At 42.3% G+C, this 144179-nt stretch overlaps 7 protein-coding genes and 1 long non-coding RNA gene across 11 annotated transcripts; 2 read left to right on the forward strand and 6 right to left on the reverse strand.

Annotated features, from left to right (window-relative positions):
• Positions 1 to 20671: 20671 nt before the first annotated feature.
• On the forward strand, positions 20672 to 22290 carry LOC121546803. Its single transcript, XR_005996418.1, has 3 exons — positions 20672 to 20766; positions 21633 to 21852; positions 22173 to 22290. It is a non-coding gene; the product is annotated as an uncharacterized LOC121546803 (long non-coding RNA).
• Positions 22291 to 29627: 7337 nt separating this feature from the next.
• LOC121546110 (SRSF protein kinase 1) lies at positions 29628 to 47135 on the reverse strand. The gene is made up of 15 exons (XM_041857136.2): positions 47078 to 47135; positions 46323 to 46377; positions 38809 to 38945; positions 38384 to 38492; positions 38108 to 38195; positions 37776 to 37970; positions 37237 to 37402; positions 37067 to 37092; positions 36684 to 36924; positions 35923 to 36369; positions 35582 to 35682; positions 35222 to 35329; positions 34957 to 35026; positions 31197 to 31289; positions 29628 to 30876 (listed from the first exon to the last, which is right to left on the reverse strand). The coding sequence occupies exons 1-15, from the start codon at positions 47088 to 47090 to the stop codon at positions 30689 to 30691; spliced, it is 2037 nt and encodes a 678-aa protein (XP_041713070.2). The 5' UTR covers positions 47091 to 47135; the 3' UTR covers positions 29628 to 30688.
• A 5274-nt stretch (positions 47136 to 52409) lies between these two features.
• si:ch211-207e14.4 (interleukin-17 receptor D) lies at positions 52410 to 69766 on the reverse strand. The gene is made up of 12 exons (XM_041858043.1): positions 69506 to 69766; positions 66860 to 66944; positions 57606 to 57764; positions 57207 to 57325; positions 56802 to 56925; positions 56384 to 56422; positions 56132 to 56274; positions 55941 to 56015; positions 55772 to 55838; positions 53785 to 53925; positions 53482 to 53651; positions 52410 to 53053 (listed from the first exon to the last, which is right to left on the reverse strand). The coding sequence occupies exons 1-12, from the start codon at positions 69620 to 69622 to the stop codon at positions 52514 to 52516; spliced, it is 1779 nt and encodes a 592-aa protein (XP_041713977.1). The 5' UTR covers positions 69623 to 69766; the 3' UTR covers positions 52410 to 52513.
• Positions 69767 to 70037: 271 nt separating this feature from the next.
• LOC121546111 (protein FAM50A) lies at positions 70038 to 87311 on the reverse strand. Its single transcript, XM_041857137.2, has 13 exons — positions 87011 to 87311; positions 86796 to 86880; positions 86553 to 86652; positions 86010 to 86149; positions 85425 to 85501; positions 83554 to 83620; positions 78684 to 78745; positions 76873 to 76949; positions 72236 to 72290; positions 71301 to 71349; positions 71133 to 71203; positions 70889 to 70999; positions 70038 to 70348 (listed from the first exon to the last, which is right to left on the reverse strand). Exons 1-13 carry the CDS (start codon positions 87119 to 87121, stop codon positions 70340 to 70342), a joined length of 1014 nt encoding a protein of 337 aa, XP_041713071.1. The 5' UTR covers positions 87122 to 87311; the 3' UTR covers positions 70038 to 70339.
• Positions 87312 to 87719: 408 nt separating this feature from the next.
• tmed4 (transmembrane p24 trafficking protein 4) lies at positions 87720 to 89892 on the forward strand. The gene is made up of 5 exons (XM_041857138.1): positions 87720 to 87911; positions 88261 to 88361; positions 88658 to 88783; positions 89264 to 89410; positions 89716 to 89892. Exons 1-5 carry the CDS (start codon positions 87773 to 87775, stop codon positions 89863 to 89865), a joined length of 663 nt encoding a protein of 220 aa, XP_041713072.1. The 5' UTR covers positions 87720 to 87772; the 3' UTR covers positions 89866 to 89892.
• A 1312-nt stretch (positions 89893 to 91204) lies between these two features.
• On the reverse strand, positions 91205 to 104335 carry LOC121546113 (pyridoxal phosphate homeostasis protein-like). The gene is made up of 8 exons (XM_041857139.2): positions 104221 to 104335; positions 103197 to 103304; positions 102003 to 102038; positions 101830 to 101905; positions 101498 to 101638; positions 93063 to 93205; positions 92839 to 92937; positions 91205 to 92673 (listed from the first exon to the last, which is right to left on the reverse strand). Exons 1-8 carry the CDS (start codon positions 104308 to 104310, stop codon positions 92524 to 92526), a joined length of 843 nt encoding a protein of 280 aa, XP_041713073.1. The 5' UTR covers positions 104311 to 104335; the 3' UTR covers positions 91205 to 92523.
• A 1096-nt stretch (positions 104336 to 105431) lies between these two features.
• Positions 105432 to 114219, reverse strand: snrpg (small nuclear ribonucleoprotein polypeptide G). The gene is made up of 4 exons (XM_041857140.2): positions 114108 to 114219; positions 110216 to 110238; positions 105961 to 106085; positions 105432 to 105621 (listed from the first exon to the last, which is right to left on the reverse strand). Exons 1-4 carry the CDS (start codon positions 114137 to 114139, stop codon positions 105571 to 105573), a joined length of 231 nt encoding a protein of 76 aa, XP_041713074.1. The 5' UTR covers positions 114140 to 114219; the 3' UTR covers positions 105432 to 105570.
• Positions 114220 to 122423: 8204 nt separating this feature from the next.
• Positions 122424 to 134693, reverse strand: LOC121546115 (TBC1 domain family member 22B-like). 4 transcript variants are annotated; one of them, XM_041857142.1, is made up of 13 exons: positions 134392 to 134693; positions 132517 to 132573; positions 131807 to 132174; positions 131442 to 131621; positions 131262 to 131332; positions 130405 to 130533; positions 129933 to 129998; positions 129654 to 129768; positions 126523 to 126629; positions 126302 to 126377; positions 126001 to 126128; positions 125785 to 125880; positions 122424 to 125535 (listed from the first exon to the last, which is right to left on the reverse strand). In XM_041857142.1, the coding sequence occupies exons 1-13, from the start codon at positions 134445 to 134447 to the stop codon at positions 125407 to 125409; spliced, it is 1578 nt and encodes a 525-aa protein (XP_041713076.1). In that variant the 5' UTR covers positions 134448 to 134693; the 3' UTR covers positions 122424 to 125406. The 4 variants fall into 4 exon arrangements, with proteins under 4 accessions (XP_041713076.1, XP_041713079.1, XP_041713078.1 ...); XM_041857145.1 differs by lacking the exon at positions 132517 to 132573; XM_041857144.2 differs by lacking the exon at positions 134392 to 134693 and having other exon boundaries at positions 131442 to 131609; positions 132517 to 134383.
• Between the last annotated feature and the right edge of the window lie 9486 nt (positions 134694 to 144179).

A 144179-nucleotide genomic window follows, 5' to 3' on the forward strand; every position in this document is an offset into this window, starting at 1 on the left:
TTACTTAAGCTTTTATTTCTTTCATCACATTCCCAGTGGGTCGGAAGTTTACATACACTCAATTAGTATTTGGTAGCATTGACTTTAAATTGTTTAACTTGGGTCAAACGTTTCGGGTAGCCTTCCACAAGCTTCCCAGAATAAGTTGGATGAATTTTGGCCCATTCCTCCTGACAGAGCTGGTGTAACTGAGTCAGGTTTGTAGGCCTCCTTGCTCGCACACGCTTGTTTAGTTCTGCCCACAAATGTTCTATAGGATTGAGGTCAGGACTTTGTGATGGCCACTCCAATACCTTGACTTTGTTGTCCTTAAGTCATTTTGCCACAACTTTGGAAGTATGCTTGGGGTCATTGTCCATTTGGAAGACCCATTTGCGACCAAGCTTTAACTTCCTGACTGATGTCTTGAGATGTTGCTTCAATATATCCACATCATTTTCCTTCCTCATGATGCCATCTATTTTGTGAAGCGCACCAGTCCCTCCTGCAGCAAAGCACCCCCACAGCATGATGCTGCCACCCCCGTGCTTCACAGCTGGGATGGTGTTCTTCGGCTTGCAAGCGTCCCCCTTTTTCCTCCAAACATGACGATGGTCATTATGGCCAAACAGTTCTATTTTTGATTCATCAGACCAGAAGACATTTCTCAAACAAGTGTGATCTTTGTCCCCATTTGCAGTTGCAAACCGTGGTCTGGCTTTTTTATGGCGGTTTTGGAGCAGTGGCTTCTTCCTTGCTGAGCGGCCTTTCAGGTTATGTCGATATAGGACTCGTTTTACTGTGGATATAGATACTTTTGTACCTGTTTCCTCCAGCATCTTCAACAGGTCCTTTACTGTTGTTCTGGGATTGATTTGCAATTTTCGCACCAAAGTACGTTCATCTCTAGGAGACAGAACGCGTCTCCTCCCTGAGCGGTATGAAGGCTGCGTGGTCCCATGGTGTTTATGCGTGCGTACTATTGTTTGTACAGATGAACGTGGTACCTTCAGGCGTTTGGAAATTGCTCCAAAGGATGAACCAGACTTGTGGAGGTCTACAATTTCTTTTCTGAGGTCTTGGCTGATTTCTTTTGAGTTTCCCATTATGTCAAGCAAAGAGGCACTGAGTTTGAAGGTAGGCCTTGAAATATATCCACAGGTACACCTCCAATTGACTCAAATGATGTCAATTAGCCTATCAGAAGCTTCTAAAGCCATGACATCATTTTCTGGAATTTTCCAAGCTGCTTAAAGGCACAGTCAACTTAGTGTATGTAAACTTCTGACCCACTGGAATTGTGATACAGCGAATTATAAGTGAAATAATCTGTCTGCAAACAATTGTTGGACAAATTACTTGTGTCATGCACAAAGTAGATGTCCTAACCGAATTGCCAAAACTATAGTTTGTTAACAAGAAATTTGTGGAGTGGTTGAAAAATGAGTTTTAATGACTCCAGCCTAAGTGTATGTAAACCTCTGACTTCAACTGTATCTCTTAGTTGTCAATCAAATGTATTTGGCATCGATCAAATGGGCGGGTAGGCAGGCAAGTTCAGATTCAGTTAACAAAATAGGGATTGGGACAAGCATGCACTGGCAGGCAAGCTGCAGAAGGACGAGCAGGCTACTATTCCCCATCGTTTATTAGTGGAATTCTGACGGCCAACTACAAGCTGAAAAAGTTTGAGAGGGTTTATCTACTGTTGCCTTGTTAGATTTTTAGCTCATCTCACTCTGGCTAACATTTGTTGTTGATCTTGTTGTTGTTGATGTGCGTAGGCAACTGAGCGAGAGAGCCTAATTGTTCATGGTTGTTTGATCAATATGACTGTAAAGTTCCCAAATGTAAGAGGACCCCAGTTGTGTTTATGTATTTGCAAAAATCCATTCAGGTCTATTCTGTGGCTTCTGGCGAATGTGTTCTAATGATCTAAAGTCGCGCTGTTGCTACTGCTGCCTGTAAACACCCAGTCCAGTTCAAAGTGAATGATGGCAGGCCCTTCACGCAAAAATATTATTTGCATATACAGTAGGCCTACTGTAGCTCTGATTGGCTATGGCGCACCGGTCTGTGTAGTGACACATTTTTATTAGGTTTTATTTACTGCAGTGTCTATTAATTGTCCAAACGCAATTTCATGTTGCTAAAACGCTTTCAGTTCCTCTTTAAGATCAGTTCAATCTCATCAAAAATGTGTTTCAAACAGTATCTGAAAGACACCACATTTCTAAAAATTGGGAATTATTAATATGCTAGAAGTTGGCAGCCTCAGCTCCACAAATCCCCCTCTATCTGTTCTCTATCAGTTCTTTATCGGTTCTTTATCGGTTCACTTTCTGTTCTTTCCCTCTCCACAGTCACCGTTGTGCTCATCCTTCTAAGGTTACCTCAGCTCAGACAATCAGAAATAAATAAAGTCAGAGGACACAGTCACAGACAGGCCTCATCCTCAACCCTACAGAAAGGCCTCACCCTCAACCCTACAGACAGGCCTCATCCTCAACCCTACAGACAGGCCTCAACCTCAACTCTACAGACAGGCCTCAACCTCAACTCTACAGACAGGCCTCAACCTCAACTCTACAGACAGGCCTCATCCTCAACTCTACAGACAGGCCTCATCCTCTACTCTACAGACAGGCCTCAACCTCATTTCTACAGAAAGGCCTCATCCTCAAACCTACAGACAGGCCTCAACCTCAACTCTACAGACAGGCCTCATCCTCAACTCTACAGACAGGCCTCATCCTCAACTCTACAGACAGGCCTCATCCTCAACTCTACAGACAGGCCTCATCCTCAACCCTACAGACAGGCCTCAACCTCAACTCTACAGACAGGCCTCAACCTCAACCTTACAGACAGGCCTCAACCTCAACTCTACAGACAGGCCTCATCCTCAACTCTACAGAGAGGCCTCAACCTCAACTTTACAGACAGGCCTCATCCTCAACTCTACAGACAGGCCTCATCCTCAACTCTACAGACAGGCCTCATCCTCAACTCTACAGACAGGCCTCAGCCTCAACCTTACAGACAGGCCTCAACCTCAACTCTACAGACAGGCCTCATCCTCAAGCCTACAGACAGGCCTCATCCTCAACTCTACAGACAGGCCTCAACCTCAAACCTACAGACAGGCCTCAACCTCAACTCTACAGACAGGCCTCATCCTCAACTCTACAGACAGGCCTCATCCTCAACTCTACAGACAGGCCTCAACCTCAACTCTACAGACAGGCCTCAACCTCAACTCTACAGACAGGCCTCACCCTCAACCTTACAGACAGGCCTCAGTCACAACGCTAAAGACAGGCCTCAGCCTCAAACCTACAGACAGGCCTCAGTCTCAGTCTTACAGACAGGCCTCAGCCTCAACCCTACAGACAGGCCTCAGGCTCAACCCTACAGACAGGCCTCACCCTCAACCCTACAGAGAGGCCTCAGGCTCAAACCTACAGGTAGGCCTCAGCCTCAACCCTACAGACAGGCCTTAGCCTCAACTCTACAGACAGGCCTCAGCCTCAATCCTACTGAGAGGCCTCAGGCTCAACCCTACAAACAGGCCTCACCCTCAACCTTACAGACAGGCCTTAGCCTCAACTCTACAGTTAGGCCTCAGTCTCAACCCTACAGAGAGGCCTCAGGCTCTAAGCTCTGCAGGGTGCTGTCCGCTAAGCTCTGCAGGGTGCTGCCCATTAAGCTCTGCAGGGTGCTGTCCACTAAGCTCTGCAGGGTGCTGTCCACTAAGCTCTGCAGGGTGCTGTCCACTAAGCTCTGCAGGGTGCTGTCCGCTAAGCTCTGCAGGGTGCTGCCCATTAAGCTCTGCAGGGTGCTGTCCACTAAGCTCTGCAGGGTGCTGTCCACTAAGCTCTGCAGGATGCTGTCCACTAAGCTCTGCAGGATGCTGTCCACTAAGCTCTGCAGGGTGCTGTCCACTAAGCTCTGCAGGGTGCTGTCCACTAAGCTCTGCAGGGTGCTGTCCACTAAGCTTTGCAGGGTTCAACTGTAGATTTTCCACTATGTTCTTGGGTAGAATGTTTAACAACAGGCTTACCTTTCCACCAACCCGTGGGAGTATTGTGTGCTTGGTGAATTATTAACATGATCAAACATATCACCAGCTAATAGGAGTACACGCTGATCAGATCACTGTCTCTATAATGTCAACATTAGTTTCTGCAGGATCAGAGAGATGGTCCTCTGAATTCCAATAGAGGTCTTGCAGTTTACGTACGACGCCTCCTGGCGACCATGTTGGAAGACCACCGCATGAATTCTTCTGACAACAACAGCCGAATGGCTAACCCAAACCGCATGAAAACAGTGCCTAAAACTAGTTGATTCATAACCACAGTAATTTTCTGCACATTATTTGGCTGCTCTAACAAGGCAGGAAAGACAACAGGGAAAAATATGTTTACAGATTCCCCGCAGTCATGAAACACTATTGGTGACACCAAGATAAGACTCAAGAACTGTCAGAAAAGCAAAGAAACCTTTTTGCCCGTCAAGACCTGAACCCAGACAGCTGTCAGTACAGGGTCTGCTACGATCATTCCATCACTGGTAAATCAAGTCTGATCGATTTAGAGTATAGTTTAGCTGTTATGCTAGCCAGGTGTTAACAACAACACTAAGCTTTTCCAAAATTAGCTAGCTAGATAGCTTGTAGTCTAGCAGTTAGCATGTGTCGCGTGAGTTTAATGTTTTGGGGAAGCAATTTTTCACCATAGAAATTCACCTTTATAACAAAGGATTGCCTGCCTCTAACATCTCAGACTAATTTAAGCCTAGTATTCCTAATGTTATGAGTAGATTGGATAGTGATCATTTAGGCTATTAAGAAGCACGTAGTGGCATAGGTTTATAGGCTATAAAAATATGGCCTTTGATTAACATTTCATGCAATTCTACTACACTTAATAAGACTGGAGAAATTAGCAGAATTTTTTTAAAAATATGATGGTAGCCTAGACCTACTCTACTGACACTGACAGCAGTGTCACGACTTCCGCCGAGGATGCCTCCCCTCCTTGTTCGGGCAGGTTTTGGCGTTCGGCGTCACCGGCTTACTAGCTACTGCCGATCCATTTATCATCACTCCATTTGTCTTGTCTTCAATCACACACACACACCTGGTCCTTATTCCCTCATTAGTCATGGTATAAGTGTTCCCTCGTGAGGGTGTGTGTCTCCTGCTCGGTGTGCGCCCAGAGTAAGGCACCTCCCAGCTGGTAAGTTACAACCTTTACCAGTTCCACAACGACCATGGTCTCACCTAAGTGTTGATTTTCTAACTGATCTTCCCCTCTCCCATCCTGGTCGTTGTGGACCGCTTTTCTAAAGCCTGCCGCCTCCTTCCTCTGCCCGGTCTCCCCACGGTTCTGCAAACTGCGGAGGCACTGTTTACACACTTCTTCCAGCACTATGGGGTACCAGAGGATATAGTGTCTGACCGAGGTCCCCAGTTCACGTCCAAGGTCTGCGAGGCGTTCATGGAACGTCTGGGGGTCTCGGTCAGCCTGAACTCTGGGTTCCACCCCGAGAGTAATAGGCAGGTGGAACAGGTAAATCAGGACGTAGGTAGGTTCCTGTGGTCCTACTGCCAGGACTGGCCGGGGGAGTGGTCGGTGTTCTTGCCATGGGCAGAATATGCCCAGAACTCTCTCCGCCACTCCTCCACTAACCTAACGCCTTTCCAGTGTATTCTCGGTTACCAACCGGTTCTGGCACTGTGGCACCAGAGCCAGACAGAGGCTCCTGCGGTGGATGACTGGTACCGGGGGATCGGGTCTGGCTCTCGACCCGGAATCTGCCCCTCCGCCTGCCCTGCCGGAAGCTGAGCCCGCGGTTTGTGGGGCCGTTCAAACTGTCACGACTTCCGCCGAGGCTGCCTCACCTCCTTGTTCGGGCAGGTTTCGGCGTTCGGCGTCACCGGCTTACTAGCTACTGCCGATCCATTTATCATCACTCCATTTGTCTTGTCTTCAATCACACACACCTGGTCCTTATTCCCTCATTAGTCATGGTATAAGTGTTCCCTCTGCTTCCTTGTCTGTGTGGGTGATTGTTTATTGTGGAGGTTAGTGAAGCTCGGTGGAGCTCGTGTATTGTGTATCAACGGGAGATTTTCCCGTGTGCCTTGTATTTTCCAGTGCGCCTGTTTTGTGCCCTGGAGTGTGTTTGACGCATTTCTGCGTAAACCTATATTTTATTATGTGGATATATTGAAGCAACATCTCAAGAAATCAGTCAGGTAGTTAAAGCTTGGTCAAAAATGGGTCTTCCAAATGGACAATGACCCCAAGCATACTTCCAAAGTTGTGGCAAAATGGCTTAAGGACAACAAAGTCAAGGTATTGGAGTGGCCATCACAAATCCCTGACCTCAATCCTATAGAACATGTGTGGGCAGAACTGAAAAAGCGTGTGCGAGCAAGGAGGAGGAGCAAACCTGACTCAGTTACACCAGCTCTGTCAGGAGGAATGGGCCAAACTTCACCCAACTTATTGTGGGAAGCTTGTGGAAGGCTACCTGAAACGTTTGACCCAAGTTAAACAATTGAAAGGCAATGCTACCAAATACTAATTGAGTGTATGTAAACTTCTGACCCACTGGGAATGTGATGAAATAAATAAAAGCTGAAATAAATCATTCTCTCTATTACTATTCTGACATTTCACATTCTTAAAATAAAGTGGTGATCCTAACTGACCTAAGACAGTGCATTTTTACTAGGATTAAATGTCAGCAATTGTGAAAAACTGAGATTAAATATATTTGGCTAAGGTGTATGTAAACTTCCGACTTGCCATCATATTGTAGGCCAGTGGTTCCCAACTCCGGTCCTTGAGTATCCCCCAATAGTACAGTTTTATTGGAGCCCCGGACAAACACACCTTATTCAACTTGTCAACTAATCATCAGGCCCTCAATGAGTTGAATCAGGTATGTTTGTCAGGTGCTACAACAAAAGTGTGTGCTGTTGGGGGTACTGGAGGACTGGCGTTGGGAACCACTGCTGTAGGCCTATGGCTACACTGGCACTGCATGCCATGATCAGCTGCTAAATGGGTTCACTTGGCTGATATCCTGAAAAAATGGTGGCAAATCAAATAAAAATAATTGGAGAGCTGATTACTGAACAAACAGGTAATGTTAATTTGAGAATACAACACAGAAACACAGACAAATTAGAGACAGATTCCCTTCCCCTCTTTATTGCAGGATTGTGATCTGTGATTAATAAACATTGACGCTAGTTCATCTTGAATAATAGTTAAGTTAACAATGAAAACAAGTTTAAACATTTATCTTCAAAGAATCAACACTATTTCATATAATTTCAAAGTGTACAAGTAAGATAACTCATGTAAAGGTTAGACATTTTAGTAACAAGTAGGCAATTATTACTAAAACATTTCAGGTGAACAAAAAAAAAAAAAAAGTCAATACCAGAGGTGTCCAACCTCGCTCCACTGATCCCTGATCTACTGGGGGAGCAGACTTCTGTTCCAGCCCAGCAACAGACCACTTGATTATCAACTAATTAGGTATGATAAGTTGAATCAGTTGTGTTAGTGCACACCCACTGGCCTGCTCCTGTTGTAAGAGGTTTATACATTGTGTGACTTTTAAACTGTATTTTTGTTTACAACATTTGCTAACATAGGTACACATATAACCCATAGGATGTACTCGTATTCTCTTAGGACATTGATTGGGAGACAGGGTTCCTCTGCAGACAGGGTTTCACAGCTCTCTGTATCTGAGGCCAGAAAACATCACAAAGAAACAGGCTGCATTAAACTAAAATTAGACAGCCCTGAACATTATGTTGCTATCTCTCTCTGTCCTCAGTTTTTCTCGTTAGGGATTGGAACAGGATAATATTTTCATAATGTCCTCCCACAAAGGTACCTGCCCTTCCCAGAGTAGCCTGCTCTCCCTTCTCTGACAGCTGGAACTGCTAGCTAATCCTTTCACACTCATCCATGGCTGTTAGATAGCTACCTACCTAGCTACAAATGCATTTGGAGTCACAAAGATGAATACATCAAGATAGCTAACTAGCTAATATGAAGTTAACAAGCTATACAGTATGTAAAGTGAGCTACCTAGCGAACATTAAATTAGCAGCTCATTTGAGTTAGCCGGCACACTACGTTTCTGTAGCAAGCTAGCTAATAATACATCGTTTTGGATCACCTTCAACATGTATTTACTTACTTGAGCAGGTTGTCCCACTGCCTTCGTTTTCTGGGTCCTTAGAAAAATTAAATAATGGACAATCTTCCCAAAGTTGCCAGTGGTAGATTGGAGGACTTTCAACAGACTGATTTTGGTCTTCTAGCATGGCGCTTGGTGCGGTTGCTAGGTTATTTGTGACGCAACTGCAAGCCCTCTATAGGGCCCTTTATTCTTTACCTGTAGCGTATCCAATAGATTTACATATAGAATATATAGTGAATGAATATGGTCTCATAGCCCCTCTGGGCTTAAGAGGTTGGCTGTACAGGTTCTCTACACAGGGTCTCTGCTAGAAGGCCTGCGTCCCTAATGGCACCCTATTCCCTACATAGTGCACTACTTTTGACCAGGGCACTATGTAGGGAATAGGGTGCCATTTGGGATGCTCACTAAGAGGTTGATGATGCAGGTTCCCTCCCTAGGAAGTAATAGGCTGTGCCTAGATTGAATTGCTTTAGTTCTAGAACCCTGGGGGGTAGGTGTGGCTGCTGCACTCCAATTCCATGTGTTCCTATTCTCCTCATATACTGTTCTGTTCTCCTCATATACTGTTCTGTTCTCCTCATATACCGTTCTGTTCCCCTCATATACTGTTCTATTCTCCTCCTATACTGTTCTGTTCTCCTCATATACTGTTCTATTCTCCTCCTATACTGTTCTGTTCTCCTCATATACTGTTCTGTTCTCCTCCTATACTGTTCTATTCTCCTCCTATACTGTTCTATTCTCCTCATATACTGTTCTGTTCTCCTCATATACTGTTCTGTTCTCCTCATATACCGTTCTGTTCCCCTCATATACTGTTCTATTCTCCTCCTATACTGTTCTGTTCTCCTCATATACTGTTCTATTCTCCTCCTATACTGTTCTGTTCTCCTCATATACTGTTCTGTTCTCCTCATATACCGTTCTGTTCCCCTCATATACTGTTCTGTTCTCCTCATATACTGTTCTGTTCTCCTCATATACTGTTCTATTCTCCTCCTATACTGTTCTGTTCTCCTCATATACTGTTCTATTCTCCTCCTATACTGTTCTGTTCTCCTCATATACTGTTCTATTCTCCTCCTATACTGTTCTGTTCTCCTCATATACTGTTCTGTTCTCCTCATATACTGTTCTGTTCTCCTCATATACTGTTCTGTTCTCCTCATATACTGTTCTATTCTCCTCCTATACTGTTCTATTCTCCTCCTATACTGTTCTGTTCTCCTCATATACTGTTCTATTCTCCTCCTATACTGTTCTGTTCTCCTCATATACTGTTCTATTCTCCTCCTATGCTGTTCTGTTCCTGTTCTATTCCCCTCCTATACTGTTCTGTTCTCCTCATATACTGTTCTGTTTCTCCTCATATACTGTTCTGTTCTCCTCATATACTGTTCTGTTCTCCTCATATACTGTTCTATTCTCCTCCTATACTGTTCTATTCTCCTCCTATACTGTTCTGTTCTCCTCATATACTGTTCTATTCTCCTCCTATACTGTTCTGTTCTCCTCATATACTGTTCTGTTCTCCTCCTATACTGTTCTATTCTCCTCCTATACTGTTCTATTCTCCTCATATACTGTTCTGTTCTCCTCATATACTGTTCTGTTCTCCTCATATACCGTTCTGTTCCCCCTCATATACTGTTCTATTCTCCTCCTATACTGTTCTGTTCTCCTCATATACTGTTCTATTCTCCTCCTATACTGTTCTGTTCTCCTCATATACTGTTCTGTTCTCCTCATATACCGTTCTGTTCCCCCTCATATACTGTTCTGTTCTCCTCATATACTGTTCTGTTCTCCTCATATACTGTTCTATTCTCCTCCTATACTGTTCTGTTCTCCTCATATACTGTTCTATTCTCCTCCTATACTGTTCTGTTCTCCTCATATACTGTTCTATTCTCCTCCTATACTGTTCTGTTCTCCTCATATACTGTTCTGTTCTCCTCATATACTGTTCTGTTCTCCTCATATACTGTTCTGTTCTCCTCATATACTGTTCTATTCTCCTCCTATACTGTTCTATTCTCCTCCTATACTGTTCTGTTCTCCTCATATACTGTTCTATTCTCCTCCTATACTGTTCTGTTCTCCTCATATACTGTTCTATTCTCCTCATATGCTGTTCTGTTCCCCTCCTATACTGTTCTGTTCTCCTCATATACTGTTCTGTTCTCCTCATATACTGTTCTGTTCTCCTCATATACTGTTCTGTTCTCCTCATATACTGTTCTATTCTCCTCCTATACTGTTCTATTCTCCTCCTATACTGTTCTGTTCTCCTCATATACTGTTCTATTCTCCTCATATGCTGTTCTGTTCCCCTCCTATACTGTTCTATTCTCCTCCTATACTGTTCTGTTCTCCTCATATACTGTTCTGTTCTCCTCATATACTGTTCTGTTCTCCTCATATACTGTTCTGTTCTCCTCATATACCGTTCTGTTCCCCTCATATACTGTTCTATTCTCCTCCTATACTGTTCTATTCTCCTCCTATACTGTTCTGTTCTCCTCATATACTGTTCTATTCTCCTCATATGCTGTTCTGTTCTCCTCCTATACTGTTCTGTTCTCCTCATATACTGTTCTGTTCTCCTCATATACTGTTCCGTTCTTTAGTTTACTGCTATGGTGCAATGTTAAAAAACCTTAAATGGGATTGGGAAGACTGATGATGAGAAACAAGCGTGGGATTGTGTTTGGATGGGCAACTGTCACGGTGAGGAGATCAATGACTGAAATCCAAAGGTGACAACACAGCAACTGATGATGCTGCATTTGAAAAAATGTATCTATGAACTTCGCATTACAATCTCTCCGACTCCATCTCTCACCCATGGAGTCTTTAATCACACAGAGAAATAAGCATAGCTCTGCCTGAAGAAAGTTGGCCTGTAAATTTAATAAAGCTGCCATGGTTATTAGAACTGCCCTCCATTGGATTACCCAGGATGCATCCCAAATGGCACTGTATTCCCTTTATGGTGCATAACTTTTGACCAGGACCCATAGTAGTGTCCTATATAGGGAATAGGGTGACATTTGGGATGTCTGCTGGTGTAAAATATGATGTAGCAATGTATTTCCCAGTCAGGGAGCCTGTCCAGTTACAAGAAATCAATGCCAGAGAGACAGTTTAATGACATGATTTAGTCTGTTAATAAATGTTTGATCCTTAAACTTTTATTTGGTGTTATACATCTAGATCTAAAACATGTGCTGTGACAAGAAGCCTTGACAAAGCTATAAATGCATCACTTGTGCAGTGAAGGTGTATGAAATTGGCCTTTATTCACAGATTTCAATGATCATCTGATAGCTTATTAATGGCTAAAGATCTACTTCATTAGCAGCCTAATTAAAATTATTAAACCACTATAAAACAAAAGACCAAGGGGCTGCGTTTACACAGGCAGCCCAATTCTGATATTTTTCCAGTAATTGGTCTTTTGACGGTCAGAATTGTGCTACCTGTGTAACTGCAGCCAGGGTGAATCGGTTCTAATTGGTTGTCAAACTCAAAACAGATCTGGGATCAGATTAGAATCAAAAGAGCATCCTACCATCCAAAGAGACAGAGGCAATAATGAAGACTAATTCATAAAATTGCCTGAGGCACGTGTTCAGGGAGGAACACGTAAACAAATGTGTTCACAACATTTGAGAGAAATAAGCTTTTTGTGCGTACGGAACATTTCTGGGATCTTTTATTTCTGTTCATGAAACATGGGACCAACACTTTACATGTTGGGGGATGGGGGGGTGTATAGATACATCTCTTTCAAACCAACTGTTAAGAATAGCTTTGGCTTTCAATAAACTGTTTTCAAGATTTGATTTCACACTTGCATCTCTGTCCTTTGTGACAACAACTCCCAGTTATTAAATTGTACTTTCGAGGGATATTATGTAACATTATTAATGGATGGTCATGTATGGCCATAAGCTCACATTTACTCATATTTAGCCTCAAACGTGATGCATCTGAGAAGAGATTAACTAAATTGATAGCTAAGGGATCTGTTCTTTGTCCTTAAGAAAAGAGTGGTATATCCTCTTCCTTTAGAAAATCTAAAAATAAAATAAAACTATCATCCTCTATCATTTCACCATAGTCTATCAGGTCCAGGACTAATCGGATATTATTATGTATGGACCTATTTTACAAAAAGCCAGATTGAGTCTCTTGCCTTCTCTTAATCTGTTGGCAAACACACGTGAAACTAGTTAATAATCATTATTTAGTAAAGTTATAGGTTTAAGGTTATCAATATATCTACAGTATTTTCTAGGTTTGGGTAGTAATGTAATTATACCTTGTTTCAAAGTGGGCTTGAGAGTGTTATTCTCAATACATTCAATGAAGGTGTCAAAAAGTAGAACTGGGTCACAGCAGGGTGAGTTAGTGGTAGCAGGGTGAGTGAGTGAGTCGTATTAGGGTGAGTGAGTGGTAGCAGGGTGAGTGAGTGGTGAGTGAGTGGTAGCAGGGTGAGTGAGTGAGTCGTATTAGGGTGAGTGAGTGGTAGCAGGGTGAGTGAGTGAGTGTAATAGGGTGAGTGAGTGGTAGCAGGGTGAGTGAGTACGTAATAGGGTGAGTGGTGGTAGCAGGGTGAGTGAGTGAGTGTAATAGGGTGAGAGGGCAGGGTGAGTGAGTCGTATTAGGGTGAGTGAGTGGTAGCAGGGTGAGTGAGTGAGCGTAATAGGGTAAGTGAGTGAGCGTAATAGGGTGAGTGAGTGGTAGCAGGGTGAGTGAGTCGTATTAGGGTGAGTGAGTGGTAGCAGGGTGAGTGAGTGAGCGTAATAGGGTGAGTGAGTGAGTCGTATTAGGGTGAGTGAGTGGTAGCAGGGTGAGTGAGTCGTATTAGGGTGAGTGAGTGGTAGCAGGGTGAGTGAGTGAGCGTAATAGGGTGAGTGAGTGGTAGCAGGGTGAGTGAGTGAGCGTAATAGGGTGAGTGAGTGAGTCGTATTAGGGTGAGTGAGTGGTAGCAGGGTGAGTGAGTGAGCGTAATAGGGTGAGTGAGTGAGTCGTATTAGGGTGAGTGAGTGGGAGCAGGGTGAGTGAGTGAGCGTAATAGGGTGAGTGAGTGGTAGCAGGGTGAGTGAGTGAGCGTAGGGTGAGTGAGTGAGTCGTATTAGGGTGAGTGAGTGGTAGCAGGGTGAGTGAGTGAGCGTAATAGGGTGAGTGAGTGGTAGCAGGGTGAGTGAGTGAGCGTAATAGGGTGAGTGAGTGAGTCGTATTAGGGTGAGTGAGTGGTAGCAGGGTGAGTCGTATTAGGGTGAGTGAGTGGGAGCAGGGTGAGTCGTAGTAGGGTGAGTGGAGCAGGGTGAGTCGTATTAGGGTGAGTGAGTGGAGCAGGGTGAGTCGTAGTAGGGTGAGTGGAAGGTGGTGGGAGGGGTGAGTGGTGCGAGTCGTATTAGGGTGGTGAGTGGGGGCAGGGTGGTCGTAGTAGGGTGAGTGAGTGGTAGCAGGGTGAGTCGTATCAGGGTGAGGGAGTGGGAGCAGGGTGAGTCGTATTAGGGTGAGTGAGTGGGAGCAGGGTGAGTCGTATTAGGGTGAGTGGAGCAGGGTGAGTCGTAGTAGGGTGAGTGAGTGGGGGCAGGGTGAGTCGTATTAGGGTGAGTGAGTGGAGCAGGGTGAGTCGTATTAGGGTGAGTGAGTGGGGGCAGGGTGAGTCGTATTAGGGTGAGTGGGTGGTAGCAGCAGCTACTCTTCCTGGGGTCCAGCGAAATTAAGGCAGTTATACGTTTAAAACACTTTACAATACATTCATAACAGATTTCACAGCACACTAAGTATGTGCCCTCAGGCCCCTACTCCACTACCACATATCTACAACACAAAATCCATGTGTACGTGTGTGTATAGTGCGTATGTTATCATGTGTGTGTATGCATGTGTCTGTGCCTATGTTTGTGTTGCTTCACAGTCTCCGTTGTTCCATAAGGTGTATTTTTATCTGTTTTTTAAATCTGATTCTACTGCTTGCATCAGTTACCTGATGTGGAATAGAGTTCCATGTAGTCATGGCTCTATGTAGTACTGTGTGCCTCCCATAGTCTGTTCTGGACTTGGGGACTGTGAAGAGACCTCTGGTGGCATGTCTTGTGGGGTATGCATGGGTGTCTGAGCTGTGTGCCAGTAGTTCAAACAGACAGCTCGGTGCTTTCAACATGTCAACACCTCTCACAAACACAAGCAGTGATTAAGTCAATCTCTCCTCCACTTTGAGCCAGGAGAGATTGACATGCATATTATTAATGTTTGCTCTCTGTGTACATCCAAGGGCCAGCCGTGCTGCCTTGTTTTGAGCCAATTGCAATTTTCCTAAGTCCCTCTTTGTGGCACCTGACCACATGACTGAACAGTAGGCCAGGTGCGAAAACACTAGAGCCTGTAGGACCTGCCTTGTTGATAGTGCTGTTAAGAAGGTAGAGCAGCACTTTATTATGGACAGACTTCTCCCCATCTTAGCTACTGTTGTATCAATGTGTCCAGCAGCAGACTATGATCAATAATGTCAAAAGCCGCACTAAAATCTAACAAAACAGCCCCCACAATATTTTGTATCATCAATTTCTCTCAGCCAATCATCAGTCATTTGTGTAAGTGCTGTGCTTGATGAATGTCCTTCTCTATAAGCATGCTGAATGTTTGTTATCAATTTGTTTACTGTAAAATAGCATTGTATCTGGTCAAACACAATTTTTTCCAATAGTTTACTAAGGGTTGGTAATAGGCTAATTGGTTGGCTATTTGAGCCAGTAAAGGGTGAGTCGTAGCAGGGTGAGTGAATGACTCGTAGCAGGGTGATTGAGTGAGTCGTAGCAGGGAGAGTGAGTGAGTCATTATAGGGTGAGTGAGTTGTAGCAGGGTGAGTGAGTTGTAGCAGGGTGAGTGAGTCGCAGCAGGGTGAGTGAGTCGCAGCAGGGTGAATGAGTCGCAGCAGGGTGAGTGAGTCGCAGCAGGGTGAATGAGTCGCAGCAGGGTGAATGAGTCGCAGCAGGGTGAATGAGTCGCAGCAGGGTGAATGAGTCGCAGTAGGTTGAGTGAGTCGCAGCAGGGTGAGTGAGTCGCAGCAGGGTGAGTGAGTCGCAGCAGGGTGAGTGAGTCGCAGCAGGGTGAGTCAAGGCCTAACCGTCTTTACAGTGCCATCAAAGCAGCTGATTTGTTTGTGGTCTGAATACTGCAGGCGGATCTGGGTCACTTCCTTCCCACTTTTCTCTTGTGCAGCCACCTTTTAAAAAAAATATTTTGATACTTGTTATAGAACTTATTCCACCAGCCATCAGTGCTGTTCTCATGTCTCTGTTGTATTGCTATGGTGGCAAACCCAATCTCATCCGTTCATCCATCCATAAATTCATCCATCCATCCATCCATCCATCCATCCATCCATCCATCCATCCATCCATCCATCCATCCATCCATCCATCCATCCTCTCCCCCAGATGGACCCATGGTTTCTGTCTGTGCTGCACCCCTACAGCCCCAGAGACACTCTCCTCCACTGCCAGGCTACTTTGCGACAACTGCTGTTGTAGAAAGGGGATTTATAAATAAATGTTGTTGTATTCTGCAGGGAGCCACTAGGGGGAGCCCTGGGGCAGAAGTACAACGAGGCCTCCTTGCACACCCTGCTCTACTCCTGGCCCACTCCGTACCTCCAGGCCCTCAGGCCCCTCGCCCAGCACAGTGTCCCCAGGGTGAGGGCAGCTGCTGGGTACACGCTCTCCAGGCTACCGCTGCCTGGATCCTCCGCCCCTGGATCTCCTCGGAGGTGCCAGACCCTCCCCCTGTAGGCACCAGCGCTGGGTGTTACGCGTCTCCCCCGTCTCCCTCCGTAGGTTGTGGCCTGACTCCCCCGTCTGTGGTCACTGGTCACAGTCGGACGTGTGACTTCAGATAAAAAAATATGTTTTATTTAACCAGGAAGTCATCTTGATGCTGGTCTCAGTTGATGCTCGTCTCAGTTGGTGTTGGGCTTCTTGGCGTTGGGGTCTTCTCAGCTGGCAAAGTTGGAGTTGGTGATGGACCCCCCCGATGGACATGTCTCCCTTACACTTCAGACCACTTTCTCGCTTACATTGGTAGTAGGTGGCATATAGGCTTTGAAGAGAGAAGAGTGTTAAGGACAGAGTTAGATCAAAACACTATCTCAATTATCAGTGGAACTATTTTCACCAAGGACTATAAGCTTGGTCCCAGATCTGTTTGTGCTGTCTGGACAACTCCTATGGTTGCTGTCATTGCTATTCACCATAGGATTTGGCAAGACAAACCAAAAAGATCTGGGACCAAATGGCTAATAAACGTCTATGACACCCTATCATCACTATCAACATGGACATGGTCAGTTAGGATATCATTCGGAGCAGGTGCTAGAGAAGAGATCCAAATCCTTCCCTCTATGTCTATTTAGTAGTAGTCGTGCTACCACAACTGTCCACTGGAGGGGGCTGTTGTCCATGTCTTGTTCACATGGTCCTCTCATTCCAGTAGGCTACAGCAAAAAAAAAAACTATATTTTGTGTGTGTGTGTGTGTGTGTGTGTGTGTGTGTGTGTGTGTGTGTGTGTGTGTGTGTGTGTGTGTGTGTGTGTCCAACCATGCATGTAAACACTGTGTGCCAGTTTGGAGGCACTTCTGATTCTCGGCAGGTAGGGGGGGACACAGAGGGACAGACTGGTGCCTTTGGGTCAGTGGCTGCCAACTACTGATGGCACATATCTCCTCCCCGTTCTTCTGTAGAGGTGGGAAAATGAACATACAGTACAAGTACACATATTATATCAGATAGTGAAATATAATCACATCCTCAATATAAACACCCAGGGACATAAAGTGCAGTATAAAGCTACACGTGACTTTAGTCAGACCACTAGGTCTTTTTTAAACAGCTACAGCAACAACAACAAAATTATGGACATGATTCCACACACAAAACATTCTATCCATTACACAGATCCATTACATAGATCCATTTCACAGATCCATTACATAGATCCATTACACAGATCAGATTCGTTCATTACATCTTCAAGTGTGAGATTCCTGACTAGACTACAGTTATATCTGGTCCATGTGTTGGTAGTGGTGAGATGTGGTTATGGGTTCATTGAATGTCTAACTGTATGAGAAGCACAAGGACAAACCCAAATAAATGAATGCACAAGCACAGAAGAAGGAAACATTTAATATTGTAACAGTTATGGTTAAAAACGACTACTTTTTGAATTTGTAAACAATGTTGAGGTTATTACATCACATTGGAGAATTTACATGTTTAATACTTAGTCAGAAGTCTTATAAATCAATCAGAAGAATAACACCTAGCTGGGTGTATCTGGTTCCACTATGCAACATGTTCTGTCACCTTACTCCTAACGCCTCTCATCTCCTTATCTTGAATAATTAAATACCTCACACCTGTGCTGGCACAAGGGTTGTCTCAAACACAGGAGACACACCAAATCTTAACAATTAGCATTTAGCATGATTAAACCTAGGAAACATACAGTTTTATAAAACTGTTTTAAACTACCATTACTTGTTGTAAATCATGCGAACATCATCATAATCATCATCATCACGCTTGCAAGTTTGTTTAGGAGATCTTAAGAGTTACTTTGATTGACAGCCTGACCAGAGACATTGCGTCATCAGGCGGGTAAAGGCCAGAGACCGCAGAGGAAGCGAGACATCTCACACGCTCCTTTTTTTCCGGTCAGTCAATGAACTAAACAGACTAGACCATAGACCTCGACAGATATCGCATCATTGTATCTGTCCCATTATGACGCCTGTGAGAGCATGGGCAGCGCCATTAAGGCCATCTCATTTGAAAGTATTTCATTTTCTTCTACTGCTACTTCCATGAGTTGGTAAACAAACTGGAATGGTGCATACTGCCACCTGGAGTGTGTTGTTTGAACATGTATAAAGCAAAGGTTGGCGATTTACTGCCACCTGCAGTAATGGAATGTTTCCTTATGAGTATAATTAATTGGCTCATCCCTCCTGGTGACCTGGATGGAATTATGTCATTAACCAATAGCAAGTCCCACCCAGTTGACTGGGGTTCCCAACCTTTTTTCCCCAGGGCCCCGTTTTTCACATTTGAAAAAATGTCACTATATTAAATACACCACCAGCTTGATTTTGTTTAATTTAAGGGACCTACTAGGAAAGTGTGGCTGTTTTGAAGCTAATTTCCTGCAATTCTATGTAGCTTAATTCTACTTTTGACATATTTTAGGAAGGCTATTTAATTATTATAATAATGGGTAAGGAAAATATAGTAGTGGAAAAAGTACTCAATTCTCATACTTGAGTAAAAGTAAAGATACCTTAATAGAAAATGACTCATGTAAAAGTGAAAGTCATTCAAAATGTAAGGAGTACTTTTGGGTGTCAGGGAAAATGTATGGAGTAAAAAGTACATTATTTTCTTTAGGAATGTAGTGAAGTAAAATTAAAAGTTGTCAAAAATATAAATAGTAATGTAACGTACAGATACCCCCCAAAAACTACTTAAGTAGTACTTTAACGTTTTTTTTACTTAAGTACTTTACACCACTGGGAAAATAAATTATAGACCCGATTTCTCCAAATGTTACTCCACTAGCAAATATGTTTTATTATGATAATGTAGATTAACTCTCAATTTAATTATTCATGGTTTGTACGTTTCCTCACAATATTGTTTCGAACATTCGTTTTAGGACTGATGGCCCAGCTAAACATTCTACTCAATGCAGTATCAATAGGTGCTGATGAAAAGTTTGTCTGAAGTGCATTACTGTGTCTGGGAAACAAGATGACATTTGAAAAGGAGGCAAATAATTAGTAGCACTGTCATCATTGTGATGTCACCAGATTGACTTTAGATGCAGTATAACTTTAGCTAGCTTGATAAAATTGAGGGGAGAGCGCCAACATTTAAGCTAGCTCAAGTTAGCACTGCTAGCTATTTCTGGCGAACTTTGCTAGCTCATGGCAACATTGCCATCTCTCTAAAGTAAACTTGACAACATCAAAAGGGTGGAAAAGTTGTTCTCTACTTATTATGTGTCAACTTTAGCAATGTCATCATATTTACAGGCAACTATAGCGTAATTTTGATGAAACAGTCATTAGCCCCTGTTCAGAAAGAGTTTCGCATTAACCTTCAGTCGGACATCAATATTCTGCGGCATCTGTAGGACGTTGACAACAATGGCAACGACGTGACAGAGGTGCAATTCATGAATACATATTCTCTTTTACAGGAAGTGAACAGATCAATCCATAGCGACAGAGTCAGTCAGACATTGTATAATATTACTTCCCAAGCAAAGTCAAATTTCATGGACTCCTCGACTTTAGGTCGTAGCTCAGCTTCTGAATGTCAAAGAGCCAAATCAATGTGCATCAGAGTCGCATCTTCCTCTGGCATTTTACCCACACCCGTCGCTATGGGTGTGGGTAAAATGCCAGAGGAAGACGCGACTCTGATGCACATGGGATGCACATTGATTTTTTTACAATGTCCATAGTAAAAGCCTGAGTAAGACATCTTCATTTATCCACCATCGCCGTGAAGGCGCGCTGTCCTTGGTTCTGAAATGTTGAACCGCTGTCCAGCTCCAGCAGATCATTGATCTTCTCAATGACTTCAGCACGAGCCAAAGGTAAGCAGAGAGAACCCACTGGGCACAGACGTCAATTCAACCTCTTTTCCACCTTGGTTCAACGTAATTTCATTGAAATTACGTGGAAACAACGTTAATTCAACCAGTGTGTACGCAGTGGGAACGACCTCAGCGCTCAATAGATGGGGGTCTTGAATTAGAAAGGATTCGTTTTGTGGATTTAAGTGTGACTTTTCTTCATTCAGTTATAACTTCATATGACAAGTTAATTCCTACTGCTTGGAATTTTCTGGCAGACGACCAAACGGAGCGTTCACTGAAAACAAGATGGCAGTGAAGTGAAACACAAACAGACAGCGACTGACAGTAAGCGCTGAAAAGCTTCTTCCTCATCTTCTTCTTCTCCTTTCCCTCATCCTCCTTTCCTCCTTCTTCTTCTTCTTCTTCATAAAGGAAGTGCTCTGGACTAAACGTCCATCCCGTCCCCAGCCTTTTAAAACAGTCCTCTTCTTCAAGGGTCTTTAGAACAGCCCTCTTCTTTCGTGGGTACGTCCATGCTGCTGTTTGCTGTATGGTCTGTTTCACTCTGTTCTGGTTTTAACACCAGGAGTGTATACACGGTCTGTGGGAGGATGCAGTTTGCATCAGGTGAGATTAGAAGACAGTCTAGCCTAACTAGCCGGTACATTTTCATGTATAGCATCCAGTGTTTGCTGAACCAACATGTATAGCCAGGGGCGGAACCTAGAGGACATTTTTTTTAAAAACACTTGCTGGCCCTCTTCTCTATCCTGTCTCTAGGCAACCTTGGCTGATGAACAGTCACACAGTATGTACAGTCATACAGGCCCCTGGCTGCCACCCCCAGTGACAGAAGTTGTCATCCCTGTTGTCCAGGAGAGGTGAGATGACAAACCTATCCTGTCCAGTCAGTGAAACCCCAGTGAAATCTCTCCTGTTTCAGAGAGGTGGCATGTGTCCAGTGCTATTGTCACTAGTGACAACAACACTGTGGGCTCCAGCCCAAAGGGATTCTGTTTCAGTCCAGATTCTGGACACCTACGTTCACACCTTCCTTCAGGGGTGGATGGATTACATAACACAATACATTGTTATGTCTCTTAGCAGACTTCTATATCCAAGGCTCCGTACACACTCAGGTTTTACAACGGGTGTAAAAGGCATTTCACACAACGGTTGTGACACATCAGATATTTTCAATGAGTTTGTCTGCACAAAAAATGTTTACACAACCGTTGTGGATAGCCTCCACTGTGTCCATCTCACCCCTAGACACACATATTCACTCATTCATTCATCGTATTTATATACTCACCTCCAGATGTAATTGGACAGTGAAGCTAAAAATGTAAATTTGAGATCAAATGTTTTATGAGGCGACAGTACAGAATGCCACCTTTCATTTGAGGGTATTTTCATACATAGTTCAGGAATAAAAGCACTTTATGTATCTAGTCCCCCCATTTGAAGAAGTCGTATGTATTTTCAACAAATTCAGATATAGTGTACTAAAGTAGTCAAAAGTGTAGTATTTGGTCCCATATTCCTTGCACTCAATGACTACATCAAGCTTATAACTCTACAAACTTGTATGCATTTGCAGTTTGTTTTGGTTGTTTCAGATTATATTCTGCCCAACAGGTACATTTGATCTTAAATCCAAAATGCTGGAGTAAAATGTTAGCTTCACTGTCCAAATACATATGGGAGGTCAAGTCAGTGTATAAAATCCTTGGTCTTTCCCCAGCCATTCTGATGGTGATGGGTTGTACGAGACGCCCCGGAGGTGAAGAGGATGTGTGGTGAGAGGAAAGACGAGTACACCCTGGGGAACTGTACGGTGAGGTGGACCTACATCCTGGCTATCAGCTGTGTCCTGGACTCTCTCATCCTGGCCTTCCTAGCCTTCACACTGGGTAACAGACAGGACAAACCGCTGCCGGATGACTTCGAGGTGGAGGGGAAAGGTGAGGGGACAAAATTAGGAGATATTTGTTGCATGAGGGATTCATTCAAAAATAGCTAAGGGGTTTGGGGGCATGCTGCATAGCACATTTCCCTAGTGGATATGAAAGTATACAATTCCATTTTATTTTATTAGGTGGGAAGAAGCAAAAAAGGGGGTGTTGATGCAGTTGTAATGATGTGATAAAACACGTTTTTGTAGACTGAGGGATTCAGAAAATTAAAGAGCTTGGAGTGTGGGACACTGGGATTATCTCAATGTTTAAAACATAGCCCTAGTTTTTCATTTATCTTATTTTAACTCATCCTGTTTCCATTACAGAAAAGCAATGAGGCACTGGAGTAAGAAGAGACCACGTCTTAAAACAGCTCAGCTGGTAGAGCACGGCACTTGTAACGCCATGGTAGTGGGTTCGATCCCCGGGACCACCCATACGTAAAAATGTAAGCACACATGACTGTAAGTCGCTTAGGATAAAAGCGTCTGCTAAATGGCATATTATATTAAGATCATTAACATAATTCTGACACTTATGACGACCGGGCCCGGGATGCAGCAAGGCCTCTATGGTTAGTGTTATTACAATAGACACTAAGGCGTCCTTTCCTCAACATTTATTTATTCAGTTTTATTACTCGTTATGCTAGGAGGGCAGTTTTATTACTCGTTACGCTAGAGGGCAGTTTTATTACTCGTTACGCTAGTGGGCAGTTTTATTACTCGTTACGCTAGTGGGCAGTTTTATTACTCGTTACGCTAGAGGGCAGTTTTATTACTCGTTACGCTAGGAGGGCAGTTTTATTACTCGTTACGCTAGGAGGGCAGTTTTATTACTCGTTACGCTAGGAGGGCAGTTTTATTACTCGTTACGCTAGAGGGCAGTTTTATTACTCGTTACGCTAGAGGGCAGTTTTATTACTCGTTACGCTAGAGGGCAGTTTTATTACTCGCTACGCTAGAGGGCAGTTTTATTACTCGTTACGCTAGGAGGGCAGTTTTATTACTCGTTACGCTAGAGGGCAGTTTTATTACTCGTTACGCTAGGAGGGCAGTTTTATTACTCGTTACGCTAGAGGGCAGTTTTATTACTCGTTACGCTAGGAGGGCAGTTTTATTACTCGTTACGCTAGGAGGGCAGTTTTATTACTCGTTACGCTAGAGGGCAGTTTTATTACTCGTTACGCTAGGAGGGCAGTTTTATTACTCGTTACGCTAGAGGGCAGTTTTGTTACTCGTTACGCTAGAGGGCAGTTTTGTTACTCGTTACGCTAGAGGGCAGTTTTATTACTCGTTACGCTAGGAGGGCAGTTTTATTACTCGTTACGCTAGAGGGCAGTTTTGTTACTCGTTACGCTAGAGGGCAGTTTTGTTACTCGTTACGCTAGTGGGCAGTTTTATTACTCGTTACGCTAGTGGGCAGTTTTATTACTCGTTACGCTGAGGGCAGTTTTATTACTCGTTACGCTAGAGGGCAGTTTTATTACTCGTTACGCTAGAGGGCAGTTTTATTACTCGTTACGCTAGTGGGCAGTTTTATTACTCGTTACGCTAGAGGGCAGTTTTATTACTCGTTACGCTAGAGGGCAGTTTTATTACTCGTTACACTAAGAGGGCAGTTTGATTACTCTACGCTAGGAGGGCAGTTTTATTACTCGACGCTTAGAGAGAGCAGTTGTTTTATTACTCGTTACGCTAGGGGGCAGTTTTATTACTCAGCTGTGAGCCCTGCAGAGGGCAGTTTTATTACTTCTGCAGCTAGGAGGGCGTTTTATTACTCTCTACGCTAGGAGGGCAGTTTTGTTACTGTTACGCTAGAGGGCAGTTTTATTACTCAAGTCGCTAGGAGGGCAGTTTTATTACTCGTTACGCTAGTGGGCAGTTTTATTACTCACGCTAGGAGGGCAGTTTTATTACTCATACGCTAGGAGGGGCAAGCTAGGAGGGCAGTTTTATTACTGTTACGCTAGGGAGGGCAGTTTTATTACTCGCTACGCTAGAGGGCAGTTTTATTACTCCTACGCTAGGAGGGCAGTTTTATTACTGTTACGCTAGAGGGAGTTTTATTACTCGTGCTTTTAGCTACGCTAGAGGGCAGTTTTATTCGCTACGCTAGGAGGGCAGTTATTATTACTACGTTACGCTAGGGGCAGTTTTATTACCATGCTACGCTAGGAGGGCAGTTTTATTACTGCTACGCTAGGAGGGCAGTTTTATTACTCGTTACGCTAGGAGGGCAGTTTTATTACTCGTTACGCTAGGAGGGCAGTTTTATTACTCCTTACGCTAGGAGGGCAGTTTTATTACTCCTTACGCTAGGAGGGCAGTTTTATTACTCTTTACGCTAGAGGGCAGTTTTATTACTCGTTACGCTAGTGGGCAGTTTTATTACTCGTTACGCTAGAGGGCAGTTTTATTACTCGTTACGCTAGGAGGGCAGTTTTATTACTCGTTACGCTAGAGGGCAGTTTTATTACTCGTTACGCTAGAGGGCAGTTTTATTACTCGTTACGCTAGGAGGGCAGTTTTATTACTCCTTACGCTAGGAGGGCAGTTTTATTACTCTTTACGCTAGAGGGCAGTTTTATTACTCGTTACGCTAGTGGGCAGTTTATTACTCGTTACGCTAGAGGGCAGTTTTATTACTCGTTACGCTAGAGGGGCGTTTTATTACTTCGTTACGCTAGTGGGCAGTTTTATTACTCGTTACGCTAGTGGGCAGTTTTATTACTCGTTACGCTAGTGGGCAGTTTTATTACTCCTTTCGCTAGAGGGCAGTTTTATTACTCGTTACGCTAGAGGGCAGTTTTATTACTCGTTACGCTAGAGGGCAGTTTTATTACTCGTTACGCTAGAGGGCAGTTTTATTACTCGTTACGCTAGAGGGCAGTTTTATTACTCGTTACGCTAGAGGGCAGTTTTATTACTCGTTACGCTAGGAGGGCAGTTTTATTACTCGTTACGCTAGAGGGCAGTTTTATTACTCGTTACGCTAGAGGGCAGTTTTATTACTGCTACGCTAGGAGGGCAGTTTTATTACTCGTTACGCTAGAGGGCAGTTTTGTTACTCGTTACGCTAGAGGGCAGTTTTGTTGCTCGTTACGCTAGAGGGCAGTTTTATTACTCACGCTAGGAGGGGCAGTTTTATTACTCGTTACGCTAGAGGGCAGTTTTGTTACTCGTTACGCTAGAGGGCAGTTTTGTTACTCGCACGCTAGTGGGCAGTTTTGTTACTTCGTTACGCTAGTGGGCAGTTTTATTACTCGTTACGCTAGGAGGGCAGTTTTATTACTCGTTACGCTAGAGGGCAGTTTTATTACTCGTTACGCTAGAGGGCAGTTTTGTTACTCGTTACGCTAGTGGGCAGTTTTATTACTCGTTACGCTAGAGGGCAGTTTTATTACTCCTTACACTAAGAGGGCAGTTTTATTACTCCTTACACTAAGAGGGCAGTTGTTTGGACCTTACTGTAACCAATGGGACCCCGTTTTCATGTGGCGTTTCCCCCTTTTTCGAGCCTTGGTAATTGAACTCAGTTTTACTTTATTATGTTGATATTTTGCAATGTCTTCTGTATACAATAACTGTATAAATCATCAATACACATTTTATTTTCTGAGTTAAAGTTTTCTGTTCCTTGTATTTCTCATTTTAAAAAAACTGTCCTATCAACAGTAGCTGGGTAAAGAATCAAGCTAGACTAGATTACATTTCATAATGTGAATAACTTTTGTTTTATTGTATGGTGTGGCGTAGTATACCATTTTATAGTGTCCAATTTTAACCCTACCTCTTTAAGGAATACCTGGAATAGTATAAAGTAATCCTTCTTCCCCCACCCAACAGTGGTTGTCCCACTTGCTATCATAAGTTGAATGCACCAATTTGTAAGTCGCTCTGGATAAGAGCATCTGCTAAATGACGTAAATGTAAATGGACATTTCTAATATGTGTGTGATAAACCCTGATTGGCAAAATGGAGCTTGATATAAAATGACCTTCCTCACCCAGTAGACCCAAGACTAAAAAGGTTCAACATGTATTAAGGACATCATTACAGTATATACAGGGGTGGAAATTGAGATTTTGACAGGTACAAATTAGTTTTTCAAGGTGGGTTTCGCACTTCGCAGTAACCTTTTCCCATTTCCACCCCTGAACATTAGAGCACCCTCTCATCCTATGGACCAATAACACACAGTGCCATTAAACAGCTGATGGACATGCATACGAAAGATCTTGCACACTTCTTCCAAATGCTTTATTAAAACAATACTACCTAAATCATTTTAGCTAAGACCGTAAGGTCCGTCCCAAATGGCACCCTATTCCACAGTGCATTCGGAAATTATTCAGCCCCCTTGACTTTATCCACATTTTGTTACGTTACAGCCTTATTTTAAGATTGATTTAAAAACATTTAATCAATCTACACACAATACCCCATAATGACAAAGCTTAAACAGGTTTAGAATTTTTTGCAAATGTGCTAAAAATAAAACAGAAATGCCTTATTTACATAAGTATTCAGACCCTTTGCTATGAGACTTAAATTTGAGCTCAGGTGCATCATGTTTCCATTGATCATCCTTGAGATGTTTCTACAACTTGATTGGAGTCCACCTGTGGTAAATTCAATTGATTGGACATGATTTGGAAAGGCACACACCGGTCTATATAAGGTCCCAAAGTTGACAGTGCATGTCAGAGCAAAAACCTAGCCTAGTGGTTAAGAGCGTTGTGCCAGTAACCGAAAGGTTGCTGGTTCTAATCCCCGAGCCGACTAGGTGAAAAATCTGTCGATGTGCCCTTTGAGCAAGGCACTTAACCCTAATTGCTCATGTAAGTCGCTCTGGATAAGAGCGTCTGATAAATTACAAAAATAAATAATATATATATTTTTAAAAAAATAGGGTACAAAAAAAATGAAATGTCTGCAGCATTGAAGGTCCCCAAGAACACAGTGACCTCCATCATTCTTAAATGGAAGAAGTTTGAAACACCAAGACTCTTCCTAGAGCTGGCAGCCCGGCCAAACTGAGCAATCTGGGTATTAGAGCCATGGTCAGGGAGGTGACCAAGAACCCGATGGTCACTCTGACAGAGCTCCAGAGTTCCACTGTGGAGATGGGAGAACCTTCCATAAGGACAACCATCTCTGCAGCACTCCACCAATGAGGCCTTTATGGTAGAGTGGCCAGACGGAAGCCACTCCTCAGTAAAAGGCACGACAGACGCTTTGAGTTTGCCAAAAGGCACCTAAAGGACTCTCAGACCACGAGAAACAAGATGATCTGGTCTGATGAAACCAAGATTGAACTCTTTGGCCTGAATGACAAGCGTCACGTCTGGAGGAAGCCTGGTGGTGGCAGCATCATGCTGTGGGGGTGTTTTTCAGTGGCAGGGACTGGGAGACTAGTCAGGATCGGGGCAAAGATGAATGGAGCAAAGTACAGAGAGATCCTTGATGACAACCTGCTCCAGAGCACTCAGGACTTCAGACTGGGGTGAAGGTTCACGTTCCAACAGGACAACGACCCTAAACACACAGCCAAGACAACGCAAGAGTGGCTTCGGGACAAGTCTCTGAATGTCCTTGAGTGGCCCAGCCAGAGCCCGGACTTGAACATCTCTGGAGAGACCTGAAAATAGCTGTGTAGCAACGCTACCCATCCAACCTGACAGGGCTTGAGAGGATCTGCAGTGAAGAATGGGAGAAATACAGGTGCCAAGCTTGTAGTGTCACACCCAAGAAGACTCGAGTCTGTAATCGCTGCCAAAGGTGCTTCAACAAAATACTGGAGTAAAGGGTCTGAATACTTACGTAAATGTAATATTTCCGTTTTTTTTTTTTTTTAATATACATTTGAAAACATTTCTAAAAACCTGTTTTCGCTTTGTCATTATGGGGTATTGGGTGTGGATTGATGAGGTGAAAAAAAAACAATTGAATCCATTTTAGAATAAGGCTGTAACTTAACAAAAATGTGGAACAAGGGAAAAAGGTATGAATACTTTCAGAATGCAACGTATAGGGAAGCGTGCGCCATTTCGGCCACACCCTAGGATCAGTTAACAGTACATGGCTGTAATATAGAGCAAGGCAAACTCTTTGGTATTTACACACAATACTTTATTTTTCACAACTTCTTCTTTTGAATGGGGCTCTTATGAACAGATTTGTGTTGAACGTTTTTCAAACATAATATTACTTTATGAAACCCACAAAACATGAGAAAACCAGTCTCCTATCCGATGAGTGATTCAACGGATTCTGAACAAAGTGTCAGGTGATATGGGTTTTACTGATCCGAACGGCAAGACAGTCCTCTAATGCATTTTCCTGTGGAGACCTAGAAATAGTTCCGTCAGGAAAGAGAGTGGAGTGCCACCTACAAGTCCGTTTGCCCTATGTGCAACTTCCTAATACAAAACAAACAAAAAAGCCTTACGAGTGAAGGTGTAACACAGAAGTACTCTTCGCCTTAAAGTGAACACAGACACACTAATTACATTTAATCAAGAGAAAAACCAAGTTGTATCAAGTTATATGACAGAGATTTTAAAAGTGGTAGAGGGTACTAGAGACTACAGAGGTAGAACAAAACAAGATGGTGGTGGGAATCACAATAACAACAAGTCATCTTACACTACATAACCAAAAGTATGTGGACACCTGCTTGTCCAACATCTCATTCCAAAATCATGGGTATTAATATGGAGTTGGTCCTCCCCTTTGCTGCTATAAACAGCATCCACTCTTCTGGGAAGGCTTCCCACTAGATGTTGGAACATTGCTGCAGGGTCTTGCTTCCATTCAGCCACAAAAGCATTAGTTAGGTTGGGCACTGATGTTGGGCGATTAGGCCTGGCTCGCAGTCGGCGTTCCAATTCATCCTCAAAAGGTGTTCGATGGGGTTGAGGTCAGGACTCTGTGCAGGCCAGTCAAGTTCTTCCACACCGATCTCGACAAACCCTTTCTGTATGGAACTAGCTTTGTGCACTGGGGCATTGTCATGCTGAAACAGGAAAGGGCCTTTCCCCAAACTGTTGCCACAAAGTTGGAAGCACAGAATCGTCTACAATGTAATTGTATGCTGTAGCAATAAGATTTCCCTTCACTGGAAGTAAGGGGCCGTGCCCAGACCATTATTCCTCCTCCACCAAACTTGACAGTTGGCACTATGCATTGGGGCAGGTAGCGTTCTCCTGGCATCCGCCAAACCATGATTTGTCAATCAGACTGCCAGATGGTGAAGCGTGATTCATCACTCCAGAGAACACTGCTCGAGTCCAATGGCGGCGAGCTTTACACCACTCCAGCAGACGCTTGGCATTGCGCTCGGTGATCTTAGGCTTGTGTGCAGCTGCTAGGCCATGGAAACCCATTTCATGAAGCTCCCGACAAACAGTTATTGTGCTGACGTTGCTTCCAGAGGCAGTTTGGAACTCGGCAGTGAGTGTTGCAACCGAGGACAGACGATTTTTACGCGCTTCAGCACTCAGTGGTCCCGTTCTGAGAGCTTGTGTGGCCTACCGCTTAGCAGCTGAGCTGTTGTTGCTCCTAGATGTTTCCACTTCACAATAACAGCACTTACAGTTGACCGGGGGCAGCTCTAGCAGGGCAGAAATTTGACGAACTGACTTGTTGGAAAGGTGGCATCCTATGACGGTGCCACATTGAAAGTCACTGAGCTCTTCAGTAATGCCATTCTACTGCCAATGTTTGTCTATGGAGATTGCATGGCTGTGTGCTCGACTTTATACACCAGTCAACAACGGGTGTGGCTGAAATAAGCCCAATCCACTAATTTGAAGTGGTGGGTCCACATACTTTGTATATATAGTGTATATGGGTGAGAAGTGTACGGAGCACAGAATTATGGACCACCAAAATGATTGACCATAAACCAATGTTGCCTAGTAGCTTCTTTAAACACCATCAACAATGAAATAAAAAAGGAGAAACAAAGACGTATTCCTCCTTGATGATGATGATGATGATGATGGATGATGACAAAAATGTAAGAACACAAACCAAAACAGAAATAAATAATCATCTCAGACGCTTCAATTGGAAAGTGATCTGTTGCAACAAGTCTCTTGTAAGATGTTTAAATTTGCGTCGCAGTGGCCGGATGCCGCCACTGGAGGGCATACATCTAGGGATGTAATTCAGGGACGTGAAACACTACTTTTACATTTTAGTCATTTAGCACAGTGTTTCCCCAACTCCAGTCCTCCAGTATCCACAACTGTACACATTCTAGTTGTAGCCCCAGATAAGCACACCTGATTCAACTAATCATCAAGCCCTCAAAGAGTTGCACCAGGTGTGTTTGTCCAGGGCTACAATAATAACGTGTGCTGTTAGGGGTACTGGAGGACTGGAGTTGGGAACCACTGGTTTAGCCGACACTCTTACGGTCCCCTCTGGATAACAACGTCTGCTAAACGACTAAAATGTCAAATGTAACATTGCAGATAGAAATGTAATGAAAAGAGCCGACACGATTCCCTATTCTATCTGACAGATGATCATATATCTGTTCGACGCCATACATTTTCATCCGAACGTTCAGTAACATTACATGCTCCTGAACATAGCCCCAGGGTTTTACGTCGCAGCGGTTGGACTGTTCCATCACGGGCCGCATTCAGCAGGGCAAAACGTTACGGAACGCTCAGATAGAACTCCTTACTGTAGAACAAACATGCCTCTATGACAAGTAGAAAAACTAGTCATGTCAGCTCCAGTCATTCAAATTAGCTGCAACATTCAAAAACGTTTGCCTACTGAACAGGCCCCAGGGTATTTTGCATTGCAGTACTGGAGGCAGTCACTGTGGGGCGATCCAGGGGTGGCGCAGGCAGTCTGCGGCCGTGGCCCTCTTCTCTGGTACCAGCTCCAGCATGGGGAGGAGGAAGTCAGCGAAACAATCAGCCTCCTCTTTGGGCCACTCGTACTTATCCTGCAGCACCTCTAGTAACCCCCACGGCTTCAGCTTGGTGATGTGCTTCAGGTCACCTAGGGAAGAGAAGTGTTAGAGACAGACGGCACAGTCAGCCTCACAGAGAAAGGTAGAAGGGTTAGACAGAGAGACAGACGGCAGTCAGTCAGTCAGAGACAGCGTTTCACATCACCACAGCACACTAACATGACAAGACTCACCACCATGACACACACACACATCACTCAAGACTGTTACTAAAGCTTTCCTTTAAATGACAGCATACAAGAAAATAAAAAAGATTGGCACTGTGAAATACACGCACAGATGTTTGTGTTTACAACAAAAGGTGTGATAGGTCTTCATTTAAAAACTTTACATAACCACATTGCTTTACCTTTCTTGGTGAAAAAATCCTTGGAATATTTCCCAGCCGTTATGAGTTTGTGTGGGACTTGCCCCAGCAGCTCAATGATCAATGCAATATGGTCTGCTCAGACAAAAAAACAAGAGCAAAAAAAGAGGGAGAAGAGAAGAGGGGAGGACGAGACAAACGACAGATTCATCAGACTTCGTGCGGCAATCACAAGCCCCCCCTGGGTGTAGGGGTCAATCTGACAGCACTTAGAGGAACCCGCCTTTTATTTGGGGTGTACAACCCCTTTTATTTGGAGTGTATAATCCCTTTTATTTGGAGGTGTATAATCCCTTTTATTTGGAGGTGTATAACCCCTTTTATTTGGAGTGTATAATCCCTTTTATTTGGAGGTGTATAATCCCTTTTATTTGGAGGTGTATAACCCCTTTTATTTGGAGTGTATAACCCCTTTTATTTGGAGTGTATAACCCCTTTTATTTGGGGTGTACAACCCCTTTTATTTGGAGTGTATAATCAATTTTATTTGGGGTGTACAACCCCTTTTATTTGGAGTGTATAATCCCTTTTATTTGGAGTGTATAATCCCTTTTATTTGGAGTGTATAATCCCTTTTATTTGGGGTGTATAATCCCTTTTATTTGGGGTGTATAACCCATTTTATTTGGAGTGTATAACCCCTTTTATTTGGAGTGTACAATCCCTTTTATTTGGAGTGTATAATCCCTTTTATTTGGAGTGTATAATCCCTTTTATTTGGAGTGTACAATCCCTTTTATTTGGAGTGTATAATCCCTTTTATTTGGAGTGTACAATCCCTTTTATTTGGAGTGTATAATCCCTTTTATTTGGGGTGTACAACCCCTTTTATTTGGAGTGTATAATCCCTTTTATTTGGGGTGTACAACCCCTTTTATTTGGAGTGTATAATCCATTTTATTTGGGGTGTACAACCCCTTTTATTTGGAGTGTATAATCCCTTTTATTTGGAGTGTATAATCCCTTTTATTTGGAGTGTATAATCCCTTTTATTTGGGGTGTATAATCCCTTTTATTTGGGGTGTATAATCCCTTTTATTTGGAGTGTATAACCCCTTTTATTTGGAGTGCATAAACCTTTTATTTGGAGTGTATAACCCCTTTTATTTGGAGTGTATAATCCCTTTAATTTGGAGTGTATAATCCCTTTTATTTGGAGTGTACAATCCCTTTTATTTGGAGTGTATAATCCCTTTTATTTGGAGTGTACAATCCCTTTTATTTGGAGTGTATAATCCCTTTTATTTGGAGTGGCACAATGGTCTAAGGTGCTGCATTGCAGTGCTAGCTGTGCCACTAGAGATCCTGGTTCGAATCCAGGCTCTGTCGTAGCCGGCCGCGACCGGGAGACCCATGGGGCGGCACACAATTGGCCCAGCGTCGTCCAGGGTAGGGGAGGGAATGGCCGGCAGGGGATGTAGCTCAGTTGGTAGAGCATGGCGTTTGCAACGCCAGGGTTGTGGGTAAAGCACTTTCAATGGAAAATCTCAGCTGAACATGCTTTTCAGTCCAAGACTAGGCTTAAAATATCCGGGAAACTGGCCCTTGAAGATTGACTATAGCTGACATATAGGCAGGTACGACGTGCTGTAAGCCAACAATTCCTTCTCTTCTATTAATGTATGGCATGACAATGACAGAACAGTTGGCTACAGTAATACATAGGCCCAGGCTAGCTGACATATGCGATAACAAGTGTATCCAGATGGCTATTAAACTACCGTATTTTCCGCACTATAAGGCGCACCGGATTATAAGGCGCACCTTCAATGAATGGCCTATTTTAGAACTGTTTTCATATATAGGGCGCACCGGATTATAAGGCGCATAGAATAGAAGATACTGCAGTCAAACGTTTGACTGGGGTTGCGTTATGCATCCACTAGATGGAGCTGTGCTAAAGGGAATGTCAACAAAACAGTCAGATAAAGTCAAACTTTATTAAGCGTTCTGACAACAATTTTGGGGTCTTTATAGTACACACAAGTGGTGTGGGACTGTGAGTAAGCACAGTACCGGTGTTTACTGACTACGGTAGCTGTAATGCTGCAAGCGGTGCGGCTTTGTAGTTTACCAGTCGTACTGAAACATTTCATTATTATTACATTGTTTTTATTGGTTTTTCATACTGAAACATTTTGACACAGCGCCTTGAGCGCCGTGTACAACCAGTATGGATCAACCAATTGATCCATATATAAGGTGCTCCGGATTATAAGGCGCACTGTTGTTTTTTGAGAAAATGAAAGGCTTTTAAGTGCGCCTTATAGTGCGGAAAATACGGTAATTAAAATCACTAATGGAGTAGCACAGACTGCACCGTTTATTGTCAACTAGACTACTAATCAATATTGTACCATCAAACACATTGCACAGTATTGTACCATCGAATGCACACACCGCCTACTGCAAAAAGCATAACTGTTGGTTTTTAATCATTAATACATTTATAAATATTTAGGACCAACTCAAACCCAAAAGTGATAAGAGATTGAATGAAAACCTATTCATATTTTGGAAGGTTTTTCACAGTATGCAAACAGTTAACGTCACCAATCCAAAATAGCTCTTCTCTGTATGCCAGTGCTCTCCAAACCTGTTCCTGGAGAGCCACACTCCCGTAGTTTTTATATTGTCATTTTTCTACCCAATTACGTGATCATGATCTTGTCTCATCACTGGAACTCCCCAACAGGCTCGGGAGAGGCGAAGGTCGAGTCACGCGTCCTCTGAAACATGACACGCCAAACCGTGCTTCTTAACACCAGCTCGCTTAACCCGGGAGCCAGCTGCAACAATGTGTCGGAGGAAACACTGTTCAACTGACGACCGCAGTCAGCCTGCAGGCACCCGGCCCGCCACAAGGAGTCGCTAGAGCGCGATGAGCCAAGTAAAGCACCCCCGGCCAAACCCTCCCATAAACCGGACGACGCTGGGCCAATTGTGCGCCGCCCTACTGGACTCACGGTCACGGCCGGTAATGACACAGCCTGGGATCGAACCCCAGGCAGTAGTGACGCCGCGACACTGTGATGCAGTGCCTTAGACTGCTGTGCCACTCAGGAGGCCCTCCTGTAGGTTCACTCCAACCCTGTTCCTGGAGAGCTACCCTCCCGTAGGTTCACTCCAACCCTGTTCCTGGAGAGCTACCCTCCCGTAGGTTCACTCCAACCCTGTTCCTGGAGAGCTACCCTCCCGTAGGTTCACTCCAACCCTGTTCCTGGAGAGCTACCCTCCCGTAGGTTCACTCCAACCCTGTTCCTGGAGAGCTACCCTCCCGTATTTCGGGAGGTTCACTCCAACCCTGTTCCTGGAGAGCTACCCTCCCGTAGGTTCACTCCAACCCTGTTCCTGGAGAGCTACCCTCCCGTAGGTTCACTCCAACCCTGTTCCTGGAGAGCTACCCTCCCGTAGGTTCACTCCAACCCTGTTCCTGGAGAGCTACCCTCCCGTAGGTTCACTCCAACCCTGTTCCTGGAGAGCTACCCTCCCGTAGGTTCACTCCAACCCTGTTCCTGGAGAGCTACCCTCCCGTAGGTTCACTCCAACCCTGTTCCTGGAGAGCTACCCTCCCGTAGGTTTTCACTCCAACCCCAGTTGTAACTAAACTGATTCAGCTGATCAACCAACCAGCTAATTATTAGAATCAAGTACGCAAGATTAGAACAGAGGCAACCTTCTAAAAGTAGACTACTATACATATATTCAAATCAAGCAGAAGAACAAGCGGATGCATAACTACCTTCGTCCCTGGCGTAATCTTCCCCGGAATGGGGCTCAAACAAGTAGTCCCCTGTGGCTAGCTCAAATGCCTGCAGAGAAGGAAAGGACAATAAACAACAAAGGAAGGAAGCAGACACTGTACTGTAGGGAGGAGGATCTTGTCAGGCATTCTAAACAGGATCTCCTTTTTGAATCCCTTCTACGTTCCTTTATTTACTGGTTTTAAAATGTTGGTTTTATTTGAATGTAAAGTGTGTAAGTGGTTTTCAGTTGTCCAGGCTTACCATGCAGGCTGTGCTCCATATGTCGGCTGGTGTATTGTAGCCCGACCCTATGAGCACCTCTACAGAACGGTACTGTCTCGTCTGGATGTCTTCTGTAAAGTGCTTGTGCTGCGGAGGAGAGAGAAAGGGGTGAGATGGAGACAGGTCAATGACATTGCTATTGCAGAACTGGGTTCAAATAGTGTTTTTCTTTTTGAATACTTTCCACGTTTGATTGAGCCTGCATGGAGTGGCAGCTGGGGCGGAGTTTAGACTTTTGGGATTATTCCATTGGCAAGCTCAACCAAGCAGGTGGGCGACATGAATGCCGGGAAGACTTAAGCAGGAAATCCCTTAGGTCATCTGCACACAGATACTCACCACCCAGCAGGCGTTCCCCAGGTCTGCTATCTTGACCTTCAGTCTGTCTGCGTTGAGTGGCTCCAGGGGGTTCACCAGGAGGTTCCCTGCTGCTAGTTTGGCTGCATCGAGAGCGAGAGAGAGAGAGAGAGAGAAACTCAGCAACCAACCATTTCAACACTGATCTGACTGTCAAATAAAAGGAATACAACAACGTACTGCACTAGAGTCGACGCCCGCACCTACATCTAATTAGCATAATCATCCAAAATCCCCAACAAAATCCACCTGTTTAAGACAGAGATATCTGATACCCGTGTTCTCAACATCATGACTGTGTACTCACCGTCCTGTCTACTCACCATCCTTCAGACTCTCCTGTTCTCCTCCATACTGGACGTTCTCCAACACCTCCTCTGTGGCCTCCTTCTCCCCACGACTCCTGTCCTGCGCCTCCTCTGTGACTTCCACTCGACTCCTTTCCTGATTCTTCTCCTCCTCCTCTGGCGATAGCTCCCCCTCCTCCCGGCCACTAAAGCTTGTTGTCTCAGTCTCGGACGCTTTTGTCTTTATTTCAGTCTCAGCCATCTTCCTGGTCAGAGCTCCACTCTCTGGGGTGTCAGGCTCCTCTGTTCCCGGGGACACCAGGCCGTTACACACGGGCTGAAGAAGAGAGCGATCCACTGTTTGGTCTGCGTTACCGTTGTGTTGGTCATGCTCTCTCCACTCTGCTTTCTTCTCTTCCGTTCCATCCTCCTCTTCCTCAGGATGAAGGCCGTTACAGTTCACCTCCGCACCCGCAATGCACTCTGGGTATATGAGAAAATAACATTAGATCTAGTAGGAGGCTGGACTAGTAGTTTCCTTCTAATTAGTCTAATTCTGTGTTGTTCTTAATCCTAATCTTGGAGACCCACTGGGTGTGTAGGCTTTGGTCCCAGCTCAGCTGGTTCAACTAATCAAACACTTGATAATTAGTAGATTAGTTGAATCAGGTGCATCAGTGCTGTGTTGAGGAAAAATCTGTACAACTCAGTGTGGATCTCCAGGCCCATGATTAAAAAATACTAACGTCCCCTTGAGGGACAATAAAGTTGTATTGAATTGAATTCCAGAAAGTCACCTGCTGTGTCTTGGATGGCTACTTCCTGTAAGGAGATCTGTCTGAGAGGAGCACAATATTGCCGCTCCGACTTGGGAGAGACGGGAGACTCTGGGTCCTCCTCCTCTTCATCCTCCTCCTCCTCCCTCCCCGGAGCCTTCTCCATCTCCTCCAGATCCAGAATGCATTTCTCCAACAGCTCCGCCTGACGCTTCTGCTTCTTCTTTAACTTCTTCTTCTTGTTCTTGGACATTTTGGTCATCTGGAGAGGAAGAGGAAGCAGGCCAGACAGGAGTCAACAGGGTTTACTGAATACAACACTACTGGTTGTGGCTGCAGCAGCACAGCAACACTGAATGGCTAAAATTGTTAGCAGAGACAATGAGTGAAAAGGGGAGACTTACTGCTTTTGGAGCTGGAGCTGTGCTGACTGAAGAGAGAACAGAGCCAAGTCAACATTCTGCTTTACACCACAATTCATATTTTGGTGAACTTTTGCACGAGTGCTGGTGTCGCGCCGTGTCTGCATCTGCACGCGGCGTGTATGGGCGCAGTGCATGGACTTAACCCCTACCTGCGGACCCTGAGGGGGGGGGAGCCCCTGCTTTCTGCCACTCTGTAGCCTCCGCCGCCAGCCTCCTCACGTACGGCTCATTCACCGTCAACAGGATGTTCTCTGGCTTGATGTCCGTGTGGATGATTTTACACTTGGTGTGAAGATAGTCCAGCCCCTGGAGGACCTGCAGAAACACCCGGGGTAACACTAGTGCCATATTGCCATCCATCTCGTTCATTAGTCAAAGAAGTCTGGACATCAATTTCACTTTAGCCAGACACCCTGGGATAGTTTAAGTAGATTAGTAAGATTTTTTATTTAATTTTTTTTATGGGACTGAAAGTTTTTTAATTAATCTTTGCAAGGTCAATGAGGTGAAGGATCAGCAGCAGGGTTGGGGCCAATTCCATTTTAATTCATTGCTTTTCAATTAGGAAATAAGGAATCTCAGTTTACTTGCTGAATTGATATGGAATTGACCCCAATCCTGATCAGCAACAAGACATAGGATTAGGTTTGGATAGCCAAGGTATGAGGACTACGCCATGTGTCATTACCTGTCTTATAATGCTCTTGACGCAAGGCAGAGGAAGGCCCTGGTAGTTGGACTTGATGATCCACTTCAGTAGGTGGTACCCCAGCACCTCAAACACCATGCACACATGAGTCCCGTTGATGCCGGAGATCTTGAAGTCATCCAGTAGCTGGACCACCATTTCCCTCTTGGGGTCGTCAGGGTCTGTGTTTCTCACCTACGAACCACAAAAACCCAGGAAATAAAAAATGTATCAGAACAAATGTCTGAAAGGAGAACAAAGGGAGGGAAGAAAATGAAATATCAGGCTGATGTCAGGCCGATCAGTATGATTGACTCGGAGTTAGCACTCACAGATCTCAGCAGTTTGATCTCATCCACAGCCGTCTCTGTGTAGTGCTCTGCACTCTTCACCACCTTCATAGCCACAAACCTCTTCACCCTACAAAACAGACAGTCAGTCAGTCAGGCTGACAGTGTATGTTAAGATTCTGTGCAATATAGGATTATTACAGCAAACAAATTAGGTTTAACAAATACTGCTTCTGGCATTGTGAAGATCTGTTGATCAGAATCTGGTGTGATGCAGTCTCAGGCCTTCACAGACAATGACATGAGAAGTGATCTTACTGGATGTCCCAGGCCAGCCACACAGTGGAGAAGTGTCCCCAGCCCAGCTTCCTGATCACATGGTACCTCCCATTGAACAGATCTCCTATCTTTACATGGTGGTAGCCACCTACACACAGGAGAGGGAGATTAGTGACAGCAGGAAAGCAAACATCATTCAAACGAGTCATTGGCTCACCCTTGAAGTCCAAAACAACCTAAATAAGCATGTCGATTATTGTAGGCTCCCAAGTTAATATATTACAATTATTAGGACTAATAATGAAATAACATTCTACTTTTACAAAAATCATACAATGAGTTGCTTGACTTTGCGAACTAGCAGCACCCCCCCCACCATTGCAGTAGTCATCCCCCTCACCCGTGCGCCAGTCACCCGTGCACCAGTCACCCCCCCCTCACCCTTGCAGCAGTCATCCCCTCACCCTTGCAGTAGTCATTGGGGTCCTCCTGCTCCTCATCATCAGAGCCTAGGATCTCCTCAGGCTCATCTGGCTCCTGGGGAGAGGTCTCTGGCTGGGGCTGCTGCAGGGGTACTGACCCCCTGGGGTGGGCTGGCTGTCTGGATGGAGGACAAGTACAACAATGGTTAGAGGCCTTCTCGTGAGCACTTGGCACAGGCTTTGACAATATTTACCGATACTGTTTAGTGTTCAACTTTTCTCTCTTTCCTTAAATCATTAGAATAACTATTTTCAATAATAGATTTTTATTCACAGAGAATAGTACAAGAAAAAACATTCTGGTATTTCTGGTAGACCTATTACTAATGTATATTACTAACAGCACTAAGATTATCCCTTGTTGTAAAACAGCACAGTATTAGCCATTCCATAACCATAATTCCAGGGATAACATTACATAAAACTTTTTTCCAGAAATGAGTGAGACTTGCATGGGATTTACACTAACATTTAATACAGGACTTTTTTTTTTTTTCATTATTTGTTTTTGGGGGTAGATCAGCTTTAGCACTGCAGATAGATTGTAACTTCCATCAACGTAATTGTCTGCAATGCCCCATATGTTTTTTTTCCCTCGCACACACACACACACACACAGTGGGGAGAAGTATTTGATACACTGCCGATTTTGCAGGTTTTCCTACATACAAAGCATGTAGAGGTCTGTAATTTTTATCATAGGTACACTTCAACTGTGAGAGACGGAATCAAAAATCCAGAAAAACACATTGTATGATTTTTAAGTAATTAATTTGCATTTTATTAGATTCCGTCTCTCACAGTTGAAGTGTACCTATGGTAAAAATTACAGACCTCTACATGCTTTGTAAGTAGGAAAACCTACAAAGTCGGCAGTGTATCAAATACTTGTTCTCCCAACTGTGTACACACACACACACACACACACACGTATATATACACACACATATACATACATATACAGTGGTGTGAAAAAGTGTTTGCCCCCTTCCTGATTTCTTATTTGTTTGCATGTTTGTCACACTTAAATGTTTCAGATCAAACAAATGTTAATATTAGTCAAAGATAACACAAGTAAACACAAAATGCAGTTTTGAAATGAAGGTTGTTATTATTAAGGGAAAACAAAATCCAAACCCACATGGCCCTGTGTGAAAAAGTGATTTCCCCCTACAACCTAATAACTGGTTGGGCCACCCTTAGCAGCAACAACTGCAATCAAGCGTTTGCAATAACTTGCAATGAGTCTTTTACAGCGCTGTGGAGGAATTTTGGCCCACTCATCTTTGCAGAATTGTTGTAATTCAGCCACATTGGAGGGTTTTTGAGCATGAACTGCCTTTTTAAGGTAGGTTCTCTCAATAGGATTCAGGTCAGGACTTTGACTAGGCCACTCCAAAGTCTTCATTTTGTTTTTCTTCAGCCATTCAGAGGTGGACTTGCTGGTGTGTTTTGGATCATTGTCCTGCTGCAGAACTCAAGTTCGCTTCAGCTTGAGGTCACGAACAGATGGCCGGACATTCTCCTTCAGGATTTTTTGGTAGACAGCAGAATTCATGGTTCCGTTTATCACAGCAAGTCTTCCAGGTCCTGAAGCAGCAAAACAGGCCCAGACCATCACACTACCACCACCATATTTTACTGTTGGTATGATGTTCTTTTTCTGAAATGCGGTGTAACTTTTACGCTAGATGTAATGGGACACACAACTTCCAAAAAGTTCAAGTATTTTCCCAAAGGTCTTGGGGATCATCAAGATGTTTTCTGGCAAAAATGAGACGAGCCTTAATGTTATTTTTGCTCAGCAGTGGTATTCGTCTTGGAACTCTGCCATGCAAGCCATTTTTGCCCAGTCTCTTTCCTAAGGTGGAGTCATGAACACTGACCTTAACTGAGGCAAGTGAGACCTGCAGCTCTTTGGATGTTGTTGTGGGGTCTTTTGTGAGCTCTTGGATGTGTCGTCGCTACGCTCTTAGGGTAAATTTGGTCAGCCAGCCACTCCAGGGAAGGTTCACCACTGTTCCATGTTTTCGCCATTTGTGGATAATGGCTCTCACTGTGGTTCACTGGAGTCCCAAAGCTTTAGAAATGGCTTTATAACCTTTTCCAGACTGATGGATCTCAATTATTTTCTCTCTCATTTGTTCCTGAATTTCTTTGGATCTCGGCATGATGTCTAGCTTTTGAGGATCTTTTGTTCTACTTCACTTTGTCAGGCAGGTCCTATTTAAGTGATTCCTTGATTGAGAACAGGTGTGGCAGTAATCAGGCCTGGGTGTGGCTAGAGGCATTGAACTCAGGTGTGATAAACCACAGTTGAGTTGTGTTATAACAGGGGGGGGCAAACACTTTTTCACACAGGGCCATGTAGGTTTGGATTTAGTTTTCCCTTAATAATAACAACCTTCATTTCAAAACTGCATTTTGTGTTTACTTGTGTTATCTTTGACTAATATTTAAATTTGTTTAATGATCTGAAACATTTAAGTGTGACAAACATGCAAACAAATAACAAATCAGGAAGGGGGCAAACACTTTCACACCACTGTACATATACACACACACACACACATATACATACATTCTTTAAAAAAATATATTTCCCTTTATTACTTTCCAACCCCACCACCCCTTCCCTAATTGGAGTAAACTAGTGAACACTTAGGCCTCTACTTCCAGCTTATACATACTATATACATTTTATGGACACAGTCAATTTTACAATAATTCTATTTTGTTTGTTTTTACTCCTGAACTTCCTCTACCCTCAACCTCTCCGATCATTTTCATGATGTCCATCCGGTTTGCTTCTATATGCCATATCTTTCTAACTGTGCTCTTTCACAAAAGCTCTCAACCTATAACCTATATACTTATTATGGACACCTTATGCTTTACATTATTAGTTATCTTGTTGTTATTATTGTTAGTTGTTATTAGTCCCATCCTTCAGCTTCATTCAACACCTCCCATCGATCTCTTAACACCATCCATATAGGATTTCTATTTGCCATATATTTTTCAACTGTACTGTGAAGTTTTACAAAAGTTCTGAACCTTTCTATTCTCATTGTTTCTACAGATTGTAAATTGAAAATAAACATTTTTGCTAAAAGTATTATATTATTGATCGATCCAGGACTATTAGCCTTTCCATTCAAGACGTCTCACAGTAGAGTGACAGCCTTACGTAAGGGATAATGCGTTCTATGGAAAATAATTAACGACCTTCCAATGAGTTGCATTATTTTCCAGAGAACGCATAGAGCCCCAAGTTGATAACCCTTTAATACCATGGCTATAATTTACATTTAAGTCATTTAGCAGACGCTCTTATCCAGAGCGACTTAAAGGAGCAATTAGGTTTAAGTGCCTTGCTCAAGGGCACATCGGCAGATTTTTCACCTAGTCGGCTCAGGGATTAGAACCAGCGACCTTTCGGTTACTAGCACAACGCTCTTAACCACTAAGCTACCTGCCACCCCATTTCCCTCTAGAAATGTGATCAACATCCACTGAAGTAGCTAGCAAGTTTACTAGAATAGCTACAGTAGTTGCCTTGGTAACCAAACAAACAGACTTGCTCCTTTAGCTAACCAACCCATCACTCTTAGCTTGCTATTATGAAAATCGAATTCAACAATGCCAATAACATTTTCAATTGGACTTTTGCTTTCAAAAGCAGCTCAAACATAGAACATGTAAGAATGAACTATAGCCATTGAATTCTACCGTGAAATATAATGTGCGTTATAGGGAAATAATGCACGCTCTAGAATGCCCTTCAAGCCAATCAGAAATGAGTATTCAACAATGCTATGGTATGATTAAGTGATAATGCCCGAGAAGCTGGTGTTGAGGATATATTCGTCTCGGGCCGGCAAACCGTGCCAACATATCCTCCAAACACCGGCATCGAGGGTACTCCCACTTTTATACAACGGGTTACCAACATACAGTTGAAGTCAGAAGTTTACATACACTAAGTTGACAGTGCCTTTAAACAGCTTGGAAAATTCCAGAAAATGATGTCATGGCTTTAGAAGCTTCTGATAGGCTAATTGACATCATTTGAGTCAATTGGAGGTGTACCTGTGGATGTATTTCAAGGCCTACCTTACTCAGTGCCTCTTTGCTTGGCATCATGGGAAAATCAAAAGAAAAATCAGCCAAGACCTCAGAAAAGAAATTGTAGACCTCCACAAGTCTGGTTCATCCTTGGGAGCAATTTCCAAACGCCTGAAGGTACCACGTTCATCTGTACAAACAATAGTACGCAAGTATAAACACCATGGGACCACGCAGCCGCCATACCGCTCAGGAAGGGGACGCGTTCTGTCTCCTAGAGATTAACGTACTTTGGTGCGAAAAGTGCAAATCAATCCCAGAACAACAGCAAAGGACCTTGTGAAGATGCTGGAGGAAACAGGTACAAAATTATCTATAGCCACAGTAAAATGAGTCCTATATCGACATAACCTGACAGCATAATGCTGTGGGGGTGCTTTGCTGCAGGAGGGACTGGTGCACTTCACAAAATAGAAGGCATCATGAGGAAGGAAAATTATGTGGATATATTGAAGCAACATCTCAAGACATCAGTCAGGAAGTTAAAGCTTGGTCACAAATGGGTCTTTCAAATGGACAATGACCCCAAGCATACTTCCAAAGTTGTGCCAAAATGGCTTAAGGACAACAAAGTCAAGGTATTGGAGTGGCCATCACAAAGCCCTGACCTCAATCCTATAGAACATTTGTGGGCAGAACTGAAAAAGCGTGTGCGAGCAAGGAGGCCTACAAACCTGAGTCAGTTACACCAGCTCTGTCAGGAGGAATGGGCCAAAATTCACCCAACTTATTGTGGGAAGCTTGTGGAAGGCTACCCAAAAAGTTTGACCCAAGTTAAACAATTTAAAAGGCAATGCTACCAAATACTAATTGAGTGTATGTAAACGTCTGACCCACTGGGAATGTGATGAAATAAATAAAAGCTGAAATAAATAATTCTCTGTACTATTATTCTGACATTTCACATTCGTAAAATAAAGTGGTGATCCTAACTGACCTAAAACAGGGAATTTTTACTAGGATTAAATGTCAGGAATTGTGAAAAACTGAGTTTAAATGTATTTGGCTAAGGTGTATGTAAACTTCCGACTTAAACTGTATTCAAATAATGATTTACATATTTTCATTAAAAACTTTATTTTTATTATTTTATTCATACTATTTCATCCTTCCACAACATTTAGTCCCGACACAAATCAAAGGTTGCTACCCAAGTCGGCTGGTCGTTCGTTCTATCGGTTCGGTTGCCAGAGACGCGACCCAGTTGTTCGTTCTAATGTTCCATTGCCATACTGGCTGGCAACGTTCTTATCCCTTGCTGGCTAGCTAGCCAACTACAGCTAACTCAGTCACGTCAAAAAGTGCAGCCAGAATAACAGCAAAGTAGCTGCATTTGCGTTTGTTTAAGCTGTTTTCTAGTGACAATTATTTGGATACATCCATAACAATGAGCTAATGATGCATGATTTCGCCTGGCATAGAAAATGTGCTCACTCGTCAGGACACTGTTGTTCAGCGGAGCTAGCCAACAACACAGTTAACACAATCACTTCAAACGGAAGCTGGAAAGACAGTAAACTAGCTGCACTTAGTTCATTTTTTACCTGTTTTCTATTGATAGTTCTTTGTATATATCCATAAAAACTATGCTGATTCATTTCGACTGGCTGAGAAAAAGCTGCATGCCTGTCGGTCTCGTCCCGACTCCCAACACGTTCATTACTATGGGACAGCTGGAGATCTAATTTCAATAGAAACAATGTTGCAAATGTCAGAGAGACAGACAGCAAGGTTTATACAAATCTCCACAGTTGAAAACTAAATGTAAGTCTAAAAGAAATGTGAGATAATGTCAAGATGCTTTTTATAGTGGAGATCAAGTTTATACATTTCCTGGCTGGACTGATGAGACAGTGGATTGCGCAGTCAGATGGAAATAGGCATTTTAACGTCATAGATTTAGCCAATAGACACCGGCTGGAATGCGGTTTTAACCAATCAGCATTCAGGATTAGACCCACCCCGTTGTACAATCCTCTATAAATAACGTTATTCACACATATACCTAGGATGAGTACAGTGTGCTAACCCATTGTTTGGAAGGACAACATTAATTTCGAAGTCATTTTGCTCATGTAATGTTTAAAATGTGATTTATTATTGTGAAAGAGGACAAACACTTCTATGTTGGCAATAGATGTCTGATGAGGTGCTCTTAAAATGTATTATTTTTTATTTTTATTTATTTTTTATTATATGATTTATCATTGTTTAGGTTGAGCAAAAGCAGGAACTGACTAACTAATAATAACTTAAAGGGCAGGGCATTTTCCTCATCCATAATGTCATGTTTCAGCTGGCCAGTGCTGAGGACTTCTTCATTCTCCTGTTGTTTTAAAATAGCAGCACAGAAGCTAGGCATTACATAACACCGGGCCTACAGAAGGATGTCTGCCATGTGTGACGGCATAGTGTGGGTTGGCTTGGCTGTTGTTGGGTTAAATCACAACAAATCGCAATCCTTTCTATAACTGGATTTACTCAAATAATGTACATCATTCATAACATGTAAAATGGGCGTTAAAGGATTCTTTGAGGTATACTGTTGTTCCGGGCAGGCCCAAGAATCACCAACACTTGTATTTAACTCTGTGCCGGGTCTATTCAAATCTGGCCCTTGAGACCAGTTACACTTCTGATTTACTGTAGACCTGGGACACCAATGAACTATCCGATGGAAACAAAACCCAGAAGTGCTTTGGCGCCCCAGGAGTAGCTCTGCTCTATGCATTCAGATGTCCATATCTACCTTGGATGTGCCATGGTCACATGCACACGCTACCATACACTGGTGTGATGGCAGTTTGTGTCACTATGTAAACATTGATGTTATTAGCTCATGACATTTCCAGATATGTTGCATTCCTTCTATGACTACAGAGAATAGATAAACCAGAGGCTGTTATAGTTCACACACACACTCAAAAGCAAATAATGAATCAACTGCTGCATGAAACAAAGGACAGGTGCAATCTAAAGTCTTTCTAGAAACTTCACACAAATGCATGCATTGCATTTTCTACAACATATCATATACTTTGAGCCTACATAAATAATTAACTGGGTTTTATGTATGTGGTAGAAAACGGATGTACTGACTGACAGGCAACTGACAATACCTTAACAAAAGGGAAATATAAGACATCACGGGTACTGCGACATCAGTACAACTGCCGCAGGTGCAGTCTAGTAGTAATGTGGCTGTCATCGACATACTGTACCACAACGCAGTAAGTCAGTCCTTTTTAGGACCCTACGGAAACTTCATTCAATGCTTATGGTCAAATTAAATACCTGTGTCAGATGTAGCCACGGGTTGTGCAGCGAGACATGCTAACTATGTAACAGTACACTACAGAATTACTCACTTCTTGCTCGACTTCTTCGCTTTCGCCCTCTTCTTCCTTGCTTGAAGTGCTAGAACTGTAATGCAATGAAGAACACATTTATTCAATATCTAGCTAACTATCCCATTACTGGTTAACTAGTCTTTTAGAAGCTATGTTTCCATGTCGTGACTCACTGGATGGAACGTTATGTGCTAGCTAGCTAAGTTAGTTAGCCAAAGACATTTGAAAGCTGGCCAAGGTAGCAAATAAATTAACGTTAGCCACAGTTGTTAGCTAGCTAGCTATTGTCGCAGGAAACAGACACGAATCAAATTGTGGCCGTATTACATAAGTGGTTGAAGATATTCAGTAACGTCCTCTTTTAAAAACAGTAAGAGCCACTGCGATGTTTGGCCAGCTAACGTTAGCTAGCCAGCTTTCGTGCAACCACCACTCACTGAAGATCTGTTAATGCAAATCGTACAAATGTTGCATTATTCCGGCCACGTTTACTCAATTATTTTTTCATGGATAGCACAGGAAATGGACACAGTTAGGAATGGTCTGTAGGGGCAAGGTTGATGGTGCTAACTAGTTAATACTAGCTAGCTGCGCCAATACGTGCCTGGCGTTCAGTTTAGCAGGAGATGCAGTTCCACAAAACATTTCGTACATAAGATTACGTTGATATAATGAACTGTAACTTTAAAAACGACATCAATTTACGTTTGTTAATAATATATTATATTAACAATTGCTTACTGATTAATCTTTTGTATCTTTATGAAGATTACCTTTTCTCTCCATGTTGGTCGGGTAGTTCAGACGTTCGTTCTGCCAGTAGCACAAACGAGGATGTCACTATCGTATGGCAATGAGGAAACCTTCAAATTAAAAGCCCGCGTTTCACTATTTCAATATCAATAACTGATTTAAATATTTTTAACTTTAATCAAGTATTTTATCAAAACCCAAAAATATGATTTAAAAAAGGCCCAGTGGAGTCAAAATTCTGTTTTTCCTGTGTTTTATGTCATATTGTACACCAGCTGATGAAACTAACACTGTAAAAGTGTGAAAAAAAAGTTGATCAGTATTATTTCCCAATACAGTGGTTGCAGGTTGAAAATACAATCAACACAGGACCTTCTAAATCAGCAGGTTTGCATGGGTGGTAGTTTCAGCTTTACATGGTGACATCGACATGTGGTAAATTGGTTAATAGACCAATAACAAAGAGTTCCAAATCTCTGCCAATAACATGCTCGTTTTCAGTTTTCCCCTCCCCACTCAGCCCACTCTGACAGTCCAAGCAAAATTCTTGCTTGATAAATAGTTTTTTGCTAAAAAAGCTATTTTTGTCAATTTTAATGGAAATCTATTACAGTAAGGTACTTAATTGTTACCCAGAAATTATTTGAAATTGGTATAAAAAAACAAACACATTAGGCCTTTAAGACCAATAATGAAAATTACAATGTTGAGACTGATATGTTAAAAACATTGGTCTGTAGAGAAAAAACCTTACAACAGGGGTGTCAAACGTCCGGCCCGCGGACCGGATCAGGCCCGCAAACGGGTTTAATCCGGCACGCGAGATGATTTTGAAAAAAAAGAAAAGAAAAAAAATTTTGGGAAAAAAACAAACAAAAAATATATTTTTTTGTAAAGTATAAAAATGCGCTGCAATTTTTCTATAAAAAAAACTGCTGTTCCAATTGCGTCCACTGGATGGCGCAATAGCAATTGTGTTAAGCAAGCAAACTGTTTATACCAGGGCAGAGCAAGTAGGTCAAGCACGTGCAGCCAATGAGCTACTTTGTTTTGCCCGCGATATTTATTACGGCTTCTACTTTTAACATTATGTGCTTTAGCACCCTCATTGCCCCAATATGTCTCTGTCAAAAAAGAGAAAAAGTGGACGAGAGTGCAGAGTGTTCCAAGAAAAATTGTCATCCTATTTATTCACGGAATTGAATGGGAAAGCTGTATGTTTGGTGTGTTCAGAGCATGTTGCAGTGCTGAAAGAATATAACCTTCAGTCGCCACTATGTGAGTCTTCATGCCGACAAATATGACAACTTTCAAGGACAGCGGAGATGAGAGAAGGTGAATGAACTGTTGACGGGTCTGAAGAAACAGCAGTCTGTGTTTACTCACAGCCGAGACATCAGTGATGCTGCAGTGAAAGCTAGCTACCTCATTGCTAATGAAATCGCAGTGGCTTCAAAACCATTTAGTGAGGGTGAATTTGTAAAAACATGCATGATGAAGGCAGCGGAGATTGTGTGCCCTGAAAAGCGGCAGGCTTTTGCAAATATCAGCCTGACAAGAAACACAGTTGCAGACAGGATTTCCGATCTTTCAGTGGATTTGGACAGCCAGTTGAAGCAAAAAGTAAAGTAATTTATTGCGTTTTTCGGTTGCAATTGATGAAAGCACGGACATTACAGATGTTGCACAACTGGCCATTTTCATCCGCGGAGTTGATGACACATTGACCGTCACAGAGGAGTTCGTGGAGTTGGTGCCGATGACAGATACAACGACAGCAGCTGATATTTTTACCGCACTCGTCGGCGCGCTGGACAGGGTCGGAGTGGACTGGTCCCGCGCTGTCAGCCTGGCTACAGATGGTGCGCCCTCAATGATCGGGAAAAAAGCAGGCGTTGTGACAAAGTTCAGAGAGAAAGTGCAATCTGCAAATGGAGGACATGATTTTTTGACTTTTCACTGTATTTTGCACCAGGAGGCTTTGTGTTGCAAGTCATTAAAGATGGATAACGTCATGAAGGTGGTCATGCAAACTGTTAATTTCATCCGATCCAGAAGCCTGAATCACCGTCAGTTTGACAGCCTTCTCAGAGAGAAAGACCACATCTATGGCCTGCCATACCACACTGAGGTAAAATGGTTAAGCTGAGGTGCTGTGCTGAGGCGTTTCTTTGATTTACGAGAAGAAATTGAACAGTTCATGGAAGAAAAGGGCAAACCAGTGTTAGAATTTCATTCCGCAGAATGGATGCAGGACCTTGCATTTATGGTGGATGTTACAGAGCACCTGAATAACTTGAACAAACAGCTGCAAGGGCGCAACAAAGTTGTCACGCAGTATTATGACAGCATACGTTCTTTCAAGTTGAAGCTGTCATTGTGGGAGACGCAACTTGCCGGTGGTGATGCAGCTCACTTCCCCTGTCTGAAAAATGTGTGCGCGACCCAACATGTGGCAAACATGAAGCAGTTCAAAGATAAAATAACGGGACTGTTACGGGAGTTTGAGCAACGCTTTCAGATTTATGTTTATATGTTTTTATGTTGATGTGCTATTGTTTTTAATTATTTTTATTTTATTTGTATATTTAACCTATTCTTGACTCTGTGGTTCTTGCACTTGGTTGGGGAACAGGATTTCATTATTTTTATCTACATTTCTGCCTGAGAAATGACACCCTGATATAGTTCTGTGATCTGTGATATACTTCTGTGAATCACTGAGGCATTGTGTGTTTGTGTGTTCTTTGTCCTCAGAATTTTCAAATAACTTGAGGTGTTTTATGATTAATAGTGATGTTGTGCTTTTGGACACTGTCCTCAGGCTCCAGCTTTATGTTTATATGTTTTTATGTTGATGTGCTATTGTTTTTAATTGATTTTATTTTATTTGTATATTTAACCTATTCTTGACTCTGTGGTTCTTGCACTTGTTTGGGGAACAGGATTTCATTATTTTTATCTACATTTCTGCCTGAGAAATGACACCCTGATATAGTTATGTGATCTGTGAAACAGTTCTGTTAATCACTGAGGCATTGTGTGTTTGTGTGTTCTTTGTCCTCAGTACTTTCAAATAACTTGAGGTGTTTTATGATTAATAGTGATGTTGTGCTTTTGGACACTGTCCTCAGGCTCCAGCTTTATGTTTATATGTTTTTATGTTGATGTGCTATTGTTTTTAATTGTTTTTATTTTATTTGTATATTTAACCTATTCTTGACTCTGTGGTTCTTGCACTTGTTTGGGGAACAGGATTTCATTATTTTTATCTACATTTCTGCCTGAGAAATGACACCCTGATATAGTTCTGTGATCTGTGAAACAGTTCTGTTAATCACTGAGGCATTGTGTTTGTGTGTTCTTTTTCTTTAGAATTTTCAAATAAACTTGACGTGTTTTATGATTAATAGTGATGTTGTGCTTGTACTATTTTGGACACACTGTCCTCAGGCTCCAGCTTTATGTTGTATATTGATCGTATTAAAACAAAGAAAACAATCTGAAGTTGTTGTTTTTAAGTTATATATACCATGATTTTTCCGGTCCGGCCCACTTGGGAATAGATTTTCCTCCATGTGGCCCCTGAGCTAAAATGAGTTTGACACCCCTGTCTCAGCTTGGTGGGTGGAAATCATTCACTAAGGTCTGAGGGGGTCTGTGTCACATGACCTGCTGCTTGCTTTTTACTCCTACCCCTCCATTGCCCCCAATGCAATACAGTATATTACATATTGGGCTATAACAACAAAACAAAGCTGAGCTAAAGTGGGATGGAAAATACTCAGTAGGGTCTCTACTAACCAAATATGTTTAGAGGGGGACTCTCGTACATATCCAGCAGCACTTCATACTCCACCCTCTGTATTTAAATAGGTTTGAACATACCAGTATGTGTGTAAACTTTCAAAATAAATGCTGGTATATCTATTTTTCCTAGGTGGTTGCAATGCCGTGCAACACGTTTTACTGCACTAGAATGCTTCAAAAATCGACTTTCCCAAAGTTTAGCATGTCTTTGCAGGGGGACTATTATTTTTAGAAACAAATCCGCGTCTGTGCTGCCAGCATAATATCTAGCATAATTTCCTGCTGCTAGCATAACGGAGATGACAAAACCTATTCAACTGTCAAGGCAATCAAAATCCTGTTTTCCATTCCGCAGCTTTCTTAGTTAAATAATATATATGGAATAACATCAAATGTAGCCTATTGCAAAGAAAAGCTATATTCATTTGATTCATACTTTATTCTGGACTGAATGAACTGATGGTCAAATTAGTTTATATCCTAGCCTGCAGATAGTGAGACCATCAAGACAAGTAAACTGCGACTACTAGCGGCTGTTCAGGCTATAGCTAAAGCATTGTACATACAGATCATTACATTTACATTTTAGTAATTTAGCAGACGCTCTTATCCAGAGCGACTTACAGTTAGTGAGTGCATACATTTTCATACTTGCCCCCCGTGGGAAACGAACCCACAACCCTGGCGTTGCAAGCGCCTTGCTCTACCAATTGAGCTACAAATACTCCGAGACTATTTGTAGGGAATCTAAAATGATCCAACATAGCCCATGGTCAACCCTAACCACACCATATATAACACACCAATAATATAATCCTCCTAACATCTTGTATAAGGAAGGCCATTTTTTAAAAGCTTGCCTGGGCTCAACAGTCACAGAATAGTTTCCCATCGAGGACCACTTTGGAAAGAAGTGTTTTAATTAATACTTTTAAGTGCTATCCTCTGGGAATACATTTACATTTACATTTTAGTCATTTAGCAGACGGTCTTATCCAGAGCGACTTACAGTTAAGTGAATACATATTTTTTTTATACTGGCCCCCCGTGGGAATACAGTCATCATAAGTCAATTCAACACCAATATGCTGGTTAACTTTGCTGTTATTCACATAGCAACATGGTCTAGGAAAAGGTGCCAATTCAACAGCGCACGATGTGTTTTTAGAATGGGAGAGGACCACATCAATGCGGGACAAAGCACATTGTTATTAAATAATAATATTTTTTATTTGTGTTGCTCCATGGACTATGCCATCCCCATGGCCTCCACAATGGATCAGTCCACTGGTGTCTTGTTACTCCCGAGTGGCGCAGTGGTTCAAGGCACTGCATCGCAGTGCTAGCTGTGCCACTAGAGATGCTGGTGAGTCCAGGTTTGTCGCAGCCGGCCGCGACCGGGAGACCCATGGGCGGCGCACAATTGGTCAGCGTCGCCCAAGGTAGGGAGGGTTTGGCGGGCAGGGATGTGGGGCTCGCTTTCCCACGGGGCCAGTATGAAAATATATAATAATAATACATGTATGCATTCACTAACTGTAAGTCGCTCTGGATAAGAGCGTCTGCTAAATGACTAAAATGTAAAAATGTAAAAATGTCAATTGTCCCGGAGTTTGCAGTGCAGGGCCCAACTGGGATGCTCACGCTCACACACATTCCACATGTTTGTCATGCTCTTTATCCCCCCCTGCATCAGATGATTCCTGATGATTACTCAACGCCATGCCAGCTTCCTGTATAGACCATTGTAGAGCAGCACCGGCTGGCAGCTTGGTGTAACCCTCCTCTGTAATGTGTTCTATTCTCAGATACCCCCCAGGCCTATGTAGGGCCACACCATGGAGGTGGGAGAAGAGCAAAGGCAAGTCTCTAGTTAGGGTGTAGCGCGACACAAACCCTAGCTGGGCAGGAATGTCCTTCTCCTCAGAGTACTCAAATATGGCAGCCATGTACTTGGAGATGTCTCTCCCCTTGGCTTTGGCACTGCCAAGCTCTTCTCCCACCAGAGCTACTACGGCTGCTGCTGCTGAGCTTCGGCTTTGTGCCTCGTCGCTCTGAGATGGCCGCCTCTGTAGTCCCCGGGAACAGATGACCAGAACAAAGTCACTCTCCTGGATCCTCCTGCAGTGCCATCCCATGGTCCCCTCCTCTGCCAAGCTTAGAGAATCCCACAGGTCCAGATACACCTGGCGCAACAGACAACAATAAATAATAATACAAGTAATATAATAAGGTATTATAAATAACATTTACATTTGGCCCTTTAAAATGCAATTTTCAATTACAACCAAGAAGACCAGGTGCGTTCAGTTCGGTTTCAACGATTGCTATGTTGCATGACGGTTTGCACTGAATAACACGTTTTCCACCCAAAACGGTGTGTAGCATTCTTCAACAGCCTTTTGAGGAACGTTTGCTCCCGTTTTGGTGGGTGTGGCCTGATCAATTTGGGTGTGACCATTTGGAAATGACGTGCAGCGCGGCATACACAATCGCTCTCTGGGGCCACTATAATCACAACATTCTTCAACTGGTCGTTAAGTACAGTACCGTTTCTGTTTAATTAAACGTTGCACACTGTTCTGTCGTACTGATATTCTCATCCCAGTGTTACCTGTGTAGCCATGTGCTGCTGCAGGAAGACTGCTAATTGCATGACTGCTCGGACATGGGCAATGCCGTCATCGCTGCTGTAGCAAATTAGTAATCGAGGCGGAGTTAACATGCTGGTCAGTGACACATGTTCCTCATTCCCATTCTTGCCTAGATGTTGCTCGATTATTTCTGAAAAGCACAAAACAAAGTGTATGAAATGTATTGTATTGCCAAATTCTTGTTAGAGGAAAACGTTTTGTCTGTCTGACCTGCACATGCAAAGAAAGCATTGGTATCGTTAGTGAAATGTAAAGATGCCGACCGTGATTTATCTCTGTCTTCCTCGTGTTCTGCCTGGGATTCTTCCAGATGACAGCCAGTAATAACACCACTAACATGGCTGCCAGGGCAACGCCAACAGGCAGCAGCAGGGTCGGGGATGGAGTGGCAGTGGGAGGTGGCTCTGCGGGGAGCAAGGTAGACTATATACACTGAACCAAAATATAAACTCAACATGCAACAATTTCAAAGGTTTTACTGAGTTACAGTTCATGTAAGGAAATGAGTCAATGGAAATAAAACCATTAGGCCCTAATCTATGGATTTTACATGACTGGGAATACAGATATGCATCTGTTGGTCACAGATAGCTTTAAAAAAAGGTGGATCAGAAAACCAGTCAGTAACTGGTGTGACCACAATTTGCCTCATGCAGTGCGACACATCACCTTTGCATAGAGTTGATCAGGCTGTTGATTGTGGCCTGGGGAATGTTGTCCCACTCCTCTTCAATGGTTGTGTGAAGTTGCTGGATATTGCCGGAAACTGGAACACGCTGTCGTACACATCGATCCAGAGCGTCCCAAACATGCTCAATGGGTGACATGTCTGGTGAGTATGCAGGCAATGGAAGAACTGGGACGTTTTCAGCTTCCAGGAATTGTGTACAGATCCTTGCGACATGGGGCCGTGCATTATCATGCTGAAACATGAGGTTATGGCGGTGGATGAATGGCACGACAATGGGCCTCAGGATCTCGTTACGGTATCTCTGTGCATTCAAATTGCCATTGATAAAATGCAATTGTGTTAGTTGTTCATAGCTTATGCCTGCCCATACCATAGCCCCACCATGGGGCACTCTGTTCACAACGTTGACATCAGCAAACCGCTCACCCACACAACACCATACATGCTGTCTGCCATCTGCCCGGTACAGTTGAAACGGGATTCATCCGTGAAGAGCATACTTCTCCAGCGTGCCAGTGGTCATCGAAGGTGAGCATTTGCCCACTGAAGTCGGTTACGACGCAGAACTGCAGTCAGGTCAAGACCCTGGTGAGGACGACGAGCAAGCAGATGAACTTCCCTGAGATGGTTTCTGACAGTTTGTGCAGAAATTATTTGGTTGTGCAAACCCACAGTTTCATCAGCTCTCTGGGTGGCTGGTCTCAGACAATCCCGCAGTTGAAGAAGCCGGATGTGAAGGTCCTGGGCTGAAGTGGTTACAAGTGGTGTGCGGTTGTGAGGCCGGTTGGACGTACTGTCAAATTCTCTAAAACAACATTCAATTCTCTGGCAACAGCTCTGGTGGACATTCCTGCAGTCAGCATGCCAATTGCACGCTCCCTCAAAACATGAGACATCTGTGGCATTGTGTTGTTTGACAAAACTGCACATTTTTAAAGTGTCCTTTTATTGTCCCCAGCACAAGGTGCACCTGTGTAATGGTCATGCTGTTTAAACAGCTTGTTGATATGGCACACTTGTCAGGTGGATGGATTATCTTGGCAAAGGACAAATGCTCACTAACAGGGATGTAAACACATTTGTGCAAGAAAATTGAGAGAAATAAGCTCTTTGTGCTTATGGAAAATGTCTGGGATCTTTTATTTCAGCTCATCAAACATGGGACCAACACTTTACATGTTGCGTTTATATTTTTGTTCAGTATAAATAGCTAGATAAGCTGTTATACACTCTATACTGTTTCTCATTTTCAGAAAGGGAGTTTTTGACATTGCACAATTTATTTTAAAAGCCTGGGGGAGAAGGAGAAGTGTGGTGATTGATTGACATTTTTATGATAAATTCTGCAGGTAATGGAATTTTGTTTTGCGTTTTGTGCACACGCACTTAAATAAGTAGTGTCTTATAAGGTCGTACGGGCTGGGCACCAATTGGTCTATGACATGAAATAAAATAACCCAATAAAAAAAATCTATCATATACCTATGCTAAGTACACAGCAAAAATATCTACAAGCATTTGTATAAGTTGTATAAACGTTGGTCTTGATTGGAACATACCGTGCTTAATCTGCATCACTTGAACATTGAATGTTTTTCTTACAGCGTCTACCTCATCAACTGCGATCTGAGATAAAAAAAGTACAGATTTATGGAAACATAGGCTGAAACTACAAGTTTTTGTTTGTATAGTTAGAGTTTGAGTTGTGCCACATTTTCAATGACTCACCTCACATGTGTAGTTGGACCCTTCCACCAGCCCTTGGAGATGATAACTGTAGTGAGTTCTGTTTTTTGTGGAATTCTAAAGACGGTAGCAATAAAAAAGGTAGAAATCATTATACACGGCAGACTAATAATGACAGTAAATCATTCTCCACATAGACATGTAAATAGTCGATCAAAAGCTCTCTCACTCACAGGTTTAATGATGTATCTCTTCAGCCCCCCTCCATAACATAACGAGAAGTAGCGGTTGATTCCAAAATGTGGGGGAGCAAGGTTGAATGTCACAATAATGTCAGACCCTTCCTGCTGAACTTCTATATGTTTTGGGTACCAATCTATAAAAGGAAGAAAGAAAAAAAACATTGACAAACAAATGAACCAATGCTGTACAGAGAGTGATTCATAAGATTGTCAACATTAACTCAACAAAGTAGTATTACTCACCTTTCTTGCAATGCTCAAGTCCATTTTTCTCTGGGCATGCTGCAAAACAGCCAGGGAATTCACACATTATTTACAATAGATTGCATTTTTTTTGACTGGATTATGTTTGATTGTAAATTTACAAAATAAATAAAAAAATAAAAAACATTTATGTCATAGTGGAAGCAAACAGTGTTAGTGAACATTTTACATTTTAGTCATTTAGCAGACGCTCTTATCCAGAGCGACTTACAGGAGCAATTAGGGTTAAGTGCCTTGCTCAAGGGCACATCGACAGATTTTTCACCTAGTCGGCTCGGGGATTAGAACCAGCGACCTTTCGGTTACTGGCACAACGCTCTTAACCACTAAGCCACCTGCCGCCCCAATGTTCCTGTGTTCCATTTATGTGGTACTGTATAGTGTGAGGAGGATTTACTGCGTGTGGTGAACATTGTACTGTGGTAGAATTGATCCCACAACTCAGGAACTGGCAGGGCCATCACAGTGACAGCATACTGGGCACCCAGGTCTAGACGGGAGAAGGAGTCTGACTGGTACACCTACAACAGCCAATAAAAACACTGTTAGATGTCGTGGGAATCTTGACAAGACAAAACCCTGCTTTATTGGCCCAATAACATCTATCATTTTTTACTTTAAACAGTTTTCACTTTACAGTAGCTTTCCTTTTCACTACCTTTCAGTGAAAATAGTATATAAAAGTTCTGTAAGAACTTGGTATTGAGGTTGTACTGGGTTTTATCCACCTTTTCATAGATGTGTTTTCAAAACTAATTCAGACAAATTTGGGGAATGGGGTCATATCAGCAAAGTGTCCTACCCTTTGGGCATATGAGGCAGAGAGAGAAATATTGCTTTGAAAGAGAAAGAGCTGACAGGCAATATGAGATCCTCCCAAGGCCTGAAGGGAGACCTGGAACCCTCTGAGGAAGGAGATCCCTGGAACAAACACAAAGGGACAAGGTCGGTAAAGAATGAGCGAGTTAACATGCATGATAATACTACTCATTAACATGAATGCATGTATTGTACAAAATCATTTTTATGGCAATACAGGATGAAAGTCACCATTATTACTGTATATTCAGATTGGTACCCTCTAGGCCAGTACCCTTTTCTCTGAATTCATATTCCGTAAATTATAATGACCCCTACATTGGATCTACAGTATATGATTGATGATTACAGGAAAATGTTTGTGTCTTATGTTTGCCCTTACCAAACTGGCTGGGTTGCCAGGAGACAACTACAGTGTCATATTTAGGATTCTCGTCGGCTACAAACTCTACAGTCACATCGTGAGGCGCATGGACATAATGTTGGCACACATCAGAGCTCTGTCCACCCAGAAAGACAAAACATGGCCATGGAACACAACCTGGGGAAATTGATGATAATAACAGGATTATAATAATAGTAATGATTAACATTTAACACACAGCGCTAAAATGGTAATAGCAGAAATGCAAAAATTGACTAATGGATATACATATACATCCACCTTATCCATTTATTGCATTTCTGCCATGACCATTTTAGCGCTGTATTTTAAAGCTCTATTTATTATACAGTGAGGTATATATATATATATATATATATAAAAATATATATATATATATATATATATATATATATATATATATATATATACACACATACATACAGTGGGGGAAAAAAGTATTTAGTCAGCCACCAATTGTGCAAGTTCTCCCACTTAAAAAGATGAGAGAGGCCTGTGATTTTCATCATAGGTACACGTCAACTATGACAGACAAATTGAGGAAAAAAAATCCAGAAAATCACATTGTAGGATTTTTAATGAATTTATTTGCAAATTATGGTGGAAAATAAGTATTTGGTCACCTACAAACAAGCAAGATTTCTGGCTCTCACAGACCTGTAACTTCTTCTTTAAGAGGCTCCTCTGTCCTCCACTCGTTACCTGTATTAATGGCACCTGTTTGAACTTGTTATCAGTATAAAAGACACCTGTCCACAACCTCAAACAGTCACACTCCAAACTCCACTATGGCCAAGACCAAAGAGCTGTCAAAGGACACCAGAAACAAAATTGTATACCTGCACCAGGCTGGGAAGACAATCTGCAATAGGTAAGCAGCTTGGTTTGAAGAAATCAACTGTGGAAGCAATTATTAGGAAATGGAAGACGTACAAGACCACTGATAATCTCCCTCGATCTGGGGCTCCACGCAAGATCTCACCCTGTGGGGTCAAAATGATCACAAGAACGGTGAGCAAAAATCCCAGAACCACACAGGGGGACCTAGTGAATGACCTGCAGAGAGCTGGGACCAAAGTAACAAAGCCTACCATCAGTAACACACTACGCCACCAGGGACTCAAATCCTGCAGTGCCAGACGTGTCCCCCTGCTTAAGCCAGTACATGTCCAGGCCCGTCTGAAGTTTGCTAGAGTGCATTTGGATGATCCAGAAGAGGATTGGGAGAATGTCATATGGTCAGATGAAACCAAAATAGAACTTTTTGGTAAACACTCAACTTGTCGTGTTTGGAGGACAAAGAATGCTGAGTTGCATCCAAAGAACACCATACCTACTGTGAAGCATGGGGGTGGAAACATCATGCTTTGGGGCTGTTTTTCTGCAAAGGGACCAGGACAACTGATCCGTGTAAAGGAAAGAATGAATGGGGCCATGTATCGTCAGATTTTGAGTGAAAACCTCCTTCCATCAGCAAGGGCATTGAAGATGAAACGTGGCTGGGTCTTTCAGCATGACAATGATCCCAAACACACCGCCCGGGCAACGAAGGAGTGGCTTCGTAAGAAGCATTTCAAGGTCCTGGAGTGGCCTAGCCAGTCTCCAGATCTCAACCCCATAGAAAATCTTTGGAGGGAGTTGAAAGTCTGTGTTGCCCAGCAACAGCCCCAAAACATCACTGCTCTAGAGGAGATCTGCATGGAGGAATGAGCCAAAATACCAGCAACAGTGTGTGAAAACCTTGTGAAGACTTACAGAAAACGTTTGACCTGTGTCATTGCCAACAAAGGGTATATAACAAAGTATTGAGAAACTTTTGTTATTGACCAAATACTTATTTTCCACCATAATTTTCAAATAAATTCATAACAAATCCTACAATGTGATTTTCAGGATTTTTTTTCTTCTCATTTTGTCTGTCATAGTTGACGTGTACCTATGATGAAAATTACAGGCCTCTCTCATCTTTTTAAGTGGGAGAACTTGCACAATTGGTGGCTGACAATACTTTTTTCCCCCACTGTATATATACACATATACACATACATACACACAATCTACCGGTCAAAAGTTTTAGAACACCTACTCATTCAAGGGTTTTCTTTATATTAACTATTTTCTACATTGTAGAATAATAGTGAGGACATCAAAACTATAAAATAACACATATGGAATCATCTAGTAACCAAAGAAGTGTTAAACAAATCAAAATATATTTTATATTTGAGATTCTTCAAATAGCCACCCTTTGCCTTGATGACAGCTTTGCACACTTGTCATTCTCTCAACCAGCTTCATGAGGTAGTCACCTGGAATGCATTTAAATTAACAGGTGAACCTTCTTAAAAGTTAATTTGTGGAATTTCTTTCCTTCTTAATGCGTTTGAGCCAATCAGTTGTTGTGACAAGGTCGCCCCCTTATACAAAAGATAGCCCTATTTGGTACAAGACCAAGTCCATATTATGGCAAGAACATGTCAAATAAGAAAAGAGAAACGACAGTCCATCATTCATTTGTCCTGTTTTCAACAGGACAATGACCCAACACACCTCCAGGCTGTGGAAGGGCTATTTTACCAAGAAGGAGAGTGATGGAGTGCTGCATCAGATGACCTGGCCTCCACAATACCCCGACCTCAACCAAATTGAGATGTTTGGGATGAGTCGGACCACAGAGTGAGGGAAAAGCAGCCAACAAGTGCTCAGCATATGTGGGAATTCCTTCAAGACTGTTGGAAAAGCATTCCAGCTGAAGCTGGTTGAGAGAATGCCAAGAGTGTGCAAAGCTGTCATCAAGGCAAAGGGTGGCTACTTTGAAGAATCTCAAATATAAACTATATTTTGATTTGTTTAACACTTTTTTGGTTACTACATGATTCCATATTTGTTATTTCATAGTTTTGATGTCTTCACTATTATTATACAATGTAGAAAATCGTAAAAATAAAGAAAATCCCTTGAATGAGTAGGTGTTCTAAAACTTTTGACCGGTAGTGTGTGTATGTACAGTATATATACACTGCTCAAAAAAATAAAGGGACACTTAAACAACACAATGTAACTCCAAGTCAATCACACTTCTGTGAAATCAAACTGTCCACTTAGGAAGCAACACTGATTGACAATACATTTCACATGCTGTTGTGCAAATGGAATAGACAACAGGTGGAAATTATAGGCAATTAGCAAGACACCCCCAATAAAGGAGTGGTTCTGCAGGTGGTGACCACATACCACTTCTCAGTTCCTATGCTTCCTGGCTGATGTTTTGGTCACTTTTGAATGCTGGCGGTGCTTTCACTCTAGTGGTAGCATGAGACGGAGTCTACAACCCACACAAGTGGCTCAGGTAGTGCAGCTCATCCAGGATGGCACATCAATGCGAGCTGTGGCAAGAAGGTTTGCTGTGTCTGTTAGCGTAGTGTCCAGAGCATGGAGGTGCTACCAGGAGACAGGCCAGTACATCAGGAGACGTGGAGGAGGCCGTAGGAGGGCAACAACCCAGCAGCAAGACCGCTACCTCCGCCTTTGTGCAAGGAGGAGCAGGAGGAGCACTGGCTGAGCCCTGCAAAATGACCTCCAGCAGGCCACAAATGTGCATGTGTCTGCTCAAACGGTCAGAAACAGACTCCATGAGGGTGGTATGAGGGCCCGACGTCCACAGTTGGGGGTTGTGCTTACAGCCCAACACCGTGCAGGACATTTGGCATTTGCCAGAGAACACCAAGATTGGCAAATTCGCCACTGACGCCCTGTGCTCTTCACAGATGAAAGCAGGTTCACACTGAGCACGTGACAGACGTGACAGAGTCTGGAGACGCCGTGGAGAACGTTCTGCTGCCTGCAACATCCTCCAGCATGACCGGTTTGGCGGTGGGTCAGTCATGGTGTGGGGTGGCATTTCTTTGGGGGGCCGCACAGCCCTCCATGTGCTCGCCAGAGGTAGCCTGACTGTCATTAGGTACCGAGATGAGATCCTCAGACCCCTTGTGAGACCATATGCTGGTGCGGTTGGCCCTGGGTTCCTCCTAATGCAAGACAATGCTAGACCTCATGTGGCTGGAGTGTGTCAGCAGTTCCTGCAAGAGGAAGGCATTGATGCTATGGACTGGCCCGCCCGTTCCCCAGACCTGAATCCAATTGAGCACATCTGGGACATCATGTCTCGCTCCATCCACCAACGCCATGTTGCACCACAGACTGTCCAGGAGTTGGCGGATGCTTTAATCCAGGTCTGGGAGGAGATCCCTCAGGAGACCATCCGCCACCTCATCAGGAGCATGCCCAGGCGTTGTAGGGAGGTCATACAGGCACGTGGAGGCCACACACACTACTGAGCCTCATTTTGACTTGTTTTAAGGACATTACATCAAAGTTGGATCAGCCTGTAGTGTGGTTTTCTACTTTAATTTTGAGTGTGACTCCAAATCCAGACCTCCATGGGTTGATACATTTGATTTCCATTGATAATTTTTGTGTGATTTTGTTGTCAGCACATTCAACTATGTAAAGGAAAAAGTATTTAATAAGATTATTTCATTCATTCAGTTCTAGGATGTGTTATTTTAGTGTTCCCTTAATTTTTTTGAGCATTGTATATATATATATATCTCTGCAGAGATGATCGATCGGGTTCAAGTCCGGCCTCTGGCTGGGCCGCTCAAGGACATTCAGAGACTTGTCCCGAAGCCACTCCTGCATTGTTTTGGCTGTGTGCTTAGAGTCGTTGTCTTGTTGGAAGGTGAACCTTCACCCCAATCTGATTTCCTGATCGCTCTGGAGCAGGGTTTCTTCAAGGATCTCTCTGTACTTTGCTCCGTTCATCTTTCCCTCGATCCTGACTAGCCTCCCATTCCCTGCCACTGAAAAACATCCCCACAGCATGATGCTGCCACCACCATGCTTAACTGTAGATATGGTGCCAGGTTTCCTCTAGGCGTGACGCTTGGCATTCAGGCCAAAGAGTTCAATCTTGTTTTTCATGGTCAGAGTCCTTTAGGTGCCTTTTGGCAAACTCCAAGCGGGCTGTAATGTGCCTTTTACTGAGGAGTGGCTTTCGTTTGGCCACTCTACCATAACGGCCTGATTGGTGGAGTGCTGCAGAGATGTTTGTCCTTCTGGAAGGTTCTCCCATCTCCACAGAGGAACTCTGGAGCTCTGTCAGAGTGACCATCGAGTTCTTGGTCACCTCCCTGACCAAAGACCTTCTCCCACGATTGCTCAGTTTGGCCGGCGGCCAGCTCTAGGAAGAGTCTTGGTGGTTCCAAACTTCTTCCATTTAAGAATGATGGAGGCCACTGTGTTCTTGGAGACCTTCAATGCTGCAGAAATATTTTGGTACCCTTCCCCAGATCTGTGCCTCGGCACAATCCTGTCTCGGAGCTCTACGGACAATTCCTTCGACTTCATGGCTAGGTTTTTGCTCTGACATGCACTGTCAACTGTGGGACCTTATATAGACCGGTGTGTGCCTTTCCAAATCATGTCCAATCAATTGAATTTACTACAGGTGGACTCCAATCAAGTTGTAGAAACATCTCAAGGATGATCAATGGAAACATGATGCACCTGAGCTCAATTTCGAGTCTCATAGCAAAGGGTCTGAATACTTATGTAAATAAGGCATTTCTGTTTTTTTATTTATTTTTATAAATTTGCAAACATTTCTGAAAACCTGTTTTCGCTTTGTCATTACGGGGTATTGTGTGTAGATTAATAAAGAAAAACATTTATTTAATTTTAGAATAAGGCTGTAACGTAACAAAATGTGGATGAAGTCAAGTTCTAATTTCCGAATGCATGGGGAATCGGGTGCTATTTGGGACACACCTTACGGTCTTAGCTAAAATGATTTAGGTAGTAATGTTTTAATAAAGCATTTGGAAGAAGTGTGCAAGATCTTTCGTATGCATGTCCATCAGCTGTTTAATGGCACTGTGTGTTATTGGTCCATAGGATGAGAGGGTGCTCTAATGTTCAGGGGTGGAAATGGGAAAGGTTACTGCGAAGTGCGAAACCCACCTTGAAAAATTAATTTGTACATGTCAAAATCTCAATTTCCACCCCTGTATATACTGTAATGATGTCCTTAATACATGTTGAACCTTTTTTAGTCTTGGGGTCTACTGGGTGAGGAAGGCTATTTATGTGGGAAAAGAGAAGGGGTCTGAATTCTTTCTTAATATACTGTATCCACTGAGTATATAAAACATTAGGAACGTCTGCTCTTTCCATGACATAGACTGACCAGGTGAATCCAAGTGAAAGCTATGATCCCTTATTGATGTCACCTGTTAAATACACTTCAAAATCAGTGTACATGAAGGGGAGGAGTCAGGTTACAAAATTATTTTTAAGCCTTGAAACAATTTAGACATGGATTATGTATGTGTGCCATTCAGAGGGTGAATGGGGAAAAACAGCCATTTTCAAGTCTTGCCATAGATTTTCAAGCCGATTTAAGTCAAAACCGCAATTAGGCCACTCAGGAACATTCAATGTCGTCTTGGAAAGCAACTGCAGTGTATATTTGTCCTTGTGTTTTAGGGTATTGTCCTGCTGAAAGGTGCATTTGTTTCCCAGTGACTGTTGGAAAGCAGACTGAACCAGGTTTTCCTCTAGGATTTTGTCTGTGCTTAAAGCTGTATTCCGGTTCTTTTTAGCCCAAAACACTCCCTAGTCCTTGCCGATGGCAAGTGTACCCATAACATGATGCAGCCACCACCATGCTTGAAAATATGAAGAGTGGTTCTCAGTGATGTGTTGTATTTGCGCCAAACATAACACTTTGTATTCAGGACAAAAAGTTAATTTCTTAGTCACATTTTTTGCAGTATTACATTACCTTGTTGCAAACAGGATGTATGTTTTGGCATATTTTTATTCTGTACAGGCTTCCTCATTTTCACTCTGGCATTTAGGTTAGTATTGTGGAGTAACTACAATGTTGTTGAGCCATCCTCAGTTCTCATATCACAACCATTAAACTACACTGCTCAAAAAAATAAAGGGAACACTAAAATAACACATCCTAGATCTGAATGAATGAAATAATCTTATTAAATACTTTTTCCTTTACATAGTTGAATGTGCTGACAACAAAATCACACAAAAATTATCAATGGAAATCAAATGTATCAACCCATGGAGGTCTGGATTTGGAGTCACACTCAAAATTAAAGTAGAAAACCACACTACAGGCTGATCCAACTTTGATGTAATGTCCTTAAAACAAGTCAAAATGAGGCTCAGTAGTGTGTGTGGCCTCCACGTGCCTGTATGACCTCCCTACAACGCCTGGGCATGCTCCTGATGAGGTGGCGGATGGTCTCCTGAGGGATCTCCTCCCAGACCTGGATTAAAGCATCCGCCAACTCCTGGACAGTCTGTGGTGCAACATGGCGTTGGTGGATGGAGCGAGACATGATGTCCCAGATGTGCTCAATTGGATTCAGGTCTGGGGAACGGGCGGGCCAGTCCATAGCATCAATGCCTTCCTCTTGCAGGAACTGCTGACACACTCCAGCCACATGAGGTCTAGCATTGTCTTGCATTAGGAGGAACCCAGGGCCAACCGCACCAGCATATGGTCTCACAAGGGGTCTGAGGATCTCATCTCGGTACCTAATGACAGTCAGGCTACCTCTGGCGAGCACATGGAGGGCTGTGCGGCCCCCAAAGAAATGCCACCCCACACCATGACTGACCCACCGCCAAACCGGTCATGCTGGAGGATGTTGCAGGCAGCAGAACGTTCTCCACGGCGTCTCCAGACTCTGTCACGTCTGTCACGTGCTCAGTGTGAACCTGCTTTCATCTGTGAAGAGCACAGGGCGTCAGTGGCGAATTTGCCAATCTTGGTGTTCTCTGGCAAATGCCAAATGTCCTGCACGGTGTTGGGCTGTAAGCACAACCCCCAACTGTGGACGTCGGGCCCTCATACCACCCTCATGGAGTCTGTTTCTGACCGTTTGAGCAGACACATGCACATTTGTGGCCTGCTGGAGGTCATTTTGCAGGGCTCAGCCAGTGCTCCTCCTGCTCCTCCTTGCACAAAGGCGGAGGTAGCGGTCTTGCTGCTGGGTTGTTGCCCTCCTACGGCCTCCTCCACGTCTCCTGATGTACTGGCCTGTCTCCTGGTAGCACCTCCATGCTCTGGACACTACGCTAACAGACACAGCAAACCTTCTTGCCACAGCTCGCATTGATGTGCCATCCTGGATGAGCTGCACTACCTGAGCCACTTGTGTGGGTTGTAGACTCCGTCTCATGCTACCACTAGAGTGAAAGCACCGCCAGCATTCAAAAGTGACCAAAACATCAGCCAGGAAGCATAGGAACTGAGAAGTGGTCTGTGGTCACCACCTGCAGAACCACTTCTTTATTGGGGGTGTCTTGCTAATTGCCTATAATTTCCACCTGTTGTCTATTCCATTTGCACAACAGCATGCGAAATGTATTGTCAATCAGTGTTGCTTCCTAAGTGGACAGTTTGATTTCACAGAAGTGTGATTGACTTGGAGTTACATTGTGTTGTTTAAGTGTTCCCTTTATTTTTTTGAGCAGTGTATGTAACATTTTTAAAATCACCATTGACCTAAGAGTGAAATCCCTGAGCGGTTTCCTTCCTCTCCAGCCACTGAGTTAAGAAGAACGCCTGTATCTTTGCAGTGACTGGGTGTATTGATATACCATCCAAAGTGTAATTAATAACTTTACCATGCTCAAAGTGATATTCAGTGTCTGTTTTTTTAAATTTATGTTTACCAATCAGTGCCCTTCTTTTAGAGGCATTGGAAAACCTCCTTGGTCTTTGTGGTTGAATCTGTGCTTGAAATTCACTACTCGATTGAGGGACCTTACAGATAATTGTATGTGTGGGGGTACAGAGATGGGGTAGTCATTCAACATTCATGTTAACCACTATTATTGCACACGGAATGAGTCTATGCAACATATTATTAAGCGATTTGAGCTAATTTTTACTTCTGAACTTATTTAGGCTTGCCACAACAAAGGGTTTGAATATTTATTGACACTAGACATATCAGTTTAAATGTTATTAATTTCTACATACAAAATTCCACTTTGACCTTATGGGGGTATTGTGTGTAGATCAGTGACACAAAATCTCAATTTAAACCATTTAAAATTCAGGCTGTAACACAACAACAACAACAAAAATGTGGAAAAGTAAAAGAGGTGTGAATACTTTCAGTCTGAAATAAACTTACTTCCAAATGCCTCGACAGAGGGAATGCCTAGGGTTCTTCCAACATCTTCTCTGTTGATTCTGCAGTATTCGCATCCTGGACTCCCCTAAGATGGTGCACGAGAAAGACAGGATACAGTGGGGGGAAAAAATTATTTAGTCAGCCACCAATTGTGCAAGTTCTCCCATTTAAAAAGATGAGAGAGTCCTGTAATTTTCATCATAGGTACACGTCACCTATGACAGACAAATTGAGAGAAAAAAATCCAGAAAATCACATTGTAGGATTTTTAATGAATTTATTTGCAAATTATGGTGGAAAATAAGTATTTGGTCACCTACAAACAAGCAAGATTTCTGGCTCTCACAGACCTGTAACTTCTTCTTTAAGAGGCTCCTCTGCCCTCCACTCGTTACCTGTATTAATGGCACCTGTTTGAACTTGTTATCAGTATAAAAGACACCTGTCCACAACCTCAAACAGTCACACTCCAAACTCCACTATGGCCAAGACCAAAGAGCTGTCAAAGGACACCAGAAACAAAATTGTAGATCTGCACCAGGCTGGGAAGACTGAATCTGCAATAGGTAAGCAGCTTGGTTTGAAGAAATCAACTGTGGGAGCAATTATTAGGAAATGGAAGACATACAAGACCACTGATAATCTCCCCTCGATCTGGGGCTCCATGCAAGATCTCACCCTGTGGGGTCAAAATGATCACAAGAACGGTGAGCAAAAATCCCAGAACCACACGGGGGGACCTAGTGAATGACCTGCAGAGAGCTGGGACCAAAGTATCAAAGCCTACCATCAGTAACACACGACGCCGCCAGGGACTCAAATCCTGCAGTGCCAGACGTGTCCCCCTGCTTAAGCCAGTACATGTCCAGGCCCATCTGAAGTTTGCTAGAGTGCATTTGGATGATCCAGAAGAGGATTGGGAGAATGTCATATGATCAGATGAAACCAAAATATAACTTTTTGGTAAAAACTCAACTCGTCGTGTTTGGAGGACAAAGAATGCTGAGTTGCATCCAAAGAACACCATACCTACTGTGAAGCATGGGGGTGGAAACATCATGCTTTGGGGCTGTTTTTCTGCAAAGGGACCAGGACGACTGATCCGTGTAAAGGAAAGAATGAATGGGGCCATGTATCGTGAGATTTTGAGTGAAAACCTCCTTCCATCAGCAAGGGCATTGAAGATGAAACGTGGCTGGGTCTTTCAGCATGACAATGATCCCAAACACACCGCCCGGGCAACGAAGGAGTGGCTTCGTAAGAAGCATTTCAAGGTCCTGGAGTGGCCTAGCCAGTCTCCAGATCTCAACCCCATAGCAAATCTTTGGAGGGAGTTGAAAGTCCGTGTTGCCCAGCGACAGCCCCAAAACATCACTGCTCTAGAGGAGATCTGCATGGAGGAATGGGCCAAAATACCAGCAACAGTGTGTGAAAACCTTGTGAAGACTTACAGAAAACGTTTGACCTGTGTCATTGCCAACAAAGGGTATATAACAAAGTATTGAGAAACTGTTGTTATTGACCAAATACTTATTTTCCACCATAATTTGCAAATAAATTCATTAAAAATCCTACAATGTGATTTTCTGGATTTTTTTTCTCTTTTTGTCTGTCATAGTTGACGTGTACCTATGATGAAAATTACAGGCCTCTCATCTTTTTAAGTGGGAGAACTTGCACAATTGGTGGCTGACTAAATACTTTTTTTTCCCCACTGTATGCATAAAGTACTTGTATGTGACACAGTGAACAGGTAAACCCAGAGGTGGAGCCCAATGTTCTAATCCTTTCCTTCAGGATGTACGCTCGGTCATCTTGAAGTTATTGTTAGTCTAAGAGAGAACAAAACACAGCTGGAGGAAATGAGAGTGAGAAAACAGGAACAGCCAGAGAACCCAGGCTCTCACCTGTCAGGTAGATAGTATAGTAGGTAGGTTAAAAGCCTCCATCTTGGAATATTTCTTAAACAGAACCTTTGCATGCATGACTGTAAATCGCTTTGGATAAAAGAATTTGCTTATTAATAGCATATATCACTTCTTAAATCAATCACTGTACTACTGTCAATAACTGTACTACTTTAAATCGACTCTACAGTGACTATTTACTGGGATTAATAATTTCGTACTTCTGTAATCCACTTCAAGATGTTTTTGTCCTTGATTTATCCAGGTTTTTTAAAAATTATCCTGCATGTCACAGTCCTTCGCTGGTCACTGTTACCTTTGTAATATTTTGGCATTTTTAAAAACCAGAAAATGTATATTATGCATTTGGTAAGCATTTGGTTTGTCTAGAAATCTTGACAACATGATTTGTAAAATAAGTGGTAAAGCGCCAGAAATCAAAAGCATTTTACCTTTCAGTATTCCTCATCTGAGGTGCAGGATTTTTTTTTGCAGCTGCCAAAACACAATCAACTCAACTTTGTTGGTACAAGTCGTATACCTAATAACCCAGTCGTATACCTAATAACCCAGTCGTATAACTAATAACCCAGTCGTATAACTAATAACCCAGTCTGATTCCTACCCTTCAGCGTGTTCAACAAAAGCAGTGAAAAATGAGCCAAAACATTTTGTGAACAACATAGAAAGTCAGGTAGAGTGACAGAGAGAGGCTTAATTACTACGTGTGGAGGCTCACCTGCAGGACACATTCCAGACTGCAGTTCTGTGGTGAGATGGATGTTAAGTCCTCCTGGGCCCAGAGGTACTGACTCAGAGTCAGAGCCTGGAGTAAGAGGAGATTGGCTCTCCACATCCTGCCGAAATACACATCGCAGTGCCCAAAGTACCTGGACTCAAACAGCTCCCAAATCGGGACTGTATATCCGTTTTCTGTAACACAATAGGTGTTGTCTGGTCCTTGTATGTACAGTTCTGAAGAACGCTATGCAGTGTTGACATCTCAGGGTGAGTGCGTGAGAGAGAGAGAGAGAGAGCGAGAGACAAGGGAGTGGTGTCTTCAGGCTAAAAAGGTGTACACAAAACACAGGCAGCTCAACCTGCCAACTTTTAACAGATGTGTTCCAGTTTTTTAATTATCTCCAAGAGCCGAGTCTTACGATTATATAATGGAGCCAACCAAACCACACTCATTCATGAACAAGGCCAAATTAAAATAATAATATGAATTAATCATGTTGATCTAATCTAATTTAAATCAACACAGTGGACAGCATCCAAGTGTAGGTTTATTTGTATTTCAAAAATAGGATCACATATTTTCATAGAAATTAAAGTTGGAATATTTATTAAACAGAACTGTTATCTTATTGCTAAAGAGATCACTATGGTTTCATAAAACAACACTTTGGGGGATTGACATAAAAAGTTGAGGAGTATCAATGAAGAGTAACATAATGTTTTAAAGTGAATACAATTTATTAAATCTGAAAGGAGAATGCTTCTGACAATACATTCATAGTAAAACACAGAAATAAAATTTGTGTCCAGAATGATCCTGAAGACAATATTTTCACCGGATCTGAAAAACAAGAAATTAAGAAGAATATTTCATTTATGTTGCAACATCTGCACATTTTACGATCAACCTCCCAACTACATATCCATGCTTTACCGAATAATAACATTTTCACTATAATTATTCAATTATTAATATGTCTATTTTCGAGTTGCCTCAGATAGCCATTTCTGACATGTTTAATGAACCTACAACTGAAAGTGAACAGGACCATGCATGCAACGCTTTAAACACAGACACTCATACAGTGTCATGTGTTGCATACTTATGAAACCATCCCGTTGTTGCAGTTTGAAAAGGCTATAAATCATGAGCCACTAGGCACGATAACAATCTATCTAGCCATTGACGCTACATTCCTTTGATGATTCATTTGGACGTGTGATTGGCCACAGGAGGAAGCGCTGTGGAGGACGACATGACGTCACACTCGAAATAAAAACCCACAATACCAAATCACATAGTTTGATAAAAACTAAGGAAGCAATTACAATATTCCAATGTAGATATTGGCAGTGTGTTAAAGTTAGACATACTACTCACAGTATATTTGTCCCATTTCTTCTCCGGGTCGTAGGGCTCCCAGCGGCTGGCGGGGAAGATGTGCTTGTTCTTTTCATACCAGCACCTCAGCACCACTTTACCTGCGTGAGACTACGACACACCAAGGAGGCTCACCGGTGTTAAAGCTGCACTGACAAAATACCTTTTGATTCTAAAAAGTTTCAAACACACTTGGAAATTGAACAGTATATTAATTGTGATTAAACAATACGGATCTCCTAACCTCGTCTTTTTCAACCGTGGCGTCGTTCACCAGCCGAATGTCATCGTGGACGTCAAAGCTGAAGAGTGGGCCTGTGGTAGAATAAAGTTAAATACATGCCATCAGTGAACTTCCATACATATTTCAATATACTGTACATTTTAGAAGAACTTTGAGGTTTCCACTCACCAGATTTGCCTCGAGCTTTCGTCACAATGAAGTCATAGAAACTATGATGCTAGAAGAGAAAACAGAGATAACTAACTGTGATGCTAGAAGAGAAAACAGAGATAACTAACTGTGATTCTAGAAGAGAAAACAGAGATAATTAACTGTGATTCTAGAAGAGAAAACAGAGATAACTAACTGTGATTCTAGAAGAGAAAACAGAGATAACTAACTGTGATTCTAGAAGAGAAAACAGAGATAACTAACTGTGATTCTAGAAGAGAAAACAGAGATAACTAACTGTGATTCTAGAAGAGAAAACAGAGATAACTAACTGTGATTCTAGAAGAGAAAACAGAGATAACTAACTGTGATTCTAGAAGAGAAAACAGAGATAACTAACTGTGATTCTAGAAGAGAAAACAGAGATAATTAACTGATTCTAGAAGAGAAAACAGATATAATTAACTATGATGCTAAGAGAGAAAACACAGAGATAATTAACTGTGATGTATGAGAAAACACAGAGATAATTAACTGTGATGTATGAGAAAACACAGAGATAATTAACTGTGATGTATGAGGAAAACACAGAGATAATTAACTGTGATGTATGAGAAAACACAGAGATAATTAACTGTGATGTATGAGAAAACAGTAGTCCCCTGTAGCTCAGTTGGTAGAGCATGGCGCTTGCAACGCCAGGGTTGTGGGTTCGTTTCCCACGGGGGGCCAGAATGAAAATGTATGCACTCAATAACTGTAAGTCGCTCTGGATAAGAGCGTATGCTAAATGACTAAAATGTAAAAAAACACAGAGATAATTAACTGTGATGTAAGAGAAAACTGAGATAATTAACTGTGACGTACGAGAAAACAGAGAGATAACTGTTCAATTTAAGATCAAGAAGAGCTATAAATGTATAAATGGGATAAATCAGTCTAGTAGCACTTACATGTGGGATGATCAAATCCTCTTTGATATACATCAGCTGTTCCACACCAGCAGCCCTACGAACATCAACCAACATTTGACAACCTTCCTTCATAGATATATGTAAGGGATAATCAACGAGGGGCTATGCATTCCATGGAAAATAATAGACCATGTGGGAGGTATGTGCCACGATGCCAAATATTTATTTTTTGAACTAACCCAAGACATTGGAATACTAACCCTGTCGTTTTCCAATGGGAGCAAATTAATCATAGTGGGCAGAACAAGCAAGGAGGTGGGCAGAGCCAAACACGAGCTAGTGAAATCCTATTGGCGCGTTCTAGCATTTATTTGCATATTTCCATTAGGAAGCGCCTACTCTGAAGTGCACATGTGCGATAACTAAATTCGCCCTTGCACTCTTTCTAAACAACATAATATATTATTTTTTTACTTTGGCAAAGGGTAGTCTACAAAACGCAGTCCACTCTTTGTTACAGATTCTAGTTTTGGAAACAAAAACAACTGTATGGACATCAAATGTTTAATCGATGAGAAAATTAGCAGAATGTCGGACAAATTCCTCCCACAGGCCTTCCTCTCACCACCATATTTGGTAGTGAGTGGAAATGCCAACCGGATGCTTCACATTTACACATCCAGTGAAATATCTGGCTCATCGCAGTGCTAACTGTGCCACTAGAGATCCTGGTTCGAATCCAGGCTCTGTCGCAGCCGGCTGAGACCGGGAGACCCATGGGGCGGCGCACAATTGGCCCAGCGTCGTCCAGGGTAGGGGAGGGAATGGCCGGCAGGGATGTAGCTCAGTTGATAGAGCATGGCGTTTGCAACGCCAGGGTTGTGGGTTCGTTTCCCACGGGGGGCCAGTATAAAAAAAATATATGAAAAAAATATGTATTCACTAACTGTAAGTCGCTCTGGATAAGAGCGTCTGCTAAATGACTAAAATGTAAAAGTTCTAGCCGAGTAGCACCAACCTTCCACAGAGTTGCATTATTTCCCAGAGAACACAGAACCGAGAGTTGATTATCTTGCTTATACCGCGGCTATAATTGACACATTTCCCTCTAGAAATGTGTTCAACATCCACTGAAGTAGCTAGCAAGTTGACTAGATAGCTACAGTAGTTGCCTTGGTAACCAAACAGACTTTAGCTAACCAAACCATAGAAATAGAATGAATAGAAGGAGCATCTCTATTCAAGTCAAACGATGGTATAATGGGTGGACTGGCAGCCATTTTGAGTATACTCATGCCAGGAAGTAAAAGCTAGGTTTAAAATATACCCATCTTCAACCTAGAGTAAAAGCTAGGTAAAAGATGGGAAGGTTGAAGGGGAAATCAGCAGTTGCAACATCCATTTCTGGACTTATAACTTAATAATATGTATCCATTGATTCTTGAAGAATAAAGCTTATAAATGCCTCATGAGACTAGTTCCAACTGTGGTACCCATCAGAACCCAAAACAAAAGCTTGTTTGTAAACAAAGTAAATGTAATAAACACTGTATAGCCTCAAAACATGGTTAAAACTATAACGTTCGAAAACAAATTAATGGGACCAGCGCTGTTGCTGGATTCTACAGGATTAGCAGTGAAACCGTGACCAGCGGTCAGGAAATCCACTAATAAAGTGTCTGTAAATAATTGTTTAAACGTCTAAATGAATAGAATGACAGTAAAGCAGTTATGCTATGTTTTCACTGAGTAGTTAGCTGAAATTCACTATGATTGTGTTTCTTTTTCACTCTGATGGTTAACTTTCTGTGCTGCTACCATTCACTCCCAGTCATTCCAAATGCGGAAGCTGGTCCCTTGTTGAATAGTGGCGCAAGGAGTCATGGGATATTAGAATCCTGTTTTCTTAACCTGTATATTTTGAACCTAGAGTAAAAGCAGGAAGTGTCCTCTTCAATCTGGGTCATGGCTAGAAGGGATCCAGCTTCTGACAGAATTGACTTTTCGTAGCAGGCTTAGGAGAACCTGCGCGACAGGTTAGGAGAATAAACGTGGCAGGTTAGAGAATTAGGTTAATTAAGGTTAGAAAAAGGGTTAGGGTTAGCTAAAATGCACCCCCTCCCAAAAAAAAAAAAGATACACTTTTGACGTAAACTTTACAAAAGACGGATCCCCTCTAGACATGATGTTCAATCTGTGCTGTGATTTGTTGATTCAACTCAACTGACATTACAAAAAATACATTACATTGCATGAGCCACATCAGTTGAATTAACATTCTACATTACCATGGCAATCCATGTCAGTTGATAGACCATTCCAAAATACCATGGATATTATTGCATCACAATACCAGGCAGCCATTGCAAGTGTACCCATGAGTTTACCAGTCAAATCCCCCGGTTTCCAAGCCTGTTCTATTCATTATATGTATATGAACCAAACCATCAGTCCTAGTTTGCTATTATGAAAATCAAATTAAACAATGCCAATAATGTTTTAAATTGAAGTTTTGATTTCAAAAGCAGCTCAAACATAGATCATGTAAGAATTAACTTCATAGCCATTGAATTATACTGTGCATTATAGGAAATAATACATAGAATGTCCTTAAAGCCAATCAGAAATGAGTACTCAACAATTCCATGGTATGTACTGTATGTACACTACCGGTCAAAAGTTTGGACACACCTACTCATTCACAGGTTTTTCTTTATTTTTACATTATAGAATAATAGTGAAGACATCAAAACTATGAAATAACACATATGGAATCATGTAGTAAACAAAAAAAAGTGTTAAACAAATCAAAATATATTTTATATTTGAGAATCTTGAAATAGCCACCCTTTGCCTTGATGACAAATTTGCACACTCTTAGCATTCTCTCAACCAGCTTCACCTGGAATGCTTTTCCAACAGTCTTGAAAGAGTTCCCACATATGCTGAGCACTTGTTGGCTGCTTTTCCTTCACTCTGCGGTCTGACTCATCCCAAACCATCTCAATTGGGTTGAGGTCGGGGGATTGTGGAGGCCAGGTCATCTGATGCAGCACTCCATCACTCTCCTTCTTGGTCAAATAGCCCTTCCACAGCCTGGAGGTGTGTTGGGTCATTGTCCTGTTGAAAAACAAATGATAGTCCCACTAAGCCCAAACCAGATGGGATGGCGTATTGCTGTAGAATGCTGTGGTAGCCATACTGGTTAAGTGTGCCTTGAATTCTAAATAAATCACAGACGGTGTCACCAGCAAAGCACCCCCACACCATAACACCTCCTCCTCCATGCTTTACGGTGGGAAATACACGTGGAGATCATCCGTTCACCCACACCACGTCTCACAAAGCCGCGGCGGTTGGAACCCAAAATCTCCAATTTGGACTCCAGACCAAAGGACACATTTCCACCGGTCTAATGTCCATTGCTCGTGTTTCTTGGCCCAAGCAGGTCTCTTCTTATTATTGGTGTCCTTTAGTAGTGGTTTCTTTGCGGCAATTCGACCATGAAGGCCTGATTCACACGGTCCCCTCTGAACAGTTGATGTTGAGATGTGTCTGTTACTTGAACTCTGTGAAGCATTTATTTGGGCTGCAATTTCTGAGTCTGGTAACTCTAATGAACTTATCCTCTGCAGCAGAGTTAACTCTGGGTCTTCCATTCCTGTCGCAGACCTCATGAGAGCCAGTTTCATCATAGAGCTTGATGGTTTTTGCGACTGCACATGAAGAAACTTTCAAAGTTCTTGACATTTTCCGGATTGACTGACCTTCATGTCTTAAAGTAATGATGGACTGTCGTTTCTCTTTGCTTATTTGACCTGTTCCTGCCATAATATGGACTTGGTCTTGTACCAAATAGGGCTATCTTCTGTATACCACCCCTACCTTGTCACAACACAACTGATTGGCTCAAACGCATTAAGAAGGAAATACATTTCACAAATTAACTTTTAAGAAGGCACAGCTGTTAATTGAAATGCATTCCAGGTGACTACCTCATGAAGCTGGTTGAGAGAATGCCAAGAGTGTGCAAAGCTGTCATCAAGGCAAAGGGTGGCTAATTTAAGAATCTCAAATATAAAATATATTTTGATTTGTTTAACACTTTTTTGTTTACTACATGATACATGTGTTATTTCATAGTTTTGATGTCTTCACTATTACAAAATAGTAAAAATAGAAAATAGTAAAAATAAAGAAAAACCCTGGAATGAGTAGGTGTGTCCAAACTTTTGACTGGTACTGTGTGTGTGTGTGTGTGTGTATATATATATATATATATTTATATATATATATATATTTAAACTTAACTATTTTTCTAATATATATTTTATTTTATGCACTTTGATATTGTTGTATAATGAAAAACGCTTTACAAATGTAATAAATTATAAAAAAGGATCAAATCAATGGTAATGCTATAATGTTAGTGCCCGTGGGCACTCGCTGCAGGACACTATAAACCTAGGGTGTATTCATTAGACGAAGACTGTAGCAAACAGTTGCAAAACATTTTACTAAGGAAATAGTTTACTCCAAATGGAAAACGTTTTGAAACGAAAAAGAGTTTCTATTGGAAAAAATCAGGTAGGTCCCTCCCAGTTTCATTCTGTTTTCTAGTGAATACCTCCTATATAAAACCAAAGCCACCGCTTCAGTCACTCATCACCTCTTACCTGAGCTCACTGAAATCTTTCCTCAGGACCTCCAGTGCTTTCTGAAGGAACTGCTGCATGGTGTTGCCTTTCTTCATCTGTAGTAAACAACAGTGTAGACCGATACATGCTATAGTGTACGGGTAGGTACAGTTGAAGTCGGAAGTTTACATACACTTAGGTTGGAGTCATTAAAACTAGTTTTTCAACCACTCCACACATTTCTTGTTAAGAAACTAGAGTTTTGGTAAGTCGGTTAGGACATCTACTTTGTGCATGACACAAGTAATTTTTCCAACAATTGTTTACAGACAGATTATTTCACTTATAATTCACTGTATCACAATTCCAGTGGGTCAGAAGTTTACATACACTAAGTTGACTGTGCCTTTAAACAGCTTGGAAAATTCCAGAAAATGATGTCATGGCTTTAGAAGCTTCTGATAGGCTAATTGACATCATTTGAGTAAATTGGAGGTGTACCTGTGGATGTATTTGAAGGCCTACCATCAAACTCAGTGCCTCTTTGCTTGACATCATGGGAAAATCAAAAGAAATCAGCCAAGACCTCAGGAAAGAAATTGTAGACCTCCACAAGTCTGGTTCATCCTTGGGAGCAATTTCCTAACGCCTGAAGATACCACGTTCATCTGTATAAACAATAGTACGCAAGTATAAACACCATGGGACCACACAGCCGTCATACCGCTCAGGAAGGATACGCGTTCTGTCTCCTAGAGATGAACGTACTTTGGTACGAAAAGTGCAAATCAATCCCAGAACAACAGCAAAGGACCTTGTGAAGATGCTGGAGGAAAGAGGTACAAAAGTATCTATATCCACAGTAAAACAAGTCCTATATCGACATAACCTGAAAGGCAGCTCAGCAAGGAAGAAGCCACTGCTCCAAAACCGCCATAAAAAAGCCAGATTACAGTTTGCAACTTCACATGGGGTCAAAGATCTTACTTTTTGGAGAAATGTCCTCTGGTCTGATGAAACAAAAGTTGAACTGTTTGGCCATAATGACCATCGTTATGTTTGGAGGATAAAGGGGGTGGCTTGCAATCCGAAGAACACCAACCCAACCGTGAAGCACGGGGGTGGCAGCATCATGCTGTGGGGGAGCTTTGCTGCAGGAGGGACTGGTGCACTTCACAAAATAGATGGCATCATGAGGAAGGAAAATGATGTGGATATATTGAAGCAACATCTCAAGACATCAGTCAGGAAGTTAAAGCTTGGTCGCAAATGGGTCTTCCAAATGGACAATGACCCCAAGCATACTTCCAAAGTTGTGGCAAAATGGCCATCACAAAGCCCTGACCTCAATCCTATAGAAAATGTGTGGGCAGAACTGAAAAAGCGTGTGCGAGCAAGGAGGCCTACAAACCTGATTCAGTTACACCAGCTCTGTCAGGAGGAATGGGCCAAAATTCACCCAACTTATTGTGGAAAGCTTGTGGAAGGCTACCCGAAACATTTGACCCAAGTTAAACAATTTAAAGGCAATGCTACCAAATACTAATTGAGTGTATTTAATCTTCTGACCCACTGGAAATGTGATGAAAGAAATAAAAGCTGAAATAAATAATTCTCTCTACTATTATTCTGACATTTCACATTCTTAAAATAAATTGGTGATCCTAACTGACCTAAGACAGGGAATTTTTACTAGGATTAAATGTCAGGAATTGTGAAACACGAGTTTAAATGTATTTGGCTAAGGTGTATGTAAATTTCCGACTTCAACTGTACATGGACGGAAAGTTCATGTATAGCTCCAACAATGGATTTGCTTTCCGGCAGAAACCTGTTTTGTCTCACTGTACCTTGACAGTCTTACGATGCCCCGATCCATCCCAGTAGGAGAATGTGATCTCAATTTCTTCACCTGCACAGAAGATTAATGAGTGTCATTATCATGACAAGGTTGTAATTAGCAGGGTGGTGAACTATTCATTTAAACTCATCTTAGGGCGGCAGGTAGCTTAGTGGTTAAGAGCGTTGTGCCAGTAACCGAAAGGTCGCTGGTTCTAATCCCCGAGCTGACTAGGTGAAAAATCTGTCGATGTGCACTTGAGCAAGGCACTTAACCCTAATTGCTCCTGTAAGTCGCTCTGGATAAGAGCGTCTGCTAAATGACCTATTTATTTATTTATCTTTACCATAGAGACCAATATAGAAGGGCTGTGGATGTACCATAGGGACTAATAGAAGGGCGGTGGATGTACCATAGGGACCAATATAGAAGGGTGGTGGATGTACCATAGGGACAAATATAGAAGGGCAGTGGATGTACCATAGGGACCAATATAGAAGGGCAGTGGATGTACCATAGGGACCAATATAGAAGGGCAGTGGATGTACCATAGGGACCAATATAGAAGGGCAGTGGATGTACCATAGGGACCAATATAGAAGGGCTGTGGATGTACCATAGGGACCAATATAGAAGGGCAGTGGATGTACCATAGGGACCAATATAGAAGGGCTGTGGATGTACCATAGGGACCAATATAGAAGGGCAGTGGATGTACCATAGGGACCAATATAGAAGGGCAGTGGATGTACCATAGAGACCAATATAGAAGGGCAGTGGATGTACCATAGGGACCAATATAGAAGGGCAGTGGATGTACAATAGGGACCAATATAGAAGGGCAGTGGATATACCATAGGGACCAATATAGAAGGGCAGTGGATGTACCATAGGGACCAATATAGAAGGGCAGTGGATGTACCATAGGGACCAATATCGAAGGGCAGTGGATGTACCATAGGGACCAATATAGAAGGGCAGTGGATGTACCATAGGGACCAATATAGAAGGGCAGTGGATGTACCATAGGGACCAATATAGAAGGGCAGTGGATGTACCATAGGGACCAATATAGAAGGGCAGTGGATGTACCATAGGGACCAATATAGAAGGGCAGTGGATGTACCATAGGGACCAATATAGAAGGGCAGTGGATGTACCATAGGGACCAATATAGAAGGGCAGTGGATGTACCATAGGGACTAATAGAAGGGCAGTGGATGTACCATAGGGACCAATATAGAAGGGCAGTGGATGTACCATAGGGACCAATATAGAAGGGCAGTGGATGTACCATAGGGACCAATATAGAAGGGCTGTGGATGTACCATAGGGACCAATATAGAAGGGCAGTGGATGTACCATAGGGACCAATATAGAAGGGCTGTGGATGTACCATAGGGACCAATATAGAAGGGCAGTGGATGTACCATAGGGACCAATATAGAAGGGCAGTGGATGTACCATAGGGACCAATATAGAAGGGCAGTGGATGTACCATAGGGACCAATATAGAAGGGCAGTGGATGTACCATAGGGACCAATATAGAAGGGCTGTGGATGTACCATAGGGACCAATATAGAAGGGCAGTGGATGTACCATAGGGACCAATATAGAAGGGCTGTGGATGTACCATAGGGACCAATATAGAAGGGCAGTGGATGTACCATAGGGACCAATATAGAAGGGCAGTGGATGTACCATAGAGACCAATATAGAAGGGCAGTGGATGTACCATAGGGACCAATATAGAAGGGCAGTGGATGTACCATAGGGACCAATATAGAAGGGCAGTGGATGTACCATAGGGACCAATATAGAAGGGCAGTGGATGTACCATAGGGACCAATATAGAAGGGCAGTGGATGTACCATAGGGACCAATATCGAAGGGCAGTGGATGTACCATAGGGACCAATATAGAAGGGCAGTGGATGTACCATAGGGACCAATATAGAAGGGCAGTGGATGTACCATAGGGACCAATATAGAAGGGCAGTGGATGTACCATAGGGACCAATATAGAAGGGCAGTGGATGTACCATAGGGACCAATATAGAAGGGCAGTGGATGTACCATAGGGACCAATATAGAAGGGCAGTGGATGTACCATAGGGACCAATATAGAAGGGCAGTGGATGTACCATAGGGACCAATATAGAAGGGCTGTGGATGTACCATAGGGACTAATAGAAGGGCAGTGGATGTACCATAGGGACCAATATAGAAGGGCAGTGGATGTACCATAGGGACCAATATAGAAGGGCAGTGGATGTACCATAGGGACCAATATAGAAGGGCAGTGGATGTACCATAGGGACCAATATAGAAGGGCTGTGGATGTACCATTGGGACCAATATAGAAGGGCAGTGGATGTACCATAGGGACCAATATAGAAGGGCTGTGGATGTACCATAGGGACCAATATAGAAGGGCAGTGGATGTACCATAGAGACCAATATAGAAGGGCAGTGGATGTACCATAGGGACCAATATAGAAGGGCAGTGGATGTACCATAGGGACCAATATAGAAGGGCAGTGGATATACCATAGGGACCAATATAGAAGGGCAGTGGATGTACCATAGGGACCAATATAGAAGGGCAGTGGATGTACCATAGGGACCAATATAGAAGGGCAGTGGATGTACCATAGGGACCAATATAGAAGGGCAGTGGATGTACCATAGGGACCAATATAGAAGGGCAGTGGATGTACCATAGGGACCAATATAGAAGGGCAGTGGATGTACCATAGGGACCAATATAGAAGGGCAGTGGATGTACCATAGGGACCAATATAGAAGGGCTGTGGATGTACCATAGGGACCAATATAGAAGGGCAGTGGATGTACCATAGGGACCAATATAGAAGGGCAGTGGATGTACCATAGGGACCAATATAGAAGGGCAGTGGATGTACCATAGGGACCAATATAGAAGGGCAGTGGATGTACCATAGGGACCCATATAGAAGGGCAGTGGATGTACCATAGGGACCAATATAGAAGGGCAGTGGATGTACCATAGGGACCAATATAGAAGGGCAGTGGATGTACCATAGGGACCAATATAGAAGGGCAGTGGATGTACCATAGGGACCAATATAGAAGGGCAGTGGATGTACCATAGGGACCAATATAGAAGGGCAGTGGATGTACCATAGGGACCAATATAGAAGGGCAGTGGATGTACCATAGGGACCAATATAGAAGGGCAGTGGATGTACCATAGGGACCAATATAGAAGGACAGTGGATGTACCATAGGGACCAATATAGAAGGGCAGTGGATGTACCATAGGGACCAATATAGAAGGGCAGTGGATGTACCATAGGGACCAACAGAAGGGCAGTGGATGTACCATAGGGACCAATATAGAAGGGCAGTGGATGTACCATAGGGACCAATATAGAAGGGCAGTGGATGTACCATAGGGACCAATATAGAAGGGCAGTGGATGTACCATAGGGACCAATATAGAAGGGCAGTGGATGTACCATAGGGACCAATATAGAAGGGCAGTGGATGTACCATAGGGACCAATATAGAAGGACAGTGGATGTACCATAGGGACCAATATAGAAGGGCAGTGGATGTACCATAGGGACCAACAGAAGGGCAGTGGATGTACCATAGGGACCAATATAGAAGGGCAGTGGATGTACCATAGGGACCAATATAGAAGGGCAGTGGATGTACCATAGGGACCAATATAGAAGGACAGTGGATGTACCATAGGGACCAATATAGAAGGGCAGTGGATGTACCATAGGGACCAACAGAAGGGCAGTGGATGTACCATAGGGACCAATATAGAAGGGCAGTGGATGTACCATAGGGACCAATATAGAAGGGCAGTGGATGTACCATAGGGACCAATATAGAAGGACAGTGGATGTACCATAGGGACCAATATAGAAGGGCAGTGGATGTACCATAGGGACCAATATAGAAGGGCAGTGGATGTACCATAGGGACCAATATAGAAGGGCAGTGGATGTACCATAGGGACCAATATAGAAGGACAGTGGATGTACCATAGGGACCAATATAGAAGGGCAGTGGATGTACCATAGGGACCAACAGAAGGGCAGTGGATGTACCATAGGGACCAATATAGAAGGGCTGTGGATGTACCATAGGGACCAATATAGAAGGGCAGTGGATGTACCATAGGGACCAATATAGAAGGGCAGTGGATGTACCATAGGGACCAATATAGAAGGACAGTGGATGTACCATAGGGACCAATATAGAAGGGCAGTGGATGTACCATAGGGACCATACAGAAGGGCAGTGGATGTACCATAGGGACCAATATAGAAGGGCAGTGGATGTACCATAGGGACCAATATAGAAGGGCAGTGGATGTACCATAGGGACCAATATAGAAGGGCAGTGGATGTACCATAGGGACCAATATAGAAGGGCAGTGGATGTACCATAGGGACCAATATAGAAGGGCAGTGGATGTACCATAGGGACCAATATAGAAGGGCAGTGGATGTACCATAGGGACCAATATAGAAGGGCAGTGGATGTACCATAGGGACCAATATAGAAGGGCAGTGGATGTACCATAGGGACCAATATAGAAGGGCAGTGGATGTACCATAGGGACCAATATAGAAGGGCAGTGGATGTACCATAGGGACCAATATAGAAGGGCAGTGGATGTACCATAGGGACCAATATAGAAGGGCAGTGGATGTACCATAGGGACCAATATAGAAGGGCAGTGGATGTACCATAGGGACCAATATAGAAGGGCAGTGGATGTACCATAGGGACCAATATAGAAGGGCTGTGGATGTACCATAGGGACCAATAGAAGGGCAGTGGATGTCATCGTCATGGATATTTATTATCACACCTACTCTTAATCTTTTCTTGCTTTCCCTCCCACTCCTGGCGCAGTTCCTCTCGAAGACGATTCTCCTCCTCCTAAACTCACAATAACACATTTTAAGCTTGAGCTCTGTGTATATACAGCATAGGACATGTACAGTGGGGGAAAAAAGTATTTAGTCAGCCACCAATTGTGCAAGTTATCCCACTTAAAAAGATGAGAGAGGCCTGTAATTTTCATCATAGGTACACGTCAACTATGACAGACAAATTGAGGGAAAAAAATCCAGAAAATCACATTGTAGGATTTTTTATGAATTTATTTGCAAATTATGGTGGAAAATAAGTATTTGGTCACCTACAAACAAGCAAGATTTCTGGCTCTCACAGACCTGTAACTTCTTCTTTAAGAGGCTCCTCTGTCCTCCACTCGTTACCTCTATTAATGGCACCTGTTTGAACTTGTTATCAGTATAAAAGACACCTGTCCACAACCTCAAACAGTCACACTCCAAACTCCACTATGGCCAAGACCAAAGAGCTGTCAAAGGACACCAGAAACAAAATTGTAGACCTGCACCAGGCTGGGAAGACTGAATCTGCAATAGGTAAGCAGCTTGGTTTGAAGAAATCAACTGTGGGAGCAATTATTAGGAAATGGAAGACATACAAGACCACTGATAATCTCCCTCGATCTGGGGCTCCACGCAAGATCTCACCCCGTGGGGTCAAAATGATCACAAGAACGGTGAGCAAAAATCCCAGAACCACACGGGGGACCTAGTGAATGACCTGCAGAGAGCTGGGACCAAAGTAACAAAGCCTACCATCAGTAACACACTACGCCGCCAGGGACTCAAATGCTGCAGTGGCAGACGTGTCCCCCTGCTTAAGCCAGTACATGTCCAGGCCCGTCTGAAGTTTGCTAGAGTGCATTTGGATGATCCAGAAGAGGATTGGGAGAATGTCATATGGTCAGATGAAACCAAAATATAACTTTTTGGTAAAAACTCAACTTGTCGTGTTTGGAGGACAAAGAATGCTGAGTTGCATCCAAAGAACACCATACCTACTGTGAAGCATGGGGGTGGAAACATCATGCTTTGGGGCTGTTTTTCTGCAAAGGGACCAGGACGACTGATCCGTGTAAAGGAAAGAATGAATGGGGCCATGTATCGTGAGATTTTGAGTGAAAACCTCCTTCCATCAGCAAGGGCATTGAAGATGAAACGTGGCTGGGTCTTTCAGCATGACAATGATCCCAAACACACCGCCCGGGCAACGAAGGAGTGGCTTTGTAAGAAGCATTTCAAGGTCCTGGAGTGGCCTAGCCAGTCTCCAGATCTCAACCCCATAGAAAATCTTTGGAGGGAGTTGAAAGTCCGTGTTGCCCAGCGACAGCCCCAAAACATCACTGCTCTAGAGGAGATCTGCATGGAGGAATGGGCCAAAATACCAGCAACAGTGTGTGAAAACCTTGTGAAGACTTACAGAAAACGTTTGACCTGTGTCATTGCCAACAAAGGGTATATAACAAAGCATTGAGAAACTTTTGTTATTGACCAAATACTTATTTTCCACCATAATTTGCAAATAAATTCATTAAAAATCCTACAATGTGATTTTCTGGATTTTTTTCCCTCATTTTGTCTGTCATAGTTGACGTGTACCTATGATGAAAAGTACAGGCCTCTCATCTTTTTAAGTGGGAGAATTTGCACAATTGGTGGCTGACTAAATACTTTTTTCCCCCACTGTATATAGTGTATTCCCTGTGCATGCTGGACAGTAGTCAAAGAACTCTTGATTTACACGCAGGCCAGATTTCAATGTGAGAGGTTAGATTTTTAGAAAATGAGTGTGACTCGTGTTATGAATAGTGGGCATGCATAAGGCTCACCTCTCGGTCCCGGTCAGGCAGGAAACTGGTGTCCACATCTGGGTTCTTCCCTAGCTTCTTCTTCTTAGCAGGGAAATCTTTAGAAGATAAAAGTCAGTATTCATTGATTGTTCTTAGACAAGAATAATATACTGTAACGACCCTGGGTTTATAAGCGCGGATATCGACTCTGCCACGGGAGCATGCTTTTGGGGCACAGTCGATGGCGCACTGGACTTCGGGCTAGAAGGTTGAGGGTTCGAGACCTGCTCCCTGCCTTTTTCATTACATTGGTGTCAGAAGTGGGATCGGACCTTGCATCCACGAACGTGCGTGTGCTTGGCCGGTGAGCGCGTTCCTGTAAGACGTTGAGTTGTAGGTTAGCGCGAGGACGTTCACTTTGAAAGGAGGGAGTTGTGTAACGACCCTGGGTTTATAAGCGCGGAGATCAACTCTGCCACGCGAGCATGCTTTTGGGGCACAGTCGATGGCGCTCTGGACTTCGGGCTAGAAGGTTGAGGGTTCAAGACCTGCTCCCTGCCTGTTTCATTACAATACATAAGTCTTGTGGATATAAACAACTGATTTATTATTAACACCACTCACAGTCCTCTTCCTCTTCCTCTTCATCGGTCTCCTCTTTCTCCTCTTCCTCCTCCTCTTCATCTTCCGGATTAAAGGATAAACTGGCTATCTTTCTCTTCTGCTCTTCCTTTCTCTTCTTCTCCTTCTGCTTCTCCAGCTTCCTGAAGGTAGACAGAAAGAGAGACGAGACACTGACAACAGATTCCTGAAGGTAGACAGAAAGAGAGACGAGACACTGACAACAGCTTCCTGAAGGTAGACAGAAAGAGAGACGAGACACTCAACAGCTTCCTGAAGGTAGACAGAAAGAGAGACGAGACACTGACAACAGCTTCCTGAAGGTAGACAGAAAGAGAGACGAGACACTGACAACAGCTTCCTGAAGGTAGACAGAAAGAGACGAGACACTGACAACAGCTTCCTGAAGGTAGACAGAAAGAGAGACACTGACAACAGCTTTCGACAGAAGACCAGAAGACTTCGTCCATAATCATGAGTCATTGAGAGATCATAGCAGACAAAAGTGTCAGGGAATACAGTAACTCAGGGAATACAGTAACTCACAGCATCAACTCCTTTGATTGCTCCTTCTTGGCCAGTTGCTTTTCTCGTTCTTTCACAAGTGCCTCCTGCCTGGCCTTCATATCATTGAGTGTCACCAGACCTGACAAGGTAACACAGTATCGCAGTAAGATTGTGTTCTTAACAATTACGTATTGAAACATTCATCCTAGTAATAAAGAAGTGCCTGACATGCAAAAATACCATTATTTTCTTATAACTTGCCTAGCTAGCTACAATACTTACCAACAGTGCTGGATTTGAGCTCTGCTTCCACCGCATCATAATGAGCTGAGAACTTCTTATCGATGTTGGACTTGACCATGTTGTCCTGCAGGAGACATTCAGATAGTTAAGAGGGGGGAAATAGGTAATGCTGTAACGTTGAAGGCTTTCAGTAACTGGAAAGCATAGAATATGCAATAATATTACTTAGCTTGCTAACTAACAAGTTAACTGACCTGAGCAATTTTCTCCTTTAGCTGTGAAAGTTGTTCTCTTTCCTTTTCACGCTTTTTTATCAGCTGCATGGCTCTTCCAGCCTCGCTTGCTGCTCCTTTGTACTGCGCCATGACGATATCTTTGAGAATCAAACAGCGATAATCTGAAAAAGTAGCTAAATGCCACAGACAAATTGTCTTCACAACAACCAAACACCGTTTTATAACGTGTAGAGCGAACCGCTTACAGCGAACCGCTATTGTAGATGCTGAGATACCCTAGCATCACAACACCACCAAAAACGGTCTCGGTGAAGTGCATTCTGGGTAGTGTGCGATCCTGTAACAAAAAACACTTCCGACGGGGTTTCAAAATAAAAGTACAGCAGCAGCTGCTTGCATCTACTAGTGATGGACATTCGGACTCTTTTCGATGAGCCGGTTCATTTGGCTCAGTTCAAGTAAAAGAGCCGGCTCATTTGGCTCCCAAACGGACCAGATTGACGCGCTCTCCCCACTTTTATTGTTTCTGCAGTGAGGATTCATCCTCTTTAGATCATTATTTTGTAACTTATCTGCAGAAAAACGTTGTTTTGAGCTCAGAAAGTAGTAGTAGCCGTATGCAAATCAGGGAACCAAATGAACGGCTCTTTCACCGATGCGATTCGGTTCCCAACGTTCACCAAAAAGATCCGTTCAAAAAGAGCCGTTTGTTCGCGAACGACCCATCACTAGCATCTACTGCACTGACTCTGCTGATGGTGACAACAAAGCTGATTTAACATGATGCTCACTGTACCTGGCGCCGGAATTATCATATTATTTGCTTGGCTCTCTCCAAGTTACTCTCTCTATTTTCACATTGGGGAGACAGAGAAAAAATGCTTTATAGAGGAAATTCCAGATGAGACTATGGTTATTGGTAAGTTAGTTAGCTATGGTTTTAGCGTTAGCTATAGCTGGTTAACGTTAGCTACCTAGTTAGCTAGCTGCTTCTGGCCCATAGGCTATTTTTATTAAGCCAGTCAGTCAGTGCATGCATGTCTTTTATTTCCTGACTGATGTAGATTTGATGGATGAAAAATATCTATCACATGGGTCTTAATAAATAAATGTTTTCTAGCTAGCTTCAAAAGATGAGAAGATGATAAACGTTAATATGGGGTGAGCCAGTGTAGTGTATTGTTATTTGAGATGGAGTAAATTATGCCATCTATTGACGATATGAGGAATAGCCTTTCATAAGATTATTTATACCTCTCTATTATTAGGGAAATACAGGACCCAGCTGTGGGACAAGCAGACCGGATCCTTCCTCCCAGCCACCCCTGGCCTTGGAATGCATGTGGAGATCAAGGATCCGGATACTAAGGTCAGTCCATCAATGAGAAAAGAGATTAGATGTAAGGTAATCTCGGTTAACCCAGAACAAAAATGCGTAATTTACGTTGTCAGTCCACGAGAGATTAAGATATAAAGTTAACACACACTCAAATGTGTACAGTCACTACAGTTTGTATGTTCAGAAAACCTGAATGACCTCAATGAGGCAATTCATTTTGCATCACACAATACATAGACAAAATCTAAAATCCCATCTTCATGCACACAATGCCTCCTCGTGTTTCATCGGCATGTCTCGTATTTCTTTCCAACCCTCTATTCTAGATAATCCTGTCTCGTCAGTATGGGTCTGATGGACGGTTCACCTTTACGTCCCATACACCAGGCGAGCATCAGATCTGCCTGCACTCCAACTCCACCAAGATGGCCCTCTTTGCTGGTGGCAAACTGGTATGAGTGGGATGTTGTTGTTCATACAGAATGGGTTGTTCAGAAAATATTCTGCTCACAAAAACCTTCCATAAAGTACAAAATACACTGAGTATACCAAACTTTAAGAACACCTTCCTAATATTGAGTTGCACCCCCCTCCCTTTGCCCTTAGAACAGCCTCAATTCATCGGGGCATGGACTCTACATGGTGTCGAAAGCGTTCCACTGTGATGCTGGCCTATGTTGACTCCAATGCTTCCCATAGTTGTGTCAAGTTAGCAGGATGTCATTTGGGTGGTGGACCATTCTTGATACACATGGGAAACTGTTGAGCGTGAAAAACCCAGCAGCGTTGCCGTTCTTCACTCAAACCGGTGCGCCTGGCACCTACTACCATGCCCCGTTCAAAGGCACTTACATCTTTTGTCTTGCCCATTCACCCTCTGAATGGCACACATACACAAGTCTGGCATTCTATCCTTGTGTTCTATCTTACAGAGAGTGCACCTAGATATTCAGGTCGGTGAGCATACCAACAACTACCCCGAAATCGCAGCAAAAGACAAGCTCACAGAGCTGCAATTAAGAGCTCGACAATTACTGGACCAAGTAGAACAAATCCAGAAAGAGCAAAACTATCAGCGGGTGAGTTGAAAGATAAAGTCTACATTTTCAGTTGAATAACTAAAGCCACAACATATGTGATAATAAATATTGAAATGTATTTAAACATGTCATACAAAGCAGTGTTGTAGAATGTCTGTCTCTTCACAGTATCGTGAGGACTTCACCTTGTCTTTCAGTGTTCTAGTGACTGTCTGTCTCTCTTCACAGTATAGTGAGGACTTCACCTTGTCTTTCAGTGTTCTAGTGACTGTCTGTCTCTTCACAGTATCGTGAGGACTTCACCTTGTCTTTCAGTGTTCTAGTGACTGTCTGTCTCTTCACAGTATCGTGAGGAGCGGTTCCGCATGACGAGTGAGAGCACTAACCAGCGTGTGCTTTGGTGGTCTATAGCTCAGACACTTATTCTCCTCACCACTGGCATATGGCAGATGAAGCACCTCAAGAGCTTCTTTGAGGCCAAGAAGTTGGTGTAGTGCCCACAGGACATCACTGATTGAGTTCAAGACAGACGTCACAGCCATACAGAGCTGACTGGCAGAGAGACATGGTGTTGATGTGATTAGTAGAGATGCTTAAAAGGGCAATTCCGCCACTTTCAACGTCAATTATTCAAAAACAGTGCATTTGTAGTTAAAAAGATAAGGTCCTAAAATAACGCTTCTCTGTGACTAGGATTAAAAGTAAAAAAGTGATTTTCCAAACCTGCAACGAGTTTCTAGCCCAAGGGAGGGTATTTTCTTGCTCCCCATGTCACCGCAAATCTCATAGTTTGAAAATCACTGTTTTTAAAATGTTTTAACTTTTGATGTCATCGGGTAGAACTTTACTTAATTTTTTTTCTACAAAATGTAGAAATGTGCCGTTTCACATATGTTGACACTGGTATTGTGCTGGAGATAATTAATGAGGTTGACAAGTGGTAGAATTGCCCTTTAAAGGGGTAATCTGCAGCTGAGGGATGGGGCCGTTAAAAAAAAAAAAAAAAAAACTCACATTTTTAGACAGCTATAAATTCAAGGCCTGACCAACTATGAGATCAAAATGATAGTTTTAACCATGTTCTGAGGCTAGTGTTTGTTTACATTTACTTTGTTTACAAACACTGGAGTAAAACAAGCTTCTATTTTGGGTTCTGATGGGGTACGACAGAAACTAAACTCATGAGGCATTTATAAAAGTTATATTCTTCAAGAATCAATGGGTACATATTAGTTCTAAGTCTAAAAATGTATGTAGCAACTGCAGATTGCCCCTTTAAACCTGGGAAGCAAATTAATTGAGACCATCCAGTGTGTTATGTATTGTCCATTATTATTCAGTGATTTGAATTATTGTGATAAGGAGTAAGCAGCACCTGTGTCCATTTTGTTTTATTATGTCTACTGTTGTATAGTTTTTGTTTTATAAACTTTGTTGGACTGTACATATAAGCAGTGGCAAATGTACCCAAGTTAACTTTCATTTGTCACTTTGGACTAAGCAGTCACAGATCCGCATGACTAGTATTTTGTAGATCTTGGTCTTTCTGCAAACTGTACACTTTTGGTTTACACACTTGTATTTGGACTAGATTGTGATTTAGTCTACTAACATGATTGTAACATAGCTAATAATAGGGATATCTTAATGACTAACTTGTTCACACCCAAACAGCAGTTCACAAGCCGAATGGCATCCACATCCTTAGTTTCTGTTGAAGAGTATCATTCCAGGAAACATCATTATTTGTTTCTAGAGGTCCAAACAGACACGTTTTTTTTAAAAGACCAACTAAATCATTAAATCAGGTGTAAATTACATTTGAATGTTGTGAAAAAAAAAAAAAATGCCCATGATAAAATACCATGAAGTTATTCAAAACTGAACAAGGTTTAGGTTACAATCTAGATATCAGTAAGCTGCGAATACAATGTTTAATGACAATACTGTAGTGGTATGATGAGGAATAAAGTCACAAGGTCTTCATTTGTCATTATTAAGGGTTTTACTTTTGGTTGGCTGTCATTTCAATGTACTCAATAAAAATTGAAAAAGGATTTGATTCACATCTGTGGTTCTTTGTTTATATAACATTCATTTACATTTCCTGAATAGGGAAAAAATATAACAACAGTTATTTTCAATAAATATTTTATTGCTCGTCAGCTTCCTTAATATCAACTATAACCCTGTATCTTGTTTAAGTGAATGTTTAGCAATACAATTCACAATGTAAGCATTATCATCTTTAGTTATGGATTTAGTTTTACATTGATGGTAACTACAGCATCATTGTTCCATAATAACTATAGGGTAGAAATTCTCATAACAGAACAAACTAAACTATTTCCTCTTTGCATAGGTTAATTGTTCAATCTTTTAGTGCACCAACAAATAATTCAGACCAAATGAATCACGGACATCACACAAAATGAAATACTGCAACGTAAACATATGGTATGAATCGATCTTTACCTGCCGTTTTGTAATTTTGTTTATCAATTATAAAAAAACATCAAATATTTGACACCATACAAAACTATTTAATTTACTCACAATACCATATGTATGCACTCACTAACTAAGTCGCTCTGGATAAGAGCGTCTGCTAAATGACTAAAATGTAAAATATGTCATGATGGAGGGGGGGATATGATTTAATAAACATAAGTATTTTGCAAGAAAAATAGGACATTTTACCAATGTAAGATTCCCAATCACTGGGATATTGAACATGTTCATTCTAGGTTGTAAAAATATCAAATCATCAAAACATTTGCTTGTTTAGATATAAACTCGATCTCCGCTTGACTCTCCGAATGATCTCTATTTACGTTATCGTGTTAAACGGTATCTATTGAACCTAGGGTTGGCACAAGATCAAGATGGGAGGTCTGGAACGTCTTATATCCAATATCATCAATTGATTAATGAGAATCTATGTCTAATGTGAGAAGAAGTTTGTAATGTCAACTTAAAGATCGAACGCCATCCAAAAATGCTCAAATAAATGAACGGGCTCTGTAGAAAAGTACTATATCAACCAAAGACATCATTAAGACATACTGTGGAAGCTTGCTGTTGTTTTTTCCAGAAAATCTCATAAAATACTAAATCCTTTTCAGCCTGTGTGAGTGTAGGAAGGAGAAACATCACTGTTCTGTCAGAGTGAGACGCTCCATCTTCTTAGCTGCCTCTTCTGTCCGAACCTTTGACTTTTTCTCTGGACTGGGAGTGTTGGGATAATCCCTATTACCAAAAATAGTACTACCCACTCGCACGTTGGTTGAACCCACCTCAATCTAAAGGAGGAAATGAAAGAGGAGATATACCTCAGAAGGGTATAAACTTATAGAAACAGCATGAGCATTCGAGTAGTAATGGGTAGCCTAATCAATATCTGATCATTCAATATGTTAAGAACATATTGTGTTAGCAATTAACAAGGCTGAGACAGTGGAACTTACCGCGTGTTCAAAGTCAGTGGACATGCCCATACTAAGCTCAACATCCTCAAGCGGGAGCTGTAGACTGGTACACACTTCCTGTCGCCGACTCAGCAAAGCCTGGTTGGTGATGCACAACAGACGTAACACACACACACACACACACACACACACACACACACACCTATAGAGCTTTACCAAAATCTGTAAAATAAAAAATGAGGGTAATCATAACAGAAAAATACCTGAAAATCTGGGTTAGGACCATCAGCTAGGTCGTAGCCATAGCGACCAATGGTCATGAGTCCGGAGAAGTGTAGGGCAGAGCATTTGGATAAAATGTGTTTCACTGTGGTCACGGTCTCACCAGGAGGCAGTCCATGTTTACCTAGAGGCAATATACACAGTGTACAAAACATTAAGAACACCTGCTCTTTCCATGACAGACTGACCAGGTGAATCCAGGTGAAAGCTATGATCCCTTATTGATGTCAATTGCTAAATCCACTTCAAATCAGTGTAGATGAATGGGAGGAGACCGGTTAAAGAAGGATTTGTAAGCCTTGAGACATGGATTGTGTATGTGTGCCATTCAGAGGGTGAATGGGCAAGACAAAATATTTAACTGCCTTTGGGTATGGTAGTAAGTGCCAGGCGCACCAGTTTGTGTCAAGAACGGCAATGTTCTGTCTGTGTGTGTGTGTGTGTGTGTGAGAGAAGCAGGCTGACTTTATTGTCATAAGTCTTGCCCTGGATGCAGAACTGAGCGATTTCCGCTAGATGGGCCAGCTGCAAAGTCGAAATTGGCTAGATATACAAAAATATACACTACCGGTCAAAGGTTTTAGAACATTCAAGTTTTTTCTATATTTTTACTATTTTCTACATTGTAGAATAATAGTGAAGACATCAAAACTATGACATAACAAATATGGAATCATGTAGTAACCAAAAAAGTGTTAAACAAATAATAAATAAATAAATATTTGAGATTCTTCAAATAGCCACCCTTTGCCTTGATGACAGCTTTGCACACTCTTGGCATTCTCTCAACCAGCTTCAGCTGGAATGCTTTTCCAACATTCTTGAAGGAGTTCCCACATATGCTGAGCACTTGTTGGCTGCTTTTCCCTCACTCTGTGGTCCGACTCATCCCAAACGTCTCAATTTGGTTGAGGTCGGGGGATTGTGGAGGCCAGGTCATCTGATGCAGCACTCCATCACTCTCCTTCTTGGTAAAATAGCCCTTACACAGCCTGGAGGTGTGTTGGGTCATTGTCCTGTTGAAAAACAAATGATAGTCCCACTAAGCCCAAACCAGATGGGATGGCATATTGCTGCAGAATGCTGTGGTAGCCATGCTGGTTAAGTGTGCCTTGAATTCTAAATAAATCACAGACACTGTCACCAGCAAAGCACCCCCACACCATAACACCTCCTCCTCCATGCTTTACGGTGGGAAATACACATGTGGAGATCATCCGTTCACCCACACCGCGTCTCACAAAGACACGGCGGTTGGAACCAAAAATCTCCAATTTGGACTCCAGACCAAAGGACAAATTTCCACCGGTCTAACATCCATTGCTCGTGTTTCTTGGCCCAAGCAAGTCTCTTCTTATTATTGGTGTCCTTTAGTAGTGTTTTTTTTTGCAGCAATTCCACCATGAAGGCCTGATTCACACAGTCTCCTCTGAACAGTTGATGTTGAGATGTCTGTTACTTGAACTCTGTGAAGCATTTATTTGGGCTGCAATTTCTGAGGCTGTTAACTCTAATGAAGAAACTTTCAAAGTTATTGAAATGTTCCGTATTAAAGTAATGATGGACTGTCGTTTCTCTTTGCTTAATTGAGCTGTTCTTGCCATAATATGGACTTGGTCTTTTACCAAATAGGGCTATCTTCTGTATACCTTGTCACAACACAACTGATTGGCTCAAACCCATTAAGAAGGAAAGAAATTCCACAAATTAACTTTTAAGAAGGCACACCTGTTAATTGAAATGCCTTCCAGGTGACTACCTCACGAAGCTGGTTGAGAGAATGCCAAGAGTGTGCAAAGCTGTCATCAAGGCAAAGGGTGGCTATTTTAAGAATCTCAAATATAAGATATATTTTGATTTGTTTAACACTTTCTTGGTTACTACATGATTCCATATGTGTTATTTCATAGTTTGATGTCTTCACTATTATTCTACAATGTAAAAAATAGTAAAAATAAAGAAAAACCCTTGAATGAGTAGGTGTTCTAAGACTTTTGACTGGTAGTGTGTGTGTATATATATATATATACACAGTGGGGAAAAAAAGTATTTAGTCAGCCACCAATTGTGCAACTTCTCCCACTTAAAAAGATGAGAGAGGCCTGTAATTTTCATCATAGGTACACGTCAACTATGACAGACAAATTGAGAATTTTTTTCTCCAGAAAATCACATTGTAGGATTTTTTATGAATTTATTTGCAAATTATGGTGGAAAATAAGTATTTGGTCACCTACAAACAAGCAAGATTTCTGGCTCTCACAGACCTGTAACTTCTTCTTTAAGAGGCTCCTCTGCCCTCCACTCGTTACCTGTATTAATGGCACCTGTTTGAACTTGTTATCAGTATAAAAGACACCTGTCCACAACCTCAAACAGTCACACTCCAAACTCCACTATGGCCAAGACCAAAGAGCTGTCAAAGGACACCAGAAACAAAATTGTAGACCTGCACCAGGCTGGGAAGACTGAATCTGCAATAGGTAAGCAGCTTGGTTTGAAGAAATCAACTGTGGGAGCAATTATTAGGAAATGGAAGACATACAAGACCACTGATAATCTCCCTCGATCTGGGGCTCCACGCAAGATCTCACCCCGTGGGGTCAAAATGACCACAAGAACGGTGAGCAAAAAATCCCAGAACCACACGGGGGGACCTAGTGAATGTCCTGCAGAGAGCTGGGACCAAAGTAACAAAGCCTACCATCAGTAACACACTACGCCGCCAGGGACTCAAATCCTGCAGTGCCAGACGTGTCCCCCTGCTTAAGCCAGTACATGTCCAGGCCCGTCTGAAGTTTGCTAGAGTGCATTTGGATGATCCAGAAGAGGATTGGGAGAATGTCATATGGTCAGATGAAACCAAAATAGAACTTTTTTGGTAAAAACTCAACTCGTCGTGTTTGGAGGACAACGAATGCTGAGTTGCATCCAAAGAACACCATACCTACTGTGAAGCATGGGGGTGGAAACATCATGCTTTGGGGCTGTTTTTCTGCAAAGGGACCAGGACGACTGATCCGTGTAAAGGAAAGAATGAATGGGGCCATGTATCGTGAGATTTTGAGTGACAACCTCCTTCCATCAGCAAGGGCATTGAAGATGAAACGTGGCTGGGTCTTTCAGCATGACAATGATCCCAAACACACCGCCCGGGCAACGAAGGAGTGGCTTCAGTAAGAAGCATTTCAAGGTCCTGGAGTGGCCTAGCCAGTCTCCAGATCTCAACCCCATAGAAAATCTTTGGAGGGGAGTTGAAAGTCTGTGTTGCCCAGCGACAGCCCCAAAACATCACTGCTCTAGAGGAGATCTGCATGGAGGAATGGGCCAAAATACCAGCAACAGTGTGTGAAAACCTTGTGAAGACTTACAGAAAACGTTTGACCTGTGTCATTGCCAACAAAGGGTATATAACAAAGTATTGAGAAACTTTTGTTATTGACCAAATACTTATTTTCCACCATAATTTGCAAATAAATTCATAAAAAATCCTACAATGTGATTTTCTGGAGAAAAAAAATCTCAATTTGTCTGTCATAGTTGACGTGTACCTATGATGAAAATTACAGGCCTCTTCTTTTTAAGTGGTAGAACTTGCACAATTGGTGGCTGACTAAATACTATTTTTCCCCACTGTATATACACATACAGTGAGGGAAAAAAGTATTTGATCCCCTGCTGATTGTGTACGTTTTCCCACTGACAAAGACATGATCAGTCTATAATTTTAATGGTAGGTTTGTTTGAACAGTGAGAGACAGAATAACAACAACAAAATCCAGAAATACGCATGTCAAAAATGTTATAAATTGATTTGCATTTTAATGAGGGAAATAAGTATTTGACCCCTCTCAATCAGAAAGATTTCTGGCTCCCAGGTGTCTTTTATACACTCTTAAAGGGAGTGCTCCTAATCTCAGTTTGTTACCTGTATAAAAGACACCTGTCCACAGAAGCAATCAATCAATCAAGATTCCAAACTCTCCACCATGGCCAAGACTAAAGAGCTCTCCAAGGATATCAGGGACAAGATTGTAGACCTACACAAGGCTGGAATGGGCTACAAGACCATCGTCAAGCAGCTTGGTGAGAAGGTGACAACAGTTGGTGCGATTATTCACAAATGGAAGACACACAAAATAACTGTCAATCTTCCTCGGCCTGGGGCTCCATGCAAGATCTCACCTCATGGAGTTGCAATGATCATGAGAACGGTAAGGAATCAGCCCAGAACTACATGGGAGGATCTTGTCAATGATTTCAAGGCAGCTGGGACCATAGTCACCAAGAAAACAATTGGTAACACACTACGCTGTGAAGGACTGAAATCCTGCAGCGCCTGCAAGGTCCCCCTGCTCAAAAAAGCACATATTCAGGGCCGTCTGAAGTTTGCCAAAGAACATCTGAATGATTCAGAGGAGAATTGGGTGAAAGTGTTGTGGTCAGATGAGACCAAAATCGAGCTCTTTGGCATCAACTCAACTCGCCGTGTTTGGAGGAGGAGGAATGCTGCCTATGACCCCAAGAACACCATCCCCACCGTCAAATATGGAGGTGGAAACCTTATGCTTTGGGGGTGTTTTTCTGCTAAGGGGACAGGACAACTTCACCGCATCAAAGAGACGATGGACGGGGCCATGTACCGTCAAATCTTGGGTGAGAGCCTCCTTCCCTCAGCCAGGGCATTGAAAATGGGTCGTGGATGGGTTTTCCAGCATGACAATGACCCAAAACACACGGCCAAGGCAACGAAGGAGTGGCTCAAGAAGAAGCACATTTCAAGGTCCTGGAGTGGCCTAGCCAGTCTCCAGATCTTAACCCCATAGAACATCTTTGGAGGGAGTAGAAAGTCTGAGTTGCCAAACATCAACCCCAAAACATTAATGACTCTGGAGGAGATCTGCAAGGAGGAGTGGGACAAAATACCTCCTGAGATGTGTGAAAACCTTGTGAAGAACTTACAAGAAACTTTTGACCTGTGTGATTGCCAACAAAGGGTATATGCCACAAAATACTAGAAAGTCATGTTTTGCAGAGGGTCAAATACTTATTTTCCTCATTAAAATGCAAATAAATTTATAAAATTTTTGACAATGCGTTTTCTGGATTTTTTTGTTTTCTATTCTGTCTCTCATAGTTCAAGTAAACCTACCATTAAAATTATAGACTGATCATCTTTGTCAGTGGGCGAACGTACAAAATCAGCATGGCTGATCAAATACTTTTTTCCCCCACTGTATATTAAATGAGCTTTTTGTTCTTAATTTAAGGTTAGGGTAGGGGCATTAGGGTTAAGGTTAGGTTTAAAAATCAGATTTTATGACGTTGTGGCTGTGCCAGCTAGTGACCTCTCTGCAGAGCTGCCTCCAGTACATGAGTCATGCCAATAAATGCCAACCTGCGGGTTGAAACCGGTTCAGGAAACAGAACCGAAAACCGGAAAATAACTAAATTTGAGGAACAGAACCCGAACAGAAAACTAAAGTGATCTATACAGTTCCGGAACAGAACCGTTAATTTAAAAGCATGGGAACCGGTTAACATTTACATTTTAGTCATTTAGCAGACGCTCTTATCCAGAGCGACTTACAGTTAGTGAGTACATACATTATTTAATTTTTTTTTTCATACTGGCCCCCCGTGGGAATCGAACCCACAACCCTGGCGTTGCAAACGCCATGCTTTACCAACTGAGCTACATCCCTGCCAGCCATTCCCTCCCCTACCCTGGACGACGCTGGGCCAATTGTGCGCCGCCCCATGGGTCTCCCGGTCGCGGCCGGCTACGACAGAGCCTGGATTCGAACCAGGACCTCTAGTGGCACAGCTAGCACTGCGATGCAGTGCCTTAGACCACTGCGCCACTCGGGTTAATAACATTATTTTACGTTCTGGGCATTTCTTTCCAGTCCCACAAAAATCGCAACAAAGCGCCTATGCAAAGCACTCACTCTGTCACTCAGAAACGTATTCCAGTGTCTGCCTGCCAGTTGGAAATCTTTGCCAGTCGATGTGTGTGTGTATATGCTACCTGCCCCTCCCCACTGAAGCCTAGGTTATAATAGCCTACTGACAACATTACAAGTGTAATTCAGAAATTAGGGAGGGATGTTTCATTAGAGAAGAATGGATTGACTTTTTCAAATGCTATTTAAGGATACTATAGTTATCACGTTTCACATTGGATTTATTAACTAGAAAAAGGTAAGACATGTTTTTAATTCTAGTGCTGCTCTGCACACACAAGCTTGTTAGCTAGCTAGCATTTGCTCTGGTCCAACGTTAAACCAACTCAGAAGTTCAAAGACATTCAATGTTCCTCCATAGAAGCCGCTCCTCTGTAGGTACAGTGAGGGGAAAAAAGTATTTGATCCCCTGCTGATTTTGTACGTTTTCCCACTGACAAAGAAATGATCAGTCTATAATTTTAATGGTAGGTTTATTTGAACAGTGAGAGACAGAATAACAACAAAAAAATCCAGAAAAACGCATGTCAAAAATGTTATAAATTGATTTGCATTTTAATGAGGGAAATAAGTATTTGACCCCTCTGCAAAACATGACTTAGTACTTGGTGGCAAAACCCTTGTTGGCAATCACAGAGGTCAGACGTTTCTTGTAGTTGGCCACCAGGTTTGCACACATCTCAGCAGGGATTTTGTCCCACTCCTCTTTGCAGATCTTCTCCAAGTCATTAAGGTTTCGAGGCTGACGTTTGGCAACTCGAACCTTCAGCTCCCTCCACAGATTTTCTATGGGATTAAGGTCTGGAGACTGGCTAGGCCACTCCAGGACCTTAATGTGCTTCTTCTTGAGCCACTCCTTTGTTGCCTTGGCCGTGAGTTTTGGGTCATTGTCATGCTGGAATACCCATCCACTACCCATTTTCAATGCCCTGGCTGAGGGAAGGAGGTTCTCACCCAAGATTTGATGGTACATGGCCCCGTCCATCGTCCCTTTGATGCGGTGAAGTTGTCCTGTCCCCTTAGCAGAAAAACACCCCCATGTTTGACGGTGGAGATGGTGTTCTTCGGGTCATAGGCAGCATTCCTCCTCCTCCAAACACGGCGAGTTGAGTTGATGCCAAAGAGCTCAATTTTGGTCTCATCTGACCACAACACTTCCACCCAGTTCTCCTCTGAATCATTCAGATGTTCATTGGCAAACTTCAGACGGGCATGTATATGTGCTTTCTTGAGCAGGGGGACCTTGCGGGCGCTACAGGATTTCAGTCCTTCACGGCGTAGTGTGTTACCAATTGTTTTCTTGGTGACTATGGTCCCAGCTGCCTTGAGATCATTGACAAGATCCTCCTGTGTAGTTCTGGGCTGATTCTTCACCGTTCTCATGATCATTGCAACTCCACGAAGTGAGATCTTGCATGGAGCCCCAGGCCGAGGAAGATTGACAGTTCTTTTGTGTTTCTTCCATTTGCGAATAATCACACCAACTGTTGTCACCCTCTCACCAAGCTGCTTGGCGATGGTCTTGTAGCCCATTCCAGCCTTGTGTAGGTCTACAATCTTGTCCCTGACATCCTTGGAGAGCTCTTTGGTCTTGGCCATGTTGGAGAGTTTGGAATCTGATTGATTGATTGCTTCTGTGGACAGGTGTCTTTTATACAGGTAACAAACTGAGATTAGGAGCACTCCCTTTAAGAGTGTGCGCCTAATCTCAGCTCGTTACCTGTATAAAAGACACCTGGGAGCCAGAAATATTTCTGATTGAGAGGGGGTCAAATACTTATTTCCCTCATTAAAATGCAAATCAATTTATAACATTTTTGGCATGTGTTTTTCTGGATTTTTTTGTTGTTATTCTGTCTCTCACTGTTCAAATAAACCTACCATTAAAATTATAGACTGATCATTTCTTTGTCAGTGGGCAAACGTACAAAAACAGCAGGGGATCAAATACTTTATTCCCCCTCACTGTATAATTATTTGGGCCTAATTCAGATAGTGGGCCTAATTCACATAATGCAGGTAATAACAAGATGCCCAGCGCTTCAAGGCAAGCTTCCTCCATCCTCACCCTCAAAATTTCAGTTGCATCTCGCGCCCTACACTGTGACTGGCAGCACAGTGTGTGTGTTTGTCTTTCTATAGGATTAAACAATGCTGTTATGGCAAGAAAAAATCTTAATGACTTTCCTATACAGATTCAATTGCTTATCCGCGCCATAGCAAACTGCTCTATCCGCACTGATTGGTAATTTAATTTAATGTCGAGCTTAATGTAAAAATACATGTCTATTTCAGAGGTTTAAAAAGGAACAGAAAGGAATTTTATAAACCTGTACTTTTTTGGGGTTTGAACCGGTTCAGAACTTTATTTTGCTGGTCGGAACAGTGGAACGGAATGAAAAAAATTATAGTTCTGTTCAGAACAAAACGATTGGAAAATAAACACTTACTTTCCTCCCCACTGGTGTTGATCTGAACCATGATCTTTAACGTCTGCGTGCTAACTGTTCTCAACCGCTGCCAGGAGCTGTTTACCTTGTCGGCCAACTTGACAGAGTCCACTGTCTCCACCATAAACAGGTTTGGTACACCTGTGGGAAGTGTGTGAGTAGAGTTAAGATTTGCCAGTGCTACTAAAGGCTTCTATGGAATGGTGTTCAAAGCTTGCTTTTTGATAAAGCTTTGACAAAGACCAATGGGTATAGAGAGACATGCAAGTTGATGTTGACAGCTTTAGATATGGAGGCATAACATGTTGCACAAGAAGTGACATGTTACTCACCCAAAAGTTTGTTGACATTGTTCTTCTGTAAATGGCCAATAAAATGCCACTCAATTTCTGGGCATGATTCTAAAATCTAGATTAGGACAGAAATATTATTTTTATTGGTTGCTGGATAGAGAGACACATTACATAAAGTAAAGATTAATGTGACTTTAAACCTTTCAACAAACCTGAGGATTTGAAGCTTTATCCACAAGTTCATTCACCTACAAGTGAGGGGTAAAATGACAAAAAAAAGTCAAGCCGCAAAGATCTTACCACTACTAGTAAAGGTTTTATGTGATACTGTACATGTTCCTATCATAATAATAATATATATCATTTAGCAGATTTATTTTATCCAAAGCGACTTAATCACGCGTGCATTGATTATACGTACGGGTGGTCCCGGAAATCAAACCCACTATCCTGGCATTAAAAGCGCCATTCTCTACCAACTGAGCTCCTTGCCCTTGATCACGACTCTCAGTTCCATTACATTACACAAGACTCATTGAACGAAGACGTCTTCTGTACAGGAGGGTGTTTTGTAAAGAGCCCCGACGCTCAATCTGAACATTAACACGCGTTGCTTGCGGTACTGGAAGCATAAGGACCTTATCTTACATATCAACAATAAATAATTTTCTAAAATCAAAAAGGTTAAATTGATACACACCTTGATAGGGTTCCCACTTGGCTACATATCCATGTTACAGCGCTTGTTTACGGAAAAAGACGGAAGACAAGAGGCGACCACCTGTGCTAATTAGCTATCTAGCATGCTCCGGACACCTGTGTGGAAGTGTAACTCAGGAAGTGTAGAGGAAGTGTAGTTTCATCGGATGGAGGCACCCATAGCTGTATGGATCTGTAACTGCTACAGTAAGTATCTTTATTATTTGAAGGATTCTATCTCGCTGATGAAAGATAAGGGCCATATGTTTCGAGTGATGATTATTGACTGAGCTACAGAGGACCATGCTCTACCAACTGAACTACAGAGGACCATGCTCTACCAACTGAACTACAGAGGACCATGCTCTACCAACTGAACTACAGATGACCATGCTCTACCAACTGAACTACAGAGGACCATGCTCTACCAACTGAACTACAGGAGACCATGCTCTACCAACTGAACTACAGAGGACCATGCTCTACCAACTGAACTACAGAGGACCATGCTCTACCAACTGAACTACAGAGGACCAGCTCTACTAACTGAACTACAGAGGACCATGCTCTACCAACTGAACTACAGAGGACCATGTTCTACCAACTGAACTACAGAGGACCATGCTCTACCAACTGAACTACAGAGGACCATGCTCTACCAACTGAACTACAGATGACCAGTGTACAATACTCAGTACAACACTCACATAGTTTTCACCAAAGTTGCGATGTCCTTTTCGGTAAGCCTCGATCACCATGTCAGGTGGTTTCGTCTTACTTACAGCTACCAGGCGGGGCGGCACCGCAGGCAACGTCTTGGATGGAAGAGGAGGGGGGGTTAACGAAGAGCAATAACATATATTGTAAATAAATGAATGATAAAAGTGTGTCACATCTTGGATAAACCTGAACCCCAGCCGACATCTGAGGCTCATTCAGGAAGGCATATTGGGGACACAATACAGAACATAAATATTTTGTGTAGAGCAGGTATGCCTCTGTCATGTAGAAAACGGAATTGTGTTAGCTCTTTTGGCAACGTTTAGAACATTGTGCTCTCCTTAACACAACCCAGATACGCTGTCCAAATCAGTGGTCCAAATGGAATTATTTTAGCCTGCTGGCATTTCCTTACAACCAATATGACAGAAATCTGAAAGGGTTTTCTTTGTCTGTCCCCATATTATTATGTGCGCAACAGTGAATTTGCCAGATTAATTGAATGAACCCTGGCTGGAATTGACAGTTGCTCCATCTAATTTCTGTGTATGTGTGGTCTGATATGTCAACTGGAGTCTATCAATTTCTAGTATACCTACTGTTTTCAATGGTGGTGGGATGGTTTCAATTGAACCAATCAAAACGTTAATTCACTTACGAAACAGGAGTGAACGGAAGTTGATGGAAACATTTTTTTGGCAACGTTTATGAAACATTGTTGACGTTACCATCAAAATTATTAAAGCACCAGCAGATTAGCAAATCGTCTAGAACCATCCACGCGCAAACTGGTTGCATGCAGCGTGCGCCTTTAAAGAGAGTTTGCCGTAAAATAATTAGTATGTAGCAAAATAATGTGCATGTTATGGTGTGCTGTCTCAATCCAAAGGTTGGTGTTTTGCCTTTCATAACTGGTCCACCGACACTCAAACGATAAGACCATTTCGCACGACATTACTGTCTAAAGTAGATACACTGGTTCTTCCCAAGATAATACTGCACTTGATTTACCTTGAGGCGACGTGCCGCGGCTTGATTTACCCTGTCTACCACCGCTTGCAACGCTTTTCCAACCTCCTCCGACATTCCTACTTTCCACATACCCTCAATACACCGACTGTGCGTAAGCAACACCAACGTGATCAACCTGTCAAAATAAAAGTCCTATTTCATAGAAAGCCTGTGTGAGGCGAGAGGGCGACGCCTTGTGTTGACTGTTGATAAACCATTCCGTGTCCATTCAATCTAGTGTACACTATCTAGCTGTGTGTGTGTTGAATTAGGGCAGTTATTTACTAGTGGATAATCTACCTAACTATAAATTGCCTTTAGAGGGATACTTCTTATCTATTTCCCCAGGCAGATGAACGTATGGATAGGGCACTGCACGGCATGAATGTTAAACCCGAGCCCTACCATGACGTTCAGGGCCAGGCCCGACTGCATCTGCCGAATTTAAGGCCCGGCCCGAAACCAGAAATAATTTACTCCGTTAGTAAATCCATTACGGCGGCTCTGGGTCTGTGAGTATCAATATAGCAATGCTGGCTCCGCTTGGGCTCCTCTGCTCAATGACGAGACATGAGAGCAGTTTGCTACTTTTCGTCATCAAGGAACGTTATTTTCTGTGTAATTATCTCTCCTGTTTTATATTTGACTTCCCTTCTGAGATTTATCTTAGTCAGATATAACTGTATTGCGCAGCTGAGCAGCAAATGGCTCAGCTTCAAAATGTTAGTAATCAATTTAGTGATACCCGAGCTCTGCCCATACACTAATTATTGATGAAAAAACGTCCCCTACCCAATGCATAATGTCGGGCTCGGTTCGAGTAACAGAGCTCTACTTGTGGATACCATTTGTATGTCTCTGCGTGCAGTTTGGAGGAAGTTGCTAACTAGTGTTAGCGTAATGACTGGAAGTCTATGGTAACTGCTAGCATGCTAGTACATACAAAAGACTTCCAGTCATTGCTCGAACACTAGTTAGCATTGGCTCGCGAAACGTACTCTAACTTCCTTCATACTGGAGACAGAGACATAAAAATGGTATCCACGAGTTCATCTGACTCTGGGGAGGTAGATAAAGGGCCTCATAGCCAAATCCCAAAGTATCCCTTTTAAATGTAACTTCTAATAAAAGGCTATGTATGCACACCTTGTCAAGAATAAATCAATCAAGTGCTTGAAACATGTAGAGCTAAAAACACAATTACGCAAAAATAAAGAAAACAAATATCCAAGTTTATTCACAAGATTTCACAATTCAAAACATTTCCAAATGAAACATCTGTTTAAATGTATCAGAAAAAAACGGTCCATTATTCCACTTTCTTGAAGCCGATTCTGCCATCCCAACCCCTCATACTCTCTCAAGGGCCTCCAACATGATGATACTGTTTCCTCGGATTACCTACAGATAGTTAAAATAAAATAAAAAGAAATGGCATAATTCATTGATTTACGTGCAACAACAACAAAAAAAAAGGTATGTGGTGACATTGATGAAGGGCGGCAGGTAGCTTAGTGGGTAAGAGCGTTGTGCCAGTAACCGAAAGGTCGCTGGTTCTAATCCCCGAGCCGACTAGGTGAAAAATCTGTCGATGTGCCCTTGAGCAAGGCACTTAACCCTAATTGCTCCTGTAAGTCGCTCTGGATAAGAGCGTCTGCTAAATGACCAAAAAAAAAAAAAAAAAAAATGAATAAAAGCTAAATGTGTCTGTCCCCAGAGGTAGTGTAGCGTGATACTGACCACCATGCCTATCGTGGTCTGTAGTCCCCCAGGGGCCATCTCCAAGCAGTCATCCATCACCAAGTTCATGAAGGGGTCAAACCCTCGCAGGACTCCTTGGACCTGCCTGCCACCGTTCAGCTTCACTGAGGGACAAGATGTACAACTGTAAGAACAATAAGACAGGGTTCCCCGATTTTCATTGTTAGCCACAAGACTAAAAACACCAGGGAATGAGCTCAGTGATTTTTAATTTTAAGAAATCTGTTCCCAAGTATTCCCATGCATATGAGACGCGTAATGGTATACCAATGTAAGCAAGGCTTGGAATTATATTTTAGTCAAACATCTGTTTGGGCTTCTTGCAGTCTACAAATGATTTTTAATTATAAACTGGGTGGCTCGAGCCCTGAATGCTGATTGGTTGACAGCCGTGGTATATCAGACCGTATACCACGGGTATGACAAAATATTTATTTTTACTGCTCTAATTACGTTGGTAACCAGTTTATAATAGCAATAAGGCACCTCAGGGGTTTGTGGTATATGGCCAATATACCACAGCTAAGGGCTGAATCCAAGCCCTCCGCGTTGCGCATAAGAACAGCCCTTAGCCGTGGTATATTGGCCATATACCACACCTCTCGGGCCTTATTGCTTAATTATGTTCCGGCCCCCCGACCATCCACTCAAGAAAAATAAAAGATGATCCCTGCAATAACGCAAAACAAGTTGGACACTTTTCATTTCAGTCCTTCACCTCCCTGACCAAGGCCTTCTCCCCCGATTGCTCAGTTTGGCCGTGCGGCCAGCTCTAGGAAGTGTCTTGGTGGTTCCAAACTTATTCCATTTAAGAATGATGGAGGCCACTGTGTTCTTGGGGACCTTCAATGCTGCAGACATTTTTTGCTACCCTTCCCCAGTTCTGTGCCTCGACACAATGCTGTCTCGGAGCTCTACAGACAATTCCTTCGACCTCATGGCTTGGTTTTTGCTCTGACATGCACTGTCAACTGTGGGACCTTATATAGACAGGTGTGTGCCTTTCCAAATCATGTCCAATCAATTGAATTACCACAGGTGGACTCCAATCAAGTTGTAGAAACATCAAGGATGATCAAAGGAAACAGGATGCACCGGAGCTCAATTTCGAGTCTCATAGCAAAGGGTCTGAATACTTATGTAAATAAGGTATGTTTTTACTTTTTTTTTTTATACAATTGCAAGAATTTCTAAAACCTGTTTTTGCTTTGTTATTATGGGGTATTGTGTAGATTGATGAGAAAAAAACAATTTAATCTATTTTAGAATAAGGCTTTAACTTAACAAAATGTGGAAAGTCAAGGGGTCTGAATACTTTCTGAATGCACTGCATCAAATTAACGTTTTAGCGACTAAGTCGCTTTGGATAAAAGCGTCTGCTAAATGGCATATTATTTATTATTATTTAGCGCGATGTTCCAAATGCCTGTATCGCAAGAATCTAGTTTTTAAAAATGTTTTTATGAGCGTTTGTTTCTCTGGTCTCCTTTGCTCCTTCTGTGCACCTTCCCACTCGCACACAGACACCATGCTCCTCACAACTACAAAGATCACTTCTTCCTCTCTGACAAGCAGTTTCAACTTGCTACTTGGTATCGTTAGATTCCCCTTCTAACGATACCCTTATGTCTCAACTGCCAACATTTTTAACAGAGCAGACACTTAAAAACGTGAGTATCAAGTAACATGATTGTGTTAAATTAATGTTCAGTTTGTCGCGCACGGCATTGCGGCTAGCAGCATTTTAGCCACATGCTGTTGTGCTAGCTGTCTTGTTTGTGTTTTCTAAATGTGCAATGAGCATCAAAAGACTAATTTATATAAGAAATGGACAACTCGTTCTCATTCTGATCAATAAGCATCTTATCCAGGTAGGCCACTTGATTTCAACATCTAAACAAAGTGAACAGGCTATGTTGATTCATTACAGTTCAACTGTTCTACCTTGTTAGCAAGCAAATAGATCCAAGTAGGCTAGACTTCAAATATAACAGATTAGCTGGCTACTCACTAGCATGTGGACTTGTGCTAGAGAGATTGTTTATGAGAAGTGTTAATGTTCTATGGGGAGGCAGGTAGCTTAGTGGTTAAGAGCGTTGTGCCAGTAACCGAAAGGTCGCTGGTTCTAATCCCCGAGCCCACTAGGTGAAAAATCTGTCGATGTGCCCTTGAGCAAGGCACTTAACCCTAATTGCTCCTGTAAGTCGCTCTGGATAAGAGCGTCTGCTAAATGACCAATTATTATTATTATTATTTATAATGCCTGGTACCAGAAATTAGTCATTGTTATAGTTCTGGTAAAATGTGTAACAAAAAGGGTATTTTCATAGACTTGAAAGCCAGATCAGTGATTGCAAAAAGCAGGTTAAACCTGGGGTTGCGTTAACACAGGATTTTGCGTTTTTCAACCAGAAAAGGCAGATCTAAAATGCTTCTTATTGTACATTCTGCTCGGCTTCAGTCAGGGTTCGCTCCAAATCATGAATGTAAAAGGACACATTTAGTTCTTCAGTTGCACCTCTCCACTCGGATGAAATATCTTATCCTTGCTCTTATCATTGGATCACCAGACTGATGTGTAGGCAATCTTTTCTCCAGTACTCTCCTCCGGTAGCAAAACATTAGGAAATGTAGCTGGCTACATTCTTTCTGTGATAAACAATAGAAATATGACGGCCTGTTCCCTTTAGTTTTTTTCCGGCACTGAGCAGATTTCAGATCTGCTGAGCGCAAACTTCAATCAAAAACAATGGAGAAAATGCATCCCATAACATTTTAACATGGAAATGGCTGTTCTATCATTCAGCCTACAGTAGCAGCCAATGTGTGGTGTTCAATGTGGGCCTACATTCCATGAGACTTTTGAATGCAGGGCTTGACATTAACCTGTTTATCCACTTGTCCTTCAGACAAGGAGGTGACTGAAAATGTTGTGTTTGATGCAAGAAACCACTTTACAAAATAAAATCCATTATTATTCCCATACCATTATTACAGAGAATCAGACAAATTATGGTACCCTCTGCCTATTGGCTACTTAGCTTATTCAAGCCTGTCTCAAAATAAATCACTGCCCCTTTAAGACAAGAAAAGCACTTCACCTGACTTGCTTTTCAAAGAGGTCTAGAAAAGTACATGTTTTGTGCTCTTGTAGGAAGCTATCACTCCCCCATTACTGACTAGAAATGATCTATAACTGGGTCTAGTAACTCGCTACTAGCAAAGGATATGAATAAATGTTCACACGTGGCTACACGCAGCTCTCGCTTTGATCTCAAAACAAGCGCTTCTACTCACGACCGCTCATGGTGTAAACACAGTCCAGTTCAGAGTGAATGGCACAGATCCATATATGGCAACGGTCTATTTGCATATAGGCCTACTGCAGCTCTGATTGGTTATGCCCCACTGGTCTGTGTAGAATCCTACTCCGATGCGTTGTGCCTACAACAAAATCTCACGCTTCACCATTTGGCATTTAGATGTAAGAATCTGGGATTGGCGGATGCCAGGAGAACTCTACCTGCCCAATGCGTAGTTACTGTAAAGTTTGGTGGAGGAGTAATAATTGTCTGGGATGTTTTTCATGGTTCGAGCTAGGTCCCTTAGTTCCAGTGAAGGGATATCTTAACGCTACAGCATACAATGACATTCTAGACGATTCTGTGCTTCCAACTTTGTGGCCACTGTTTGGGGACGTCCCTTTCCTGTTTCAGCATGACAATGCCCCCGTGCACAAAGCGAGGTCCATACAGAAATGGTTTGTCAAGATCGGTGTGGAAGAACTTGACTGGCCTGCACAGAGCCCTGACCTCAACCCCATCGAACACTTTTGGGATGAATTGGAATGCCGACTGCGAGCCAGGCGTAATCGTCTAACATCAGTGCCCAACATCACTAATGCTCTTGTGGCTGAATGGAAGCAAGACCCCGCAGCAATGTTCCAACATCTAGTGGAAAGCCTTCCCAGAAGAGTGGAGGCTGTTATAGCAGCAAAGGGGGGGACCAACTCTATATTAATGCCCATGATGTTGGAATCAGATGTTGGACAAGCAGGTGTCCACATACGTTTGGTCATAAATTGAGAAAAAAAATCTAGATATGATTTTTAGGCCACATTATCCAGCCCTAATTGGGTTTGTCAACATTATGCAATCAGAGTCTCTGCACCCAAAGAGATGAGGTTTGTCCATTCAACTCAGCAGAACCATGGATATTCAGAATCAGTACTCACACGAAAGCTTCTTGTCCATGAACCTGAAATGAAAAAAAAAAACATGTTATTATTAGTTGCTAAATAAAGATTGCTACACCACAAATTGTATGGCTATACCAGAGAGGGTTTGGCTGTGCATGTGTGTACCAGGCTAGCTCTGGTCCACGCGCATACGTCTGATTTGCACTACGAGCTGCATGCGCGTGGACCTGGACCAGAACTAGTTTTGTCGGTAAAGCATCAAAAGTTTGTTGAAATTACCCTTTTTACACAAGAGATCCATATAGCACGTTGGGGACAGAATGTACACTGGCTACCCTTCTATATTGCACACCGTTTAGGTTTGTCCATTTTTCATCTCACACGGTTTTACATGAATATTTTAAATGTTTTTTATTTATTTCAATAGTTCCCTGGTCATGTGACCTACCACCCTAAAAAACATGCTCTAGATTGTCCGTTCACTATGCCTTCATATCACACACTGTTGTTTTTCTACTTTCATCTAACGCTATTAGACTTAAATATGCAAGCGTGGGACCCAGTAGGTGTGGACATTGCTGCACAGTGGACACCCACACTCGGAAGTCATTTGGGGGGGAAAAAGAGAGTATATGCTACTTGTATTATTCTCCTGTAAATGGTGTAGAATGGGGCATAAAGGAAATTACCGCTACTAGATTATGCTGATAAGGAAAACAGCATACAGTTTTGGCCTGTGTATTAATTTGCCTATAACTAATCAGAATTCTATTATGTTTACATAAAAAAAAAAGAGACTACTTCAAAATGAGAAGATCCTGCCATGGAAAAGACGTCTGGGAGGACATAAAGTGGAAAGGAGGGGAAATAACTCCCACCATGCAGCAGGACACCTTCAGCTGAGGGGTCTTTGTAATGCAGGTTTGATAGTTATATTTTCAATAATGAATGGTTAGCTGTTATGTGACAATTAGGTCAAAAACTCCATTTTCTTTTTTGGTGTAGATGGCCAAGGAAGTTGCACAGAACTTCCAACATCACCTCCCAAATGGATATAGAACCTTCACAAAAACACATGGAGCAACTGCGAAAATAAATGGCTGAGGATAAACTAAAAATGTCTGTTATGTAAATGACATTTTATTCAAAGTAAATGTCAGTTCTTTATTTTTTTATGTAGTTGTGTGGGACAACCATATGTTCAGTTCATGCCTATGATTTCCGAGTTCAACAAAGCCAACAACTGCTTCATGTGTGCCACTGATAAAGAACCTGGATGTGGCCCAGATACTGACTGGGTTAGTAACTTTATGTAACATGTTTATAATCTTTTGACAACAGTGTAAGACAATTTATGATATAACACAATGGATGGCTAATTTGTCATACTGCATTGATATTTTGATATTTATAATGTGTTACGCTTTGTTCCGTTTTAGATTGAATGTTTTGCATGCCAACAGTTGTTCCATGTGCTGTGCCTAGGGATGAATACAAAATAGTTCAACAGAGTGAAGAACACATTTTACATTTACATTTTAGTCATTTAGCAGACGCTCTTATCCAGAGCGACTTACGGTTAGTGCATACATTTGTGCATAGTGCATTAATTTTTTCATACCCCCTGTGGGAATCGAACCCACAACCCTGGCGTTGCAAACGCCATGCTCTATCAACTGAGCTACATCCCTGCCGGCCATTCCCTCCCCTACCCTGGACGACGCTGGGCCAATTGTGTGCCACCCCATGGGTCTCCCGGTCACGGCCGGCTACAACAGAGCCTGGATTCGAACCAGGATCTCTAGTGGCACAGCTAGCACTGCCTTAGACCACTGCGCCACTGGAAGTGCTGTCTTTGTTGTTGAACATGTATGCTAAACCCCATCCACGCTGAAGAGGCTCTGAAATTTACATCAACCAGGGATAAAAGAGAAAGTTAACACTGAAATGTTTTGTAATTATTTGAAGTAAACTGTCTGTTGACATGTTGGAAAAGTTTAAAGGTCTACAATGTGTGTTTAATTTGTCAATATTCAATTTTAATTCATTGATTATCTGGCCACCATTATTGTGGTTACATGTTCAGTGTATGTATTGACCAGTGAACCCACTGCAGCCTACCTTCCTATCCGTGCAGTTCACTCTCCATCCCTGCTTTGGACAATGAATAAAGTGACTCTCGTACTTTGCCCTTTTCCTTTATGGTTGATATTAACGACGAAAGGAGATATTCTCTTTCTCTCTCCTATTGTGTTCCGCTGTTAAATACTTTAGCAAAATAAAGACTTAAGGAAAGGGAAAATAAGTACTCAGAACTACCAATTATTATGGATAAACATTAAAGAAAAGAGAGTAAACAAAACACTGGACTGAACCCCCTAATTGTCAATCTAATATTCTAATATGTACAACAATATAGAAGATACATAAGAGGTTACGCAATATGGGTATATATCCACTGCACACTTCTTAGGTGTGTAACTGACATGACCAAGGAGCTATTGAAATTCAAAACTATGAAAAATGTACGTAACACCGCATGAGATGAAAATGGACAAACAAAAATGTGCAATATAGAAGGGTAGTCAGTGGACATTCTGAACCTTGTTTGAAAATGTATGCACTCACTAACTGTAAGTCGCTCTGGGTAAGCTCCTGAGTGGCGCAGTGGTCTAAGGCACTGCATCGCAGTGCTAACTGTGTCACTAGAGATCCTGGTTCGAATCCAGGCTCTGTCGCAGCCGGCCGCGACCGGGAGACTCATGGGCGGCGCACAATTGGCCCAGCGTCGTCCAGGGTAGGGGAGGGAATGGCCAGAAGGGATGTAGCTCAGTTGATAGAGCATGGCGTTTGCAACGCCAGGGTTGTGGGTTTGATTTCCCACGGGGGGGCAGTATATAAAAAAAAAAAGATGTATTCACTAACTGTAAGTCGCTCTGGATAAGAGCGTCTGCTAAATGACTAAAATGTAAATGTAAAATGTAAATGACTAAAAATGTAAAAGTAAAGGTCAGTAGGTCACATGACCAGAGAGCTATTGAAATTTGAAAGAATGAAAAACAGGAAAATTCATGTAAAATCACCTGAGATGAAAATGGACAAACAAAGGGTTGTGCTACATATAAGGCTACTCAGTGGAGATTCTGAAAGTAATTTGAGGGTTGTAAGTCATATGACTAAGGAGCTATTGAAATTTGAAACTTTTCAAACAAAAGGGTGTGCAATGTGTAGATCCACTGAGTGTACATTATGAACCTTGTTTGAGGTGTGTGGTTCACATGACCAAGGCTCTATTGAATTAAAACAATTATAATACATAGTTTAAAATAGTGCGAGATGTAAATCAACAAAAAAAGTGTATGCAATATGTGTCTCTGCCATCTGGTTAGCTAGAACCCGTTTTGAAAGTTTTAGGAGTAATGGTTAAAGAGCTTTTAAAATTTGAAAAATTAGATGTCACTATGTTGACGGTCCCTACTGCTGTTGGTGGACGTAAGGAAAACTACAGGCGAATATCCAACCTCAATCTGTCTTTACCTCGGTCATTTTAATGCGACAGAGCGCAGAGGCAACTCGTTGTTGTCGAGCGATGGAACAGAGCTAGCCCGCCACAAGCTTGGTCAACCTGAGAACCCAACTGTTCAAATCGCTTTCGTTCATAATACTGACACTTTTAATGATATTCGTGCATCAATTCAATGTCAATGATTGCATGGTTTAGTTATCTAACCGTTTAATTCAATAGCTAGCTATACATTTTACTAGCCACAACAGCGTTAGCTAGCTACCGACTACGGGTGGCTTTGTGCTAGCGCGTAGTTACCTATGCTAGCTTGCTAGCCACAGTATATACAATGAACAGCGAAATATTAGCGATTAAACTGGATCGAAGATTAAATATCTCTATATATACTTTTTTTCAACTCACTTTTTCAACTCTGGTGGGTGTGCTTTACTCATGTTTCTTCTTTTTGTTGTGGACCTTCAGTTCGTAAGACTTGCTTCTGTGAAAAAAGCGGAAAGCATGTACGAGCAGAGCCGGAAAACGTCTTCTTCTATGATATAATAGCGGTCCGCAAACAAACGTTAAAGGTGCATGCCGCCACCTACTGTGCTGGAGGTTGTGGTCAATGTAACCCATTAGCTCCACATTTCTAAATCCTCCTACCCAACTCCGTACTTCTAAAAAAAATTACTAAATAAAAGAGCCCAATTAACTTTTAAAAGACCCTCGCCCATCCCCAAATTCCCGTCCAAACCCCCCCCAACTTCCTCTAACATAAACGGGCATGTCACCGCTCTACTGTATGGGAGTAGATCATTGAAGAGTGGATGTACTGCATCTTGCTTTTTTTTTCTCTTCACATAAATTGCAGAACTACCTTGACAGAAAAGTTTTGTTCGAAATGTGTGCCTATTTACTGTGCCATATAAAATTTCTCACTCTCCATAAATCAGAATTATTTGTTGATTTGAGGGTAGTTTCACAATCTGCATCAGTGTAAAAATGTGCCATGTAAATCAACAAATCACATTTTAGAATGCAGGGCAGTGCCAAATCTGAACAACTCTGCAAGCCCAAGATCTTTTCTTATGTTGTAATGGATATCGTATATATAGATAGTATAGTATTGTGTCTATTGAATAATGTAGCAATATTTTATTCTGTAACAAGATCAATGGAGTAAACACAAAACATCTTAATGGGAGAATCCTTTTAATGAGGTATGTTCTAAGAAAAGGTTGCTAACTCGAACACAAAAAGGCATTTTTCCGAAGTAGAAAAAAAATACAAAAATTCAAATAAAATATGACTTTCTTTGAAAGGTAGAATCAGCGATGACGTAGATGCAGAAAGTAAACAGCATAGTGGGTCAATTTCCGAAACAACTAAAGAGTGTCGAAGCGCGACGTCTACCTTTAAGTCTTTTTTTTTTACAAAACTGCAGAAAATGAATAAACCTGGTAAACCAATTTCTAACCAACAGTAGCAGAAAGGTTGCAATCACTGCTTGTTTTGCATAATATCCAAGACAAATCTTCTTCCAGAGAAAATGTTATGTTATGTCACATTGTTAAAGATGGCCTTAACTGGCTCCATGAGTATGCATCACACACACAGACAGAAAGGCAGACGCATAGGTAAATAATCATGAAATTAATGCTAAATCAGTGTCACACTTACATATAAGTCCAATGCCATCAAGACTAAAAACAAATCCCATTAAATGGAAATATGGTCATCATGAGTCATCAAAACCTGACCATGTACTTTTTTCACGCACATTTTCCCGTACCGAATAAAACATCTAAAAGTTCAATGTGTTTCCATCGCATTTTCAACTCTACCGATAGTTTTGTCACAAAATGGTAGTAGATGCCAGGCACACCGGTTTGTGTCAAGAACTGCAACGCTGCTGGGTTTTTCACGCTCAACAGTTTCCCATGTGTTTCAAGAATGGTCCACCACCCAAAGGACATCCAGCCAACTTGACACAACTGTGGGAAGCATTGGAGTCAACATGGGCCAGCATCCCTGTGGAACGCTTTCAACACCTTGTACAGTCCATGGCCCGATGAATTGAGGCTGTTCTGAGGGAAAAAGGGGAGGGGGGGGTGCAACTCAATATTAGGAAGGTGTTCATAATGTTTGGTATACTCAGTGTATCTTTCCACACTATGAGGTTGGAATAATACTGTGAAATGGTGAAAATGATGATAATGCCCTTTTAGTGTAAGAGCTGTTTGAAAAGACTGACTGAGATTTCAGCTTGTTTTGGTGGGATGGAGTACATTTTGGGTAAATCAGTTAATAGCAAATAAGAGTTCCAAACCTCGATCCCAATAACAGCTTTCAGTTTTCCCCTCCCCACTCAGCCCCCCAGACAGTCCTAGCAAAATTCTTGCTAGAGAAATTGCTCTTTGCTAAGAAGCTATTTTTGTTTCTTTTTGACCATTTAAATTTAAAACAATCACAGTGAGGTACTTAATTTGTTACCCAGAAATGATTTGATATTGAGATAACAGCTGCTTTGGACCTTTAATGCTCCAGCAACATGCTAAATTAGTTCTCGCATATATTCATTTCATTTCAACCAAAATCGACAAATGGATGGTTGGATCCGATCAACATTTGTAATGGAATATAAAATATCTAAATCAAGAATCAACAATGACGAGGATTTAGGCCTGTTAAGATTGTTTCTGCACTGCTTTCACAGCATACCACTGTTGGCCAGTCACAAAATGAATTGTATCAGACAGCACACCAAACAAAAACAAAATAGAACACTAAATGGTTGCAACTTGAATCGCATGTTGATATGAATTACATTCAAACAGCTATTCTGGTGAGTGGTCTAAATATATCACACTTTAAATGTACATGAACACATAATATCTCGGGAACTCAGTACAGCTTGTTAAAAAAAAACGAAGGAGTACATCATCTCAGATTTTGCTGTCAGGGTCATAATCGCTCCCCTCCTCATCGCCACTGACAATGAGGTGATCTTGGCAGTGTTGTAAGAAAGTGTCCAGTGTTACAAAAGCCTTCAGGCAGGGCACACAGTGGTAGGCCCTCCGAAGCTTGGCCCCAGGCTTCTTAGAGATACCCATGTCCTGACTGCACACACTGCAGTGTCTCATACTCCCTGTAGGCTGATGCAGCTCCTCATGCTCCTTCAGGGCAGACTGCAAAGAAAACACCTCAGCACAAGACGGGCAAGGAAACTCTCCCTCTTCCTCTGGAATTTTCTTTGGTCTCCCTCTGCCAGCCTTGACCAGTGTTCTTCCCACCTTCCGCGCTAGATTGATTTTAGGCTTTTTTGGCGTCTTCTCAGCTAACTTGGGCTCCTTGGCTGCTTTCCCAACCTGCTGAACTTGGCTTGGTGGTTCTTGACTATGGTTCTTGACGTGTGCCTTAAGTGACAAGTGGTGCAAGAACACTTTACCACAAACTTCACAGGGGTAAGTCTCTCTTTTCCTCCGCTTGCTAATCAGCGGCCTTGGATCTCTTCTGATATCCTTCTCTCTGCTGTGAGACTCTTGTCTGTGCAAGTACAGCTTGGCAGTGCTTAGGAAGACCCTATCACAGGAACGACAGGAGAGAAGCTGGCTCTTCTGCTTGGATTTTCCATTTACCTGCTTTCTCCCTCTTCCTTTGGGTTGGGATGGCCCAGACTTCTGCTTGGATATTCTATCGACCCCATTTGTGCATCCTCCTTTTGGTGGGAGATACTTAGAGATGCTCCACTCCTTCTGATGGGTGGATCGCTGATGGCAGGCAAGGCCAGCCCCAGAGCGAAAGCTCTTGACGCAAAGTGGGCATTGGCTTGGCCTGTCAGGATCTGGGGAACTAGTGGCATCAGGTCGGGGAGAGTCAGGTGGGGGAGAGTCAGGTGGGGGAGAGTCAGGTGGGGGAGAGTCAGGTGGGGGAGAGTCAGGTGGGGGAGAGTCAGGTGGGGGAGAGTCAGGTGGGGGGAGAGTCAGGTGGGGGAGAGTCAGGTGGGGGAGAGTCAGGTGGGGGAGAGTCAGGTGGGGGAGAGTCCGAGACGGCAGATTCAGGCGAGGGAGAGTCAGCGGGAGGGCTGACAACCTTCGAAGTTCGTGAGGCAGATTTACTGCAGCCAGCCTGCTGATGGTGAAGCAAAGCTTGCTTTTGGCTAAAGCTTTTACCACACGGAGCACAGGCATATAATCTGCTTTCATGATGGTGGGACTGGTGATGAAGGGATTTATTCTGGACACTCTGAGAGTCTGAGGTTGAAGCCTTGCATGCACTGCATGGAGCACCTAGCTGAGATTTACCACAACAGAGCTGACAAGGGGCTGCATCATGAATGCACTTGTGCAACTGCAGAGAGGATAGGAGAGAAAACTCCTTGCCACAGGAAAGGCATCGGTGACGCTTACGTAAGGCATGTTCTCCCTGCTGGTGGTGCAATAACTCGGCCATGTCAGAGAATCCCTGGCCGCACTCTGCGCACACACATGGGGACACATCAGGCAGTAGTTGGTTTTGGCTTTGACTCTCTTGCTTTTGTGCCACAAGTTTTGCCAGCTTTGTTAGAGCGTCTGATGCAGGCTTAGTCCGAGCAAACGACTCCTGGACTCTTGTAGTGTTCCAAGTGCAAGGAACTGCATCCATCTTCAACCAAGGCACCTAGTTGGAGGTACAGAGGACAGTCTATTAGACACGTTCATGGATAAAGGAAATATATTAAATTCATCATCCTGATGAGGGAAAACTTAGCTATAGCCTACAAAACATTTCCCTGGTCTCTCTTTTTATAGCACAATGGTTGCCTGTATATCTGTCACTCTCTGTAGCTCGGTTGCTATTGCAACGACAGGATAGTGGGTTTCGATTCCCGGGACCACCCATACGTAAAATCTATGCAAGTCGTTCTGGATAAAAGCGTCTGCTAAATGGTAAATTCCCCTTGAAGGGTACCTACCAACGAATGTTGTCTCAGTGACTTTTTTCAAGGTCTATGTCCCTAGAGTTGGAATGTGTGATAGCAGTGCAGCGATGGCAGCTTTGTGTGGTATTATTATGTATTTAATCCCTCCATCCTGTTAATATTCCCCATATGACAAACGATGTCATTATATGAAAAGGTATTGCTCGCTTATACCCTGTAGCTCATGTTGGTAGAGTATGGCGCTTGCTACGCCAAGGTTGTGGGTTCGATTCCCACGGGGGGGCAGTTTGAAAAAAAATGTATGCACTCACTAACTGTAAGTCGCTCTGGATAAAAACGTCTGCTAAATGACAATTTATTTATTTATTTTGTATGTAATCATATCTCATTGGAAAGCTTAGATTCACAGTTATCCGTCAGACACATTTTCAGAAAGTTCAGGTCAACAGAACTTTGACCTCTAGGGTACATATTAGAATTACATGTGTACATGGCTTTAAAGCGGAAACCATGATACATTTTAAATGTTGGTTTGACAAGTGGTTCTGAAAGGTCATGAAATTACCTTTCAAATGATATATAATATAACCAACTTTGAAAGCACCAGATACAACTATTGATTAAAAATCACCAATTTTGTGCCATTGACATTAGAATGTTGGATGCTTAGCCATAGAATTCCATGTAATGGGGTAGCTATGTTTTTGGATATCAACTTTGGTGATATCGGTACCAAATTGCACACACGGCTAGAACAGGGTTTTAAAAAGATTTGTAGATATAGGGCCATCACAGAATTCACTCCTTAACCCCACAGAAGCCTTTTTCCAATATGGCTGCCAAACAACTCAATGGGGTCTCATTGGATAATTTCACATGCGATACCTGTATGAAATATAATTGTAGTATGCCCAGAAATATCTTTAAAATGTTAATAGTGATGTAAAATACACAATCAAATGAGCCAGGTGTGCCAGATATATCAGGATGTTAAATTATTCACAGAATTGGGGTAAGAATGTGCCCAAAAAGCTGTCTGAATCGCTGATTTCTGAAGATACGACGAATAATTGCAATATTTCATCTTCAAACATGTCAAATGGATATGTACATGTGAATACTCATGATGTCAGCCAATTTAAAATGATATACGTTATCCTATTAACTGTTTTCGTAAAGCAGAGGACTAGAAACTTGCCGCATACATTACAATGTAAAATTACATAGTAATGCCAATACGTTTTCACCTGATTGTAAGAGCAGCAAACCCTTACACATAGTCTAAATTAAACTGTATTCTTACTATGGGGACATAGCAGATTGGTCTGTTACTAGAATACTAAAAGTAATATAATTGGCCTCAACAGGCCCAACATAGGATTTTACTTATGTACATTGCAATTGAAATGTACAAGGCATGGTTTATAGTCCTCATAAAGAAAACCAAATTCTGTGAATAATTTAACAACGTTATATATCTGGCACACCTGGCCCATGTGGTTGTGAATTCTACATCACTATTAACATTAAGACATTTCTGGGCATTAAACCAATTATATTTCATACAGATATGGTCATGCGAAATTGTCCAATAAGACCCCATTGAGTTGTTTGGCGGCCATATTGGAAAAAGGCTTCTGTGGGATTAATGGGTGAATTCTGTGATGGTCCTTTATCTACAAATCGTTTTAAAAACCCTGTCCTAGCCGTGTGTGCAATTTGGTGCCTCTATCACCAAAGTTAAAATCCAAAAACATAGCTACCCCATTACATGGAATTCTATGGCTAAGCTTCCAACATTCTAATGTCACAACATGGGCGATTTTTAACCAATAATTGTAGCTGGTGCTTTCAAAGTTGGTTATATTATATATCATTTGAAAAGTAATTTCATTAAATTTCAGAAGTTAGAACCACCTCTAAAACAAAGTTAAAATGTATCAGGGTTTCCGTTTTAAAGCCATTTATACTTGTAATTCTGATATGTACCCTAGAGGTCAAAGGCCACATTTCTGTTGACATGAACATTCTGGAAATGTGTCTGATAACTGAATCTTTCCAATGAGATATGATTAAAGGGTATAAGTGAGCAATAATTTGTTGTGTAGCTACTGACCTTGTTTGTCATAAGGTAAAATTGAATCCCAGCATGTACTGCAAATGTGGCTAGCTGTGTTGTAGCCCAATAATGGACTAAAGGAGGCTAACATTGCTCCTGATAGTGTAGGGCCGTTTTGTTTTGTTTAAAGGAGAATTTACTCAAAATACTCAATCTATTTGTCAATTGGGGTACGGTTCTAGAAACATACATCCTTCTACTTTCATATCCAATGAAAATAATTTCACAATCGCAAAATACACACTTATTGTACACTGTTTTAACACAGTTGCAGCCGACAGCACCTTTGTGAAGTCCATCTTCTGTTAACACACTGGTGTTCGAGATGCAGATAGTCAGTTTCCGTAAACATGTGCTGTAACATGGAAATATGGCCGTGTGGGAACCCTATAAAAAGGTGTGTATCAATTAAACCTTTTGTTTTTAGAAAATTATTTCTCGCTGCAATGAAAGATGAGGGCCTTATGCTTCCGAAACCGTACCGCAAGTTATGCGTTTTAATGTTCAGACCGAGCGTCTGGGCTCTTAACAAAAAAGCCCCCGCACAGAAGACGCCTTCGTCCAATTACTTATGTGTAATGTGATGGAACTGAGTCATGATCAATGGCTAACTGTGTGGTAGGTGAGTGTAAGCATTTCCCTACTTCTAAAACGACAGAAAAGCTTTACTGCCTGTATAGCAAAACAGGCTACATGCAGTGACAAATAGTAATAAAGCAAATAGCATGAAACATTATGCATAAAATCGCTAATGGTTAACGAACTAGCTGCGTTAACTAGGCTAGCTATAGCCGATTAACCTCAACTCCACGATTTACTATGTCACATAAAATTACGTTATATATATATATTTTTTTTTTCAACGACTGATTTGAGCACAAAAAGAATAGCCCGCAATTACACACGACATTGTTCTTCGTAATTGCGGGCTATTCTTTAGGTGCTGAAATCAGTCGTTTTTTATAAAAACATTTTGTGACGTCGGAGCTCCAGTCCGCCCACACTAGTAGCGTCTCAACTCCATCGTAAATTGTGGAGTTTAGTCGGCTAGGCTAGCTAGCTAAACAAGACAAGACTGTTAAACGTGCTACTCATGCAACGAAATTAGCCTACCTTTTTTTGCCAAACAAATTTGAATACTGGCGAAACATCAGTTTCCAACAAGTTAATGGAAGCAATTTATAAAAGATAAATACTTGGCTACCTAAACGTTGTTTTCATTCCCTGCAGCACCGTAGCCATGTGTTCCAAAGTGAAGCCAAGTTGTTTGTGTACTTTGAGCTTTGGAAGGACTACAAAACATTGCATTCTGGTACTTCCTTTTCGGACAACGAGTCATTCGCGAACACAAATTATTTCACGAAAGTTGGTGATAACCGTAGAGATGAACACCATGGTTTATGATTAGAGAATGAAGTGGAAAGTAAAATATTGGATTTATCCAGAGAGGAGCATATAAAAACACCTGATTTAGCATGGACATTCAAAATGTTTCAAAGTGTAAGGGATCCGATTTAGCATGAAAATTCAAATGAACTCTGATCTGTGTGTGGAAATCAATGTGGGCATTTAATGCAAAAAATAATCTGGCCACTTGCCTCCATCCATCTGAGTTTATCACGTGTATTTCAATGAGGTGAGGTATGCATCCTCTCCCACTAACCCCCCTTATGCACAACACCATGACTCAGTCAAAACAAAGGGTAGCAATCGTTTAATATAAACAAAGCATTTATATACAGCAGATTACTGTAATATTTCCTCCATTTAAGGTTAAAACCAGTATTGACTACAGAAGCATTGAACTGAATGAAAACATTATTGGCCGGATAGTTTGGCATTGAAGATAAGGAAAATAAAATGAATGATTGTAAATGAATTTAGACAATGAATTCAGGTTTCATAGTGCTGTTACTGTATATCCTGTTTTTAAAACCAAAATGCAGTGAACCTTTGAATGACCATAAAACAACACAGGGCATGGAGTGAATAATACAATCGTATAATTAAATTGAAATTATACAGTCATACATTTTTTAGAGCAAATAAGCAAATGAGGACAGAGGAGAGTTTACTTTAAGGCTGAAAGGCAAATATTCAAATACACAAACAAATCATTATATATTTGCAAATGCCAACTAAGAACAGACGTCTGAATTTGTTCTACAAAAACACTGAATTGAGAACTGAATTGAGAAGACATGGTAAAATGTGCACCTGGAACAAGCAGAAATCAAAAGTAGAATGATTCAATTAGATGATTAAATTGCAGAAAAATCCTAATTGAACGACATGGTGTTCTTGAAAACCAATATGAGAATAATACTGGTACGGAAGTTATGGCACTTCAGTTTCCTCAGTATCATGAAGGTAATTCATATCATTACAGGTCCAATACCACCGGGTGCACTGTCCTAGCACTGATTATTGAAAAACTGAACTTCAGTTAACAAAAAGATAGGTTGTCATTGGGTCACTAAAACCTGACAAAACAAATTTACTCCATATTGTTCAATGCCATATCCACATGTCAATTTCACAAACTGAACCTCAATGCCAATACAAGAATTGTGAAATCTAAATGAATGATTGGCAAATCTTTCGTACCATAGCAGAGAAATGGTTATGAAGGTTGGTGAAATAACATCAATATTCACACTCCATTGCTTAAATGTAATTACTATTCCTGCTTTACGTCACCTGAGATGACAGCAGGTAGGATACTACATTACCCCAATATTTAAATTGAAACACAAATGATGTACAAACAAAACAGGGCAAATGATAACATTTCAGCTTTCTATGCTTAGTCAAAGTGCATTACAAATGCTTATAACAAAGGCATCATTACAGACTTGAAATACAGCTGTGTTGATGTCACAGTTTCCAATAGACCAAGTAACTGTATAGGGACTCGGGAGGGCTCCTAAAAGTTGCCTTTGAATATCAACATCAGGAGACAACCCTCAGAGGCAAGGCAAAACACATTCATTTACTGAAAAACTAATCTTAACATTTGAATTCTTAATATACACAATTTTCACTTCTATACTATTAAAGTTTACAGACAACTGTTTAAGTTAACCATACTGAATAAGACTAGATGATGTTGCAAACAACAGACAGGGAAGTACAACAATTCTTCAGGCATTTTCTCTATTATTTGAATAACTTCCTGGATGGTTGTTACATTGTGCTGCAGACTGTTGATTTAGATTGCACTGGCTGCTTTGTATATTTCTTCAGAAAGAGGAAATAGACTAAGCAAAATCTTCAGCGCATGTTATGGACACCGCAAACATACAAAATATACATTTGGTAAAGTGTCAGATACCTTTAGATGTACACTACTTGAAGGGTAAACAAGTCTCATCAGTTGCAAATTACAACTTCATTTTGGACCAATTTAGTAACTTTCATATGTGCCACAGTTTTAAATAATCTAAAAAGAAAGTGTGACTAATCTGAATGTGAAAATTAAGCTTGAGAATTACAAAGCAAAATAGCTAGTAATCAGTTGAGATAAACGTTAACCTAGATCCAGATTAACTGCACAAGTGCAAACTTAAAGAAGGGGGGAAACTTCACAATAATACACCATCAAAAAAATAGAAGGTCCCCATTCTCATCCTATTCTCATTGAGGCCTTGGGATTCAATATGGCACCACTATAGATAAGCCCTGAAATAGAGTACCTATTCCTGGTATACAGAGTGGCTATTAGTAACAGCTGTGGCACATCCTGTACCATGTTGTACTACATTGTACCATTTCTTCAGTAGATATTCAGACTGGCCTTTTAGTGGACTCTATATATCCATGAAGAGAACATATGGGGGGAAATAAGCAGTAAAATATGTGGGCTAGCTTTACCACAGAACTCTGTTAGATAAAAAGGATAAACAACATAACTCAAATATATTCGCTCTGAAACTTGAACGATGATCACGTAAACATTAATCATCCATTCAGAGTGCTTTCCAGTGTATGTTAAAACTTCTGAGACATTCAATGCTGATTAATGCCAGTATGAATTTGAATTTAAAAGGCCATGGCCAAGTATTTATCCCCTCCAGATTAAAATACCATTAATTTATGTAGTACAGTATAGAGTTCCAATACCAGAACAGTATAGAGTTCCAATACCAGAACAGTATAGAGTTCCAATACCAGAACAGTATAGAGTTCCAATACCAGAACAGTATAGAGTTCCAATACCAGAACAGTATAGAGTTCCAATACCAGAACAGTATAGAGTTCCAATACCAGAACAGTATAGAGTTCCAATACCAGAACAGTATAGAGTTCCAATACCAGAACAGTATAGAGTTCCAATACCAGAACTCACATAAGGTTATGGTTAAGTTTAGGAGTTAGGTTAAAGGGTTAGCTGTGTTTTATGACCAGACCCTTCTCGATGAATTGTAACAGACTACTATTAAGATGTCGAAGCCAGTGGCTCTGAGATAATACGCTGCAGTTTCAGTGGAATGAAACTTGGCAATACAAAGTCTTAACAAGAAAAATATTGTAGAAATAGGGTTCAGGGTTCCCATTTTGAGTGAATTATTCTGTACCTGTGTGCAAGCTCTATGTCTGTCAGTCATATCAGAGAGGGAAATAAACCCCTACATTCCTCCTAACAGTATATCAGAATCAGTTTTACAACGTTGCATAGAGGCCTATCTCTTGTAGTGATTGGGCGCATCAGCAAACATGTACTTGAGTCTGTATGCTTCAGCCAGGAGAAGGCCCACTTCCTCGTTCCCCCAGTGGATTGTGGGAAGGTTTTGGAGTAACATGAGAAGACCCTGGAAAGGCAGATTTTATGACATGAACACCATTTTGGAACTGGATGGGTGGAAGTGTGTGAATAATCCCTCGTGGGCCTCAGTCACAATCTGCAGTGTCATGAACACTGAAATATGCAGATTTGTTTTTAATGAGAGCTTTTCACTGGAGGGGTCAGGTCATACAAAGAAAGTAGCACATTTCCAAATACAGAGTACTCGAGTACTGTTCACTCAAACAAATCAAAGAAAGGATAGAATTAATTGTACCTGAAAATCGACCATTGAGAGGATCTCTTTGCGCCACTCGATCAGGAAAGCAGCACAGACGTACAGGTGGAAGTGGGAGAAGCCCTCTTGCTCAGCCTGCAGGGATACATGACAGGTGAGCACGTGAAGAACACATACATCATCTCTAAATCACACAAACATTCAGATCGAAAACACAAAGGTTTTAATGCAAATATCTATGTGTTTGTGTGTGACCTGATAGGTGTCCCAGAGGCGGATGGTGCAGCGCAGAGGCAGTTCTCTCATCAGCAGGTTGTTCATCCAGCGGAAAGCAAACTGCAGGTACTCCACCTCATACCTCTTAAAGTAGTTGTGTATGTCCTCTGAGACAAAAAGGACGCAGCCACACAGTGAGTAGAGAAAAGACAAGAGAGATGAAAACTGACACTGAGGCCATCTGAAATAATGGATATCTATTTTCATATTAATTAAAAGGGTGTCTTGAGGTAAGGTCTTACCTCGGATACTGTAACAACATGAGGAGATCATATCTCACCATCGATTCTGCTAACCAATTCTTCCAAAGCTTTCACTTTGTTCTGAATCCCTGGCTGAGCAAAGGTGTAGTTGTCCTGCAAAGATGCAACAACACTAATATTAACGACACATCATGAGGAGGATTTGATTTGTGATTGTAGGGGGGGCTGCTGGAGACAACAGTGACAGAATGAAGACCATCGGAGCAGATGGAGAAAATAACTGAATAACAATACCAACCTGTATTCCATCCAGCAGCTTGGTCATGCACCAGAAGCTGTCTGCCTCAATGTTCCTCTGGGTGTCAAGAGGCAGGGACGCTACGTCAAAATTCTCCACATCCTCCTCTGTGGATGTAAACCCAAACGATCAGTGCGCAGTCAGCGAAACACAACCCTCCTTCCAGTTCACTAAGGCAGGGGTGTCACTCATTTTCCCTGCGGGCCGTATTCGGTCTTCACCGAGGTCCTGAGGGCCGCACTTACGAGCATTTTCGATGCTCCCTGACTGCCTAGCTTTCGTTTCGATCACTGTTAGCAAGCTGGACAGAGTGAAGAGACTGTACATGTAGGTCCATTATTTCTACACAGTTTCCATTTGGTTTCAGTCATTTCAATGTCGATTGAGATTGTTTTCCCAGGAGAAAAAAATTAAATAAATAAAGTATTACGCAAACCTGATTAAATTCGGCCCGTGGGTGGTTTGATAAAACATTTTAAAAAAATTGTTTGACATTTGCACTAAGGGAAGCAGACTTGCCGGTTTGTAATGCTGACAAATAACCAGACAGGAAAAATGAATGCATGTACACTACCGTTCAAAAGTTAGGGGTCACTTAGAAATGTCCTTGTTTTCGAAAGAAAAGCAAATTTTTTGTCCATTAAAATAACATAAAATTGATCAGAAATACAGTGTAGACATTGTTAATGTTGTAAATGGCTATTGTAGCTGGAAACGGCTGATTTTTAATGTAATATCTACATGGGCGTACAGAGGCCCATTATCAGCAACCATCAGTCCTGTGTTCCAATGGCACGTTGTGTTTGCTAATCCAAGTTTATTATTTTTAAAGGCTAATTGATCATTAGAAAACCCTTTTGCAATTATGTTAGCACAGCTGAAAACTGTTGTACTGATTAAAGAAGCAATAAAACTGGCCTTCTTGAGACTAGTTGAGTATCTGGAGCATCAGCAATTGTGGGTTCGATTACAGGCTCAAAATGGCCAGAAACAAATAACTTTCTTCTGAAACTCGTCAGTCTATTCTTGTTCTGAGAAATGAAGGCTATTCCATGCGAGAAATTGCCAAGAAACTGAAGATCTCGTACAACGCTGTGTACTACTCCCTTCACAAAACAGTGCAAACTGGCTCTAACCAGAATAGAAAGAGGAGTGGGAGGCCCCAGTGCACAACTGAGCAAAAGGACAAATACATTAGTGACTAGTTTGAGAAACGCCTCACAGGTCCTCAACTGGCAGCTTCATTAAATAGTACCCGCAAAACACCAGTCTCAACATCAACAGTGAAGAGGCGACTCCGGGATGCTGACCTTCTAGGCAGAGTTGCAAAGAAAAAGCCATATCTCAGACTGGCCAATAAAAATAAAAGATTAAGATGGGCAAAAGAACAGACACTGGACAGAGGAAGATTGGAAAAAAGTGTTATGGACAGATGAATCGAAGTTTGAGGTGTTCGGATCACAAAGAAGAACATTTGTGAGACGCAGACCAAATGAAAAGATGCTGGAGGAGTGCTTGATGCCATCTATCAAGCATGGTGGAGGCAATGTGATGGTCTGGGGGTGCTTTGGTAGTGGTAAAGTGGGAGATTTGTACAGGGTAAAAGGGATCTTGAAGAAGGAAGGCTATCACTCCATTTTGCAATGCCATGCCATACCCTTATGAACGGCGCTCCTACAACAGGACAATGACCCAAAGCACAGCTCCAAACTATGCAATAACTATTTAGGGAAGAAGCAGTCAGCTGGTATTCTGTCTATAATGGAGTGGCCAGCACAGTCACCGGATCTCAACCCTATTGAGCTATTGTGTGAGCAGCTTGACCGTATGGTACGTAAGAAATGCCCATCAAGCCAATCCAACTTGTGGGAGGTGCTCCAGGAAGCATGGGGTGAAATCTCTTCAGATTACCTCAACAAATTGACAACTAGAATGCCAAAGGTCTGCAAGACTGTAATCGCTGCAAATGGAGGATTCTTTGACAAAGTTTGAAGGACATCATTAATATTAAAAATCATTATTTCTAACCTTGTCAATGACTACATTTCCTATGCATTTTGCTATATTTCCTATTCAAACTCATTTCATGTGTGTTTTCATGGAAAACAAGGACATTTCTAAGTGACCCCAAACTTTTGAACGGTAGTGTATATTAATCCTTCTGCATGTAATATAAGACAAGATTATTGGACACCCTGTCAGAGGATTCAGAGGACATTTTCCTTTCATATGGACAAGCCTCATCTGGTTGGACAGAAATCTATGACACAGACACCAGAGGAGGCTGGTTGGAGGAGCTATAGGAGGACAGGCTCAGTGTAATGGCTGGAATGGAATAAATGAAACAAAGTCAAACGTGGTTTCCATGGGTTTGATACCATTCCATTCCAGCCATTACAATGAGCCCGTCCTCCTCTACAGATGTAGGATCTTAATTTGATCACTTTTGTTGCTGAGAATTGTTTACTGCACAGGAGGAAATGCAAACTTGTAGTTTATTCGAGGTTTAAAATGGCTTCTAAAGTTTGTAATTTCCACTTTAAAATGTCAGACCTAATTTGCCCTAACAAAAAATTTTTCAACCCCTACAAAAAAAGCCCATTAATTATAATCCACATAATAATTCCCATTTCCTGTTGCTGCAGAATTATTTTCCTGCTGTAGCAAACTGGCTCAAATTAAGATCCTACATCTGTAGCTCCTCCCACCAGCCTCCTCTGACACACACACACATTATCCTCCAGCCAACCTACCCAAACATTATCCTCCAGCCAACCTACCCAAACATTATCCTCCAGCCAACCTACCCAAACATTATCTTCCAGCCAACCTACCCAAACATTATCCTCCAGCCAACCTACCCACACATTATCCTCCAGCCAACCTACCCACACATTATCCTCCAGCCAACCTACCCACACATTATCCTCCAGCCAACCTACCCACACATTATCCTCCAGCCAACCTACCCAAACATTATCCTCCAGCCAACCTACCCACACATTATCCTCCAGCCAACCTACCCACACATTATCCTCCAGCCAACCTACCCACACATTATCCTCCAGCCAACCTACCCACACATTATCCTCCAGCCAACCTACCCACACATTATCCTCCAGCCAACCTACCCACAAATTCGGAGAGGAAGACCACAAAGAATGGAGTGACCAAGTCGTTGATTCCCTGGACATAGCCACTGGCTGGATGGCGGATAGCCCAGATGAAGAGGATCCGTTCAAACACCTAATGAACACATGAAGGCACAGACAGAACAGAATTCAATCCAAAGTGATATGCCATGTATATTACATGTTAACAAAACTCCTCTCCAGAATATCAAAAAGTGGAATTGGCGACTGTCCATCCAAGCCAGGCAACTAGTATGAAGAGCTGAGAGAGAAGCTCACCTCTTGCACCGTGGGCTGCTGGAAGAGTGGAATTAGCGGGTTTGTCCTCGGAATATCAATGTGGATCTGTGGAAACAAAGCATAAGCTACTTAAACACTGACTCACTACAATAGGCAGGGCTACTTAATCACCGACTCACTACAGTAGGCAGGGCTACTTAATCACTGACTCACTACAATAGACATGTGCTACTTAATCACTGACTCACTACAATAGACATGTGCTACTTAAACACTGACTCACTACAATAGGCAGGGCTACTTAAAACACTGACTCACTACAATAGACATGTGCTACTTAAACACTGACTCACTACAGTAGGCAGGGCTACTTAAACACTGATTCACTACAGTAGGCAGGGCTACTTAAACACTGATTCACTACAGTAGGCAGGTCTACTTAAAACACTGACTCACCAGAGTGGGTAGCATTGGTTGTTAGGATTTATTGCGTTGGTGACTCATGTATTACCTGTCTATATGTGTCTTTGTAAGTCTCGTCTGTCCTGGAGTGGTAATACTGTTCAATGAAGCCAAAGTACTCATCTCTCTTCCTCATCAGCACCAGATCTCTGCGCTCCATGTTGGCTGGGAGGTAACCCTGCCATGACAGAGAGGACGACAATGTAAAGAAAAGAGGATACTGTAGCGGAACAGCAGGGTAGAAGAGTGATATATGCCAAGGGTCAAGGGTCAACCCTACAGTCAAGATTATGTTGATCATATCACCAACGTGTGTTGCAGTTGTCATATATAAATACAGTGAGTGTACGAAACATTAAGAACTCTCTTTCCATGGCATAGACTGACCAGGTGAAAGCTATGATCCATTAATTATGTTTTAAATCCACTTCAATCAGTGTAGATGAAGGGGAGGAGACAGGTTAAATAATGATTTTTAAGCCTTGAGACAATTGAGACATGGATTGTGTATGTGTGCCATTCAGAGGGTGAATGGGCAAGAGAAAAGTGAACTGCCTTTGGGTATGGTAGTAGGTGCCAGGCGCACCGGTTTGTGTCAAGAACTGCAACGCTGCTGGGTTTTTTACGCTCAACAGTTTCCCGTGTGTATCAAAAATGGTCCACCACCCAAAGGACATCCAGCCAACTTGACACAACTGTGTGAAGCATTGGAGTCAACATGGGCCAGCATCGCTGTGGAATGCTTTCGACACCTTGTAGAGTCCATGCCCTGACAAATTGAGGCTGTTCTGAGGGCAAAAGGTGGGTGGAGGGGGGGGTGTTCTTAATGTTTTGTACACTCAGTGTCTATCGTCATACTCTTTGTGTGTGATCTCCAGCCTAGTCAAAGGTCATCATGGTACTTACAGAGAGGAGCCTCCATGTGATGGGCCTCACTTCTCGTGGAATGCCTGACCAGCTGTGCTTCCGGAGCGCCTCTGTGAATCACAAGGCCCAGGAGATAGAATGACAATACATACATTGTAAACACAACATTGGCCTTCTTGTATTAGCTATTTCAATCTATAAGGTGGTGTTTATTCTCACCGAGGTCGGTGTTAGGACAGGACAGAAGGTATTTGAATTTGTCCAATCGGCTCTTGTCTCGCACTGTCATGATTGGGGCCCCCGAGGAGTTTTGGTCAGAGATTCTGGCGACTAACGGGATGATAGGACGAACTGGGAGAGACTGTTGCTTCTGCAGGGTGGAGCGCACTGTGGAGGAAACTGACCCAGAGTGAAGGATCATGGAACAAATCGCAGAGAGCAGATTATCAACAATATCAGGCAGTTTTGAGTTGATAATGAGCAATATCTTTAATACATCCACATGGGATATTAACACTAAATGCAAAGACATGTTCCCTAAAATCCACCCCACCCCTGTCGTTAGTGTCCAGTGTCCACATTACCTGTATTGGTATTGAGCAGGGCCTCACTGCTGGACTTCACCACCACTCTGCCATTGATCTGTCCACAGTCTGTGTTCTCCTCCTGCTGAAGACAGACCTCTGCTGTTGGGGGAGCCAGCTGGTCTGCAGGCCCTGGCCCTGTGTCTAGCTCCCTGGTGGTGTCACTGGGTTGTTGTGAAGGAAGAGGAGGCACCTGGTGCGGGGAGTGCAGGGTGGGCGGGAGAGATGAAGGGTGAATGGGAGCTAAGAAGTCCTCATCCTCCTCCTCATCAATGTCCCAGGCATCGTTGGTGCTACGGGCAAATTCGTGGAAACTAGACGCCTTTTTAGACTTGAGATTGTTTCCCTTAGGAGTGTCTTTAGGAAACCTGCAGAGAGAAAATTGGGAAAAAAAATGTAATCTACGTGTCACTGATACAAAGAAGATACCATTGACTAGCTACAGCACTCTCATGGTAAAGACAAGATGATACATTGGCAACATACAATATAAAAAGGAACAGCTGGCCCAAAGTCCAATAAAATAATAGTGAAAGAAGAAAGACGTGGAACAATCAAACCAACAATACCACACATGTTCAAGGGCTTGGCAATATAGACAAGACACGAACATCTACGATCTAAAGTAAGCATACAAAAATCAATGTTGAATGAAGGGTGAAAAATAATCCCTGTGGGCTGCATGCAGATTGGCTATGCGGAGCACTTACGTGCGGTGTATTCTGGGGTCGAGTGGAGGATGCTGCGCTCCATAAACTGGCTGTATACTGTAGAAGACAAAGAGCAGTAGCCTACCTGGTGCGTCACTGGGAGCATGTGGGCTCATTGAGGCCTCTTTTCATGTTTCATTGACAATGTCGGCCATTACAGTGGATTCTACAGGTTCATAAAGCATAGAGTCTCCAGAGCAACCATTATGGGCAGACAGAGGACTTCATTTCATTCCTATCTCACCCCTAAGATATTTGGTTTTGGTTTTGGAAAACGGTTGTTAGTTAAGTAGGCGTATAGCTTTAAACACATTCTGTGAACCGCTTGCCAGGGCGAGTGAGACGACAGCCTTACTGCCACCCCATGGAGAGTATCCTGTTCAGCGGAGGCACGCGTGTTGAGCACTCACCACCGATCTGATGACGCTACAAGAGCTGTGACCTGCAACACAGTCCAAAGGCCCCCTGTGTGTCTGTCTCCCTTTGTGTTCTGACGTGAACCAAGCTCGGTGGAGAGGAAATAGCCTAATGTTATCTGGACTACGTTGTAGGTGACTAAATTAGTCAAGTTACTGGGTCTTTAAAGGGGAAATCAGCAGTTGAAACAAGAACAAAGCCTTTCCCCGCCACTGTTTCGGTATAAAGCTGAGGGATGGGGCTGGAGAAATGTAACCACTCTTAAATTCATAGACAGCGCTATGGATGCAAGGACTGACCATCCATGATATCAACATTATAATTTTAACCATGAGGCAATACAATGTAATGCTATACAGTATAAGTAAAAAAAGTAATAAACTGCAGATTGCCTCTTTAACACAGTAATAGCTCATGTTGTAGTAAAGTTGCTCATCAGCTGGGTCTTAGGAGGATATTGTAGGATCTTGACACGATCTAGTAACCTTTTAGTACACTGTATTAATATGTACAATGGTAATACCCTATCATGTCTGGTTGGTATCTCATCAGAGCTCATTACATAACTTGTTCTGTCAGGATTAGGAACAGTGTTACTTCCTGTTCTAGGCCCTAGTGTTTGCATTGTGGCTACCACCCACCCACCATACATACATTGAAAAGATGAGTCTTACGGAAGACAACACCCAATCCTTATAGACCACTCACATTACCTTGGCTCCTGCCTCCAGAGATATGACACATTGTGTCAATTTGTGTAAATTTTCCCAGCCATAAAGAAACGCCATATGCCAATCTATTTGGTAATACTGTATTGGGGACGTTTCTGAAGTCTTTTCTCAGTCTTTCCTGCGTATTCAACATGTCAACATTCACCCATTACAGACCACCTGACATGTTGTATGGACATAGCGGTAGCCAAGACAAAGGCATGAAGATTACCTCATAATGAGCTCCAATGTGCAACAAAGACCACCACTTCCGTATTGCCTAAAGACAAGGTGTACGTTTATTGTCATGAGTCTTGTCCTGGTGGCAGAACTGAGCGATTTCCCCTTAGGCCAGCTGCAAAGTCAAAATTGGCTATACTGTAAAAATTCATGAAAACAAACAATTTAAGTTTAGGGTTAAGTATTAGTGTGGCTACGGTTAGGTTTCAAATCCGATTTTATGACTTTGTGGCTGTGCCAGCTAGTGACCAGTGTGCACAGCTGCCTCCAGAACAAGATTCATGACAAAAAACGCTAACCTGCGCATAAAGGCTTCATAAACTAGCTATCTATCAAACAAGGTTATGCATATGTTTTATAAACATTTTAATGACACTGTAATTACGCAAAATCAACGCTATTATGCCCAATAAAATACAGAGTTAACTCATTATCAGAATACACATTTATAATCTTAAGAATCACGAGAGATTCTTCATCATTAACGAGAGGGAGAACTGAAACATACCTTCCTGGAACCTTTGCGTTTTTCCTCCAGAAATTAATTATGTTGTCGGTGGCCATGCTCGGATAATGCAAATCCACTCAGTCTAACACCGCGCGCAGTTCTACAAATGTACAAAGCATTGGAGAAGATTTCAGCGTTTCAGATTCGATATACCAAACCGGATTGTCTTTTCAGCGACCAACAACAAAGTTTTGACGTGTGTCAATAATGTTATTTTGTTGCAATTACCGATACCGTATAATACAGAACGATGGAGGTCGCCATCTTGGAGTACATTGACATGGACGTGTGATTGGCGGACGGGTTTAACAGGTGAATAGACACTTACCAATAGGAATACTATAGTGAAAGGGAGTCAACCTTCTCTGAACACCCGTCCTCCATCGTCTTATAATTAAGCAATAAGGCCTGGGAGGTGTGGTATATGACCAATATTCCATGGCTAAGGGCTGTTCTTAGTCATGAGTGCCTGGATATAGCCCTTAGCTGTAGCATATTGGTCATATACCACAAACCCCCAAGGTGCCTTATTGCTATTATAAACTGGTTACAATGTAATTAGAACAGTAAAAATAAATATTTTGTCATACCCATGGCATACCACAGCTTTCAGCCAATCAGCATTCAGGGCTCGAACCACCCAGTTTATTATAAACTGGTTCAAACCCTGAATGCTTATTGGCTGACAGCCGTGGTATATCAGACCGTATACCACGGGTATGACAAAACATTTATTTTTACTGCTCTAATTACATTGGTAACCAGTTTATTATAGCAATAAGGCACCTCAGGGGTTTGTGGTATATGGCCAATATACCACGGCTAAAGGCTGCATCCAGGGACTCTGCGTTGTGACATTTACATTTGAGTCATTTAGCAGACGCTCTTATCCAGAGCAATTAGGGTTAAGTGCCTTGCTCAAGGGCACATCGGCAGATTTTTCACCTAGTCGGCTCGGGGATTAGAACCAGCGCCCTTTCGGTTACTGGCACAACGCTCTTAACCACTAAGCTACCTGCCGCCCGGATTCAGACATGCCTAAGAACAGCCCTTAGCCGTGGTATATTGGCCATATACCACACCTCCTCGGGCCTTATTGCTTAAACGTGCAACAGTTTAGATGAAGGGGGGAAACATAAACATTTGGCTTTGTTATTATTACTGAGGCCTACTCTCCTACACACCAGTTATCACCTTTACGTTTTTTGACAACGTCATGTCTGAATCTGTCCATAGGTCTACCATCCATTCATACTATACACAGTTTGGTATCATAACCTGTAAACAGTTTTACTATGGGCTAATGGCTATACGATCTGCTAGGCCTACTGTGTAGATGAAGTTCAGAAATAGCTCACTCTGAAGTTATTACATCAGGTCTTGCCTCATTCTGCTCAATTCTAAATATGCTTATCAGATTTTTTGGGGTGAGATTTGGGAAGTTAGATTGTGAAATTGATAGAGATACAAGGCTATTACTTCTAGTTCTACCACTAATGAGATTGTACTTTATGTTACGTAGTTATTACTTTGTAAGGGGGGACAGTGTTATTTTTCCAAACAGAAACAAAACAGCATCAGTGTTGCCCCTAGGATTCTTTTCAGCAGTGGTGGCAAGGGTAAAAAAAACACAGATTTTATGACTTTGTTCCTGTGCCAGATAGGGGGGTTTGCATTGCTACTAGCGTTAGCATAATGACATGCTAGCTGTTCCCATAGACTTCCAGTCATTGAGCCAACGACTATCCATTTAAAAGTGTGTCTCAGCACAAATATATATATATATTTTTTCAAAAAATTACATGATATTATTTGCATTAGTGGGCCAACCCTGCTAAATGAATATAGGGGAAACTCTGAGCATCAGTTGCGTTGACTTTGATTATTGCAAAGCAGAAACACTAATTTGTTGTGCTTGTTCCCCATTTCCAGGTTCTGCATGGTGTTCTCATTCCCACAGGAGGGCAGGCATTTACTGATGGTCAGTAGCTGTGAGCTTTCTAGAAACCAGTTGAGCCACTCTATTTACTGTAAATTGTTGATATTCCAAATAATTTGTAGATTTGTTTTGGCTTGGGATATATTTAGCCTTCAATGGGTAGCTTAGTTCTTAACACACTTTAGTTTGCTTGATGGAGATCATAGCAGTCTAATTAGATTAGTGTTACACAGAATTGTAGGCCATTGTTATTCCATTGCCTTCAATATAGCATATTGCTACTCAATGGCTTTCACAGAACATGTCATTTACAATGCTCTTTTATATTTAAATGTAGGGAAATGAGAATTGTGCACACGTAAACAGGTCTTACCACATCACCTTATATTTGAATGTCAGGTAGACTCCTCGGTCTGGTTGCTAAGGGAAATGTCAGGTAGACTCCTCTGTCTGTTTGCTTATGGAAATGTCAGGTAGACTCCTCGGTCTGGTTGCTAAGGGAAATCACTGCAGTCTTCCACTTCTTCCTTCCTTCTGCTGACGGCTTCAACTGGCAAAATGCAGGTAGATTTGATTTTTACTACCTACTGTATAATGGTTTCTGTAATAACTTTTTTATTTCTCATACACAGTGAGAAGAGTAGCTAATGTAGCCTGCAAACAAAAATACTACTGTGTTTGTTATGTGTGTTTTGGGTAATTTATGTATCTCTCAGACTAAGTTCCTGCTTGACTGTGTCTCTGCCTGACTCAGTAGCCTACTCTCTATGTAAATAAACTGGGTTAACTTTTTTGAAAAGTTTCTGAAACTTTTTTTTTCTCTCAAACAGGTCTTGTGATCTCTTTTCCTCTTTCCTTTTGGTATGGGTTAACTTAATAAAAACATATTTGGGAAGAATGTCACAAGACATGACAATAGCTAACTCTGTTTCTGAAATGAGGGACTGTTAGTGGTGCCTGAGGCCGAATGAGGCTCCACACTAAGTCAGTTTGAACTTTAGAGGGTTACAGGAATATGTGTTAGAACGGTCTTGGGAGAATATGAGGACATATTGCTCATGCTACTTCTTTTTTAAGGGCTGTGACATTTTACCATATAATGACAACATATTTAGGCCTACATGTATAATATAATGACACCAATCAGGCCTTTTAAAGTTCCATAAATGCAATAGAATCACAACCAAGTTGTGCTCTTTCAAATGTTCTTTAGAAGTTTAGAGACAAAAAAACAATACAGTATCAGCTGTTGTTACACGCTCACCTAAATTGCACATGAAATTGTGTAGTTCAGGCAGGGTTGTGGTGGACTTTGGACAACCCTGGGACTTGGGATGGGATTTGTTTAAGTGGGGTGTTTGGTCTTCTATAAAGAGGTGCATTCTCTGTATGTTTTTTTCGAGGAGACATGCTCAGTGGCATTAAAGCCCCCAGACATATTTGGGTTTGTGTGACCCTCTTGTTTTGCTCTCTCGCTCCCCTCTGAAAGGAAAGCATTGTGACTTTTTCTTCCTGAATGCTTAAGTAGCAACAAAACCACTCCGACAGCATTCTTTCAGAAAATAGGAACTTTATCTTCTTCTGTCCTGTTCGGCTACCACACTGGATGTTGTAAGCAATAGTTTACAGTTAAGAAAGAGTGAGGAAATCACGTAACATTTTTCAAAAGTCACAGTTAACTTTCATGTTTTTCTCCTTTTTGCAGCTGAGGTAAGCTTTTTATCAAAAGTTTACCTTTATTTGATCTATTTACAGACACATCCTTCGGTTACTGTTTAATGCTAAACTTCAACAAACTTTACTGTCAGTGTAATGTATTTTTTGGGGGGAAGGGGGCACTGTCAGATGTCTTTTCAGGAGAAGTTATTTTGTTGGTATGAGAAAGTGAAAGCTTTGTTGTTAAGCGGAGAACTCACATTAGTGGCAGTGCTGGGTGTTGTGAACAGTACAGTACATTTTAGTCCTTTAGCAGACGCTCTTATCCAGAGCCACGTACAGTTAGTGCATTCATCTTAAGATAGCTAGGTGAGACAACCACACATCACGGTCGGCAATCAATAAAGAAGTTATAAGCAAATGTAGTGCTCGTAGTAAAAGACAAGTGCAGTTTCTTTGTTGGGTGACGGGGGGATAGGACTGAGATGTTTTATTTAAGATACTATTTTTCGAAGAGGTAGGGTGACTTTGCATGTTTTCTCATCAGGCGGTCGGTGATGCCGAGCCAAGTCAGAGGTCTGAACTTAGAGGTTAAGCTGTCAGCTGTAACGCTATGCAGAGACTCTGCCAAGGTCATGGAGGACTGTGAATTCTCAGAGAAAGGTAGGATCCTTGTGCTGATGTACTGTAAACATACCCAACAACAAGAATCATAAGGTGATAGGCTACTCCTGGCAAAGAGCTGCGACCCCATATGGTAAAAAAACAACAACAAAAAAAACGTATATATAATATTGACGTACTGACAACTTCTTGTATGTATATGCCAGGTATAAGCATTCCTTCTGTGGGTGGAAATTACCCATCTGTCCCATTTCCCTATTCTCTAACATCACTTCTAAAGGCCATTGCCTTTTATGTGTACAGTATGACCCTGGTATAGGTCGGCAGGTAGCCTAGCAGTTAGGAGCGTTGGGCCAGTAATTGAAAGATCGCTAGTTTGAATCCCAGAGCCGACTAGGTGAAAAATCTGTCAATGTGCCCTTGAGCAATGCACCTAACCCTAATTGCTCTTGTAAGTCGCTCTGGAAAAGAGCATCTCCTAAATGACTTTTTTAAATGTATTTTTTTATGTTCAAGATATGACTCTAAAGGACAGGATCCTCTCAGAGGCCATTTGCCTACTAGTCATAACACCGGTACCCCCCTGTATATATAGCCTCCCTACTGTTATTTTATTTTACTTCTGCTCTTTTTTTTCTCAACACTTTTTTGTTGTTGTTTTATTTAACTTTTTTTATTACAAATAAATGCACTGTTGGTTAAGGGCTGTAAGTAAGCATTTCACTGTAATGTCTGCACCTGTTGTATTCGGCGCATGTGGCCAATACAATTTGATTTGATTAGATTTGATAACTGGTATTAGAGCGAGAGAACATGTCGTGTGCCGCTGACCCGTGTTTGGTTGTTCCGTTTCCATTTGGGATGAAAACATGGTATTTTTTTTTATTTTTTAGATAGGATGGTATCCTAAAACTACTGCTACATATAGCTAGGTGAATTATCCAGGTCAGCTCCAGCTGTGAGTTCACAGTATTGGTGCCTTTAGGTGTCTGACTGACTCCAGATCAGGATGAGGGCAGTGAGTGGTGCTTCACACCTCAGTGCCCTTGGATGGCATTCTCTCTCACGCTGCATAAATCTGTGTGTCTGTGTGTGTGTGTGTGTGTGTGTGTGAGAGAGTGTGTGTGTGTGTTTTGTGTGTGTGTGTGAGAGAGTGTGTGTGTGTATTGTGTGTGTGTGTGTGTGAGAGTGAGAGTGTGTGTGTGTGTGTGTGTGTGTGTGTGTGTGTGTGTGTGTGTGTGAGTGGACCAAGGCTCAGCTCCCCTGTGGTACTGTGCTGTGCTCTATGTACTGTCCTGGTTATTATGACACACAGGGTTAGGACAGACAGAATAGAAGGTTGTTTACCCTGTAGTGTACGGCATGTTACAGTGGGGAAAAGTATTTAGTCAGCCACCAATTGTGCAAGTTCTCCCACTTAAAAAGATGAGAGAGGCCTGTAATTTTCATCATAGGTACACGTCAACTATGACAGACAAAATGAGATACATTTTTTTCCAGAAAATCACATTGTAGGATTTTTAATGAATTTATTTGCAAATTATGGTGGAAAATAAGTATTTGGTCAATAACAAAAGTTTCTCAATACTTTGTTGTATACCCTTTGTTGGCAATGACACAGGTCAAACGTTTTCTGTAAGTCTTCACAAGGTTTTCACACACTGTTGCTGGTATTTTGGCCCATTCCTCCATGCAGATCTCCTCTAGAGCAGTGATGTTTTGGGGCTGTCGCTGGGCAACACGGATTTTCAACTCCCTCCAAAGATTTTCTATGGGGTTGAGATCTGGAGACTGGCTAGGCCACTCCAGGACCTTGAAATGCTTCTTACGAAGCCACTCCTTCGTTGCCCGGGCGGTGTGTTTGGGATCATTGTCATGCTGAAAGACCCAGCCACGTTTCATCTTCAATGCCCTTGCTGATGGAAGGAGGTTTTCACTCAAAATCTCACGATACATGGCCCCATTCATTCTTTCCTTTACACGGATCAGTCGTCCTGGTCCCTTTGCAGAAAAACAGCCCCAAAGCATGATGTTTCCACCCCCATGCTTCACAGTAGGTATGGTGTTCTTTGGATGCAACTCAGCATTCTTTGTCCTCCAAACACGACGAGTTGAGTTTTTACCAAAAAGTTCTATTTTGGTTTCATCTGACCATATGACATTCTCCCAATCCTCTTCTGGATCATCCAAATGCACTCTAGCAAACTTCAGACGGGCCTGGACATGTACTGGCTTAAGCAGGGGGACACGTCTGGCACTGCAGGATTTGAGTCCCTGGCAGCGTAGTGTGTTACTGATGGTAGGCTTTGTTACTTTGGTCCCAGCTCTCTGCAGGTCATTCACTAGGTCCCCCCGTGTGGTTCTGGGATTTTTGCTCACCGTTCTTGTGATCATTTTGACCCCACGGGGTGAGATCTTGCGTGGAGCCCCAGATCGAGGGAGATTATCAGTGGTCTTGTATATCTTCCATTTCCTAATAATTGCTCCCACAGTTGATTTCTTCAAACCAAGCTGCTTACCTATTGCAGATTCAGTCTTCCCAGCCTGGTGCAGGTCTACAATTTTGTTTCTGGTGTCCTTTGACAGCTCTTTGGTCTTGGCCATAGTGGAGTTTGGAGTGTGACTGTTTGAGGTTGTGGACAGGTGTCTTTTATACTGATAACAAGTTCAAACAGGTGCCATTAATACAGGTAATGAGTGGAGGACAGAGGAGCCTCTTAAAGAAGAAGTTACAGGTCTGTGAGAGCCAGAAATCTTGCTTGTTTGTAGGTGACCAAATACTTATTTTCCACCATAATTTGCAAATAAATTCATTAAAAATCCTACAATGTGATTTTTTGGATTTTATTTTCTCAATTTGTCTGTCATAGTTGACGTGTACCTATGATGAAAATTACAGGCCTCTCTCATCTTTTTAAGTGGGAGAACTTGCACAATTGGTGGCTGACTAAATACTTTTTTCCCCCACTGTATGTTGTCCCCTATCACTACGTACTGTGAGGACTGAGAGGAGGAGGACAGGAGTGGTGGATTGGGATGAGAAGCCTTAGTTGAAGTGTCACGAAGGGGAGTGGTGGATTGAGATGAGAAGCCTTAGTTGAAGTGTCACGAAGGGGAAAGCAGTGTGTTTTTGTGGTTTGCACTTATCGTAAACTATAAATGACTCAAGGCGTGACAATATTTACCGCTTCTCTGCTTTTAGAAAATATCCATTGTTACTGCTATGGTTTGCACACTACTTGTCATGCAACTGCATGCAAACAGGCACACTGACACACACTGACACACACTCATACATAAACATAACCCCCACCTCTCTCTCTCACACACACACACACACACACACACACAGACTCCCAACCCCCATCCCATTGATATACTCGGTTTAGCTTTGTGTGTGTGTGTGTGTGTGTGTGTGTGTGTGTTTGTGTGTGTGTGTGTGTGTGTGCCCAGCAGACTGAGCTATGAGAGTGAATGGAGGCTGGTATTTGACCATGTGCATTGTGCTTTATGAGATGAGCAGGCTGTAATGACTCTGTCACTAGTAAATGGGCTCTGATTTGTAGCACAGCTGTCATTCCACACTCTGATCAACTCTTCTGTGGATGCATAGACACTCACAGTCATGGAGCACACACTATCACACAATCACACACGTACGCACGCACACACACACACACACGTACGTACGCACGCACACACACAGACACACACCTCAACATACACTCGGGTTCATGTTGATTGTTATGCTGGCACAAACATTCTCACTTACACATGTAGTTGATATGGGCCTAAGTAAATACAATTGAAATATAATCAGTGAAAAATGACAGCCATTCAGTTACAGCAGTCTGGCTTTCCAATCAATGGCTCTTTTTCTCAAAGCAACCTTGGATCTATACAATATGGATAGTGGAAATAACTTCCAGAGTGCAGAATACAGTGATGTTGAATGGAGAGAAATGTGCTATTATGCAAATCTTGAAACGCAAACCATCTTAAAGGGGCAGTCTGCAGGTTGCTACATCAATTTGTGGACATATAAATTAATGATATAGTATATTACCCATTGATTCTTGAAGAATTTAACTTATAAATGCCTCATGAGCTTAGTTCAACTGTCAAACCTCATCATACCCCAAAATATAAGCTTCAATGTTTGAAAAACATTGTAAATTTCAACAAAACACTGTATCGCCTCAAAACAAGGGTAAAACTATAACGTCGATATCATGGATGGTCAGTCCTTGCATCCATAGCTTCGTCTATGAATTTGAGTTCAACTATATAAAATGATCTGTAGTCATTTCTTTTGGTTTGTTGTTTTATATATTATTACTGTAAACATACACTACTCATTTTTCTTTCCACATATTCAATGTGTAAATGAGGACAAGGTACACTTTTATACTAATCAATTTGTCTAAGATTCATGGTTGCTTGAGAGTGTGCTTGAAAATATAATGCCTTCAAATATTATTGGGATTTTATTTGCTGGTTGCCATGTGCTCTGTTGCCATGTACTCTTTCACCAGCAGGTGTCCCTGTTGCAGTGTAGTTAACGCGTTTGAGTTCAGATGTCCCCGTCGCAGTGTAGTTAACGCGTTTGAGTTCAGATGTCCCCGTTGCAGTGTAGTTAACGTGTTTGAGTTCAGATGTCCCCGTTGCAGTGTAGTTAACGTGTTTGAGTTCAGATGTCCCGTCGCAGTGTAGTTAACGTGTTCGAGTTCATCTGTGAAGAGTAGGGATATTACAAACAAACAGGACTTTTAGGTCTTCACAACGCTGCATTCAGCCTTCTCTTCTGGCTTAACTGACTCTACCAATGATATATTTAAACCTTCTCATCTACTTACGATATATTTAAACCTCCTCATCTACTTATATCATATGGATATTCGTCTGACCAAGGATTAGCTAAATCAGTGAACATGCAGATCAGATATCCACATTTGACCTGTGTATTGATGAGAAAACATGCGCATTTGAGTCTTCATATGGACTTAATGTTAATGTTGTTCAATTTTGAAACAGGTAAATATGTGTTATGTTATGGCCAGGTTAAGTAGTGTACAAAGTTGATGTAGATGGAATGAATCACCTGTCACTATCGCCTGTCACTATCGCCTGTCACTATCGCCTGTCACTATCACCTGTCACTACCGCTTATCACTATCGCCTGTCACTATCACCTGTCACTATCGCCTGTCACTATCACCTGTCACTACCGCTTATCACTATCACCTGTCACTATCGCCTGTCACTATCGCCTGTCACTATCACCTGTAAAACATGTAGTACAGGTAACCTTTAAGTCAAGGTCTGTGTGTGTGTGTGTGTGTGTGTGTGCGCGCGCATGTTCTACTCGTGTATGCAGCTTGTTGACTGCACACTCATTAAAGGCCAAATGAATGTGACGAGTTGTGACATTAGGCTGCAGCTGGAACAAATGGGCCAGGCGCTCTCTATCCAGTCAGGCCAATTTTGAGAACCTCCGCCTGATACAGCCACTTGTTTATTTTGCGGGGTGGGGGGGGGGGGGGTGAGGGGGGCGATATGATATTGGAAA

Source organism: Coregonus clupeaformis, chromosome 30 (genome assembly GCF_020615455.1).
Source record: "Coregonus clupeaformis isolate EN_2021a chromosome 30, ASM2061545v1, whole genome shotgun sequence".
NCBI classification, from domain to species: domain Eukaryota; kingdom Metazoa; phylum Chordata; class Actinopteri; order Salmoniformes; family Salmonidae; genus Coregonus; species Coregonus clupeaformis.

Excerpts from the sequence above, each read along its gene's own strand:
- LOC121546110 (XM_041857136.2), bottom strand. Across the intron at positions 36,370-36,683 it reads AGCCATCCAAGACACAGCAG|AGTGCATTGCGGGTGCGGAG; the intron begins GTGACTTTCTGG and ends TCATATACCCAG. Across the intron at positions 35,683-35,922 it reads ACAGGAGAGTCTGAAGGATG|CCAAACTAGCAGCAGGGAAC; the intron begins GTGAGTAGACAG and ends CTCTCGATGCAG.
- si:ch211-207e14.4 (XM_041858043.1), bottom strand. The coding sequence starts at position 69,622 with ATGTGGAGAGCCAATCTCCTCTTACTCCAGGCTCTGACTCTGAGTCAG. Across the intron at positions 56,275-56,383 it reads ACTTGAGCATTGCAAGAAAG|ATTGGTACCCAAAACATATA; the intron begins GTGAGTAATACT and ends TTCCTTTTATAG. Across the intron at positions 53,652-53,784 it reads GAAGACAGAGATAAATCACG|AAATAATCGAGCAACATCTA; the intron begins GTCGGCATCTTT and ends TGTGCTTTTCAG.
- LOC121546111 (XM_041857137.2), bottom strand. The coding sequence starts at position 87,121 with ATGGCGCAGTACAAAGGAGCAGCAAGCGAGGCTGGAAGAGCCATGCAG. Across the intron at positions 86,881-87,010 it reads TAAAGGAGAAAATTGCTCAG|GACAACATGGTCAAGTCCAA; the intron begins GTCAGTTAACTT and ends TGTCTCCTGCAG. Across the intron at positions 71,204-71,300 it reads GAAAGCTCGAGGCAAATCTG|GCCCACTCTTCAGCTTTGAC; the intron begins GTGAGTGGAAAC and ends ATTCTACCACAG.
- tmed4 (XM_041857138.1), top strand. The coding sequence starts at position 87,773 with ATGATGCTCACTGTACCTGGCGCCGGAATTATCATATTATTTGCTTGG. Across the intron at positions 88,362-88,657 it reads TCAAGGATCCGGATACTAAG|ATAATCCTGTCTCGTCAGTA; the intron begins GTCAGTCCATCA and ends CCTCTATTCTAG. Across the intron at positions 89,411-89,715 it reads AAGAGCAAAACTATCAGCGG|TATCGTGAGGAGCGGTTCCG; the intron begins GTGAGTTGAAAG and ends GTCTCTTCACAG.
- LOC121546113 (XM_041857139.2), bottom strand. The coding sequence starts at position 104,310 with ATGTGGAAAGTAGGAATGTCGGAGGAGGTTGGAAAAGCGTTGCAAGCG. Across the intron at positions 92,938-93,062 it reads GTCCTAACCCAGATTTTCAG|GCTTTGCTGAGTCGGCGACA; the intron begins GTATTTTTCTGT and ends ATCACCAACCAG. Across the intron at positions 92,674-92,838 it reads CCACTGACTTTGAACACGCG|ATTGAGGTGGGTTCAACCAA; the intron begins GTAAGTTCCACT and ends TTCCTCCTTTAG.
- snrpg (XM_041857140.2), bottom strand. The coding sequence starts at position 114,139 with ATGAGTAAAGCACACCCACCAGAGTTGAAAAA. Across the intron at positions 110,239-114,107 it reads CACCCACCAGAGTTGAAAAA|GTTCATGGACAAGAAGCTTT; the intron begins GTGAGTTGAAAA and ends TTTTCATTTCAG. Across the intron at positions 106,086-110,215 it reads CATGGACAAGAAGCTTTCGT|TGAAGCTGAACGGTGGCAGG; the intron begins GTGAGTACTGAT and ends CTTGTCCCTCAG.
- LOC121546115 (XM_041857141.2), bottom strand. The coding sequence starts at position 132,632 with ATGAGCCCACATGCTCCCAGTGACGCACCAGGTAGGCTACTGCTCTTT. Across the intron at positions 129,999-130,404 it reads ACAAAGACACATATAGACAG|ATCCACATTGATATTCCGAG; the intron begins GTAATACATGAG and ends TTGTTTCCACAG. Across the intron at positions 129,769-129,932 it reads AGCAGCCCACGGTGCAAGAG|GTGTTTGAACGGATCCTCTT; the intron begins GTGAGCTTCTCT and ends TGTGTTCATTAG.